Consider the following 144,179-nt stretch of genomic DNA (forward strand, 5'->3'; position numbering starts at 1 on the left):
TATGCTACGGTTCATGGATTATATGACTCAGGCTAGTTTATTTCCAATAGACCCAGCTACCTCACAAGTAGGAGGGGGAGCATAGACCCCTACTGCTCAGGCTCCAGGACATACAGCTGCAGTGTATCAGACTCCGGGTGCACTACCCACGGATAGGGCTCAGCCAGTTGCTGCAGTGGCACCCCAGCCCAGGCCAGCTGCGGATGGCGATCCGCAGAAGTTATTGGATAGATGGACTAGGCTACACCCTCCCATCTTTGGGGGTTAGCGACATGTCGATGCCCAGGACTTCATCGACAGGTGCAGGGACAGACTGCACAACATGAGGATATTGGAATCGCATGGAGTTGACCTTACTACTTTTTAGCTTGAGGGCAGGGCCTGTAGATGGTGACAGTCCTATGCTCTTGGCAGACCATCAGGTTCTCCTCCCCTCACTTGACGTCAGTTCACACAGTTATTCCTGGATCGGTACATTCAACCCTCTGAGAGGGAAGAGCTGCAGTATTAGTTTGAGCATCTTGAACAGGGTCATATGTCAGTACCGATTATGAGGCGAGGTTCTCTGAGTTGTCTCGCCATGCACTCATGATACATCCCACAGATGCAGAGAGAGTGCAGAGATTTGTTGCGGGGTTGCACCCCACTATTCGATCGGGCATGACCCGAGAGGTGGAGATTGGTACTGAGTATCAGCTAGTGATTGATATTGCTTGCAGGATTGAGGGGTATCTCCAGAGGGGTAGAGAGAAGATGCAGCAGGATAAGAGGGCTAGATTTTCGGGAAAGTTCAGAGGTACCCCAGCTAGGGGTAGAGGTCACTTCGGGAGGGGTCAGCCCAGCAGGCTCCTGCATTTATCGCCACCACCCTCTCCCCAAGGTGCTCCAGTGAGGCCTTATTTCAGTGCGATGCTGGAGAGTTCTTACCACCTACCAGCTGTTCAGGGTTCCTCCGGCGGGTATTTTGGATATCAGGGCCCCTCCAGTTCCCCCTTCAGTGTCGTGCCAGAGAATTCATATCGCCCACCAGCCATCCAGGGCTCTTCCAGTGGGTATTCGGGGCAGCAGGCTCAGACTTCATGGCAGCAGTGGTACCGAGAGTATGCTACGAGTGTGGAGATCCGGGTCATATGAAAAGGACCTGCCCCAGACTTCGGGGCAAGGTAGTGCAGCAGGGTCAGCAGCCCATGATATCAGCAGTAGCTGCCCAGCCACCTAGAGGTGGAGGGCAGGCTGGTAGAGGCCGTCCTAGAGGTGGAGGTCAGGTAGGGAGAAGTCAGCCAGCTACTGCTTAGTCAGGTGGAGGTCAGCCAGCCGACGCTCCAGCCAGATTCTATGCCTTTTCGACTAGGCCAGATACATTGGCCTCAGATGCCGTCATCACAGGTATTATTTTCATCGGTGGTAGGGATGCTTCGGTATTATTTGATCCAAGGTCTACTTATTCATATGTATCATCTCTGTTTGCTAGCTTCCTGGTTATTTCTCCTGAGCTTTTGGCCACTCCTGTTTATGTGTCCACTCTTGTGGGCGATTCTGTAGTTGTGGATCGGATCTACCGGTCCTGTGTGGTCACATTTTGTGGTTTTGAGACTAGAATATATCTTTTGTTGCTTGATATGATCGATTTTGAGGTCATCCTGGGCATGGATTGGTTATCTCCATATCACGTCGTCCTCGATTACCATGCCAAGATTGTTTCACTAGTGATGCCAGGGTTACCGAAGTTAGAGTGGAAAGGTTCCACAGTCTATACACCTAGTCGGGTTGTTTCTTTCCTGAAGGCTCGGCATATGGTCGAGAAGGGGTGTTTGGCTTATTTAGCTTATGTACGAGACACCACCGTAGAGTTTCCGACGATTGATTCAGTTCCAGTGGTTCGAGAGTTTGCCAATGTTTTTCTTTTTGACCTTCCTGGTATACCTCCGGATCGTGATATGATTTTCTGTATTGATTTGGCTCCAGGAACCCAGCCTATATCCATTCCAATGTACCGTATGGCTCCTAAGGAGTTGAAAGAGCAGCTTGAGGAGTTTTTAGTGAAGGGGTTTGTTAGGCCCAGTGTATCTCCATGGGGTGCACCAGCGTTATTTGTGAAGAAGAAGGATGGGACCATGCGGATGTGCATTGATTACCGCTAGTTGAACAAAGTCACCATAAAATACAAGTATCCGTTGCCTCGTATCGATGACTTGTTCGACCAGTTACTGGGTGCTAGGATGTTCTCTAAGATAGACCTAAGGTCAGGGTATCATCAACTGAAGATTTGGGACTCGGATGTTCCAAAGACTGCATTCCGGACTAGATATGGCCATTATGAGTTTTTGGTGATGTCCTTTGGCTTGACTAATGCCCCAGCGGCATATATGGATTTGATGAACAGGGTATTCAGGCCTTACATTGATTCATTTGTCATCATTTTCATTGACGATATCTTGATATACTCACGTAGCTTGGGGGAGCACGAGCAACATTTAAGAGTAGTGCTTCAGACTTTGCGAGAGCAAAAGCTATATGCTAAGTTCTCCAAGTGTGAGTTTTGGGTAGAGTCAGTGGCATTCTTGGGGCATGCTGTGTCAGAAGGGGGCATTCAGGTGGATCCCAGGAAGATTGAGGCAGTTCAGAGTTGGCCACGTCCTACTTCAGTGACCGAGATCAGGAGTTTCCTGGGGTTAGTAGGTTATTACAGACGATTCGTGCAGGGCTTTTATCTATAGCATCACCTCTGACTAGATTGACCCAGAAGGGTGCTCCATTCCGTTGGTTTGATGATTGCAAGGAGAGCTTCCAGAAGCTCAAGATAGCTTTAACTACAGTACCAGTCCTTGTATTGCCTTTACGCTCGGGGATGTATACGGTATATTACGATGCTTCATGCGTTGGCTTGGGATGTGTACTAATGTAAGAGGGGCGAGTTATTGCATATGCGTCGCGTCAGCTGAAGGTTCATAAGAAGAATTATCATGTGCACGATCTAGAGTTGGTCGCGATTGTTCATGCTCTTAAAATATGGAGGCATTATCTGTATGGGGCATCATGTGAGGTTTATACTGATCATCGCAGCTTACATCATTTATTCAAGCGGAGGGTGTGACCACGTGATTTTTGCCTTGCATGAATTACTCCTACAGAATTCCAAAAATTGTATTTTTCCTTTTAGTTATTTGTTATTTTAGGAATTATTGTAGAATTTTTCTGTTTGCTTGCATTTTGTGTGCATGTTTAATCTTGTTTAAACCATAAAAAATACAAAAATACATTGTATTTGCATTTAGGATTTAATTTTATATTAGATTAATTAGTAAATGTCACGCCCCAAAATTGAGGGGCCCGACCGGCGCTCGACCGGGCAGCCTCAGCCAAGTGGACCTTGGTGCCTTTCCTATTCAACGTGTTACCCCGCGTTTCCATTTCCCATTAACCAAGTGAAATAGCCATTTATAAATTTAAACACATTCTTACGAGATTTACATAGCATACACAGTTACTTAGCATGGTTTACAAGTTATACTGCCCAAAATACACAAGTACATAACCCACATTTCCTGTCTACGGAGCCTCTAGGGATACAAAAGAGTGATACAATACTTGCCGGTAACAAGGCTCCGGGTATACCTTACACCAAAAACCAAAACAAGACTCCGAAATAAAAAGCGGCATGAGCCACGCAAGGCCTCGGGAGGAAAAGGGCTCACCAATGCTTCTGGCGGAAAGTGAAGGGGAGCTACGGTCGGTGGACTGGAGTACCTACTATGGATCCACCTACAATCATAACACGAATGTAGCACCCCCGGCAAAAGGGACGTCAGCACATTTGAATTGTACTGGTATGTATGAACAAACTTGCCTTAAGTAAACTCAAACCATACACAAGTAACAAGTAGTAATGGAACCAACAATCAAATACACATGAAAGAAAACCATCAAGCCAAACAAGTTACAATCTCTCCATTTCCCCTTCAACATTTTCACATCAATGATTTCACAACTTTCTCATATTTTCATTTCAATAGTGATTTCGATCACTTTTCCACCCTTATTACCTCGGCCACCCTTATTACCTCGGCCACCCTTATCACCACAACCCACACCTTATTACTTTGTGTTGCGGTGCGTTACCCGATCCCACCGAACAATCACAATTCACAAACAACACAACAACAACAACAACAACAACAACAACAATTCACAAAGAACAACAACAACAATTCTCAAAGAATTTCTATAGCCATCAATACTATTTCCATCATATTCAACAACTCATATGCATTTTATATCACCGCGATAATTGCCAATACAAGCCATATATGTTAATACCACAGTTGTTCCAACTGCAGCATTTACGATTTCCTTCCATCATTTGTTTCTCAACTCTTACCACATAACACCTTCACAATCACACATTTGGTTTATTGCCAATTACGTACATCATTATACCGGGAGACTTAACCACGAACAATCAAATCATACCAATCACAAGAATTCCACAAATAATCCACGTAGATATCACTTACCAAATATTCGTACACCAAACAAAATGACTTTACAATGGTCAAAGTTAGTCATACATACCTCGTTTGAGCTTTCCTTAAGTTACTACGACGTTTCGAAAATTCTAGCAATCCCAATCTACTTGAGACATAACAAAATTAACACAAATTAGGAAGGTATTCATGGTTTCAGCTCATTTGAGCATTTTATCAAACACTAGTTGAGCATCTTGATTTTAAATTCCTTTTACAAGATTTTCTTCTTTCCCCAACCCAATCTTTACTTATTTATATTCATCAATCTTCCCACAAACCTAATTTGTACATGCATGTATACATAATACTATTACCCCAAGAATCATACCCCAATAACCCACCTCACAATCTCTACAATACCAACACAACCTAGGTTAGGCACCTATGACTTCCAATCCCCATCCCATGAGTTACAATACTTAATCCATACTCATATTTCCATAATAACTCCATATATGTAAGTCTAAGGTGTAGGATTACCTCTTGTAGACCAAATCTTGAAAGACAAATTTGGGGTGTTCTTGAGATTTTGAAGAAACCCTATGAAACCCAATCAAAATCATGTTGTAACTAGTGATTGAGATGTGAAATCACCATGAAAACACACTTAAAAACTCACCTTAGGTGTGCAATTGGATGCCTTGGTCGAGTTGGGGGTGTAGAGGAAGCCCTAAGCTTGACAAATGACTCAAATTCTCTTATTTCCGGTCTTTAGGATGTTTAAAAACCTTGTAGGCATGCGAGCTCGCGCTATGTACGCGCGCGGGAAGCAGAATACTCAGCATAATGCACGACTTCGCGCTAATGTTCGTGCTAGAGACACCTGTCCAGTAAAATGGTCATACCTTTCCGTATACACCTCCAAATGACAAACGGTTTGTTGAGTTGGAAACTAGACTCAAAGTGCTTTAATTTGATACGTTATGCATCACACAACTCCTTATATAACCGGAGATATGATAGTTCAACGTGAGGTCTTGTGCGCACTCATTTACAGATTTCGTCTAATATGAATCTTTTCTAACTTGGCTTAGACTTAGGCCTCTCCTTAGACCCCAATTCACCTCTAATATGAATTATACACTTCTTATCATATCCAATTGATATCCATAATATCCTTAATCCTCATTTGCACGTAAGATAAAATATTTGGCCTACCTTGGCACCACGAAATCTTAAATTACTAAGCAAATTTTTTTTCCTGGGGCTTTACATTCTCCCCCGCTTAAGATCATTCGTCCTCGAATGAGGATCAAGTTTCATCCATTAGCCATCCTTATGTAACTTCTGCTTTTTCACATTATGAAATATATCATCAGCCCCAAATTTGGCTAACTCCTTAAATTTCCGAGAATTTCGTCAAAGTTTCCTTTGTAACTAGGACTATCCACCTGTCAGAGGGCCCAATATACATATCCTAACAGTATATACATGTTCCATAGACATAACATAACTTGTTCAACACCAACTATGGCCGCATAGGCAACATACATAGTCAAAATGGAATAGTTTAACATAGATCAAATCAAAAGATAAGAGTTTACAGGAACCAAATGCATGAAAGCTATTACATAACTATTCAAACAAATGTGGGTACTTCTTTATCATATTTTCCTCGATTTCCCAAGTGGCTTCCTCAACCTGCTGGTTCCGCCATAACACTTTTACAGAGGCATTTTCCTTAGTTCTCAATTTTCGGACTTGCCTATCAAGAATGGCAACTAGAATTTCTTCATAAGATAGTTCTTCATTAACCTCAATAGCTTCAATTGGCACAATAACGGACGGATCTCCCACTACCTTCTTCAACATAGACACATGGAAGACCGGATGTACCAACGAGTGAAAAGGCCGAAGTCTTGTTATTCAAAACTGCCTCTTTCATCTGCGCCAATGCTGGATCAATGAACTGCTTTCCCTTGACTTCCGCACCAGTGACGATTCTGCTCCATTACGCACCATAACCTTCCCCTCATCTGAGGTCGAAATACAAACCCCCAGACTAGCTAATTGATAAACCTCCCGAGCCAAAGACCTCTGATTCGCTCCCAAATGAGCCAAACTACCCATGGACTTCCGACTGAGAGCGTCGGCCACCACATTCGCCTTCCCTGGATGGTATAAAATATCCATCTCACAATCCTTGATCAACTCTAACCACCGCCGCTGCCTTAAATTCAACTCCTTCTGCTTGAACAAATATTGGAGACTCTTGTGGTCCGAAAACACATCCACATGGACCCCATAAAGATAATGCCGCCATATTTTCAAGGCAAATACAACTGCCGCAAGCTCCAAATCATGCGTCGGATAATTCTTCTCGTGATTCTTGAGTTGCCTTGAAGCATATGCTATAACCTTCCCTTGTTGCATCAACACACAACCCAAACCGACCCTGGAGGCATCGCAATAAACCACAAATCCTTCTATGCCCTCCGGTAAGGTCAACATCGGTGCCGAGGTCAATCTCGACTTCAATTCCTGAAAACTTTTCTCACAAGCGTCGGACCATTGGAACTTAACTGCTTTTTGCGTCAACTTAGTCAAAGGGGCGGAGAGGGTAGAGAATCCCTCCATAAACCTCCGATAATACCCCGCTAAACCCAAAAAGCTATGGATCTTCGTCGGGGTCGTGGGTCTAGGCCAATCTTTCACTGCTGCAATCTTCTAGGGATCCACCTGAATCCCTTCACTGGAAACAACATGACCCAGAAAGGTAACGGACTCCAACCAAAATTCACATTTTGAAAATTTAGCATACAACTGGTGCTGATAAAGAGTCTGCAGAACTACCCCGAGGTGATCGGCATGATCCTCCCGGCTCCGCGAATAAACAAGGATGTCATCAATGAAAACAATCACAAAGGAGTCTAGAAACGGCTTGAAGACTTGATTCATAAGATCCATGAAAGCTGTCAGGGTGTTGGTTAGCCCAAAAGACATGACCAAGAATTCAAAGTGACCATAGCGAGTTCTGAAAGCGGTCTTAGGAATATCCTGCTCTCTAATCTTCAATTGGTGATACCCGGACCGTAGATCAGTTTTGGAGAAGAACCTTGCACCTTGCAATTGGTCGAACATATCATATATTTGAGGCAAAGGATATTTATTCTTGATGGTGACCTTATTAAGCTGCCGATAATCAATACACATCCGGAGTAACCCATCCTTTTTCCTGACAATAAGAACCGGAGCACCCTACGGCGACACATTTGGCCGTATGAACCCCTTTTCTAATAAATCCTTCAGCTTCTCCTTTAACTCCCTTAACTCCGTTGGCGCCATCCTGTATGGTGGAATAGATATTGGTTGCATATCTGGCAATACATCAATCCCGAAATCAATCTGCCTATCTGGTGGGATCCCTGGAAGCTCGTTCAGAAACACTTCAAGAAACTCTTTCATGACTGGCACGAACTCGGGGGCAGACACTTTTGAAGTGGTGTCCGCCAACCGGACCAAATGGTAGATACACCCCTTCCTAATCATCTTTGAAGCCTTAAGGTAGGAAATAAACCTACCTTTCGGCACCACACCATTTCCCTTCCACTCAATAACCGGCTCATTAGGGAACTCAAGACTCATGACTCTCGTTCGGCAGTCAAGTTTAGCAAAGCACGAATAAAGCTAGTCCATTCCCATAATCACATCAAAATCCACCATTCCAAGCTCAATAAGATCGGTCGTGGTAGCACGACCACATACCGTGACAACACAATTCCTATAAACTTGCGCGGCTGTGATAGAATCACCAACCGGAGTTGATACAGAGAACGGCTCATGAAGCTGTTCGGGTTCTACCCCAAAACTTGAAGCAATGAATGGGGTGACATAAGACAAAGAGGACCCCGGATCAATAAGAGCATAACAATCAATGGAGTGAACAGACAAGATACCTGTGACAACATCTGGAGAAGCCTCTGCACTCTGGCGACCACTCAAAGCATAAAATCGACTAGGTCCACTTCTACCACGAGCTCCACCCCTAATTGCACCATGCCCTGCTGGAGCTGGAGGGCGCGCGAATGATGTAGCAGCTGAAGAACCGGATGGCGGAGCAAATCCCCTACCCGTGCCCTGACTGGGCGCATGACAGTCCCGCTGGATATGACCTCTCACCCCGCATCTATAACACACTGGGATATCCAAATAACAAGCCTCCGTATGGAATCTCCCATACTTGGGGCATAGAGCTCCCCCCTGCTGCTGTGATCCCCCTCCTGGACGACCAGACTGATGGGGTCTCCTACTATCTGAACCTGGTCTCAAGTGACTGCTCTGCTGATAACTGTGCACAGATGGCGGTGCACTCGCTGAGGACTGAGCATATGACTGGGATGACCCTGATGGCCCCCTTCTCTGAACAGGTCTCCCTGAGTGACCCACTGATCGGGCCGTGCTGTTACTCTCCCTTTCTGCTCGTATTTTCAACTTCCTAGCCTCTGTGGCCTGAGCGAATCCCAAAATCTTCCCATAATTCATATCTGAGTGTAAGGCCGCTGTAGCAGCCTCGTTCACCACCAAGGGACTAAGACCCTGAACAAATCGCCGAACTCGATCACCCATGGTCGACACTAACTGGGGAGCATACTTGGACAATCTCACAAACTCCATGTGGTACTCCCAAACACTCATACTACCCTGCTTGAGGACCTCATACTCAGTGGCACGGGCCGCCATTGTCTCGGCAGGCAAGAAGTGGTCCATGAATGCATCTACAAACTCATCCCATCTAGCTGGAGGTCTTTCCTCCCCACGGGAATCCTCCCACATCTCGAACCAAGAATACGCTGCTCCCCTCAACCTGTATGAAGCCAACTCAACCCCCTCCGTCTCTATAGCCTTCATAACTATAAGGGTCTTATACATTTCATCAAGGAAATCCTGCGGATCGGCCTCTGGGTCAGTGCCTGTGAACTCGGGAGGGGCCAACCGCAGAAACTGGTTGACTCTGGAGCTGGCGGAATCTCCCTGTCTGCTGGAGGACGTAGGGGCATCATGGGATCTCTGGGCCTGAGCGGCCACTAACTGGGTCAACATATGGATGGCTCCTCTAAGGTCCCCATCAGAAACCCCGGGACCGAAAGCTGGAACTGCATCAGGATCTGGAATATCAGCAGGAGGGATGGTAGCACCCTCTATCGCAGCTGGAACAGGAATACTTGGATCTGGAATAAATGGGCCAGGCAGATTCAAGACCGGGGATTCACTCTCACCCACGGCATCAGGTACATGATTCATAGCCACACTTGGGGTGACATTGGCCCCGAGGCCGAATCTAGCTCTCTTCTTAGGTGCCATTACTGAAAATTTGGAACAGAACACGAGTTAGAGGTAAATACTTCCACTTTTCACTTCACCGCACGATATAGAGTAACAAAGAAGAAGGTAATTTCCTAAATGCCCATGTAGCCTCCAACTTATAGATGTGGTTGACAACACACCGATAAGAAGGACTCTACTAGACACGGCTTCGAGACATCCTAGGACCCTTTTAAAACCTTAGGCTCTGATACCAAGTTTGTCACGCCCCAAAACCGAGGGGCGCGACCGGCGCTTGACCGGGCAGCCCCAGCCAAGCGGACCTGGGTGCCTTTCCTATTCCACGTGTTACCCCGCGTTTCCATTTCTCATTAACCAAGTGAAATAGCCATTTATAAATTTAAACACATTCTTATGAGATTTACATAGCATACATAGTTACTTAGCATGGTTTACAAGTTATACTGCCCAAAATACATAAGTAAATAACCCACATTTCCTGACTACGGAGCTTCTAGGGATACAAAAGAGTGATACAATACTTGCCAGTAACAAGGCTCCGGCTATACCTTACACCAAAATCCAAAACAAGTCTCCGAAATAAAAAGTGGCATGAGCCACGCAAGGCCCCGGGAGGAAAAGGGCTCACCAATGCTTCTGGCGGAAAGTGAAGGGGAGCTACGGTCGGTGGACTGGAGTACCTGCTATGGATCCACCTACAATCATTACACGAATGTAGCGCCCCCGGCAAAAGGGACGTCAGCACATTTGAATTGTACTAGTATGTATGAACAAACTTGACCTAAGTAAACTCAAACCATACACAAGTAACAAGTAGTAATGGAACCAACAATCAAATACACATGAAAGAAAACAATCAAGCCAAACAAGTTACAATCTCTCAATTTCCCCTTCAACATTTTCACATCAATGATTTCACAACTTTCTCATATTTTCATTTCAATAGTGATTTCGATCACTTTTCCACCCTTATTACCTCGACCACCCTTATCACCACAACCCACACCTTATTACTTCGTGTTGCGGCGCGCAACCCGATCCCACCAAACAATCACAATTCACAAATAACACAACAACAACAACAACAACAACAATTCACAAAGAATAACAACAACAATTCTCAAAGAATTTCTATAGCCATCAATACTATTTCCATCATATTCAACAACTCATATGCATTTTATGTCACCGCGATAATTGCCAATACAAGCCATATATGTTATTACCACAGTTGTTCCAACTGCATCATTTACGATTTCCTTCCATCATTTGTTTCTCAACTCTTACCACATAACACATTCACAATCACACATTTGGTTTATTGCCAATTACGTACACCATTATATCGGGAGACTTAACCACGAACAATCAAATCATACCAATCACAAGAATTCCACAAATAATCCACGTAGATATCACATACCAAATATTCGTACACCAAACAAAATGACTTTACAAAAGTCAAAGTTAGCCATACATACCTCGTTTGAGCTTTCCTTAAGTTACTACAACGTTTCGAAAATTCTAGCAATCCCAATCTACTTGAGACATAACAAAATTAACACAAATTAGAAAGATATTCATGGTTTCAGCTCATTTGAGCATTTTATCAAACACTAGTTGAGCATCTTGATTTTAAATTCCTTTTACAAGATTTTCTTCTTTCCCCAACCCAATCTTTACTTATTTATATTCATCAATCTTCCCACAAACCTAATTTGTACATGCATGTATACATAATACTATTACCCCAAGAATCATACCCCAATAACCCACCTCACAATCTCTACAATACCAACACAACCTAGGTTAGGCACCTATGACTTCCAATCCCCATCCCATGAGTTACAATACTTAATCCATACTCATATTTCCATAATAACTCCATATATGTAAGTCTAAGGTGTAGGATTACCTCTTGTAGACCAAATCTTGAAAGACAAATTTGGGGTGTTCTTGAGATTTTGAAGAAACCCTATGAAACCCAATCAAAATCATGTTGTAACTAGTGATTGATAAGTGAGATCACCATGAAAACACACTTAAAAACTCACCTTAGGTGTGCAATTGGATGCCTTGGTCGAGTTGGGGGTGTAGAGGAAGCCCCAAGCTTGAGAAATGACTCAAATTCTCTTATTTCCGGTCTTTGTGCGATCTCGTGCTATGTTCGCGCGCGGGAGGCAGAATACTCAGCATAATGCGTGACTTCGCGCTAATGTTCGCGCTAGAGACACCTGCCCAGTAAAATGGTCATAACATTCCGTATAAACCTCCAAATGACAAACGGTTTGTTGCGTTGGAAACTAGACGCAAAGTTCTTTAATTTGATAGGTTATTGATAACACAACTCCTTATATAACTTGAGATATGATCGTTGAAAGTCAGGTCTTGTGCGCACTCATTTACAGATTTCGTCTAATATGAAAGTTTTCTAACTTGGCTTAGACTTAGGCCTCTCCTTAGACCCCAATTCACCTCTAATATGACTTATACACTTCTTAAAATATCCAATTGATATCCATAATATCCTTAATCCTCATTTGCACGCAAGATAAAATATTTGGCCTACCTTGGCACCACGAAATCTTAAATTACTAAGCAAAAATTTTTTTCTGGGTCTTTACAGTAAATTAATATTTTACAAAAATAGAAAAATCACAAAAAAAATAACTCATTTTTGCATTTTTAATTTTCGAGCTTCAAATTTTGGTAGTTTTTCTTTTAATTTGGTATTTAATTAGTTCTGGTAATTATTATTTAGAGTTAATTAATTTAATTTGGTAGGATAATTTAGTTTAGAGATTAATTTAGGTTTTATTTTCAATTTTTGAAAAGAAAAAGATTTTTGAAATAAAAAGAAAGGGAAAACAATGAAAAGAATCGGAATTTTGGGCCAAATCCATCAAATTCCCCAAGCCCAAATCAAATCCACCCGAAACCCAACCAAAACCAGCCCAAAACCTGTTCCCCTACCCGGTCCAAACCCCTCAGCGACCCAAACGATGTCGTTTCAATTACCCTTGATCAGGACCGTCGATCTTAATTTATCGGACGGTCCGGAACTGAATACCCTCCAATATATATATGTCCAAATGTTCACCCCTACCCCCTTGTCTCTCATCTCTCTGACCCCAGCCTCCCCTAACCCTAAAAGCGCCGCCTCAAAATTCCATCATCTCCGGCCAGCGGTGCCACCACCAATCCTCACCAAAATCACACCCTTGACTCCTCTCCACGTCCTCGTCCCAAATCTCCAAACAACTCCTCTCAAATCCGTCCAGAATTGCTCGGATTTTAGATCTAAGTTTGAAACCCTAGCGCCGCCATAACTTTCCATCGGCTCCCGCCGGCGGCGCCACCCCCAATCGATCCCAAAATAACACCCTAGAACCCTCTCACTCCCCTCATTCCAAAATCCCACTCTGTCGTCTTCGAATCTCCCCAGAAATTCTCAAGTATTGAATCGAAAGATGAACCCTAAAAATTCCAAATCGAGATTCTGTTGAAATTTTAGGTCTAATTTGATTTTTGTTCGTGTGTTCTTTATAAGAACACACGATTAATATCAGATTTGGTCGGAAATTTGGGAGATTTGAAGACTCGTCGCCATTCTTTACTAGTCCGAGTTTATTTTAGGTATTTCTCTTTCTATTATTTACCTTTTGCTATTTAGTTTCTATTTCTTTGTTCTCTTCTCATCTTCTTCTACTTTTCTGTTAGTTTTGTGAGTTTACTTCCCATCTTTCTTTCATTTTCTTCACACCGTACATTTGCATGTTAGTTTTAGGATGTGTTTAGTTATTATTTGTATTCTGGTGCTAAGTTTAGAGGTGTTAGATTTTTGTTTCTGTTTGGGCCCAAACTTTTCAAGTCTTTGGACTCTGTAATTGATTATTCAAAAGTTTTCTGAGTTTTCAGTCTTGATTTGAATTGGGAAATAAAAGAGCCCAAAAGAGAATCAAATTGGTTTTTTTAATAAACCCATTAACACTCTGAATTAGGTCAACTTGACCCATATTCTGCCTGCCCCAGGGGTAATAACAGGGGTCCTAAAAGGTAATTTAGGAATCCTGGTTGAGAGAATCTGATGTAACTATCTTGGGAAGCTTCCTAGAAGCTGGCCTTTGGGACTATTCTGAAAATTTGAGTTTTAACCTAGGGATTTCTAAGCGAAAACCAAAATTCCAAGTGGGTCAAAAGGCAAATTTGATTTCTTTTAGGCTGCCCTAATAACTTGCCTATAAAGGCATCATTACTTGAGGTTGAATTCAGATTTTGGAGATTAAAAAGATTCTGGAAAAAAAGGCTAACGGCTAAAGAACATCACTGAATTTTCTGCATTTCCTTATTCAATTTGGTTCTGGGTTGGGTTTTTTGACTTCTAGACTTAGAACTTTCAAAAGGTCTCATACTCATTTGAGAATCAAGAAATGGTTTGAAAGTTGTTTGGTCTTGGCTGAAATTACTGTTGTTTGGTTCCACTTTTGCTGGTTTACTGCTGCTGCTCTTTCTTAACCTCAGAATTTTCCTTGTTTATTTGCTGTAACTAGGTATTTGCTAAACCTCTTTTGGCATGGTGAAATGAAAGACTTGCTATTGTTGTTTGAGTTGGAAGCTTTGGGCTTATACGTTTGATCAATTTATTTTCTGTAGTTTGAATTCAATCAAATCTGTATTAAGTTAGTTCTTTCTCATGTATGATTTAATCCTTTTGTGTTATTAGATACAATGCTACTAGATTAAATTTGATATGTAAACTTTAACATTTGTTCCAATCCAGTAGTTTGGGGTGTGAGATTACTGAAGCATGGTTTGAATGTGTATGGATTTTTGGGAATTATGGTATTAGAAGGTTTAATTGATTCTCATTTGTTTAGATCTATTCTGGTCAAGCTGAACTTAGCATTTGTTTTGGGATTGACTGTCGATTGAGTTTGCCAAAGTGACCAGCATAGACTTGAAACCAAAAATGTTCAGCTAAGGCCCATGTTAGTCGATGCTTTCCTTGTTTAAGAATTGTGGTGTTGTTTGGCCATATGTCTCGAATTATTCTGGTAATGAAGTTAATAGTACATAAGTTATGATAGCCTCAGTATATGTCTAATTGTAGGATGGAATTTAATAGCATGAAACCTATTTTGCATTCGTCCAAGTTTTCTTTTATTTTTTGCAAAGTTTGACAGTATCTATTTTAATTTTAGTCTCTTATGAAGAACTATATTATTGTTTAGGTGGTTACATTGGATTCAAGCCATTGGGCTTTGAACATTGGCCCGATGTCTATTTGACATCTCAGTGTGTTATGGGCTTCACTTAAGCCTTCTTCGACATGAAGGTTTATAAAAGCCAATTGGGCTTATAGCTAGCTGGGCCTTCCGCTTAATCAAGGCCTGATTGTCCTTTAAAACCAGTCCTCTAATTATTGAACTCAACCCAAGCTTTAGTTTAGAAATAATTTCAAACCTTCCCCAAGAGCTTTCGTTAATTAATTAACTTTTTTTTATAATTAGATTCGAGGCGGGTCATATTATGGAAAATGTAGTTGATGGCTCTCAAAAGCTTAGTTTGAGTTTCCTTTAAATTCGGAACTGAGGTGTGCCGTGACAAATAAAATCTCAAAATGCATGGCCCTCACTTAATTAATTTTAATCCTTAGAACTCGAGGCGCGCCGTTTAGCAAAATTTCATGGCCCTCGCAAAGTTATAATGCGTAGTTGCTTTAGGCGCGTTCTTTTAAAAATTACCTTCCTAAACTCGAGTGTGCATTTCATGTGACCCAAATTCAAATCTCAACAATGTTAAATAAAATATGTCGCGGACTGCGAGTGCATTTCATGTGGCGTGGTTCAAAGACGTGTTTTAAATAATGTTGAATCTTCCTAAAAATAATTTAAAAGCGGCTAACAAGTTAAAAGTATACCATAGGCTAAAACATGTATTAAAATCAAATAATAGGGCAATTGTAATAGTTTAAGCGACCGTGCTAGAACCACGGAATGCGGGGGTGCCTAACACCTTCCCTTGGGTTAACAGAATTCCTTACTTAGAATTTTTGGTTTGCAGACTTCAAAAGGAAAGTCAAAATTCCTCGATTTGGGATTTTAAAATAAACCAGTGACTTGGGACACCAGAAAACAAACCATCCTAAGTGGAGACTCTAAATAAAAATGAATAAATAATCCTATGTCGAATAATGTCACTTTAATTGGAAAAACTCCCTATATATACCTTTGGGTGTGTAAAAAAGGAGGTGTGACAGAGGGATATTAATTTGAGGTAGCGCAGGTGGATTGAGTTACTGAAGGATTATGACATCACCATTCTTTATCATCTGGGCAAGGCGAATGTGGTCGGGGATGCCCTGAGCAGAAAGGCGGAGAGTATAGGTAGCTTGGCATTCATTCCAATAGCGGAGAGGCCACTAGCTTTGGACATTCAGTTCTTGGGTAACGGACTTCTGAGGTTGGACCTTTCAGAGCCTAGCCGAGTTCTAGCATGTGTGGTTTGCTCAGTCTTCATTATTGGGGCATATCAAGGTCCGGGAGTTTGATGATCCACATTTTGTGGTTCTCAGAGAGACGGTACTTCGGTGAGGTGCCAAGAAGGTTTCTATTTGCGAGGATGGTGCTTTGTGGCTTCAGGGCCGTCTATGTGTTCCTAATGTTGATGGTCAAAGGGATAGGATTCTAAAATAGTCTCACAGTTCGCGGTATTCCATTCATCTCGGTGCCACGAAGATGTATCGTGACTTGAGGCAGCATTACTGGTGGCGGAGAATGAATAAATACATAGTGTAGTGTGTAGCTAAATGTTTGAATTGCCAGCAGGTCAAGTATGAACACCAGAGGCCGGGTGGCCTACTTCAGCAGATGCCTATCCCTGAGTGGAAGTGGGAGCGCATCACCATGGATTTCATAGTTCGGTTGCCGTAGACTTTGCGGAAGTTTGATTTAGTATGGGTCATTGTGGATAGGTTGACCAAGTTGGCTCACTTCATTCCAGTGGCGAATACTTATACAGCGGAGAGGTATGCTCAGATTTATGTTCAGGAGATAGTCCGGTTGCACGGTGTGCCTGTTTCCATCATATCAGACAGAGGCCCTCAGTTCATTTCCCATTTCTGGAGAGCCGTTCAGAGTGAGTTGGGGACCCGTGTAGAGCTTAGCACAGCATTCTATCCTCAGACCAATGGGCAGATAGAGCGGACAGTTCAGATTTTAGAGGATATGCTTAGAGCATGTGTGATTGACTTTGGAGGGAAGTTGGATCAGTTCTTGCCTTTAGCGGAGTTTGCGTACAACAACAGCTATCAGTCCAGCATAGAGATGGCTACATACGAGGCTTTATATGGTCGACGTTGTCGTTCTCCTATCGGGTGGTTTGAGCTTGGTGAGGCTAAGTTGTACGGTACCGATTTGGTACAGGATACCTTGGATAAGGTAAAGTTGATTCAGGAAAGGCTTCGCATAGCTCAGTCCAGACAGAAGAGTTACACGGATCAGAAGGTACGTGATGTATCATTTATGGTTGGCGAGAAGGTTCTCTTAAAGGTCTCGCCAATGAAGGGCATTATGAGGTTCGGGAAGAAGGGCAAGTTGATCCCAAGGTTTATTGGTCCCTTTGAGGTGTTGAGGCGAGTTGGGGAGGTTGCCTATGAGCTTGTTTTACCCCCCAGCTTATCGGGAGTTCATCCAGTTTTTCATGTATCGATGCTTCTGAAGTATCATGTTGACCTATCATATGTGTTGGACTTCAGTATTATCCAGCTAGATGAGAGTTTGGGTTATGAGGAGGGGCCAGTTGCCATTATTGATGGACAGGATCTCCAGTTGAGGTCTAAGAGGATTTCTGCGGTAAAGGTCCAGTGGAGGGGCCAACCGGTCGAGGAGGTGACTTGGGAGTCCGAGGAGGACATGCACAGCAGATATCCACACTTATTCAGCAGCTCAGGTACTTTTCTATATCCGTTCGAGGATGAACGTTTGTTTAAGAGGTGGAGAATGTAACGACCCGACTGGTCGTTTTGCCTTTTCGGACCCCGTTACCCTAAATAAAACTTCCCATACTTGCTTCAGCTAATTTACTATTTGCGGAACGGTTAGTTTGGGGTTTGGAGGAAATTTGAGTGAAATAAGCCCATTTGAGTTCTTAGAATTTTCTTAAAAGACTAAGTTTGACTTTGGTCAACATTTAGAGAAAACGGACCCAGATTAGTGATTTGACGATCCCGGAGGGTCTGTGGTAAAATATGGGACCTGGGCGTATGCCTGGAATCGAATTTCGAGGTCCCTAGCCCGAGTAATGAATTTTTATTAGAAATTGTTAATTTGAAGTTTTAAGGATTTAAAGAAACTAAGTAATGATGGATTATGGGTATCGGGCTCGTATATTGGTTCCGAAGTCTAGTACAGGTCCAAAATATCATTTAAGATAGGCCCGTAAAATTTGGTGTCAATCCAAGTAGTTTTAGGGCGTTTTGGCCCGTTAGAGGAAAATTAAGAACTTGAAGTTCAGAAGTTTGATTCATTTGGTTTTAGGGGGTGATTCCTAGATTTAACGTTGTTTCGGGTGTTCTAAAGGTTCAAGTAGGTCCGTCTCGTGATTTCAGAATTGTCGGTATGTTCGGGTGGGGCCCGGGAGCCCCGAGCGTCAATCGGACGAGACTCGAGTAAAGTGGAAAATTTGAGAAAGGGTTGAAGGTTGTTGCTTCTGTCATAACTGCACCTGTGGTTAGTGGACCGCAGGTGCAAGACCGTAGAAGTGGTCCGTGCATCGCAGAAGCGGTCTAGGGCAGGCCAGGCCAGGAACCGCAGATACGGCTCCCTAGCCGCAGAAGCGGCTCCGCAGATGCGGGCTTCAAACAGCAGAAGCGGTCCCAGCCTTCCCTCCCCTTTTTCGCAGATGCGGTCTCATTCTCGAAGATGCGGCCCCCTGACCGTAGATACGGCAATCACTGGGCAGTGAAGTTCATTTAATACGGGTTTTAAGTCATTTTTATCACATTTTTACTCTTCCATTGGCGATTTTGGGAGCTTTGGGGAGAAGACTTTCACTTAGCATTGTGAGGTAAGTTTATTCCACCCATCCTTAGTTTAATACTTGCGTATTAGGTAGATTAAACACTAGAAATTACGTAAAATCAAGGGGTTAGAGCAAGACCTAGGGTTTTAATAAAACTTAGATTTAACCACGAAAATTGTTATGGAATTAATTAGAAATAATATATTATTGATCCTTAGGTTGTAGAGAACAACTTCCTTTGAAAAATCTCGGAATCCGGGCACGTGGGCCCGGGGTCCGAATTTAGGAAACTTGTGTTAATGGTTGGGAAATTGCTTAAATAGCTAGAATTCGATCTTGTGAGTTTATATTGACTAGTTCTTACTTCATTTAACTAGTTTGGGATTGTTCGGCTGCGAATTGAGGGCTTGGACTTGTTCTTGATATTTGAAAGTGCGCTTTGGAGCGAGGTGAGTCTCCTTTCTAACCTTGTAAGAGGGAATTGTCCTCATAGGTGTAATAATTGAATTAATTGCCATTATATGCGGGGGCTACGTGCGCACTAGGTGATGAGAGTCTGTGCGTAGCGACTATTATGTTATGTTCGGGAAGTTTAGGGACCAAAAGCATGCTCTACGTGATATTCTTGTAAATTGATGTTAAATTCAGAGTTGTATAAATTATTTGATTAAGGTAAATGCAACTAGTGAGGGAACCTTATTCTATTTGGTCCTAAAAAGGGAATTTGGGAATTTCCTGTGAATGACTACTCCTCAGATATACATTATTGTCTGTTTGTGATGATTTTATTTAAGTTTGACCGCGTCGCACGTGTGATTCGCGAGCGGAGTAATAGATGCATCTATGGTTCGAGCCGTTCGACCCTCGGCAGTGCACAATTTATTTTTATGTTGGATCGGGCTGTACGTCCCTCGGTGTTATTTGTGCATGATTTTACTAGAACTTTCTCCGTGGACTGGACTTCATATCTGCTTAATATATATATGGACACTCATGATGATATTTGGAAAAGAACTGTCATTCCATACTTGTTAATACTAATACCTCGTGTTATTCCTGCTTATTAAAAAAATTTCTCATATTATTTGACCTTAGTAAGTAACGAGTCGACTTCCCGTCTCTACTTCTTCGAGATTAGACGGGATACTTACCGGGTACATGTTGTTTATGTACTCATACTACACTTTTGTACTTAATTGTACAAGATCTGAGGCAGGTGGATCTGGTTACCAGTCTGGTGCGCATCCTTGAGCAGACCCGAGACTTCTACGGTGAGTTGCTTCCCTTCCATGTCATTCAGCAGCCTGAAGAAGTCTTTCTTATGTATTTACTTTTGCTGTCTATCCTGATTCGGACAGTAGGATAGTGCGATTCTTATTTATATTCTACTGGTTGCCCATAGCTTGTGACACCAGGTCTTGGCACACACTCGAGTAGACATTTATTTTTGGGTTGTATTATCACTTTAATACAGTATTGATCATTTCTGACCTCAACTTTAAATCTGAGAAATCTGTTGCGCTTAGTTTTGGTAAAGGTAAAATGAGAACTTAATTATACTTCCGCGTCGGCTTGCCTGACAATGGTGTCGGGCGCCATCATGACCTACTATAGAAATGGGTCGTGACAGGTCAAATATAAATAAAATTCATATTATCTACTTAAAGATATTAATAGATAACTTATGTGTTTAACTTATTTGTAACGATTCAAATTGGGGGTTTTTCAAATTTGGGAGACTAGAACTTCTCCCAAATAAGATTACATTAAAGAAGTCATGAATAATATGAGTATCCATATTATCCACCGATTATTTCATTTTCTATCAATATTAAATATGAGACAAGTCGAATATTTTGTACGTTTTTGCATTATCCACCGATTAACTCATTTTCTATCAATATCAAATATGAGACAAGTCAAATATTTTGTATGTTTTTGCATTATCCGTTTTCGACCCGCCTGTATCCTACCCGACACACCCATTTTGCCGCCCCTGTTCATGATTCGTGTGAATAGTGGTGGTAAAATAGATAAAATAAATAATTATTATCCATATTATCCACTAGGGTTGGATAATAAAATTTTTAAAAATGGGTCAACTATCGATAAGATTCATATAATCCACTTAAAAATAGATACTAATGGATAACCGATGTGTTTTACTTTTATATTTTGCAAAGACTCAAATCGAGGATTGCTCAAATTTGGGAATACTAGAACATTCCCAAAAAATGATCACATTCTAGAAGCGATAGATAATATGTGTATTTTATATATCCACCAATTAACCCATTTTTTATCTGAAATAAATATGGCCAGTGGAATATTTTATCTATTTTTGTATTATTCATTTTCGACCTCCCATATCCGATCCAACCGGTCCGCTTGCCACCCCTAAATGTGATAGATGAGCTCTGTTGTCAATTAAGTATGAGAAAAATAGGCTTATATTTTTAAATATTTTCGACCTCCCATATCGTGTACTTAATGTTCTTGGTGGATCTAGAGTGGCGGTGAGTGTAAGCTCAATCGTACCTGACAAGGCCTGTAATGGGAGAATCCATCTAGGTTTTATTAATCACAGTTAGATCGCCTCTCTAGTCCTTATATAAATACACAGTCAAAGTTATTTTATTTCATGTGCTATATGTAGCTTGTCCCATTGACGATGCCATGTTGAAGAAAGAGTAATAACAAGGAAGGCTTAGTCCTTCGGTAATCCATGGATAAAACAGATACGAAACTATTCTTGCTAATTTAAATTATATTATGTCATAATATCATGTTTGTTTGACTCAAAAGATATTGGAACCATTTTGAACAAATCAATTAAAGAAAATGAAGGGGTAAATCTTATTCAACCATAATGAATTCCAGATCAATAAATTAGTTGGAAAAATAATACATAAAATGAGATAGAAGTAACCAATCTTATTGAAACTTTCCGTTGTGGATCCCATTAATCAATGGAGGAGAATATTTTACATACTTTCTTGGAGAATGCTTCATTCTTCTTCTCATTATGAAGATTACAAGAGAGGGGACTAGGGAGAGAGGAAGAAGTGAAAAATTGCCCCCCCCCCCCCTTACCGAAGGTTTTTCCCTACTATATATAGTCATGGGACCTTTGTTATGTGCTTGGTCTGATGTTGTTTCACACTATGTCCGTCTTGGTCATCCTCTGAGCATTGTTTCTTCTGGATCGATGGGTATTGTGAGTACGGGATGTGGAATAGACCATGTCGTCTTTTGCTGCCTTACTGCTTGGACGGGACGTTGGTCAGCTTGACCGTAGCGGTCATATTTTGACCAATACAGTTAGAGTCGGGCCAGACAGACGGATCATGATTGCTAAAAATCCGGGAGAAATCTGACTACTTATACCTTTGTTATGCTCCATAGGTTTTAAGTGAGGTGACGGTGCTCTTTCGATATCCTTGGACCATTGCGGCAGTTTTGGAATCGAAACATTGTTTGGATTGAAACGTTGTTCGTGGTTGCCGCCATTATGACACACGTTTCTAGGGAATCAAAACATTTCGTACCCTATCAGATTCGATTGGCGACTCTTGGGTTTCGTGCTTGGGGGGATTTATGTCTCTTATAAATAGAAAGAACACACCATTCGATTGGCACACTTCCTTGCCCTTTAATTGAAAGAATTTTCCAAATACTTTCTCCCTGATACTCCAATATTTTCACTCGCCCCAGTTAATTGAAAACTTTAATCCTTCCTTTCCATTGTTTTTTTACTACACCAAATTGACATAATGGCTGGTGATTCTTCCCGCGCTGACCTCTCTGTCACAATTCTGGCGCCGGAAAATGTTGTTCTAGCCACCGGAGGAGTAGAAGTGGTGGAAGATGAGGATGTCCCGTCGGTAGCCGAGATCTTGCCCCGTCCTGGGAGAGAATGGACCGACTTCTGTTGTCGCGCCGGGGTGGAGCCGGAACATTTCCCCTCTATTATAAAAGATGAAGAAATTGCAGAGTTGAAAGCTAGGTGGGGAATTCCCCGTTACATTGACATGCGGCCGGTGGTAGGGAATGACATAGTCCATTTTGATCGCCCCGGGTATTGTGTGTTCTATGCCTACCCCTTTCTTATTGGATACACACTTCCTCTCCCTCTCCTGGTGGTATATTTCTGTCGTTTTTATGAGGTATGCACTTTCGTCGTACCTGTATAAGTTGTTCCTTATGTTGCTCAAGTTCGCGGAACTCGCCGGTCGTGAGATCACTTTGGATCACATGCGCAATATCTTCGCCCCTTAACTCATTCACGGCATGATGATTCACATGTGTCCTCGGGGGTCGAAGAGTCTGGTGGTGAAATTGGACGACAGGGCTAACCATAGTTTCTGTGAGAATTATTTCTATGTGCGGACCGAGCACCTTGTGGCCGATCCAACGGGGCTCCCTGAGAAGTGGAACTTTGCGTGTAAGTTTCTTATGTTTTTAGTCGGAGAGATGCCTGACCGCTTTCTGTTACAGTACTAAACCATATTATGTCTCTACAGTTGAGAAATTTCCCCCTCCATCTGTAGAAGGTATCCGCGAGTGGGTGAGTGCCATCCTTACCCATACGGCGGGGTTCGCACATGGTCGGCCTTTTATGAAAGATTTGGATGCAGGCCCCTTACAGGTGAGATGTCGTTTTTGTTTGCTATTTTTTCTCTCTTTTTTCTTAGTTTCTTATGTGTTGTTTGTCGATGTTAGGGAGAGTGAGGAGAGCGAGGGATCCTCCATTAGCTTTTCATCAGCCTGCATCGTCTGCTCGCCCTGCTGCAGCGTTTATCGCTTGGTCCTTGTCGAGGGATACTTCAGTTGAGTCTACGGTTGTGGTTACTCCTGCGGAGGCCACTTCTCAGACTGAGGTGACGACTCATGTCGCTCGTCTGACAGGTGAATCTCCCCGTGCTGAAGAAGAAGGACCGTCCAAGAGGCAGCGAGTGGAGTTCGAGGCAACCTCTCCAACTGTAATACACCTGGATGACCCTCCCTTGACAGGATCAGGGGCGGGGTTGATAACATTCCGCCCGTAGAGATGGAACCAGCCGTCGTATCTGCCCCGTCGATAGAGATTCCTGCCACAATCGTTAATCAGCAACCTGCCATGATGGTGTCGCGCCCCCTTTTTCCCTTCCATCGGGAATTGAGTTCATGACATTTGGGAATAGGACAACTCATTCCTTTTGGGAACGGGGTTTGCGTTTTTGAAGAGTCTCCACCTAACGATTTTTAAGGTGCGTTATGGCACCTATAGGGTTTATCTACAACTACGTTTGATAACCAGAGATAGGGTAAAGGCTTGAAATTATCCTAAGGGGAAGGTGTTAGGCACCCCTCAGAATCCACTAGCGTTGTTTCCGGCCAGACAGTTTTTGTGAATTTGTACAATTAGCAAATAGACAAGTAGGGCTCAAATAGTAGGGGATTTAGGTTCACATACACAAGTGTTTGAAAATAATTAGTGAAAAAGAGGAATTTTGAAAAGAATTACAATCTAAGCAAGCTTATGAATGTAAAAGGGGTGTCCTAGGTTTGTTTGTAATATGGATCACATCAATGCAATACCCGGTATGACACTCCTCAAAAAAGGGGATACACGTGGTATTAGCACACCGGTCATCATATCCATATCTACCATCCCACCCCGTTAAGGTATTAAAATGCAAATTGGTCTCAACCACTATTGTATGCTATTACCCGTCCCATTCTTATTAGTCCCGGAGGAATTTAGGACAACTATTTCTAAAGGGGAGGGATATTAGGCTGACTTTAGGTTTCAAAAGGTGAAAAATCTAAGGCGACATACAAAAACACATAGTACTGCACATTAGAGGAAGCATGTAAACAAATAAAAGGCTTATGTATACCTCCTCAAGCAAAACACATAAATAGCATGACTTAAACATACATTTAGGGTCTGGATTTAAAAATAGTAAAGGCGAGGGGAGTTTTAATTGTTGAACCAGGCCAGTTTATTACATAACTCAGATAAGAAGTCTGAATCAGGCCTGCCTGCTGGTTGTAGCAATTATCGATTAACAAAGGCGGATTCAGTTTTATTGTTGTTATCACCTAAGGCTTACCTAAGTGTTTGGGTGAGATCCTATAAACATGATATCTATTACAGGTTCAGAATGTGGCAAAGTAGTAACCATTTTAAAACAAACGATTTGAGATCCTACAGGCATGCTTTCTAAACCGTATTAACAGAAGGTGAGAGAGTTGTTTAAAAACTAGTTGAGAACAATATGAATTAGGCTAATTTTACACTAGACTAGTTTCAGATCGTGTAGGCATGATATCTATTATTGCTGATTTAATTCCTATAAACATGATATCTAGTTGAACCTGTAATGAAGCAGGAAGAATTTACTCGCAATTCCTATAGGCATGATTTCTCTAAAAGGTTACTGATTTTAAAATACTGGACATGATGCCAGATGATAACCAGTTAGATCCTAAGAACATGGTGTCTAAATATGGTAATGCAGAATCTAAGACAAGTCCTCTAGACAGGTTCTCTAAATGCAGAGTTAAGCATGCAGAATTTAAACGAGTCCTATAGATAGGTTCTCTAAATGCAGAGTTAAGCATGCAGAATTTAAACGAGTCATATAGACAGGTTCTCTAAATGCAGAGTTAAACATGCAGACTTTAGGTTGTATAGGAATATTCTCTAGATGCAAAGTTAAACATGCAGACTTTAGGTCCTATAGGCATATTCTCTAGATGTAGAACATGTAAAATTTTAGTGAAAACAGATCTTATAGGCATGATATCTAAATTGCAGAGTTAAATATGCAGAATTTTAGGTCCTATAGGCATGATATCTACCCTTAAGTATGCACAATTACCCAGCCCTTTTCACTAGCCAAACCCCAACATTTATTACAAATTATTACAAACTGAATAACGAATTACATCAGAAAAGTGTAAAAAGAAAAAAATGTTACAACCAAAGGAAGCCTGATTCTTGACTTCCTCTCCGAGTTATGGAATAAACCACCTCAAATTCCATTTGTTTCAAAGCCTTTCTTAGACCTGGGTGTGTCAAAGTTCCCTAAGGGTCTCAAGGGACTCCGAGCAGTGCTTACACCCAAGTTTGCATAACCAGACAGGAATGAGTGCAGTGCGGAAGGGCTAGCCCTTATGTGTCCTAGTTTAGAAGGAGCTCATGGGTCCCAAGGTAAGGCTCACACAAGAGGGGAAGAACCTAAGTCTAAGAGTATAGTGGAAGTGCAGGAGTAGAGAGTTGTTTAAAACTGGGTTGAGAATAGTAAGGGGGTAAGGGTAATTTGAAAATAGTAGTAATAAAGTTAACACTACAGAATCAACATTTTGATACAAAGGGGTCCGGGGTTTGGGAGTTCATTACATGGAGCGTATGACCCTATGAGGGGGTCAGGTTTTGTATATGCACAACAATAGATGATGCTGGCATGCCCATAAACCAACAAGAGAATACAACACATAGAGGGGAGATGAAGGAATGACCCCAGGGAGGGTCAGGTTTGGGTCATGCACAACAATGTCTAATGCTGATATGCCCTCAAACCAACCAAAGAATACAAACACATAGGGGATATGGAGGTTTGGGATTCATAAGTCATAATAAGTGACTGACAAAATTCATACATAAGGAAAAACATTAATTCAGAAGGGAAAGGGGCAGATTACAGCATGCCTAATCATAGAACTTGATTAAACACAAGCACGAAATAGGCAAGAGTGCAAGAAATAGTAAAGAAACATGTTGTTGTTGATGCTGAAGATTAATTAGAACATGCCAGTAAAGAAGAAAATGCAGAAAGAAAGTAAGAAAATTTCCCCACAGCCTAGCCATGGCTTTTAGCCGGCATGGTAAGGCAGCAACACAAGTAGTAACAGAGAAAAGAGAGTTTTGAGTGAAGTGTGTGTTCTGAACTCAAGTGTTCGTGTCTTTGAAAGAAGAGGGGTGCAGGGTATTTATATTCTTGAAAACATGTGAGATATAAGGTAATAAGTAAAGTTTCAATACAAATATGGAAACAACAACAGTCGGAATCAATTAACCAAGTGATTCCCCTTTAATCAAGAGATCACTTGATTAACGGGGGTAATAGATTCAAAAAATAAGGAAAGACGAATCAGTTTGTAGGTAGACTGATTATTACCATAAAAGGGGTAGTAAAAGCATTAAGTAAGCAATCAGATCTAACTACAGAAATATGCTTATTTTGGGAAAGGATTCAGTAAGGCAAAATATCATAATAAAGGAAAAAAATCAATTAACTTTAAATAGGCGAGTGAAATTAGAGTTCATAAATGAAAAGTTATGAAATCAGTCACAAGATCAACATCAATCAAGGAAGTAACATGCTTCTGCACATTAGTATTTAAACAGACTGAGTAGAGACACCAGACATGTGAGGCTAAACCCATTGGCAAAAGAAACAACATACATAAATAGGCATAAGGATCAGTAGTAAAGCAAACATTCGAAGCATAGTAATCAAGTAGGTCAAGTCACATTGAGTCAACAATGGAGAAAACAAAGTATCAGAAACATGCAAGGTCTCACATTAGTAGACGAGAAAACCTTTTGAAAAGTTAGGGCTTCAAGCATAGTCGAGTTTTAAAGATAATAAAACCCATCATAGGAATCACATAAAGAAAAAGAGATTCTGAAACAAGGAACTTTAAATCGAGTCAGGTATTCAAACGAACAGTTTCAGACCCAAGACATAGGTTTTTTTCAACAATAGTCGAGCTTAAAAGATGATAAACAAATAAATCGAACAAAAACTTAACTAAACAAGCACTCATTTAACAGACAGCCAAAAGAAATTAGGGTTTTTTAAACATGCTAACTCAGATAGAAGAACAACATGAGCAAAACATAGCAAGATCAGAAACACGTTAAAATCAGAGAATAGATTTTGAAATAACTTAAAAGAAGAACCCTAATCGGAAAAGATAAAGAGTCGTTTTGAGAGCAAAGTTAAAGAAACTTCGAAAAAATGCTTAAAAGTTCAAGGTAAGCACGGATCTAAGGTAGATTTGAAAGAAATCAAAAAGATCTTAGAGATTAGGGTTTCAGAAAACCCAGAAAAGGTGAGAAAGGTCCTGAAATTTACCGATCTAACCAGGAGAGTCAAGGATCTGACTCGAGCGGCCATGGCTGGCCGAAGAAAGGCCAAAGATGACTGGAGAAGAGCCATGAACTAAAATAGAACAAGGCCTGGACCAGACTCCTTCAAGGCCTGTCCTTGAAACCATAAGAACAAATACATAGAAGCCATGGAAGGCTGGTATATGCCTCAAATGACCACAGAAGACCATGGATTAGGTAGGTATTAGGGTGGGGTAAGAGGGCGGAGGCTAGGGTTCATGAGAGTTTTAGAGAGAGTTGAGAGAGGAGGGGGTTTAAAGGGCGGCGGTAGGTGGGAAGTGAATTAGGTAAAGGGGTTGGTCTGAGTTAAAAATGGTAAGGGCAACCAGTGGTCGTTGATCTAAATGATCAACGGCTAGGATTTAAAGGGTTAGGCGGGGATCCGGGTCTAGGTCGGTTTAATTTGAAATTGGGTCAGGGTAAATTGGGTTCAAATTGGGGTTCAAATTAGGCTGAAATTGAAATGAAATCTGGCTAGATTTTAAATAGTCATTTTCCCCATTTATTTTATAAAAAATAGCAAATTAAATTCTGGAAATAAATTGAAAGTACTAGAATGATTTATAACATATAATTATCAATTTAAAAATACCTGACTTAATTTTTATTACCATAAACGCAATTAAATCTTAAAAGACCAATATTGCAATTATATGCAATTTTGCTTTAAAAAATACTAAATAAATTTGTAAAAATATGTGAAAATTATATTAGCTATATTTTAGCATAATATAAAAGTCCAATAAACTAATTACCAAAAATAATAATTTTGGAAATAATTATTGGGTTTTATGGATAAAAATAGAGAAATAAATTGGTTTAAAACCTTTAAAAATTAAGGAAAAAATAATAAAACACTTTGACATACTTATACATGTATATACATGCTATTTTGAAGGTATTTGCATATTACAAAATATATATGGAAAATTGGGTATCAACAGCTGCCCCTCTTTACTCGGGAAGGATGAAAGAATTGTCGGGTAAAGATATAATGACCAATTTTGACCGAACGAAACAGTTCAAAGAAGTTAGGTCGTGCCCTGGCTTCTGAGCTGCCTACATATCCCTGGTTTTACAGGAATCAGGCCATATATAATTCAGGATCTGTCGGCGAAATATGTTGATGGAGACTCTCCAAGAACGGACGCAATACCCAAGATGGGGTGAGTGGGCGGCTTGCGAGAATGGTTAAGGTTTGATATGGTTGTGGGAGCTGGAGCGGGCTTGCTTCTGTCGGGATGGTCGTTGCTTGCCGGTGTACCTGCAATTAGAAACAATACAGGCGTATACTGTGCATGAATTTAAACATGATGCAAGTTCCTGTCGGACCATGAATGTTGTCTTTGGACGGTTAGGATGATGTCCTTTAGACCATGACGTCCTGGGCCATGAAGCATCTAATAGGGATTCACAGGCCATGAAATGATGCTCTCGGGCTATGAGGATAGTGTCTCCGAACCATGACGCCTTTGAATAATGATATGCAAAAGATTAAAAGGGATCCTCGGGCCACGACGGTGTTCTCGGGCTATGAAAATGGTGCCTCCGAACGATAATGCCTTTGGATAATTTGGCGATCTTTTGGCCCATGAGATGTAGTATGTGGCGATCTTTCAGCCCATGAAATGCAGTATGAGGTGATCTTTCAGCCGTGCGGAGGCGATCTTTCAGCCATGCAGATGCAGTATGCGGCGATCTTTCAGCCATGCGGATGCAGTATGCGGCAATCTTTCAGCCATGCAGATGCAGATGGAGGTAGAGCTTAACCTCGTAAGGCATAATGGTAGCATTATGCAATGCAGAAATGCAGATGGAGACAGCGTTTAGTCTCGGAAGGCAGAATGGTATCCTTATGCAGTGCAGAAATGCAGATGGAGACAGCGTTTAGTCTCGGAAGGCAAAATGGTAGTCTTATGCAATGCAGAAATGCAGATGGAGACAGTGTTTAGTCTCGGAAGGTAGAATGGTAGCCTTATGCAGTGCAAAAATGCAGATGGAGACAGCGTTTAGTATCGGAAGGCAGAATGGTAGCCTTATGCAATGCAAAAATACATATGGAGACAGCGTATAGTCTCGGAAGGCAGAATGGTAGCCTGCAATGCAGAAATAGAGATGGAGACAACGTTTAGTCTCAGAAGGCAAAATGATATCCTTATGCAATAAATAAAATGGCAAGTGGTCATAGAGCTTTCTTAGCTGATAGCAGGTTACAATGTTGTGACTGCTGGGGACATTGTGACACAAAGAATGTCACTAGTGTGTATGGATAGCAAATGTGGATAAGTGCAACGGTTCTGAGAGTTGTATTCCCGAACAATGTTCATCTGGTGAGTGTATAGTATGTTTGATGATTTTGCAATCCAAATGTCTGCATCCAAAGAAAAATCATGAGTTTTGTAAAGGGGGTGGTTAGTTCGTATCCCCGCTGGCTCTGCTTGACCTGCTCGGCTTTTATATGGTGATACTGTTTGTATTATTGGGGTATCGTTGCTAAACAAGGCAATTTCAGTAATAAACATGCATGATTTAGTAAAAAATGTGACATAAGTATATAATTAAGAATAACCTTTTAGATGAACCGACGACTGTGACGCGGTTCAGGACATTGCAGCCTCTCTTGATACGGAATTTTGAAGGTCCTTCTCAAAATTCTGCCCCAGTTTAATGGGTTGATGTTTTTGATCGTTGCTTGCGATGATTGTCTGAAATTACTTCGGAATTTTGAGGGTCCTCCTCAAAATTCTGTCCCAGTTTCCAATTGCGGGAGAAATGAAAATTTTATTGAATTGTGATCGAACCCATAGGGCTGCCTACGTATCCCCTCTTAAATGGGAATCAAGTCAGGCATAGTTCAAATTATGTCATATAAGGGAAGCATAAGGATTACACAGAGTAGCGCTTGACTGCATCTGAGTTGATTGGTTTTGGCCAGACTTCTCCGTCCATTTCTGCAAGTGTGAGGGCTCCTCCTGTCAAAACCCAGTGAACCATGTATGGACCCTGCTAGTTGGGAGAGAATTTCCCTTTGCCTTCATCCTGATGTAGAAAAGTTTCTTCAACACCAGCTGTCCTGGTGTGAATTGTCTCGGCTTGACTCTTTTGTTGAATGCTCTGGACATTCTGTTCTGATAGAGTTGACCATGGCAAACTGCATTCATTCTCTTTCCGTCTTTAAGGGCTAGTTGCTCAAAACGACTTTTCACCCGCTCTGCGTCATCGAGCTCAGCTTCCTCTATGATCCTTAGGGAAGGAATTTCTACCTCAGTGGGAATGACTGCCTCTGTACCATTCTAGCATATAGGGGGTTGCCCCAGTTGATGTACGAACTGTGGTGCGATACCTCAATAGAGCAAATGATAACTTCTCATGCCACTGTTTATGCTTCTCTATCAATTTCCTCAATATCTTCTTGATATTCTTGTTGGCAGCTTCTACAACTCCATTCATTTGAGCCCTATAGGCTGTGGAATTCTTGTGTTTGATCTTGAAGGTTTCACACATAGCTTTCATCAGGTCGCTATTGGGGTTGGAGCCATTATCAGTAATGATTGACTCTAGAATTTCGAATCGACAAAGAATGCGGTCGCGGACAAAGTCTGCCACGACTTTCTTAGTCACTGCTTTGCAAGATGCTACTTCAACCCATTTGGTGAAATAGTCGATTGCTACTAAGATAAACCTGTATCCGTTGGATGCAGCAGGCTCAATTGGTCCACGGACATCCATTCCCCAGGCGGCGAACGGCCACAGTGAGCTTGTTGCATTAAGCTCATTTGGAGGCACCTTTATCATGTATGCATGTATCTGACAGCGGTGGCATTTCCTGGATAGCTTTGACTTTTGATAGATCTAGTTCTATTCCTCGGCGACTCACAATAAACCCAAGCAATTTTCCAGCAGGAACCCCAAATGCGCACTTCGCGGGATTCAGCTTCAGGTTGTACCTTCGCAATCTATTAAAGAACTTCCTCAAATATTCCATGTGATCAGTGGCCTTCTTGGACTTGATGATAACATCATCTACATATACCTCTATCTCCTTGTGTATCATGTCATGGAAAATGGTAGTCATGGCCCTCATGTAGGTGGCCTGTGCATTCTTCAGGCAAAACGGCATTATCTTGTAACAGTACATTCCCCACGGCATAATGAAAACCATTTTCTCAGCATCTTCTTCATCCATCCAGATCTGATGATAACCCACGAAACAATCTACAAATGACTGTAGCTCGTGCTTGGCGCAATTGTCAATCAGGATGTGTATGTTCGGTAAAGGAAAGTCATCTTTCGGACTGGCCCGGTTGAGATCCCGGTAATCGACACAGACTCTGACATTCCCATACTTCTTTGGCACTGGCACGATGTTGGCTAGCCATGTCGGGTATTCTACTACCCTGAGAACCTTAGCTTTGACTTGCTTAGTGACTTCTTCCTTAATTTTCAAACTCATACCAGGCTTGAACTTTCTGCACTTTTGCATCACCGGAGAACATGTCGGATCGGTTGGCAGTTTGTGAGCCACAACAGACGTACTCAGACCAGTCATGTCATCATACGACCAAGCGAATATGTCCTCATATTCCTTTAGAAATTCTGTGTATTCCTTCTTTTCTGACGGTGATAAGTGGACGCTGATTCATATTTCCTTGACGTTTTCTGCATCTCCCAAGTTAAAAATTTTGGTCTCGTCCAGGTTGGACTTAGGTCTGTTCTCAACTTCTTTGATAATCTCCTATGGATGTCATCTTCCTCTGAATCAATGTCCGTTTGTTGCATTGTCTCATTGCACGTCACAGTCATTGGTTCATCAAGATAAGTAATAGTAATGCTGTATAAGTAAAGTAATGAGAGAAAGAAAAAATAATAATAAGTGCTGATACATAAGAAAAAGTCAAAAATCTTTGATAAATTGCATAATCATTTTGAACATTGCAGATCTTATTGCGAGAATTAAAATGTGAAAGGAAAATCATATAGTAAATAAAAACAGTGCATGATGCTTGTTTTAGCCTTGCTACCCCGAGGCTCGTCGGGGTCTGGTTGTCCTGATGGTCCAGTTATTGAGGCATGCCCCTATGCTTACAGCCTGTATTGAAGGACCTTCCTCTCCCTCCTCCTCGAGAACAACACAACAATCCATATCATTGTCTTCTAGAAATAAGTTCTTCACCGCCGCAAGTGCTTCTTCTTCTTCTGACCCATAAATAATATCGGTCGGTTGGAAGGTCTGCTCCAGATGTGGTATTGGCTGCTCCAGTGGATAGTAAGGACCGTGTCATGGTGGTGACCAGTTGTTGAATTCTTCCCAGGTGTACTCATATCCCAGACCGAAAGTAGTGCTATGTTTCGTGAGCTTTATGGGCTTAGTGATTCCTTGGAGGTTCTTGTCAAGCCCCTTTCCATGTTCGTACCCATTCAAATTCAGTATACTCTTGATCTTGTTATCCCACCATTTGTCTTTGTCAACAGCATTTACCCGTTCAATGTGATGGTAAGTCTCTCCACCTAGCTTCCTTCTTCCTTCGATTGCTGGAATGATCTGGCGACTGTATATAGGGTTGCTACCGTCACCGTGAATGATCACTTCCTGGTGATTCCATTCGAACTTTACGGACTAATATAGTGTTGATGCTACGGCCCCATCAACATGAATCCATAGTCGTCCCAACAGCAGATTATAGGATACTGGCACATCTATCACCTGGAAATCAACATCGAACCAGGTTGGCCCCATTTGCAAGCATAGACTAATCTCCCCAATGGTGGACTTTTGGGAACCGTCGAAGGTTTTCACGTTGATGGCTCCGTCCTTTATCTCATGCAGCCATTTACCTAGCTTCTTAAGCGTTACTAGTAGACAAATGTTGAGACTAGAACCCCCGTCGATCAGGATTCTAGTGATGAAATAATTTTCGCATTGCACGATGATGTGTAGCACTTTGTTGTGCCCCAACCCCTCAGGTGGTACCTCATCCTCATGAAAAGTGATCTTATGGCTCTCCAACACCTGTCCTACCATGTTATCTATTTCTCTGCAAGTGATGTTGCTTGGTACTTATGCTTCACTTAGCACCCTTAATAGAGCAATCTTGTGTGCCTCGGAATTTTGTAGCAAAACAAGAATGGAGATTTGCGCCGGTATTTTGTTCAACTAGCCAATGACCGAGTATTCCTTGGCCTGTATCTTTCTCCAAAGATCGTTTGGACCTGTCTCAATGATGGGTGACCGATTGGAGGCCTACTTGCTTGACTCAGCTAGATGTTCCAGGGTATAGACTCTCCCAGTTCATGTCATACTCTATGCTGCAACAGTTTCTTCGAACCTAACCTTGCCTTTCCTTCTTGCCTCGGTTGTATAGTCCCAGGGTACAACCTTTGTATGGAATGGTGCCATGGTCAACATCACCACTAGGATCGGCATGGCTACCTTTACTCAGAACGGAGTATGTTCCTTGGGAGGTAGAACTGCAACTTCAAACGGTGTGGGCGCATTTACCGGAGATATGAATTCAACCTCAATTGGCACTGGTGTCTTTGCAGATGCCGTTTCTTCAAACTCAAGTGGCACAGACATATTTACCTCAGCGTCCCCAAATGGTTGAATCTGGACTACGATTGGATTAAGAGTAACTATTGGCTTCTTTGGTTCATCACCTTCTGCGATCAACCTGATTGATCCCTCGGGATCCCAATCGTCCTCTATTTCAATCATATGGATACCTCCACCCTTATGGTCTGGTAGAGGGTTGTTGCAGACATTTGGGGTGGGTTCCTTTGCCACAATGACCTTGTTATCAATTAAAGACTGGATCTTGTCTTTCAAAGAACGACATTCATCGATTGTGTGCCCTTTCATGCCGGAATGGTATGCACATGATTTTATGGGTTAATCCACTGAGAAGGGTTTTTAGGAGATGCAGCAAGGATGGGGGTGACATAACCAGCAACCTTGAGTCTTTCATACAACTGGTCAATGGGTTCAGCGATGGTTGTGTATTGTTTTGGAGGTATGCGGTCAAAATTTGATCGGGGTCTAGAGAAGTTTTGGCACGTAGGAAGTGATTGATAGTGGGAGGGCTGAGCATTGTAGGTTTGGTAGACGTGAGCGGGCTGGGAGTATCTGGGTGAAGTAGGTTGATATGTGGGAGGTGGAGGTGATTTATAAGTTTGGTATTTGATGGGAAATTTAGTTCTCTGTGCAACCATTACGGCTCCTACGTTCCTTTTCTTGGACACACCACTGGACTGTTAAGCCTTATTTGTAGCTTGCAAGGACTCGAAGTTTGTAACCATACCGATTTTGATACCCTCTTCAATTCTTTCACCCAGTTTGATAATGTTAGAAAATTTGTGGTTTTCAATCATCATTAGTCATTCATAGTATTGTGGGTCCTAGGCCCGGACAAAGAATTTTTTCATCTGTTCCTCCTCTAAGGCAGGTCTGACCTTAGCATCTTCAGACCTCCAATGAGTGGCATACTCGCGAAATGTTTCTATAGGCTTCTTCTCTAGATTCTGAATATTGAACACATCCAGCGCATTCTCTGTGTTAAACCTGAACCTGTCCATAAAGTCGGATGCCATGCTTACCCAGCTTGACCATTTCTTTGGATCTTGGATGATGTACCAGGAAAAAGCATCTCCTTTCAAACTCCTCATAAAAAGCTTCATGCGGATTCTCTCGTCTTTCCCTACTCCAACCAGCTTGTCACAGTATGTTCTCAAATGGACCCTTGGATCCCCTATACCATCAAACATTTTGAATTTCGGAGGTTTGTACCCCTCGGGCAGTTTGACATCGGGCTGTATGTAAAGATCTTCATAGTTCAGCCCTCAATTCCCTTGCTTCCTTCAACGCCTTGAATCCGGCTAGTCAATTTCTTAAGTTCCTCAACCAGGTTCCTGATGATCAAATCCTTATCATCAGACTCGGGTGTGCTTGAGATAGGTTGGGTGGAGTGTGGCATGGTCTCCACGTAGATGGGGGTGCTATGGTCAGTGTAGAAGTGGACATTTGTGGAGTTTTGGGGTTCTGGGATGAGTAGTGGAGTGTTGTTTGGGAGATGGCAGGTGTTGCAGTGATGGTGAGGAGTGGGATGGTTCTGTGGCTTTGGGATAATCTGCGGAGGTGTGGGGTTCTGAGCGTTTGGGAAATTGATATCTGGAGTGGTAAGGGAAAATGACAGATTTTCCAAGCTCCGAACCTGATCAAGCTCTTCTTGGAATTTCAGCAGTTTTTGTTCAAGTTGGGATGCATTTTCCTTAGGAACCTGAGTACCATGACCATGAGTGGCCTATACCCATTTAGTTGAATTCTCCTTTCTGACGTAGTTCAAATCTTCCATCTTCCCTTTGTTCTTGTTTTTGACAAGACTAAGAGGAGGAGTGGGTAGAGGGCCCCTAGATCTCGTGGAATAGGATGATGTTGCCAGAGTGTACGAACTAACCTTTGGGGAGGGGAATAATAAAACAAAAAGGTAACCAAGTTAGTGAGGATTATAGGAAGTATTGCAATATTTAAACACATAGTGCGGGAATGTAAATCGTGTCCTAATTTGGGGACCTCGTTGTGCCCGAGGTAGGCCTAGCGACAAATTGATTTGGAGAACTTAGCTAAATGACTCATTTTATTGATAAAGATAGACTAATCCCAAATTGACAGGAAATAAGAAGTCACTAATGGCCCTTGGCCTTATTACATTTTATAAAGCGAAAAGATAAACTCCTATCTATTTGGTCCCAGAAGGACCTTCCTCAAGTTGAATGCTCTCGTTGATCAAATCCTCCAGCTCACGTAGGTTCACCAGTAAAAATGCCTTTGTCAGGTGTTCTCCTTCGTTCCGTTCAGCATTTTGGCAGTCGGTGACTCTCTTCCCCACTTTTCTTTCCAATTCCAGCAGGCTGTATTCCAGATATTCCAGTTTTTCGCTGGATTTGGAGGCCCTCTCTTTCCATTCATTGATTTGGTCATTTGACGGAAGATTTATCCGCTAGTCTAGTAAGAGTGAGGGTGTGCTAACCATACCAAAGCTGGGGACCTCGTTCTTCATATTTCTTCAAGACAAATAAGGTTAGGCCCTTACCCCCACCAGACTCGACTATTTAATACCAATAATTAGCATGAAGCATTTAGTTCTTCAAATAAATGCACAGAATGTGATGATGTCCGTTTGGGTTTAAGGAAACCCAGTGGACTTTGGACAAGGCTATCTTAAAGGATCATTATGTGGATAACATAACTGACCCGGGTAGGTTTGACCAAGATGCATGCACAATTTGAACAGAGTAAGGTTTCTATGGGGTTTTAGACTGGTACCCTTGAGCAGACAACTCAAGAGGGAAGTCACAGAACTGTCTATTGCACCACTGATCGACTAATTTTACCGCAAATATGTCTTTCCGAATTTAGGGGGTGATAATATAGGAAAAGCGCAACCACTCATTATAAGAGTTGCTATGGTATTTGTTTGGCACGAGTGGAGTATGATGTTGAGCATGACTATGCAATAATTAAAAGCATGTTGGCACATATTTGCACGTTAAGAAAGCAATAAATACAGCAGTTTTATAATTTAAAGCAGTAATAAAGGAAAGAAACGAAAAAGATAAGTCAGTTTTGCTTTGAAAAGAAATTAAACTATTAAAGGAATTTAAACAAGTAATTGCACATAAGGGAGGGTACAAATTCACAAGAAAAATCTGAAGTGGTAAAAGCCTAAATATCCCCAGCAGAGTCACCATGCTGTCGTGCCCCCTTTTTTCCCTTCCATCGGGAATCGGGCTCATGACATTTGGGTATGGGACAACTCATTCCTTTTGGGAACGGGGTTTGCATTTTTAAAGAGTCGCCACCTAACGATTTTTAAGGTGCGTTAGGGCACCTATAGGGTTCATCTACAACTACGTTTGATAACTAGAGATAGGGTAAGGGCTTGAAATTATCCTAAGGGGAAGGTGTTAGGCACTCCTCAGGATCCACTAGTGTGGTACCCGGCAAGACAGTTTTTCTGAATTTGTACAATTAGCAAATAGACAAGTAGGGATCAAATAGTAGGGGATTTAGGTTCACATACACAAGTGTTTGAAAACAATTAGTGAAAAAGAGGAATTTGAAAAGAATTACAATCTAAGCAAGCTTATAAATGTAAAAGGGGTGTCCTAGGTTTGTTTGTAATATGGATCACATCAATGCAATACCCGGTATGACACTCCTCAAAAGAGGGGATACACGTGGTATTAGTGCACCGGACATCATATGCATATCTACCCTCCCCACCCCGTTAAGGTATTAAAACGCGAATTGGTTTCGACCACTATTGCATGCTATTACCCGTCTCATTCTTATCAGTCTCGGAGGAACTTAGGACTACTATTCCTAAAGGGGTGGGATATTAGGCTGACTTTAGGTTTCAAAATGGTGAAAAATCTAAGGCGACATACAAAAACACATAGTACTGCACATTAGGGGAAGCATGTAAACAAATAAAAGGCTCATGTATACCTCCTCAAGCAAAACATATAAATAGCATGACTTAAACATACATTTAGGGTCTAAATTAAAAAATAATAAAGGCGAGGGGAGTTTTAATTATTGAAGCATACTAGTTTATTACATAACTCAGATAAGAAGTCTGAATCAGGCCTGCCTGCTGGTTATAGCAATTACCGATTAACAAAGGCGGATTCAGTTTTATTGTTGTTAACACCTAAGGCTTGCCTAAGTGTTTGGGTGATATCCTATAAACATGACATCTATTACTCATTCAGAATGTGGAAAAGCAGTAACCATTTTAAAACAAACGATTTGAGATCCTACAGGCATGCTTTCTAAACCATATTAACAGAAGGTGAGAGAGTTGTTTAAAAACTAGTTTAGGACAATATGAATTAGGCTGATTTTAAACTAGACTGGTTTCAGATCATGTAGGCATGATATCTATTATTGTTGATTTAATTCCTATAAACATGATATCTAGTTGAACGTGTAATGAAGCAGGCAGAATTTACTCGCAATTCCCTATAGGCATGATTTCTATAAAAGGGTATTGATTTAAACTACTGGATATGATGCTAGATGATAACCAGTTAGATCCTAAGAACATGGTGTCTAAGTGTGGTAATGCAGAATATAGGACAAGTCCTCTAGACAGGTTTTCTAAATGCAGAGTTAAGCATGCAGAATTTAAACGAGTCCTATAGACAGGTTCTCTAAATGCAGAGTTAAACATGCAAACTTTAGGTCCTATAGGCATATTCTCTAAATGCAGAGTTAAACATGCAGACTCTAGGTCCTATAGGCATATTTTCTAGATGTAGAACATGCAGAATTTTAGTGAAAACAGATCTTATAGGCATGATATCTAAATTGCAGAGTTAAATATACATAATTTTAGGTCTTATAGGCATGATATCTACCCTTAAGCATGCACAATTACCCAGCCCTTTTCACTAGCCAAACCCCAACGTTTATTACAAATTATTACAAATTGAATAACGAATTACATCAGAAAAGTGTAAAAAGAAAAAAAAAAGTTACAACCAGAGGAAGCCTAATTCATGACTTCCTCTCTAAGTTATGGAATAAACCACCTCAAAAGCCATTTGTTTCAAAGCCTTTCTCAGACCTGGGTATGTCAAAGTTTCCTAAGGGTCTCAAGGGACCCCGGTCAGTGCTTAAACCCAAGTTTGCATAACCAGACAAGAATGAGTGCAGTGTGGAAGGGCCAGTCCTTATGTGTCCCAGTTCAGAGGGAGCTCATGGGTCCCAAGGCAAGGCTCACACAAGAAGGGTAGAACCCAAGTCTAAGAGTATAGTGGAAGTGCAGGAGCAGAGAGTTGTTTAAAACTGGGTTGAGAATAGTAAGGGGGTAAGGGTAATTTGAAAATAGTAGTGTTAACACTATAGAATCAGCATTTTGATACAAAGGGGTCAGGGGTTTGGGAGTTCATTAGTGGGAGCATATGACCCTAGGAGGGGGTCAGGTTTTGGACATGCACAACAATAGATGATACCAGCATGCCCATAAACCAGCCAGAGAATACAACACATAGAGGGGATATGAAGTATATGACCCTAGAGAGGGGCAGGTTTGGGTTATGCACAGCAATGTCTAATGCTGACATGCCCTCAAACCAATCAAAGAATACAAACACATAGGGGATATGGGGGTTTGGGATTCATAAGTCATAATAAGTGACTGACAGAATTCATACATAAGGAAAAACATTAATTCAGAAGGGAAAGGGGCAGATTACAGCATGTTTAATCATGGAACTTGATTAAACACAAGCAGGAAACAGGCAAGAGTGCAAGAAATAGTAAAGAAACATGTTGTTATTGATGCTGAAGATTAATTAAAACATACCAGTAAAGAAGCAAATGCAGAAAGAAAGTAAGCAAATTTCCCCACAGCCTAGCCTTGGCTTTCAGCTGGCTAGGTAAGGCAGCAACACAAGTAGTAACAGAGAAAAGAGAGTTTTGAGTGAAGTGTGTGTTTTGAACTCAAGTGTTCGTGTCTTTAAAAGAAGAGGGGTGCAGCGTATTTATAGTTTTGAAAACATGTGAGAAATAAGAAAATAATTAAAGTTTCAATACAAATATGGAAACAATAACAGTCAGAATCAGCTAACCAAGTGATTCCCCTTTAATCAAGAGATCACTTGTTTAACGGGGGTAACAGATTCAAAAAATAAGGAAAGACGAATCAATTTGTAGGCAGACTGTTTATTGTCATAAAAGGGGTAGTAAAAACATTAAGTAAGTAATCAGGTCTAAGTACAGAAATATGCTTATTTTGGGAAAGGATTCAGTAAGGCAAAATATCATAATAAAGTAAAAGAATCAATTAACTTTAAATAGGTGAGTGAAATTTGAGTTCATAAAAGAAAAGTTCTAAAGTCAGTCACAAGATCAAGATCAATCAAGGAAGTAACATGCTTCTGCACTTTAGCATTTAAACAGAGTGAGTAGAGACACCAGACATGCGAGGCCAAACACATTGGCAAAAGAAACAGCATACAGAAATAAGCATAAGGTTCAGTAGTAAAGCAAACATTCGAAGCATAGTAATCAAGTAGGTCAAGTCACATTGAGTCAACAATGGAGAAAACAAAGTATCAGAAACATGCAAGGTCTCATAGTAGCAGAAGAGAAAACCTTTTGAAAAGTTAGGGTTTCAAGCATAGTCGAGTTTTAAAGATAATAAAACCCAGAATCAGAGGAATCACATAAAGAAAAAGAGATTCTGAAACAAGGAACTTCAAATCGAGTCAGGTATTCAAACGAACAGTTTCAGACCCAAGACATAGGTTTTTTTTTCAACAATAGTCGAGCTTAAAAGATGATAAACAAATAAATCGAACAAAAACTTAACCAAACAAGCACTCATCTAACAAACAGCTAAAAGAAATTAGGGTTTTTTAAACATGCTAACTCAGATAGAAGAACAACATGAGCAAAACATAGCAATATCAGAAACACTTTAAAATCAGAGAATAGATTTTGAAATAACTTAAAAGAAGAACCCTAATCGGAAAAGATAAAGAGTCGTTTTGAGAGCAAAGTTAAAGAAACTTCAAGAAAATGCTTAAAAGTTCAAGGTAAGCACAGATCTAAGGTAGATATGAAAGAAATCAAAAAGATCTTAGAGATTAGGGTTTCAGAAAACCCAGAAAAGGTGAGAAAGGTCCTAAAATTTACCGATCTAACCAGGAGAGTCAAGGATCTGACTCGAGCGGCCATGGCTGACCGGAGAAAGGTCAAGGATGACCGGAGAAGAGACATGAACTGAAATCGAACAAGGACTGGACCAGACTCCTTGAAGGTCTGGCCTTAAAACTATAAGAACAAATACATAGAAGCCATGGAAGGCTGGTATATGCCTCAATGACCACGGAAGGCCATGGATTAGGTAGGTATTAGGGTGGGGTGAGAGGGTGGAGGCTAGGGTTCATGAGAGTTTCAGAGAGAGTTGAGAGAGGAGGGGGTTTCAAGGGCGACAGTAGGTGGGAAGTGAATTAGGTTAAGGGGTTGGTTTGAGTTAAAAATGGTAAAGGAAGCCGGTGGCCATTGACCTAAATCATCAACGGCTGGGATTTAAAGTGTTAGGTGGGGATCTGGGTCTGGGTCGGTTTAATTTGAAATTGGGTCGGGGAAAATTGGGTTCAAATTGGGGTTCAAATTAGGCTTAAATTGAAATGAAATCTGGCTAGATTTTAAATAGCCATTTTCCCCATTTATTTTATAATAAATAGCAAATTAAATTTTGGAAATAAATTGAAAGTACTAGAATGATTATAACATATAATTATCAATTTAAAAATACTGGACTTAATTTTTATAACCATAAACGCAATTAAATCTTAAAAGAGGCCAATATTGCAATTATATGCAATTTTACTTTAAAAAATACTAAATAAATTTATAAAAATATGCAAAAATTATCTTAGCTATATTTTAGCATAAATGTAAAAGTACAATAAACGAATTACCAAAAATAATAATTTTGGAAATAATTATTGGGTTTTATGGATAAAACATAGAGAAATAAATTGGTTTAAAACCTTTAAAAATTAAGGAAAAATAATAAAACACTTGGACATACTTATATATGCATATACATGCTATTTTGAAGGTATTTGAATATTACAAAATATATAGGGAAAATTGGGTATCAATAGACGGGGGGGGGGGGGGCAGATTTTTGAGGCTGCCGTTATGGTTTCGGATGTACCCTCGTCCTCCATACCTGGTCGTGCTTCCTCCTCAACTGCTGAAAGAGGAAAAGGTGTTGTGGTCAACGACTATGGATCCGATTCGGACCTCGATCCTGATGATATAAGGATGTTTGAGGAGGGTATCACCCACTCGGTGGTTCATGCGTGAGGCCCGACCCGTATTCGTGAGATTTCTTCGGATGTTAATCTCCTGGGGGACACGGAGGATCTGGTGCCGCAGCTCGACATTTTGTGCTCCACTGCCGAGAACGAGGCTCTCCAGAATGTTCCTGATAGTAACTTGATGAATGAAGTGGCCGCTATGGGCCTGAGGGTACGTTTCGCCTTTCTTTCATGTTTCTTTTATTTTCTGGATGATATGATCTTAACTCATCTTTTTGTTTTTCAGGTACATGTTGGAAATTGAGAGTGCTCATAGGGCTGAAATTCGGACTAAGATTTTCTTGAAGGCATTGGAGAAATATCGGCGCTACAATAAGTGTTGTGAGATGAACGAGCGGCTGAGGGAGAATCCCGGTGCTCGAAGAGTTGGAGAAGAGAGACCAGCAGTTGATGGAGGCCGTTCGCAGAAATAGTTTGCTCGAGGAGCAACTTCACGCGAAGCACGAAGAGCTTGAGGTAGGCAAGGTGGTAGCAGCAGAGTGTGACTATCTGCAGGGGAGACTGAGGTCGATGCAGGCCCAAATGGATCAGAATCTTATCAAGGTCGAGGCAATGAGTGCGGAGTGGATGGGAAAATTGGCCGAGTTGGAGAGAAAGGTTGCCGGGTTGGAGAGCATCGAGAGTGCCTGGTCCTCGGCTAAGGCAAGGGCGGCGGCCCTGGAGAATACTAACCGCGTCCTCCAATCCGAGCAGGAATCGGAAAGGGCGACGGCCATGCTAAGGGAGGCGAGGCTTGATGAACGCATTGGTGAGATCGATCGAGAAGCGTCGATCTTGGGGCATCGAGTCGCCGCTCTGGAGGCTGAAAAGGAGCAACTATTGGCTCAAATCGAGTCTTCCTCCACCACCGTCCCCCGCCACTTGCACGAGCTTTGGGTTCATGATGAAGCCTAGCAGGATATATACAAGAGTTTGTGGGAGGCGAGCAATGTTACCGCGGCCGCATAAGAAGGAGCGCGAGTGAATGCGCGAGAGGCTCATGTCAATTGTGGGTATGACTCAACGATGCCAGAAGCTGGTGAGGGCACGGATGCCGAGGGAGAAGTTTTTGGAGATGGCGGTGTAGAGGGTGGTGATGATGACGCCGAGTGAAAAGATAGTTGTCTTTGTCTGTTTTCTCTTCTTTTTTTTGTTTCTCTCTTCTTCTTTTTTTAAACTATTGATTCAAGTTGTATGTAATCTGCGACTGTTTATGCAGTGACTTTGTATAAAGAAGAATTTTTCATTATAATTCGTCTTGTACCTTTTCCTTGTTTTTGCTTTTCGTGACTTTGGTACAAGGTAGATTCCCGTATGTAAAATCCCGGTCTTTCTTTCCCTTTATATTTTCTGACAGCCCTTGGCCTTAAAAATATTTAAAATTTTCTCTTTGCCAATGGCTCATGGCCTCGAGGGTGATTTTGCGCTTTTGTCGAAATATCAACCCATCGTTATCCGATTGAGGTCGGATTCTTCTTTTTGGCGAAGGCCCTTGACCTTAAAGGGTGTTATTTTGAACTCGTAGAAATGCTAACCCGTCGTCGTTTGATCAAGGTCAAACTGTTCCTTTTGGGAAAGGCCATTGGCCTTAAAGGGTGTTATTTCAAACTCGTCCAAATGTTAACCTGTCGTCGTTCGATCAAGTTCGAATTCTTCTGTTTGGAGAAGGCCCTTGGCCTTTAGGGTGTTATTTCAAACTTATCAAAATGTTAACCCCTCATCGTTCGATCGAGGTTGAACTCTTCTCTGTGGCGAAGTCCCTTGGACTTTAGGGTGTTATTTCAAACTTATCGAAATATTAACCCATCGTCGTTTGATCGAGGTTGAACTCTTCTCAGTGGTGAAGGCCCTTGGCCTTTAGGGTGTTATTTCGAACTTATCAAAATTTTAACTAGTCGTCATTCGATCGAGGTCAAACTCTTCTTTGTGGCGAATACCCTTGGCATTTAGGGTGTTATTTTGAACTTATCGAAATGTTAATCCATCGTTGTTCGATCGAGGTCGAACTCTTTTCTGTGGCGAAGGTCCTTAGCCTTTAGGGTGTTATTTTGTACTTATCAAAATGTTAACCCGTAGTCGTTCGATCGAGGTCGAACTCTTTTCTGTGGCGAAGGCCATTAGCCTTTAGGGTGTTATTTCTAACTTATCAAAATGTCAACCCGTCCTCGTTCGATCGAAGTCGAACTTTTCTCTATGGCAAAGGCCCTTGGCCTTTAGGGTGTTATTTCGAACTTATCGAAATGTTAACCCATCGTCGTTTGATCGAAGTCGAACTCTTTTCTGTGGTGAAGGCCCTTAGCCTTTAGGGTGTTCTTTTGAACTTATCGAAATGTTAACCTGTCGTTGTTCGATCGAGGTCAAACTCTTTTCTATGGCAAAGGCCCTTGGCTTTTAGGGCGTTATTTCGAACTTATCGAAATGTTAACCCGTCGTCGTTCGATCGAGGTCGAACTCTTTTCTGTGGTGAAGGCCCTTGGACTTTAGGGTGTTATTTCAAACTTATTGAAATTTTAACCCGTCGTCGTTTGATCGAGGTCAAACTCTCTTCTGTGGAGAAGGCCCTTGGCTTTTTGGGTGTTATATTGCACTTATCGAAATGTTAAGTCGTCGTCGTTCGATAGAGGTCGAACTCTTTTCTGTGGCGAAGGCCCTTGGCCTTTAGGGTGTTATTTCTAACTTTTCGAAATGTTAACCCGTCGTCGTTCGATCGAGGTCGAACTCTTTTCTATGGTGAAGGCCCTTGGCCTTTACGGTGTTATTTCGAACTTATCAAAATGTTAACCCGTCGTCGTTCGAACGAGGTCGAACTCTTCTCTGTGGTGAAGGACCTTAGCCTTTACGGTGTTATTTCGAACTTATCAAAGTGTTAACCCGTCATCGTTCGATCGAGGTCGAACTCTTCTCTGTGGCGAAGGCCCTTGGCCTTTAGGGTGTTATTTCAAACTTATGAAATGTTAACTTGTCATCATTCGATCAAGGTCGAACTCTTTTATGTGGAGAAGTCCCTTGGCCTTTAGGGTATTATTTCGAACTTATCGAAATGTTAACCCGTCGTCGTTTGATCAAGTTCTAACTCTTCTCTGTGGCGAAGGCCCCCGGCCTTTTGGGTGTTATTTCGAACTTATCGAAATGCTAACCCATCATCACTCGGTCGAAGTCGAACTCCTCTCTATAGCGAAGGCCCTTGGCCTTTAGGGTGTTATTTCGAACTTATCAAAATTTTAACCCGTCGTCGTTCGATAGAGGTCGAACTCTTTTTTGTAGCGAAAGCGCTTGGCCTTTAGGGTGTTATTTCGAACTTTTCGAAATGTTAACCCGTCGTCGTTCGATCGCGGTCGAACTCTTTTCTATGCTGAACGCGTTTGGCCTTTAGGGTGTTATTTCGAACTTATTGAAATGTTAACCAGTCGTTGTTCGATGGAGGTCGAACTCTTTTCTGTGGCGAAAGCCCTTGGTCTTTAGGGTGTTATTTCGAACTTATCAAAATGTTAACCCGTCGTCGTTCGATCGAGGTCAAACTCTTTTCTGTGGCGAAGGCCCTTGGCCTTTATGGTGTTATTTCAAATTTATCGAAATGTTAACCCGTCGTCGTTCGATCGTGGTCGAACTCTTCTCTGTGGCAAAGGCCCTTGACCTTTAGGGTGTTATTTCGAACTTATTGAAATGTCAACCCATCGTTAGTCCCAGTTTTTGCAGAATCAGGTATCCTTTGGGGGAGTCCCAGTTCGCTTGATATTGTTTGCATCAGAGAGTGTAATGTTGAGGAGTACGAAATGTTGCCGTTTCGCTTATGTTTTATTTGTGCACACATTGGAGTTTCCTTGTATAATTCCTGCTTTCCGGTCTGGAGATGTCATCAGTGGGTGATATTTTGGTTGTCTTGTAATAGTTTTACATTATATGACTGAGATGTTTCTTTGCTCGCTCGCCCGCGCAGCGCTTGTGTTCCCGCTTGAGCAAAGAACAGAAGGTGAGTCAAAATGTTACTTTCCTTGCCCCGATCCAATGGATCGGTGGATGAGAGTAGGTTTGCAATGTTGCTCGTTTTGTCTGGCACTTCGGCGATTGATGGGGCGATGATTTCTAAATTAGGTGACTTTATTCAGCTCTTTTTCCCCTCCTATGTTGCGCCTTTGCCCTGCGTGGGTTGGGCTTTGCCTTAGCGCTCTGTTTGGTAGGTAATCGTGTTTCTTGTCTTTGATCTGGAAGAGACTAGGAAATTTTACTAAGAAATCCCCACAGACGGCGCCAAATTGTTTGACTCAAAAGATATTGGAACCATTTTGAATAAATCAATTAAAGAAAATGAAGGGGTAAATCTTTGTCTACCATAATGAATTCCAGATCAATAAATTAGTTGGAAAAATAATACATAAAATGAGATAGAGGTAACCAATCTTATTGAAACTTTCCGATGTGAATCCCATTAATTAATGGAGGAGAGCATTTTACATACTTTCTTGGAGAATGCTTCGTTTTTCTTCTCATTATGAAGATTACAGGAGTGGGGACTAGGGAAAGAGGAAGCAGTGAAAAACTACCCCTCCGCCCCTTACCGAAGGTTTTGCCCCCCTTACCGAAAGTTTTGCCCTACTATATATAGTCATGTGACCTTTGTTATGTGCTTGGTCTGACGCTCTTTCACACTATGTCCGTCTTGGTCGTCCTCGGAGCATTGTTTCTTCTGGCTCGACGGGTATCGTAAGTACGGGATATGGAGTAGACCATGTCGTCTTTTGCTGCCTTTTCTGCTTGGACGGGACGTTGGTCAGCTTGACCGTAGCGGTCAAATTTTGACCAATACAATGTTTAATCTAAGATTATATTATATTAATATGCGTACATTAATCATTTCTAAGTTCTGGGGAACACTTATTAGATACTACTAGTGATTAGTCTCCTCGATAATAATTCTAGAGAAGTCTAATTTTTGCTTACTGAAGTGTAAATTTTATACACAATAATCAGTTTATGTATAAACCATTAATACTACATGATATAAAAAAGTTGTACCACAACAAACTTATGTGCTTCTAGAAAAGGTAAAAATGAAACAATATGTGACTTCAGAGGTGGAATCAGAATATGAAGTTTATAGGTTCGAAATTTTAATCATTATAAGCTATTAAATTTTAAATTAATAATTTTATATATTTAATAGATTTCTTAAGATAATATCATAATTTGAAATAAAGCTATTGGCTTGTATAACTTGTATATTTTGGTGATTAATTCATTGTGAAAAGGGCAAAATAACTTAGCCCTTAGTCACGTTGCAAGTACTCTTTACCCACAGGCCACAGCCGTCCCAATGGGTTGGGTGGTCGATCCCAATGCGAAAACTTGAGTTTGGCCCCTACAACAGCATGTCCTCCCCCACAAATCCCGTGCATACCACGTGAACTCTATCCCCTACTATCTTTCCGAAGCACATCATGTAAATGTAATGACTTCACATATTGTAGAACTCTGCAGTCCCCACTCTCAACCCTCCTAATTCGAGGTCCTCACCAAATTACTGCCGCCAAATCAATGACGTTGAACTTTTTCTTCCCAAAATTCAAGGTTTGGGACAGAACGCAAGTTCTTACTAGTAGGGGTGTCAATGATTTGGTTCCGCTAGTTATTTTATAAATTTTGTACTATACTAATTTTTTGATTATTCATTATGTATAATCAAAATTAGACTTTTCGATACCGTCCCAATTATATTAATTTCTTTTTGATATCGGTACGATTTAAATAATTTTTTGTATTTTTTAAAATATCATATAAAAATCACTAGTAGAAGTAGAATACAGTATAACATACATACTTTTATATGACTTAGCAAAACTCTCTAGATATTTTTACATTTTAAAGAGTGATGAATTAAGAAAATATGAAAGATAGCTAGAGTATAGATCCATCAACTACTCTACAATAGCGTAAAAGAAACTAAACAAATTAATACAAAGAAAATATAAATCACATGAGTGGAAAGATATTAACCAAATTGGGACTAAGACTCAAGAATAAAGTCTATCGAAGATTAAATATTCAAAAACATAAATTTAATTCATAGGAAAGGAAATATAATCAATACATTGTAGTAGGAGTGGCAAACGGGCGGGTCGGGTCAGATATGGTTCGGGTCGAAAACGGGTAATGAAAAATTGGATAAATTATCCGACCTGACCCATATTTAATACGGATAAAAAATGGGTTAACCGGCGGATGATATGGTTACCCATATTATCCATGACTTCTTGCATATGGTCACTTTTGGGAGAATTCTTAGTCTCCCTAACTTGAGGAACCCCCAATTTGAGGCTTAACAAATGTAAAAAGTAAACTCACTGGTTACCCATTTGTTAACAATTTTCTAAATGGATAATATGATTTTTATCCATATTTGACCCGTTTTTAAAAAGATCATTATCCAACCCATTTTTTAGTGGATAATATGGGTGGTTAACTGTTTTCTTTTAACCATATTGACACCCCTACATTGTAGTTTGCTACTCATAATCGCTATAATGCCTTGTGTCTTGCTAGTGAATATGCTAGAAATAATTTGTTTTCGATGGGAGTAGCATAATAGGTTTGAGAATTATGATTTTGCGTTTATTACTTGTTGGCTTGTAATTGTTTTTATAATTCCAAAACTCGAGGAAAAATTTAATATTTTATTATTTTAAAACTTAATATATAAATATATTTTTTAAATGTAAATTTATTCGGTACGGTTCGGTATTTTTTTGGTTTATTTTTATAAAATAAAAAACCTACCCTAATTATCGATACGGTTATAGATTTATATAAAAACCTACGGTTTTATTAAAAAAACCTCAAAATTGGTTCGGTACGGTACGGTTCGATTGGTTTAGTCGGTTTTTAAGTATCCGGTGACACCCCTACTTACTAGTGCATATATGTACGTGTTTATTTTTTAACTATTGATAGTGTAAATTTTTATGCACACTATGAAATTATCTAAAGGTAAGGACAAGTAGTAAACGTAATAAGTGATATAAATAATTAAAAATTAAAAAAAATTTAGATCACCACCCGCTAATAATGTAAGGATTTTTTTCTTGACAGGGAATATACCCTAAGGGTCGTTTGGATTGAAGACGATTTATACATGAGTTATAATGCATGGATCAAATTAGTAATGCAGAAGTTAATAATACGAGAACTAATAATATATGAATTATTTCTTGTTGGGTGTTTGATTCATTGTAGTAAAATGGAGTACACAAAGTATCATCGTATTATTTATTTATTTTATTAAACCAAAAAATATGAATTTACAATTATACCCTTGGATATTTGGTTTTCATAGGCTTTTAGGGGAAAAAACAAAAGATAATTTGGTCCTTTTGGTGCTTTATCCATGTATAGCTTATACATGGGTTCAATGTTGATGGTGGGATAAGATAATACACCAATTGGCAGGGCAGTTTATAACCTCAATCATGGGGCGTGTGAACACATGGTCTTACCATCAAACTAGGTATTTTATGTATATATTTTCTAAAATTAACTAATATTATGTGTTGGCACACCCATATTGCTCCAAAAAAATTGAACGGTGACATAATTGAATATTGTTTGACTCAAAAGATGTTAAGACCTTTTTGAACAAATCAATCGAAGATGAAGGGGTAAATCATAGCTGAAGATAATAATCTCTAGAATAATAATAGGTGAAAGGAAGAGAGTTGCAAAGTTTCTTTTCATCCAAGATTGGTAAGTTTTTCAGAGTCCCCCCCCTCCTTACAAGGTCTTTTTTTGTCGCGACCCAAACCCGAACCTGGTCGTGATGGCGCCTCTCGTGAAGACAAGGCCAGCCAATTAAACCCAATTCACTTTTTAAATAGTTAAATAACATAAAAGCAGTCTGAAACATGATATAGCAATACTAAGTAGCGAATAATGCCAATAAAGTGCGGAAGTACAACCCAACACAGCCCTAACCAGGGTGTCACAAGTCACAAGCATCTACTAGGGTATAAATACAACTGAAAGTCTGAGTGTACAAATACAGACTAATGAATGAAGAGAGAGAGAAGCAGTGCTGCGAATGCCGGCAGCTACCTTGCTAAACTCCAATGACTCTGCCTCCGATCAGCCAAAACCCGCTACCGGGTGTATAAATACCTGAATCTGCACACAAGGTGAAGGGAGTAAAGTGAGTACTCCAACTTAGTGAGTAATAATCATAACTAAAGTCTGAATGGTAAGAAATCACGTAAAGCATATCAAGGTGTCGTATAGCAGTAGTTTAAAAACTAGTAAGAAAGCATTGAAACTGTAAAAAAATCTCTTAAAACATCTTAGCTCGGTTTAGACTTCTTTGAAAATGACTTTTTCAACAATTACGCAAATGAATGCAAAACAGTTAGTGCAAATAAGCACAAAAATCCTCCCCTCGGGCACAAATCCCATATTTTAACAGGTAAATGACAAGTAAATATGAAAAATAAACACATAAAGGTTCGCCCCTCGGCACAATGTCAACATATTCGCCCGTCGGGAAATATCTCAGAACAATAATAGCCCCTCGGGCAATCACATAGAACGGTACCAGCCCCTCGGGCAAATCACATAGAACAATATCAGCCCCTTGAGCTATATCTCACATCACAATGGGTACCCGCGCTCACTGGGGGTGTACAGACTCCAGGAGGGGCCACTTACGGCCCAAGCGCAATAACAAGTCATCTCGTGGCATAAAATCTAGGCTCTCGGCCTCATATCAATCAAGCCACCTCGTGGCATATATATGTATCTCAGGCCCTTGACCTCATAGCAGTATCAGCGTATCCTCACAACTAGGCCCTCGGCCTTACTCAATCCGAAAATCATCACAAGCCCCTCGGGCAATAGTAAAACAATCATTCTCAGCCCAAAACATCATTTAAATCTCAAAACTGAGTAAAAATGGCTGAGTAGTAAAAACAGTGGAAAATAACATGACTGAGTTCAAGTAATAAGTCAACACAGTGAGAAAAATAGTAATAAAAATCCCCGAAGGGTTCAAGTAGTTGGCACGAAGTCCAAATATGGAAATCAGCCCAAATCATGATGATAGCAAATAAGTTCAGTCAAATACGCGGTAAAATCATCAATTGGGACGGACCAAGTCCCAATCTCCAATAGTGCACGACCCCACGCCCGTCATCCAGCGTGTGTCTCACCTCAATATAGCACTACGATGTGCAATCCGGGGTTTCAAACCCTCAGAGCATCATTTACAACCATTACTCACCTCGAACCAGCTGAATCTCTAGCTCGCGACGCTCTTGCCCCTCAAATCGGCCTCCACGCGCGTCGAATCTATCCAAAATCAGAACAAGAACATCAAAATATGCTAAGGGAACTACGCCCAAGCGAAAACAATCAATAAAGGGCACAAATCTCGAAATGACCAAAACCCGAGCCCCGGGCCCACGTCTCAGAATCGAGTAAAATTTACATTTTCAGAATTCTCATACCCTCACGAGTCTAACCATATCAAAATTATCCAATTACGGTATCATTTGGTCCTTCAAATCATCATTTTACATTTTTGGAAGATTCCACAAATTTTCTTCCCAAATTTCATCCCAAATCACGAATTAAATGATGAATTCAATGGTAGATTCATGTACTCTAGCCAAATCTGAGTTAGAATCACTTACCCCGATGAATTTCTTGAAAACCCTTCAAAACATTGCCAAATTCCGAGCTCTCTAGGTCAAAATATTAAATATAACTCAAAACCTCGTATTTATAGAGTACCCCACTGATTTCCACCTCTGCGGACCACACAAAAACGACCGCGGTCCGCACAAAAATGACTACGGCCGCACAGGTTTTTATCTGCAGTGATAGGCTTTTAGTATTTTGGCCATAACTTTCGCTACAGATGTCCAAATTGCAATATATTTATCTTTATGAAAACTAGACACGAAGGGCTACAACTTTCGTTTTTGAATCATCTCAAAATTCCTTGTAGATCAAAAGATATGAGCTTCCGAAGTAGGACCAGTGAAATATTCCCCGCCGCGGCCGCACTGCATTTTGTGCGGTCCGCACAGCACCTACCGCGGACGCACTTCTTTTTGTGCGGACCGCGCTGGTGGGTTTTGAGGCCTTCAACCCTTCTGGACCTGCTACAACTATGATTTTCGGCCTAAAACATCCCGGAACCTACCCGGAACTTCAAACCAATTGCACCAACACATCCCATGACATCGTTCAAACTTGTTCAAAACTTCGGAACGCTCACAACAACATCAAATCACCAATTTAACATAGGATTCAAGCCTAAGAACTCCAAGCACTCTTAAATTATGCTTTCTTTCAAAAAGTCTATCAAATCTCGTCTGAATGACCTGAAACTTTGCACACACATCCCAAATAACACAACGAAGCTACTGCAACTCTCGGAATTCCATTCCGACCCCTATATCAAAAATCTCGCCTATCAACCGGAAATTACCAAAATATCAACTTCTCCAATTCAAGCTTAAATCTTCTCTACAAGTCCAAAACCCATTCCAATCGCGCCCCTAAGTCACAAATCACCTAACGGAGCTAACCAAACCATAAAAATTTCAATCCGAGATCAAATACACACAAGTCAAATCTTGGTCAAACCTTTCAAATTTTAAGCTCTCAACTAAGACTGTTCTTCCAAATTCATTCTGATTAACCTGAAACCCAATACCAACGATTTACATAAGTCGTAATACATCACACTGGGCAAGTCATGCCCGAGAACTGGCGAGCCAAGTGCAAAAGCTCAAAACGACCGGTCGGATCGTTACATTTTCCCCCCTTATATACTAGAGAAAAACCCTTCGGAATTATAAGCAACCAAATACAGGGAATATTCGACGGAATATTCTTAATGGCCCCTAATGGGATTACACTACTACAGGGGTCGTGCAGTTTCTTCTTTCGCGCTAAGGTCGTCTCCTTTGGGACGCCGATTCGAAGATACTTGGTCGTTTGTCGTGCTCGTCATAGGTCAAGGTCGGTCAAATTTGGACCAATACAAATATTATGTTAGTTACCTTGTGGAACAGAGATTAATTCTCACTTAATAATTTGTCTACTTTTTTCCGCCTCTGCCAATTGATATATAAAGAAATACATCAATCAATTATCCAAATTCAATATAACAACCAGATAATGTATTATCTCAATATAAATTCTTATACCATGATTAATTGTTTTATACGTCATACCAAACCACACGTAAGTCGTATGGTGGATATATAGAAGTAGGGGTGGGTATCGGTCGGTTCGGTTCGGTTATGAATATTATCGGTTTAGCATATCGGTTATCGGTTTACAAATTTGATAAATCGATAACCGAACCGATAAGATATCGATTATCGGGTATCGGTTAATCGGTTATCGATCATTATCGGTTCGGGTATCGGTTTACCCGATAAGATAACTCAATCTAGAGTTAAGCAAAAAAGAGAAGACAATTCACTGGAGTTAAGCAAAAAAGAGAAGAATTCATATATAATATACTAAAGACTTACGCTAGGAGTAACTAGTAAGGTCTATGAAGAATGAAGATGAAGTAACTAAAGAGTGCGGTTGAGAAAGAATAGGAGAGAATGAACTGAAGCTCTAGCATTTGTATATATTTAAGGGTAAAGTCGTAATTTTATTAATTCTTATTGTATTATCGGTTAACCCATTAATAAAATTGGAAAATCGAGGCCCGAATCGATAACCCAATAGTGAAAAAATTTTAAACCGTTATCGAACCGTTAACCCAATAATCCGATATCAATAACCCAATAAATAATTAATGGTTCGGGTTATCAGTTTTAGCCGACATATGCACAACCCTGTATGGAAGGATGGGATTTAGATTCGCTTTGACAAATGAGGCCTATATAAGTGCGAATTTTTCTTTTTTCTTTTTTTGAAAAGGAATTTTGTAAAGTGAGAAAGAGAGGTCCATGAAATGAAATGGGAATACTGGCAAAACCTACTCAGAGTGTACGGACATGGGACCCATCTTCAGGTGGAGGCTTTCACGTGTCATGTGTAGAGAATTCCCACTAACAAAAGAAAAGGAACTAAACCAGTAGATATTTTAATGGTAAAAGCTACCTAAACCAGTAAACTTACATGCTAATAGATTTAATGAAATGAAACGTATATTATTCATTAACACGTTTTATGTATTTACTCCCTGCATTCACGTTTATCCTGTGTACTATACTAAAAATATATTTTCACTTTTATTTGTCCACTATACTAAATCAAGAGAAACACAAATTTTTATTTTATTTTACCCTTATCATTAACTACTCATTCCCTAAATCATTTCTCAGAGTTTTTTTGAAATGCCATTATTATTATGAGTATCATAGTAAAAAATATATTTCATTTTTTTTTAAAGAGAATACAAAGTCATGGATAACTAAAAATGAAGGGAGGATGTATTAGTTTAATCTAAATAGTATTAACACCTTCCTTTTCTCATATTAGATGTGAAAGGAGGCTTACATAATGCAGCATCTATTGTCGTTCATCCTATGTAACAGTAAACAAAATTACCTGAGGAGTATAAAATCAGTATTATTTTCAATATGATAGTGCTACTGTGGTACAACCCCAAAAAAACAAAGCATTGGCCAATACAGAATTTTGAAAAGAAAAAAGAAAAATTAAAAGAACCTCAGAAATAGACATGAAACTCAACAGAGATAGTGCATCATCTATATATATCCCTTTTCTCACAGTTACTACTATCTTTGTGAGCTTCCTACCTCTATTTTCCCCCTTGATCTACTGGTAATGAATGGATTTCTTTTTTTAGTTTATGTATCCTATTCATCTAAAAATTTAAGGAATGTGGTCAGCAGATGTCGTCATCTGTGAACAAGATCTAAGACCAAATACCAGGAAAAAAGTATTGGATGTCTTCATCTGATTATTTTATGTATATTTTAAGCTGTCAATTTTCCCGATTCATTGCTTTTAGATGCATACACAATTTCTCTTTCTAAGCAAATAGAGTTAGTATTTGTCTGCTTCCCCTATTCTTAATTTGATACCCGCACGGCATAGATACAAGTGTAGTCCATTGATTCCAAGATGTACCTTGAATTCATCTATCTGCATACAATCACATAATTCTTAGATACAATAAATATTTTTCTTGCTTCTGCTAAATTGATATATATAGTAACTCTGTACCCTCTTTTACTTTTTTGGTATCGGAGTATCGATCGATTGATACAGTCGTTGTTTGCAGATGTAGCATCATCAAGATTCACATAAAAAACGCATGGTGATGAGCTGATGAAATGACATTAATGGCCAAGGCAGCTTTCTGAAGGTGAGAATCTTGATGATGCTGCATCAGCAATAAACGACTACCTGATTTATCATTATGCCATTGGAACGATACACAGATAATTAGCATAATTCATGTGCAAGAATGCCACGGGTACATGGTATGGTTCAATTGATACAGTCGTTGTTTGCGGGTGTAGCATCATCAAGATTCACATGAAAAGGCAAGGTGAAATGAAATTAATTAAGAGCCATGGCTTTTTGAAGGTGAGAATCTTGATGATGCTGCATCAGCAATAAACGACTAACTAAATAATCGCTTCAATCCATTGGAACGATACCGAGAAGATTAATATGAACTCTGCGACTTGTAAGTACAGTTGTCAGTTCTTTATTCGGAAAACAAGATGAGGAGTTCCCCTATTTTCCTATGAATTATTCTTTTGATTTTACTTTTCCAGTTTTTCTTGTGATTAGGTGGGGATATTTTAGTTATTTGGTTGGTATTTAATCTATCTGTTTTATCTTACAGGTGAATTACAATTCTGTTAAATTTATTCCAGTCTTTTTGTATATATTGAGAAATAACTGTTTGAAGAGGGATTGAAATGAGCTTGCTGATGCATGATGAGTGCATAGATTTGCAGGTGACGGAAGTTGTGATGGTAATTAATGGTGTCTCTATCAAATAGATGAGAACTTCTCTGCAACTCTCTCTTTCTATGATACATTTAAACTGAATGGAGCACACGAGTTTTCCGTTTCCAACTTTCTTTGTCTTTAATTTAGGGGAAGAAAAGAAACAAATATAATTGATGCATATATGTAGGACTAATCGATCTCCTACATGGGACTCTTTGGGTTTTTTTTGTTTGTTTTTTTGTTTTTAAAGACTTTGAGGAGTCAATGAAAGATTATACGTCTTAGATCCCGCGCATTGATGAAAGAAACATAAATCATATTCTAAATTTCTGGTCCGCTTTGGAAATAGATTGCAAGTTCTGGAGATATTCATGTTAATTTGAATAGCTTGAAAGTTTATCCTTGACCTAAAAAGCGGTTAGGCAACCTTCCATTGCTGCGGCTGGCCATTCCCTGTTAGCTGTTTCAACAACCATCTTTTGATTCCAAAATCAAAAACTGACTATCTCCTCCCGGAAGGAGATAGAAAGGACCCCCTCAATCCATACTTTCTTTATTTGAGAATGATGTTGGAAGAAAAAAAGGCAACTCTTGTGATCCTTCGATGTTATTGAAGGGAGGGGGCTCAACCTGAAGTCTTTAAATAGAATCCCATCCGCCTCCGGTTCCACCCGCCTTTACTAATAACTCCTATTTCACTCTCACCATAGTAGTGTCGCATAAAAAGCGGCTCCTTTCCTTTGTTATAAGCTGAGTTCTCAAGTTGGGGAGTACAGGTCCAAGGTCTTTTCTTTTCTCTATGGCAGAAAGTCCCTCCAACTTGTCTGGTTAACCGAACTACCTATTCAAAGATGATGAATTTTTTCGCTTTGTTGAACTAGCTATTACCGTGCTAGTAGCAGAGCCACCTGTATCCAAGAGTTATTAAGTGATATTCCTACAGCCAAAAATTACATGTATAGCTAGGTAAAAAAAAGGTTATGTAAAAATACATTATTTTGAATCTGCTGGCTTCTTCATGTTTACTTCTTTATATTATGACTTCTCTCGATCGGTGAAAATCCTGATTTTGATGTGCCCTCCAGATGCATGTCATACCCTCATTGCTTTGTTGGGATAATTTGGCATAGAGGTTTAATTTTCCATTACCATCATATTAAGTAGGTGGGTCAAGGAGAGTGTCTGCTTGTATCATTGGCCATCTTCATCAGTGCTACTATCTTCTCTTCTCTGGGAGTTATTCAGCACCAATTAATTGTTGACCTCTCCAATACAAGGACCTGAAAAGCACATAATATAGTATCTCCATTTTTTTGCTAAAATCACTCATTGTTGTGACAACTCAGAGTATTCTCTATTCTATGTTTGTGCCTTCATTACTGTGCATAAACACTGGTTCTGACTAATTAGAACCACTACAAGTCAAAAGAGGTAACTGTCCATGGCCTAAGTATGGCCGGATGCATCATATGACTAAATGCAGCATAATCTGTGTAATATACTCCACTGTATTATTCATACTTTTAGATAATTAATTTTCTCATTCTTGAGAAAAGCGTATAATAGTTCGTGACAATTGAAATTTATTTTTGATATTTTAAATTGTTTTAAAGATTATTAGACCTTTGAAATATGTAAGAATGACATGAAAATAAAATTAATGCTCACTATTAGTTGGAAGTAAAATTTAAGTCCTAATATACAGTAGACTGAATACATATGGAGACACTTAAAGATGACACGATTTTTCATTTAGACACCTAAACTCAAGAGAGTTCCTATTGAGCACTTATACTGCCCGAAACTTATTCCAATTAAGCACTTCTTGCTGAGTTGACACATAAAGTGAGTTTCACCCCATATAGGTGCGTGAAGACCCCAAAAAACAATTTTTTTTTCCTTCTTCTTCTTCCTCCCGTAACAAAGCTTATCGCCTTTCAATGAGTCTCAACATGATTTCCAATCAATTTATTGTTCTAAATCAAACACCAAACTCCTTGAAGACAAGGAAATTGAAGAAAATAAGCTTAATTTGAAGTGGGTTGTGTTGATTTTTAAAACTTAATTGGATCAGTTGGCATCTTTTAGATCCGTTGTACTTAGTTTTGTATAGTTTTGGATTTAATTAGAAATAGTCTACATTTTCGCTTTTGAGTTCTTGCCAGATGGAGCAGACATTGATGAAATTTTTGGTGAGAGTGGAGTAAGGACGAAGCAAGGGTGGTTGGTGTGGTGGGCAGTCCCCATCTCTTCACTGTCGGAATCCGGCGATAGACCGGCGGCCTCATCCTCTCCAAAAAAACCAACGATCCCCCTCTTCTTCTTCAACCCTAAGAAACCAGCTGCACCCCATCTCCTCATCTCCAGCCGCCGCCGCAACAAACCAGGCTGCTCTAAGAGATTTCCGGCCACCACGCTGCCGCTGGACTTCTACTATTTTTTTTAAAGAGGAGGACCTAAAGCACTCTAGATTGGATTTGATTGTTATAGATTGGGTTATATTGTAAAGAAATTGCAAAATTCAAGTATAAAAAACACCACTATCATACATCCTTCCTGCAATTTGTTTGTAATTTCAAGTAGCCCAACTTCAAAAAGTTGAATTTCAGCGTTTGTCCTCCACTAAAGTTAAAACGAAGAATCATTAATTCCTCTCTTTGTTGATGGGTATCCTCTTTAAGTTAGGTGTGAAAATTTGCCTGTTCGTTTCTATTTGAGGATATGTTGGATTTTTGGTGATTCAAAAGATTGCAGGATGAAGAACACACATGAACATATAGTGAAGATGCTGAGTTAAGTAGTATTTTTAGGTTTTTTCCTTTTTTTACTCAAAATAATATATGTCCTTTTTGTATTCGTCATTTTCCACGTCAGCAGCGAGTGCATTGCATAAACTTTGTAAGTTTGGCTGATTGTCAAAGAAGTGCTTAATTGGAATAAGTTTCGGGTAGTGTAAATGCTCAATAGGAACACCCTTAAGTTTAGGTATCTAAATGAAAAACGTGCCAACTTTAAGTGTTTCCGTATGTATTCAGCCTATAAAGTCCGGTACACCGGCAATGTAATGTTGTTCAATCAATACATAGATTAGGCTATGCCTAATCACCACCAATGGTGGTTTTATTAAAAACAAAGTAGTACTAATGTAAAAATTCTTTTACAGGTACTCTTTTCAACCAATATATATATATATATATATATATATATATATATATATAATTTGCACATGGCATTAACAAATTATGGGAAAGCGCGATAGTACAACAACATACTTATTATGAGACCGACCTTCTCCATCTTGATGATGCAAAATGAGGATCGATCTTCTAGCCATGGCTCTACGACCCAATGGTCGTTGATATGCTTCGGTCTTCTAGCCATGATTCATTCACCACATTTTAGTCCACCACCTAATAGGAATCTTTTACAAAGTAAACTTTTGAAAGAAATACTAAAATTTTGAAAATAAGTTCAAAAAAGTGGTTAGCACGCAACATCACTTTCAATGAAAAGATGATGAAGGGTCTCTATCTTATGAATTTTACTACAATGGCAATATGGCACATATACAGAGATCAGATGTAAAAACCAAATTTCCTGATGTGGTATCCGTGTGAATTCTCTGTTGAAAATGCTTCCACTTCAAGAAGGAGATCTCGGAAGGAGGTTTCTTTGTGCGAATTGTTTTTACTCGTATAAGTGGTATTTCTATGTCTTATGATAATCTCAGAAACTAATGTAGTGCTAGAAGAGCACGATCGATGAGCTACATTTTCAAATAGCCTTATATTATTCTCATTGAGCCATTGTGATTTATTGAGTATAATAATCAATAGATCATGCGTCAACTTGTGCCGACCCTGTGTCGAGGTTAAGTTTCTCACCGGTCGATTGGTATGATGAATAAGCAAAAATAATCTTGGGAGAAAAAGTTAGTACCACATTATCCCCTGTTTGGTTTATTCTAGGATTAAAAATAGTACGGGTAATGTATACTTGTCTGAGGGTGGAATAGTTATCTCACGACAAGTTATCACAGAATAAACTAATAAAATTGACAATCCCAGAATTAATACAACATACCAAACAAATAACAAAAAATAATACAAGAATAACTAATCTCAACATAACTAATTCCAACATAACTTATGTTCAAACAAGCGACCCCTGAAGGTATTTTTAGTTTGACCTAAACATAACTTCTTTGGAAAATCATTTTCCAGAAATGTGACATCTCGTGATTCAATCTCAGTAACACTTCCATCCTCTAATTCACCAATGAACACATACCCTTTGGAGTGTTCTGAATATCTTATCAAGATACATTTCTTGCTTTTCGGACCTAATTTACCAAACTTACTAAATGAATCTTTTACATATGCAACACAACCCCAAGCTCGTAAATCCTTTAAGTTTGGTTTATGAACAGTCCATAGCTCATAAGGACTGGAAGAAACTGATTTAGAAGGCACTTTGTTCAATATGTAGGTTGTAGTCAATAACGCATCTCCCCAAAAAGAGATAGGTAAATTTGCCTATGCCATCATGGACCTTATCATGTCCAGTAGTGTTTCGTTCCTCCTTTCTGCTACACCATTTTATTGAGGTGTGTACGGAATAGTTAACTGTCTGCTGATGCCCTTTTTAATACACAATTCTTCAAATTCTTTTGATAGATATTCATGCCCTCTATCGGTTCTTAAGGTCTTAATCCTTTTGTCTAATTAATTCTCAACTTCATTCAAATATTTCGTAAAGCATTCAAGTGCTTCAGATTTATGAGAAACTAAATAGAAATAACCAACGCGTGTGAAATCATCATTGAACGTAATGAAATATAAAGCACCAGACCTAGCCCTCACGTTCATTGGACCACATATATCAGAATGAATTAATTGCAATAGAAAATCAGCTCTCTTAGCCTTTCCAAATGGTTTACGTGTAATCTTTCTGACAAGATAATTTTCACAAGTTGGCATTTCAATTTTAGAGAAATAACATATATGTCCTTCCTTATCTAATCTATTCGTTCGATCCTGCCCCATGTGACCTAATCTTGCTTGCCATGTAATAACATCAACATCATTGTTACTAGAATAACATACCATAATACAACGATCAACATAATAGTTATATGTAGAAGGATTACAATCTAACATAACAAAATCATTGTCATACCTCCTTTTTTACTACCCCCGAAAGGGATATAAGGGAGTTTTTTCCAATTTAAGTGACAATAGAAACGGGATTTATTTATATTAAAATCAGAGTCGCCACTTAGGATAATTTATGGTGTCCCAAGTCACCGGCTTAAAATCCCGAATCGAGGAAGATGACTCTTATTTATGGTCTGCGAACACAGAAATCCGGGTAAGGAATTCTGCTAACCCGAGAGAAGGATTTAGGCATTCCCGAGTTTCTTGATTTTAGCACGGTAGCTTTTATCATACTTGGCTCATTAAAATTGTCTAATTACTCATTTTAGAACATGTGTGCATTTGCCTCTTTTAATTAAGAAATTATCTTAAAACAGGTCACACATACGTGTACCATTTGTTTTGGCGCGTCAAAAATCATGTCATGCAAACGTGTCCACAATTAATAACGCTCTATTATTATTAAGAAAGTTTAGTCAAAGTTGCGCGAACGCATACTCCGATTTTGTTTTTAGGATCGTAATTATGTCACGTGAACGTGTCCACAATCACGACAATAGATTATAAAATACGCCTAAAGAATTCTAACCATATTCAATTTTTGAAATCATAATCGTGTCACGCGAACGTGTACATAATTACGATAAACTAATTAATGCGCGTCTAAAAGCATTTCTACGATGTTTATGAATATTAACGACCGAAGCATCCTCCTAACGATCGAAAGAGTATAGCGAAATAAAAAAAACTAAAAGAAATGATCCAAAGCTCCACTTGTTATAGCACTTTCGGTTGTCTGCCGTGACAAACAACTTGCGTCAAGAAGCCAAAATCTATTTTTTTAATCTTAAATCCAATCACTATTATTGCTGGTTTTATATTCTAAACAAGTATCCAAAAGAATAATTAACTAAATGGATCATATGCATTCACACTTCAAATAAAAATAAAAGAATTAACTAATTCATGTTCGTTCCCAAAGTCTGCATCAAATGAAAACTTCAACATAAATGAACCAAATTATGAGAGTCTCAAACAAATAACGAAAAAAACATAACAATCACGTGGAATTCATAATCGTCAAAGCTTAAAAACTAGGAAACAAAGAGGAAACTTAAGATTAAAGTAAGAAATTGACCTCAAAGATTGACATCTTTTCCAATTACAATAGCGATATACGAATGGTGAACCGGGACCGAACTCAACCGGAAAAGTGAACCAGGATCGAAACCTCTAATTGAAATTATCACCGGTGACCTCGAAGCTCGCCGGAAAAACTCAAACTAGATCAGAAAGACGAAACCAATGCAATTCTTGCACAAAAACGGACCGGCCAAGCTCCTACCATGGGTTTTCAAATGCCATTTCTAGATTCTGCTCCTTCCTTTCGCTAATAGTCCTCAAGTAAGTTAACTCCCCCATTTTCAATCCCCCTTTTGTCCTCCCCACTATATGTGTGTGCGTATCTTTTGGTCTTTCGGGGGGGCTGACTTCTCTTTTTTTGGGTGAAAGAGGTGATCTAACTTAGAGGTTCTGCGGTTGAAGCTTAAGTGGGAACGACTGCCATTCTCACTGGTTTTGTTTTGTCCAGCTGATGAAGAATGGTTGTGTCCTTGTGCGTGCTCCTAGCATTTTTTAAGTTTCTAGGTTGAAGAAGCTAGGTCTAGATTTTTCCATCAGAAGAGAACCGATGGTGGGGGAGGGGGAGGGGGGGGGGGAATTTGAAGGGTCAAGGGTCTGCTGCGGATTTGATAAAGTGTATATATCTCCTAAGTTCTGTTGTTGTTGGAATGAAGAAGATGATCCAAAGGGGTGGAGGTCTGTCCTTTTGTTGAAAAATGGCGCTGTCTCTTCGGGTCTAAGGTCCCTAGGTCTTAGAGTCTAGTGTCTATTTATGGACTAGTTTTTGGTTATATAGAAAGATTTTTAGGTTAAGGGGGTATGAGTTTGGTATTATTGGGCCTTAAAATTAGACCAAAGACTAAAAAAAATAGACTACAAGATTAAAATGGGACAAACTAACCCAAGACTAACTCTTCCTTCTAAATGTACAATTTATAATATAAAAATATAAAACTAGTCTTAATTAATTGAACTAAACTATATTAAAACATGAAACTATTTTTGTGTTTTCAAGATTATATGAAAATAAAGATAAGGTACTATTTTTGTATATTTTTTTATTTAAATTTATGAAAAATACTTAAACTAAAATATTTTTGCAATTTTCATTTTTTGTGACGAAATAAAGTAAAAGAGTCAAAATTAGTTGAAATAACGATATTAGGCCTAAACTAAATATTTACATACTAAAATATAAAAAATCTTAGGGAGGGTCAAAAATCACATGTCTACAACTGCCCCTCTTTGACTGGGAACGCGAAGAGTTTTCAGACAAAGAACGACTAGACATGTTTTTGACCTGACCCTTATTTGGAAAAACTAAAACTAAGAGAAAAGGGGAATGTGACCGAGCCATGGTATCTGAGCTGCCTACATATCCTTGGCTATAAAGAAATTAGGCCACGTGTAGTTCAGAAATGAGTGAGATGATGGAGTATACCGAGGTGGAGAGCCGATCGAGGTGCCGTTCTGTCGAGGTTCCGGTCTGCGGTCCTGTTATTACATCAAAAATCAAAAAATTAAAAAGACTAGCTAAGCCTGTCAACTATGAGTTACAAGATTCCTATTTATAAGTCTTCTGAAGCTTGATCTTGAGTCTTGAATGACTTTTCATGCAGACTCTAGATTTGATCCTTGACGCTTGTTAGCTGCAGGTGCTAGCTCGGTCTTCTTCAGCTTTTTGGATCAAGATCGGACATGTGGTGCTTGTGACTTCAACCACGTCTTGAGCAGTTCACATCTTTCTCTGCTTCTGTATTTTGGATTCACTTCTTTTTTTTTCTTTTTCCCCTCTTTTTTTTTTATTCTGGATTGAGACTACTTATGTTGATCATCTCAGACTGTTGACCCGCATTCTTGCCGCGAGCTTCTTTTGTTGCTGACTTGAATTGCATTCTGAAGTGAATTCCCTTGTTTTCCAGGTGGGTGCCTGATTGTCAAAATTTGAATTGTCTTCATTCGAAACTTGAACTGCCTTCCCTTGTTTTCTAGGTGGGCGCCCGATTGCTAAAACTCGAACTGCTTTCCTTGAAACTTGAGTTGTTTTCCCTTGTTCTCCAGGTGGGCACCTGACTGCTGAAACTCGAACTGCTTTTTCCTGAAACTTGAGCTGCTTTCCCTTGTTCTCCAGGTGGGCGTCTGATTGCTGAACTTGAACTGTCTTCCTTTGAAACTTGAGTTGTTTTCCCTTGTTCTCCAGGTGGGCGCCTGATTGTTGAACTTGAACCGCTTTTCCCTGAAACTTGAGCTGCTTTCTCTTATTCTCCAGGTGGGCGCCTGATTGCTGAACTTGGACTGTCTTCCTTTGAAACTGCTTTCCCTTGAAACTTGAATTGTCTCCCCTTGTTCTCCAAGTGGGCGCCTGATTGCTGAACTTGACTTGTCTTTCCCTGAATATTGAACTGTTTTCCCTTGTTCTCCAGGTGGGCGCCTGATTGCTGAACTTGACCTGTCTTTCCCTGAAACTTGAACTGCTTTTCCTTGTTCTCCAGGTGGGCGCCTGATTGCTGAACTTGACCTGTCTTTCCCTGAAACTTGAACTGCTTTCCCTTGTTCTCCAAGTGGGCGCCTGATTGCTGAACTTGACCTGCTTTTCCTTGAAACTCGAATCATTTTCCCTTGTTTTCTATGTGGGCGCTGACTGCTGGACTTGACCTATCTCCTCTTGTTACTTGAAACTGTTTTCCCTTGAAGCTTGAACTATTTTCCCTTTTTCTCCAGGTGGGCGTCTGATTGCTAATCTTGACCCTCTTTCCTTTGAACTTGTGCCGTCTTCCCTTGTTCTCCAAGTTGGCACCTAATTGCAACAAAACAGACAAAATAAAAGAAATTTTTCTGTCCCAGTTTGATATTAGAAACATCTGTGAGTGTTAACCAATTCTTGTTATCAAAATAATTTCTAAGCTAAATTCCCTTATCCTGAAAAATTTCAAACCAAGTCTCATCTCAAAAGTGAAAAACTTAAATGCTAAATTATACTTCCCAAAAGTAAAACTCTCATCAGACCTTGTCACTTGCGAGGGTCTCAGAACTTACTAAATCCCGTTATCCAGGAGGGTACTAGAAATTTACTACCGAGCCTGTCTGGCACCTGCTTTCCTCACGGAGGGTTTCTCCGGAACAAACAAAATTTCCTGCCCCTGTTTCAATCAAAGAAAACTTGTAAGTTTAAATATGGTGGTTGGTTTACGGCCTTGACTTTGAGGGCGATTGCTCCTTCACTTCCCATGATAACTTCGATTTCAACTCGAAAGACCTTGCTTGTTTATTGACTAACCACTTTCTCTGTTACCCTTATCACGGAAAATACCTCTGATCCGCTCAAACCCAATACCATTCATTTGTTGCATTGTGCTCGTGCATTGACATATACTGAACCTTTGTGTTTCACTTGAATCCCAAAGCACGTCAATTGCCACCCACTTAGTGCACATGCTGCTCTTTCCTGACTTAACCCACTGGCCTTGGCCTTGAGGTCTATTGCCCCTTCACTTGACATGATAACTTTGATTTTCGCTTGGAAGACTTTGCTTGTCATTGGTTAACCACTTTATCTGTCAACCTTATCACAGAAAATACCTTTGATCCGTTCACCCAACATCCTCTATCTATTGCATTATTCATGAATTGACATATACCGAACCTTTGTATTTCACATGAATCCCAAAGCGCAGTGATTGTTACCAACTCAGTGCGCATGCTGTTCTTTCCTGACTTATGCCACTTTGATATGTTAGCCAGATCCCGTTTTGTGTAATTGGAAAGTTGGTGGCAAATATTGAAATCATTTCTCACTTGTTCTGACCAAACAGACTCAGGAAGAGGAAGTAAACAAGACAAAGGAACAGAGTAAAGGACAATGGAAAGAGATGATTCCTAACAACAAAACTACAAAGTAGAAACTTATCAGATGTGGATACCAACTCTAATGATCATGACATGCACCTTTGGATTAAGTGGCCAGATCTGTCAAGCAAGTCTGATGTTCAACTCTTGTTATACCCCTAAACCATGAAATTGGGCTTTAATGCTCTGATTATCCAATCTGATTCACGATCCTTATTCGACTTGTAGTGCCCGAAGGGTTTTCACCATCAAGCCTCTCTCATTTTGTTCTTTCTCTCAACTTACCGTCGTCTTATGGTGCCTGTGAAAGTTTTCACCGATAAGACTCTCTCATTTTGTTCTTTTTCTTTTTACTTTCTCTGATTCTACAGATGACAAGGCATTAACCATAGTAAAAACATCATATACTCTTAGCATGTGTAAACTCAACACTCTCAAAGATTATCTGGGAGGCCTTTTTTGGACTGTGATGTGGCCTTTGGACAGAGTTAGAAAGAAAGGATATCATAAAGGCTCAAAATAACTAAGACAATGAGGTTAATTTATTTACAACTTTTGGAATCCATTCTAAAACTTTTCCCCAATTTCTAAAACAAGGGAATTTGATTCTCTCTTCCCTTTTTCTTTTTACTAAGAAAGTCTGCCCCACTCTCGACTTGGTGGGATTATAAAATATTTATTTGATATGACCGAACCGTAAGACTGTCTACGTATCTTGTGGTGACAAGAATTAGGTCAAACGTAGTTCACAAGACTACTTTTGTTACTATTTTCCCTTTTTCTTTTTCTCTTTTTTTTCTTTTTTTTAAATCTCTATTTTTTTTTTTGACTTTTCCTTTTGGAATGAACTTTCTAAGATAAACCTATGGGGACGTGAACTCTTTTTTTTCTTTTTCGTATGACTCTAACTTGATTCCAGAAGAGGGGAGGTCAAAGAAATTAGTACAGGCTCAAAAGGGGTACCAAAGGGTATAAAGTGTTTGGATAGCTGAAAAAGGGCCTCCCAATCCCTGAAAATGCCAATTACGACACATGCAACTTGAAATGAAAACGGAAGAGCATACAACATTTCTTTTACAGCTTCGACATTGATATCACTGATATGATTCCCACCCTTTTTTTTACTGCCGTGTCAAGTACAGAACTCTCATTGTGTGATTTCTTCTTCACGATGGATACCCTCTGTCTGTTTGGAGCAAACTCCCTTGAATTTATCTTGTGACTTGAGATGCACTTGAACTCAAAGTTGCTTGCTTCAAATTGTTCGGGATGCACTCTCCTTTAATGAATTCTTGTAATCATATTAATTTCTAAAATTATCTTCCCCGATTTCACACAATTCGGGCTTTAAATGATCTCAAAATGTCCAAATCTGTTCTTATTTTCCTCAAATGTCCCTATCATCTTCAAAATTATTTCATTGTTTCATGACTAAACTAACTTTAAGACCAGACCTAGAATTGTGCGTGCATGTCATGTCACTAGAGTCATCATGAAAAGAACTATAAAAGGAGAAGAGAACTAAACAAAAAAAAAGACTAGAAATAACAAAAAACAAAAATTGCATTAGACAGACGGTGAAAGGGTTTGAACAACAAAACAAACAAAAACACGTTGGGGTTATGACCCTGGGAAAACCTAAATAACACTAACAGGGGTACTACGACTAAATGAACTAGGCAAATAAAATGATAGAAGGGTTTGAGTCACAAGATAATATCCGGATTACAACCCTAAAATAACCTGGACAACAGAAATGACAACAAAATGAACCACCAAGACTCCTCCCTGGCTAGCCAAGAAAAAAACAACTTTCCAATTACCAAGCTCGGCATCTTAGCCACTGAGTTCCACATCAATATTACTAAGACCACTACCAATTTCAATATCATTAACTTCACCAAGTGGCTTATTGACTCCTTTGACCAAACCTTCGTCATTGCAAACCATCCCAACAATCTGTGCGTTATCATGTACCTGTAGAGGATTATGTGTGACGCTTGGGGTATTACTGCCTTGGACCACAATTATTCCTTCTTGAATCATTCTTTCTATTTCCTTTTTCAAATCATGACAATCTTCAACATTGTGCCCCTGGCATTGGAATGGTATTCACACCTTTTAGCAGGGTCAAAGCTTCTCGCACATGGGTCTATATAATTTAGAGGAATAGGTGTAATCATTTAGCAATGCTTTAATCTCTCAAACAAGCTTGCATAGGACCCTCCTACTGGTGTAAAATTATCTTTCAGCCTTTGTTCCCTTCTACACCTTTGGCTTGAATGTTGGTTATAGGACACTTAAAAATTTGTGGAGGCTGGTGAAGCTTTTGCGGTGCTCGTGCTCGCCTTTTGGAGTGAGTCAGTGGTTAGACAGATGGCCGGACATTGTTTAAAGGATAATACTGGGGTGGATTATATGGAGTTTGGGGATGTTCATGGGGTCGGTATTGAGGCTGAAAGCGTTTAGCAGGAATGCCCACTAGATCCTGTCGTTGGCGGGACTCAGCAACATCCTTTCTATCAATGGGAGGACTGTCCCGAGCAACTTGTTAGTTCCATCTGAACCAAAATTCCCTAAAAAATTCCTTGGGTTTCTTTTCCATCTGAGATAGGGAGGAGCGGTCTAGGACAATGTCTATATTATACTGAAAGTGTCGCACAAAATCTTGAGCCATGTCATCCCATGCATGCCACTTATTGACATCTTGATGAGTATACCATTTCAAAGATGCCCTAGTCAAGCTCTCACTGAAATACGCCATCAACAAATCATCTTTCACGCCAACACTTCTCATTTCACTGCAGTAACCTCTCAGATGGGCCACGGGATCTCCATGTCCGTCATCCAACTCAAACTTTGGCATCTTAAACCCAGTAGGCAGTTGGATGTCAGGAAACAAGCACAAATCTTTGTAAGACACACTCATCTGGATCCCTATCCCTTGCATGTTTCTTAAAGACTACTCTAAGATTTTCACGTTCCTGGATATCTCTTCTTGCTCCACTGTCTTAGCAGGCTTTTCAGCTTCATCGAGAGGATCAAAATGAGGAGCGTGAGAGTATGGAACCGAGACCTTGAAAGTTGGTTCTGGAGCACAATGTTGGGCATCGGGGACTTTGAACACAACCTTGCTACAGGATCGAGGATAAATAGTTGGTGGAGGAGGTACCAAAACATGAGTGGTCAAAGAAACGAGATATGAGTTGGTTTTGGCAGGTCGATTGTGAAAAGGTTGTGGGGAGATATCAGCAGTACTGGGAATCTGGATTTTTGACAGTGGCGGAATGGTGACAAGGCTTTCAGTGTAGTTAGTGGGAAACAATGGTGGAGGATGCCCACTAATCCAGGCTTGGTATTTTTCGGCCATCTGTCTTTTCAACCTTAAGACCTCTTCTTTCAACTCAGATTCTGATTCAACAATTCCCTTAAACGGATCAACAACCCCTGTGTCCAAGTCTTTGCTAGCCATGGCTACCTTGCTCTTTGACCTTGTGTTGTATGGAATGAGTTACTTAAAAACCACAAACCAACCACCCTTCTGCTTAATAAGATAACAAAAGGAACAGAATGGGGTCATCCTGTTAGCATTAGGACATTTAACAGCTAAAAATATCATATTATGTGCAATGCACCTAGCAACAATTAACGGTTCTAGAATGACTTCGAGGGTCACAAGGTCACTTGACATCATCCCAATTTTGTTCATTCCAATCTTATCTTTTCTTTCTTTTCTAGCACTTCTTGGCTTACTCATTTTTTTTTGATTATTGCTCTTTTCTTTCCTCTCATTTCTAACGTCCCACGACTTCATCCTCTTTTTTTTCTTTTCTCTTTTTCTTTCTTTTTCTTTTTCTTTTAATAATAAAAACATAATTTGATCGAACCTTGTGTAGGTTGCCTACGTATCATGATGCCGCATGAATCAGATCTTTACGTAGTTCGGGAAGATCGGGAATAAAGTAAACAAACTAACGTTTTTTTTTTCTTTTTTACCTTAATGACTACTCTGATGAGAAAAGAGAAATAAAAGAAGCAAACTTTTTTTAAAATTTTCTAGACTTAATGTTCTATAACCTATTCTAAACTCAAGCTTAACGAGCATATATCTTTTTCTTTTTGAAACAAATACTCTATGGGAAATTATTATGGGAAAAACCCTGGAAGAGAAAAATATTTTTTGATTCTTTTTTTTAGGAAGGAAATCTAAAGGATGAACCAAAGAAAAATATTTTGAATTTTCATTTGATATCCTGAAGAAAGATTTCGAAATAAGAAATGGAAACTATAAAAAAATGTTTTTGGATTTTAGTTTTTTATTACCTAAGGAAGAAACTCTAAAGATAAACAACATATAAAGTATGTTTTTTTCTATGTACAATGTCCTAAAGTTCCAGTAAAAATAAAAAGAATACACATTTTATTGTTTTTTAAATATATTTCCCAAAGAAAAACCTCAAAACATAAAAAGAAAAATCTTCTTAAGCAACTCCTGAATGAGCGATCCTGACTGGATGGTCCTAGGGCGTCTGTCATGCTCAAACTCCGGTAAGTAAATACACACCTGTATGAGAAAATTAAGACCAAGTAAAGTTAAATACCTAGAACGTTATGTGAGACAATAACCTTTCCTGTTGGACATATTCAAGACATGATTGTGACTAATTTTCTAAAATTAACATATATGGCTAAAAGTAGCTAAAAATGCAAGATTTGGCTAAGACCCCGCGAAGCCAAGAACCTAAACTTACTAGGAAGACCGGACCCTATGTGGGTTGCCTACGTATCCCGCCCCGAGAGACAAGAATCAGGTTCGCGTAGTTTGGGCAGATTGGATATAGGCGAGAATTAAAAAAAATTAATTTAGAGAAAACATATTTTTTGTCTTTTGTTTTGGAAAATGGTGAAACATATAAACTCTTTTTGGATTTTCTTTTTCCTTTTTTTCTGATTTATTTTTGAAAAAATAATGGGAAAGTGCAAAATCTTTTTGGATTTTTCATAATTTCTTTTGGTCTTTTTCTTAAAAAAATGTGAAAGAAAAATATAATTGAGCCCTACTTGCTTTATTTTCACACTTCACCCTCTTTTCTTTCTCATCTACCCTCAGTCATCATTGGTCCGCCAAATGACCTTTTTACCCTTAAAGAAATACAACATGTAGCACATAGGATGCATTAGGATGGTCTGTTATTTTGGGTAGACATGTCCTAGATAGACCCAACCCTCTGTTGAGTCTCAAAAGTCAAATACACGTGATGCAAACAAACGTTCCTACTAGGGATCTGGAATGAGGCTGTGTTTTTCTAGGTTTTAAAACATGGGGTTGTGTTCTTGACCTGGCTTACCCGAACGGACAACTCGAGTCGAAGAGGGGGCAACGTACCTGGAGCACTGAAGTCTATCCGATCTTGTTGCTGGCCCAGCCTCATTCTATTTGGTATAACTTCTACAGAAAAAGCGGGCTACGCGAACGTGTGCACCATTTTTAGAAGACTCGGAGGGGTGGCGTAAGAAGACAGTTATATACAATTCAAATAATATCAAAGCGGTAAACTAACAGCATTTAGCACATAAGGTTCATAGAATACAGTAATATTAACAATAAATGAAGCCAAGCAAAAATCATATTAACAAGCTCGAATTCTGAACCCTGAACCAGAAGTTCTGGGTTCTTATCCCCAGCAGAGTCGTCAGAGCTGTCACACCTCCTTTTTACTACCCCCGGAAGAGATATAAAGGAGTTTTTTCCAATTTAAGTGACAATCGAAACGAGATTTATTTATATTAAAATCAGAGTCGCCAGTTGGGATAATTTATGGTGTCCCAAGTCACCAGATTAAAATCCCAAATCGAGGAAGATGACTTTTATTTATGGTCTGCGAACATAGAAATTCGGGTAAGGAATTCTGTTAACCCGGGAGAAGGTGTTAGGCATTCCCGAGTTCCATGGTCTTAGCACGTGCGCTTTGATCATACTTGGCTCATTAAAATTGTCTAATTACTTATTTTAGAACCTGTGTGAATTTGCCTCTTTTAATTAAGAAATTATCTTAAAACAGGTCATGAGTACGTGTACCCATTTGTTTGGCGCATCAAAAATCATGTCACGCGAATGTGTCCACAATTAGTAACGCTCTATTATTATTAAGAAAGATTAGTCAAAGTTGCGTGAGCGCTACTCCAATTTTATTTTTAGGATCGTAATTATGTCATGTGAACGTGTCCACAATCACGACAATAGATTATAAAATACGCCTAAAGCATTCTAACCATATTCAATTTCTGAAAATGTAATCGTGTCACGCGAACGTGTACATAATCACTATAAACTAATTAATGCGCGTCTAAAAGCATTTTTACGATATTTATGAATATAAACGGCCGAAGCATGCTCCTAACGATCGAAAGGGTATAGCGAAATAAAAAACTAAAAGAAATGATCCAAAGCTCGACTTGTTATAGCACTTTCGGTTGTCTTCCGTGACAAACAACTTGTGTCAAGAAGCCAAAATCTATTTTTTATTTTTTCTTAAATCCAATCACTGTTATGGCTGATTTTATATTCTTAACAAGTATCCAAAAAAACAATTAACTAAATGGATCACATGCATTCACACTTTTAATAAAAATAAAAATTAACTGATTCATGTTCGTTCCCAAAGACTGCATCAAATGAAAACTTCAACATAAATGAACCAAATTATGAGAGTCTCAAACAAACAACGAAACAAACATAACAATCACGTGGCATTCATAATCGTCAAAGCTTAAAAACTAGGAAACAAAGAGGAAACTTAAGATTAAAGTAAGAAATTGACCTCAAATATTGACAGCTTTTCCAATTACAATAGCGATATACGAATGGTGAACCGAGACCGAACTCAACCGGAAAAGTGAACCAGGATCGAAACCTCTAATTAAAATTATCAGTGGTGACCTCGAAGCTCGCCGGAAAAACTCGAATTAGATCAGAAAGACGAAACCAATACAATTCTTGCACAAAAATGGACCGGCCAAGCTCCTACCATGGTTTTTCAAATGCTATTTCTAGATTCTGCTCCTTCCTTCTGCTAATAGTTCCTCCACTAAGTTAACTCCCCCATTTTCAATCCCCCCCCATTTGTCCTCCCCACTATATGTGTGCGTATCTTTTGGTCTTGGGGGGGTGGGGGGGGGGGCTGACTTCTCTTTTTTGGGTGAAAGAGGTGATCTAACTTAGAGGTTCTGCGGCTGAAGCTTAAGAGGGAACGACTGCCATTCTCGCAGGTTTTGTTTTGTCTAGATGATGAAGGACGGTTGTGTCCTTGTGCGTGCTCCTAGCGTTTTATAAGTTTCTAGGTTGAAGAAGCGGGTCTAAATTTTTCCATCAGAAGAGAGCCGATGGTGGGGGGTCTTGAAGGGTTAAGGGTCTACTGTGGATTTGATAGAGTGTATATATCTCCTAAGGTATGTTGTTGTTGGAATGAAGAAGACGATCCAAAGGGGTGGAGGTCTGTCCTTTTGTTGAAACACGACGCTGTCTCTTAATGTCTAAGGTCCCTAGGTCTTAGAGTCTAGTGTCTATTTATGGACTAGTTTTTGGTTATATAAAGAGGTTTTTAGGTTAAAGAGGGTATGAGTTTGGTATTATTGGACCTTAAAATTGGGTTAAAGAATAAAAAAATGAACTACAAGATTAAAATGGGACAAACTAACTCAAGACTAACTCTTCCTTCTAAATATACAATTTATAATATAATGATATAAAACTAGTCTTAATTAATTGAACAAAACTATATTAAAACATGAAGCTATTTTTGTGTTTTCAAGATTATATGAAAATAAAGATAAGGTACTATTTTTGTATATTTTTTTATTTAAATTTATGAAAGATACGTAAACTAAAATATTTTTCTAGTTTTTATTTTTTGTGAAGAAATAAAGTAAAAGAGTCAAAATTAGTTGAAATAGCGATATTAGGCCTAAACTAAATATTACATGCTAAAATATAAAATTTTTGGGGAGGGTCGAAAATCACATGTCTACAACCATCATAACGATGTTCAAAACCATAAAAAATATTGTCTTGAGTAATTCTAAGACCATTACGACTAAAGTTCCAACTGAAATCTAAATCTTGAAGAACAGACATAGAGACTAAGTTTCGTTGAATCTCTGGAACATATAGGACGTCATGCAACATCAAAGATCGGCCACCACGCATGTCCATTCTGCAAGTTCCTATCTCTTTGACTTCAAGCTTTGCATTATTTCCCACATATACATGCTTTGATCCAGGTGGAACTCGACGAAACTCTATAAACGCTTCTCTATTGCGGCTCACATGGTTCGTGGCCCCTGAGTCTACGATCCACACAGGATAAGATTCAGTTAGTAAAACAGTGCTAGAAACATATATAGCACTAAGAGATGCATTTTGAAATGCTACCTTTTTCGGATCAGTGCACTCACGAGCAAAATGCCCTGGAACTTGGCAATTGTAGCACTTCATCTTACTCTTGTCTTTCTTCTTGTTGAACCGTTTTTCTTTCTTGGAATTTGGCTTGTTTCTTTTCTTGGAGGAACCTTCTCCCGTCTTCTTATCCTTTCCATTATTTTTTCAGTTTCTCTTGCGCTTGAAGCTTGATCTCTTTGTACTACTTGATTCTGCCACAAAGGCATTAGGTACAGCTTTAGCAGCACCAAGCTGCTCGTCTTCAAGCTGCACATGACAGACAACATCAGCAAAAGTTTTGATACTATAATTGTGGATCAAGTTAACCTTCAGATGTTCCCAATTTTTGGGAAGAGACCGAATCACAGCCTGAACCTGCTGCTCATCAGAGAGAACATGGCCAGCACTTTTGAGTTGAGCAATCATATTTTAGATGTTTCTTGACACCGTGATCATGATATTTTTTGTATGTGTCAAACTTGATTATCAATTGTCGAAGGCGAGTCACAGTTGTACCCCCATATGCCTCTATTGAATGTGCCTCATGGCTTGAGCAGTAGGATATTGCTCACATTCGTGGATGAGATCATCAACAACTGAACTTACAATAATTCCACGTGCAGTGGAATCTTTCTTTTTTCAAATATTGTAAGTTTCCAATTCCTTCTTGTGTTGGGCTGTGTTACCCTCCTCTGAGTGACTCATAACATGGTTAATACTTTCAAGAACATCTTGCTCTTTGAGTAAATACCACATCTTATGTCTCCAAATGTCGTAATTTTCACCATTCAGTTTGTCACACTTGTTCAAGTCAACAATGATACTTTTTGATGCCATATCTGTTATTAGAGATAAATTTACAAGTTTAACTCATTAATATGTACTTTAGTCAATTTATGCATGTGATTACACACTCAAGTAAATTAATTCTACATTTAGTATAGTATCGAACGGTCACTACGTTTCCATTCATCATCTATATCTAAATATTTTAATTAATATTAAAATCACTTCTTAGTGTGTACTTTATTTCATGTCTCAATCCATTACAAAAAAAATAAATATAATAAGCAATGTATGTAACTTGTGAGACAAATAACATAATTTAAATTTCATTAAGATAAACACATAATAACAATTTACATGTTTTCTAGGACATACATGTACCAATAGAACACTAACTCTTGCTCATATACGCTAAAAGGTGCACTAGGCCAAACATCATGATAAATCTCAGTTAAAATTTCACTTCAAGGCTCTCGAAGAAAGTCTGCTAAAATAGCTAATGCTTCCCAATCAGTAATTTCTATGTAATTAGCCAATTCAGCTCTTTTTAACCTAAAAAAGAGTACATGTTCAGGAATGAAAGCATCAGGGCCCATTTTAAATTCCTTAAACTCCCTAAATTTCTTTTCTCCTTCGTTCAACCATTCGATCCCTTAACTCATTTTGCCTCTCCCTCGGGACATTCCTGATGACTTCGGGCTTCGAGTTTGAATCATTATAGAAATAAGCCATGCGACGACGTATCCTTCTACGTTGTCCCCTTCCTTGACTTCGAGAACTCCCACTTGGAGTAATTCGAGATTGTCCTTGTTCAGTCATGTCTGAAATAAGACCAAGAAAACAATAAGAATGGCTAAAACGATTCAATATGGTAACATATGTCATAACTCGTACAAGTATATCAATGTAAGGGATAAGAGCTAAACTAGTTTTCTACTTTAAGTAGACAGTGAGTTCAATTAAGTTCAAATCTCTAGCAATCACATGATCAAAGTCATGAAAAAATAAGACTTGACTTAGTGAAAAAAATATGTTGATTAAATCTCTTGATTTATAAATCCATGATATTAGCCATTCTGTAGGAGTGTTTCTGTCAACAACATGCAATTCTTCATCTCAAAATAATAAGTAACACAAAGAGGCACATGACAAAAAAAAAATATTGATTAGTCAAATCCCAAAGTGCATAGAAGTGAATTAAGTTCTCTACAATTTGAAATACCCTTTCACGTGGGAAAAAAGAATTAACAAAAACATGCTCTACTTCAAACAACATCAGACAAATACTCCCAAAGTTGTATGAAACTAGGATAACCAAGATAAGAAAAATATCTGTCTCTTATTTGAATAAAGTTATCCTAGTCAATTTATTTAAATGACAATTAAATAGTAACATGGTATATGTAACCAACAATTGGTAATTTTAAAGGTTCTTTAATTCCTCTTATTAAATTCAAGAGCAAAAGTTTCATAATCTGCTCTTATTTTAGCAATAGGAAGACGTAAATCTTCCAACCAATTCGTAAGTGCTTGTTTTAACACAAGTCATGATTTAATACTTGGAAAACAACTATTTTTACAACTATTTTTATTTTATTTTGAATTGAGATTTAGAAACCAATTCCAATTGTACAATTAAAAAGAAGTTCTTCCAATTTTATGTTCTCTCAATTTCTAGAATTAAAGTCTTATTAAAGTAAGACACACCACTGATTTTCTTCACAGATTTGTGTAAAGTAATGCCGGCTTACGCCCAAATTGCAACCACATATACAAAAATTCACTCCTTCAAAATCTTGAACTCTCTTTCAACAAGAAAAGTGATACCGACTACTATTTCAAAGTTTTTATTCTTTTCACAATCTATCAATGTGCAACACAAAGAGAAATTGCAACAAACAGTATATTAAAGATACTTCACACACAGTATTTTACATTGAGACAATCAACAACTACAAGCGTACCATGCAGGCTCTGATATCAATGTTAGTATAATAATCACGGGACGAGAACAACATTAGTGTACCTGTCAACGCAGCGGAAGAATTGTTGAACTCACCACCATAATAATAGCCCCAAGTCGTATTCTGTATCTCTAGGAAACAGATTTTTTGTTCACAAACTAGATGCCTAAAGTTTACTATGCTCTTTCTTTTATTGGAGGGAGAATCTCTATACTAAAGAGAAATATATATAGAAGAGGGGATGAAGAGAACTGTCGATAAGTTTTCTGTTTTCACGTTGTCACTTTTTTTTAACGTGTAACACTACTCCTATCTTTATGGGAGTTAATAAACTTCAATCAGCCTTATCTTGTATAAGTGGGCCGGGTCAGTCCACATTTGCGACCCGTAACTTAAAAATCTAATATTCTACCCAAGTCAAAGTTGACGATGTAATTAAAAAAAAGTTAGCCGGCCCTATCAGACTAGATAAGCTAAATTCTACAACTTCTGAGAATTACTTTTGTTTAATTAGTGAAGTTCAGCTTGTATCTTTTCTACGTAGTAAATAATCTTAGCGACCTACTATCACGACCCGAAATTCTAATTGCGGGCCAGGCCGTGATAGTGCCTAGGATCCACTTGCTAGACATCTAACATTAGTACGCAACTAGCCATTTTAGACAAATTTGAAAGCAAAATAATAAGAACTAAAGCGGTAGAATTTCAAAGTTGATATAATAACTCCAACATTGACTAGTCAAAAATTCAAAATTTGGTGTCACAAGTACATGAGCATGCTAGACGTGCTACAACCAATGTTTGAATGAAAGTACAATTGTTCGAAATAAAATAAACAGTAAAGGGGACTTCTGGGACTGCAATCGTCGTACATGTCTACTTGAAATCTCCAGATATAGATTTGATCCGAGCAGAAACTCCGCTAGACACTGCTGGGACCAACACAATAATCTGCACAAGAAGTGCAGAAGTGTAGTATGAATACAATCGACCCAATATACTCCGTAAGTGTCGAGAGTAACCCCTAAGAGATAGTGACGAGGCTATGGCAAGACACTTATTAAAATCCTGTGTAGATATATACATAAAGCAATAGAAATAAAAAGTTGAGCATTTAAAATAATAACGGGAAGGGAACATGTAAAAAGAGAGTAAGATAAGAACGAAAAGTACAAAATTCACCAAATAGCCTTTTTCGAAATACACAATAATACCGTCAAATAATTCACAAATCCGAAAATCAAGTAAAGCAATGAAATCATCAAATGGTACGGCATAACCCTTCGTGCTTTTACTCTCATCCTCAACATATGAAAATGATATGATAAATGAAATGGCACGGCGTCATCCTTCGTGCTTTTACTCTCATCCTCACATGATATAATAAATGATAATAAAGCAATCAAGTCCACGACATCACCCCGTGCTTTTATTCTCACATTCGCTATGCAAACATGGCACGACAATACCCTTTGTGCTTTTCACTCTTCCTCACCAAGTAACAACAAAAATTCAAAGTATCAAGCAAGGTGGAAAACCAACTTCAACTTCAATCGTGGTGTTGTGATATGCAAATTCAACTTCTGATATCCCAACAACTTGAATTTAATCAATAAACACGAAGCGAACCATCAAAGAATAACAATCTAACTAAAGCACAGAAGGCATTGTAAAAGAAGCAACATGGAATTCTATATCAACTTCCACTCACAGGCTTTAACCCAGTGATAACGCATATATACCCGTCACCAGAGACGGACCTATGAGGTGAGGTGATGGGTCACGTGACCCCGTTAGTCTCGGCAAAAACTCTGTATATATATATATGGGACCCCTTAAGTATTTTAAGTGTGCCCCCAGAAACAAAGAGGCAGATGGGTGAAGTGGTTGATTTGTGGCCTTAAATTCCCAACTTTGCTGGGGACGTATGTTCGAAACCCCCTTTGGCCCTTTAGCCTTTTTTCCCTCCTTTCTATTTTTATTCTTTAAGTACAATATAATTTATATTTAATAGCAAATTGCTTTATCTTTTACTTTTATCTCTTTTTTTCTAATTCAATTATAATTTAGTACTAATATATAATAGTTAGCTTTATTAATATTTTAGTTCTTTGATTACAATATAATTTATATTTAATAGCAAATTATTTTTTTTACTTTTATCTTTTTTTTTATTTCATTTATAGTTTAGTACTAATACACAATAGTCAACTTAATTAATTTTATTCGTTCTCTTCCCATAGCATCTATTTTGCGAAGAAATCTCCGTTTCTCTTATATATATATACATATATATATATATATATATATATATATATATATATATATATATATATATATATATATATGTATATATATATATATATATTCAGTGTTTTTTTTCTTCTTTAGAATTTTATCGCTGGTGATTAGCATATAGTGGTGCGCCCGTCGCGCTCAAATCCTGGGTCCGCCTCTGCCCGTCACCTTACATATACATCGTTCCCACATATAATTCACATAGAAAATAGACCAACAAGTTCTAATTCCCTCAAGTCAAAGTTAACCACGACACTTACCTCACTCTGCAATCAACCAACCGCGGCCTTGTCTTTCGAACAAACCTCCAAACGAACCGGATCTAGCCAATTATCAATGAAACAATTCAAAATAAGCTTTAGAAACTACCCACGAATGAAAAAGGTTCAATTTTGATCATTTTTTAAAAAGTCAACAATATTCAACCCCGAGCCTGGTTGGTCGAAATTCGAGATTAGGACCCAGATTTGATTACTCATTCACCCTCGTGATTTATTTTGAAATCAGACCTTAATTTGAGGTCTAAATCTTAATTTTTATAAAATCCCTAAATTTGACCCAAAATTCCTAATTTCTACCATGAAATTCAAAGATTTGATGTTAAAAACTCATGAAATGTAATGGGTAATTGATAAATAATGAAATAGAGTTGCTTACCAATAAATTTGGGAAGAAAACATTCTTCAAAAATAGACTCTAGAGTGTTTGGGTTGAGAAATAGTATAAAATGAGCTAAGTCATGTTTTCCCCTCTTTTACCCAACCGCAGGTGTCGCATTTGTGACCAAGCACTGGTCGCAAATGCAAACAGTGCATCAGTTGCACCTATGTCGCAAATGCAAACAATGCATCAGGTGCACCTATGTCGCAAATGCGACTAAAGTCGCGGAAATGAGATTAGACCTCTATCGGAAATTTGGATAAAAGCTTCGCATTAATGAAGCTGTCAATAGCTACCAGAGTTCGCAAAAAAAGGGAGAAATGTTTGCAAGTGCGAATTACACCCAGTCCGCAAATGCGAGGTTCCTTTCGCAAATGCAATGTCCAACCCCCAGCCCTATTTCGCAAATGCGATCTAGTGATCGCAAAAGGGGGCTCGCAAAAGCGAGCCAAACCTCACAAATGCGAGATCTGCAGGTTGTCACCAAAACTAACATTGCACCAATAAATCCTAAAACCAACCAAACTCATCCGAGCCCTTCGGGCTCCAAACTGAAACACAATTGTAATAACATTATGCAAACTTGCTCGCTACCTCAAACTATCAAAATAACATCAAATAATATGAATCGATCATCAAAACTCAAGAATTTTCAACTTAAACTCAATTTTCACAATTTCACAAATAATGCACCGAAACGTGTTGGGGTCACCCCGGACCCCAACCAAATGTGCGCACAAATCCAAAAATATCATACGAACCTACCAGAATCGTCAAAATACCGATCTGTGATCGTTTACCCAAAATATTGACCGTGGTCAACTATGACCTCATTTTTGGTCAAAAATTTTATTTTTTTCAAAATTTCACATAAAAGCTTTCCTAAAAGTGACACGGACCATGCACACAAATCAAGAAACATCAAATGAAGGTATGGGAGATCTCGAAATACAAAAATTAAGGATAGTAATCAAAACAGCCTATCGAGTCGTGACATGTACGTTGTCAAAGACTTTTCATGTAGATTCTTAATCAACCCTTTTCATTTTGCCTGAAATGTAATTTTCCACCGTTCACTACTGTCACTTCACCTTTCAATTAACTTACTCTTGACTCGACTATCTGAAACTTATTATGCAATTTCCTCGCTTTCCATTTTCCCACTTGTTTAACCAAAAATCTGAGTCTTTGGTCAAAGCTAAAAAGAAATTCGGGTTATTGATAATCAGGAGATGAAAATAAAATACTTTGGAGAATGATGGTAAAGCAGCAAATAGTTTTGTATTTCAATAAGTTCCCAATAGTACTCCGTGTCCTTACAAATGATGATACTTCTTCCTTTTATAGGTACTTCTAGGTAAAGGAATGAAGCCTCAGCTTTAATGATATAATTATGAGTAATAAATTATATTAAATAAGCCGTTATATAATCATTCCTATTAAATACCAATTTTCTAACGTATCAGGTATTTAATAATGAATTTGGACTCCTTTCTGTCATCAGATCTTTGTCTTTAATGCCTTCTAATCCGTTGGCTTTAAATGACTTGAATTGGTACGAGACTCGTATCTGCACTTCGTCTCGTGCCTATTTAAATTCCTCTTCCCGTGGCTGTCTCCATCCGTGCCTCTTAGTCAATTGTTGCACTTTGACCATTTAACCAAACCACGTGTCATGCCACGTCATCTTTAATATAAACTCAGTTTTTTCCCAATACAGATAGTCCCCCCACTTTCCATTTATTTATCAATTAAATAATTGGGAAGTGGATCTTCATAAAAAAGGAATTTTCGCCACAATTAATGCTTATGACAGTATTAACGCCTCAGTCGTCTTTTCCATTTAATGTTCTGCCCATGTGTCATTTTCTGATTGATTATGCTATTTACACCCTTTTTTCAAGATTTCTTCATTCTCACTATTCACGAAGTGATAGTTGCCTTTATTATATGCTTTCCATCATTACACTTCTAAGTTTGACGGTGCCCATTATATACATAACTTTTTCTTCCTTTGTCTTCTTCGCAAATCTTCAGCAAACATTTTCTTCTTTATTTCTACTTTCTTTCGACTTATCCTTCCTAACAATGTCATCTTCAAACCCTAACCGTAAAAAAGTTCCGATTCTAGACCAATTCCCCAACGCCCCTGTTAGACACAGAAGAGGCGGAGGAGGCAGGCTTCGAACAGGGTTAAAATCTACTCGACGCGGCTCCTCTGGTTCTTCTTCAAGGAGTTCTATCCCAAAGGCCCCCTCTTCTAGAAGTAGAGAAATTCTTGATTCTTCTCAAGAACCCTTAGTTGATGAGATAGTTCCCAGCGATTTGTCTTTTGAAAGTGACAAAACGTCTCTTCAAAAGCAAATTGCAAATTTGGAAAAAGCCGATACTTATCCTACAATAGTAACCGAGCTTACAATCCCCACCATAAGAAGAGATTGTAACTGGAAGGATAGTCTTCAAATGTCAATTCCTTCCCCAAATCAGAGAATTTCCTCCTTTAGAAGTGGGTATTCTTTTGTTTATACTTACCCCTTCACTCTAAGTTTTAATCCTCCGATTGACCCAGTTATTCTAGATTTTTGCCGTTTCTTTACAATTTGTTTGGCCCAAATCGGTCCCCAAGTGTGGAGAATAGTGGCTTGTTTGAGATACTTATCTTCCAAAGCCAATGTCAATTTCACCTTCTCTCACCTCATTCATTTATACCACCCTAACTTAATACGCCATGGGTTTTTTTACCTTAACTGCAAGGAGCAAAAAAGTTCTGGTAAATCCTGAAGATGACAAAGTTCGTGGATGGTATATCCGTTACGTTGCTGTTCGTACGGTGGACTTGATTGGCGAAACAAATACTCCCTTCCCTGAGAAGTGGAATTTCGCACGTAGGTTTCCTTTTACTTACTGTACCTACTTTTGAGAATTTCAAAAGAAATTTGTTTTTAACCTCGTCTCTTCTTGGTTTTTTATAGCAACCATGGGAGATGTGGAACCTATTCCCAACTTCCGTGGTTGGGTAGACTCAATTTTGAAGATTGCTTCTAGGGAGAAAAGAACTTGGAAATCGATTTCTTCCTTACATGGCTGGAAGGTGAAAACACATGGTATGCCCCTTTTTATATGTTTTTTTTTCTTTCACATGTTAAGAATTTTTTCCTCAATTTTGATCATGTATATCCTTCCTTTAATCAGGATTTGGCGTTAGAGGAATGACGGCTGAAGTAGCTATGGCCATTCGCATGTATGCTAATGCTGCTCTTGATTTGGATAAGGTTCGAGCCTTGCTGCCAAAAAGGAAAACTATAAAAGAATGTTCTGAGGAAGAGGAGGGTACCTCCCTAATTACCAGGCCAAGGGTCAGGAGGCGAATAATCATTGATGATGAAAGTGAAGACACTCCTGCTCGAACCTCAACCACCGAACCTGTTTTGATTCATTCTGACGAGGACACCGAACCAAGAGATAATAATGAGTCAATTCAGCATCTTTTTGATAGTGGTTTCGAGAGTGGCGAGCTCGGCCCTATTTTTGATGAAGATCCTGTTTCCTCATTCGTTCCTATTTCCTCCATTCCACTGCCAACCGTAAGTATTTCTTTACTAGTTTTGACGACTTCCATTCTTTTGCCAATTTCTACCGCTACTATGTCTATTCCCGCGTTGGTTTCTACATCTTCTCCTTCCATTCCTATTTCTACATCTCTCCTTCTATTCCTTCCATTGCTCCTCTTCCCTCTGTTCATCATACAGAGACGGGTTCTAGCAGTGGAAGTATGACTATGAGAAGTGTTACTCTTGAAGTTCCTGCCAACCATAGCCTCTTGAGAAAGACTGGTAGAGCCAATGTTTGGCTCGAGCCCCTAATTGGAGATATTGAGAAGAAGAAGATGGAGAGCCATAGCTGCTTGACTCTGATGAATGACATAGTTCATTCTACTTTGAAGGTATTTTTCCTATTCTTACCAACAAGTTTTTTTTATTATCTTCAATCCCTCATTTCTATGAGTTGTCTCTGTAGGCTAACCTCATTGGTATGGAATTAATGGGAAGAATTTCCCTTCTGGAAAGAAAAGCCCATGAGTCTGAAAAAACTGTTCACGAGGCCGAAGAAATAGCCAGGGGAGCCCAGCTTGAAGCAGCCAATTGGAAAGAACAGTTTAAGAATGCTCAAGGGACCATAGAGGAGTTGCAAGAAAATAAAAACCTCGTGGAGCAGCAAAACCGTGGTTTGACTTCTGAACTGGCAACTGCCAAGGCTTCTTCAAGCCAATTTAAAAGAGACAAAGAGCTTTTGGAATGCTCTTTGTCAGAACAATTATCAAAGGCTAGTGAAGAAGTTAGGGAGCTTAAGGCACTTTTGGCTAAGAAAGAAGAGTATGCAGGAGAGTTAGTGCAAAGCTTGACTCAAGCTCAAGCTGACTTACAGACCTCCTCTAACGAGATTCATGCTTTGAAGAGTTCTCATGCCTCTCTTGAAGCTTCCCTTGATTCCCATTTAGCTGAACACCAAATCTTGAAAAACGATCTTGCTATGTGGGAAAAGGAATATGGACTTCTGGAGGAGAACTTCAACATAGAGGTGAGTTGGGCTTTCCTAAAATCTCGCCGTGATGCTTTGATGGAAGCTGCTCAGGAAGGCTTTGACTTGCAGTCTGAACTGGCCAAAGTCGTAGATACCATCGAGAAAAGTCAACAATCTACTGATACTCCTTCTCCTGTACTTGAAGCTCCTGGAACGGAAGAGCTTTTGAATGAAGAAGTGGCTACTGCAACAATTGGGGTTGCAATTCCTGCTCCCGAGGGTGAAACTTCTGATGTTCCAAACCCTTCAGTGACTAGCTGAAAATGAAATTGCTGTTTTTGTTTTTATTACTTGGTGGTGTTATCCCTTGGCAACTTTAAGGGATCTTTTGATGAAGTCCCCAACTATCATAATGGGGCATTTGTAAAAAACAAATATTTTGCTGACTAAGTTCGTACTTGGTCTTTTATATTAAGAAGTTTTTGTTGGTACTTCTGTATATTTTATTCTTGCCCATTTATCTAGGACTTATAGAATAGCTTAGCATTTTTATCCTTTTAAAATGCTTTATGATTCTTCTCATGGATTATCAACATGAGGCTTATAAAAGAGGGCCCTTTTATTTTATCGACACTTAATGAAGAAGACGTCTCAACTTCATAATGGTGTTATAATACGATGAAAGAAATAGGAATACACATGTTTTGTATGAAACAACTTTGGCAAGTTTTTATTTATAAACTTTAACAAGTGTTTGACTATTACATGTATTACAATACATCTACAACTTTCTCGTAACTGTTTTTCTTGTAACAGATTTGTACATAACATAGAATAAACAAGGTTTTTCTTCATAACCTGTTTCAGTACATAGTCATGACCCTATCTTTATATATTAAGAAGGGTTTGAGAGGTGACTTTGTTTATGAGTTTTGAGAGATGACTCTGTTATTCTCATGAATGCTGAAGACTTCGTAACTTTTACTCAACACTTGTCTCTTTGTAGCCGACTTTTGTTCGATATTCGTATCTGCACTTCTACACGTATCTGTGTACAATATGTAGTCCCCCAAGTGTTTGAACGGTGAAGTATGAAGCCTCGAGCACTTGTTTATTTCTTTTACTTTGGCCCTTTTCCTGAAACAGAAAGATATACGAGACTCGAAGGTGCGATTATAGATGAAGACTGCCTAACTCATGTGTATTTCCATCAGATTAATTGTAACCCTGGGCTGGGAATTTAAGAATACTCCATTTTGCCTTACAGGTTGTGACTCATCATTTGGCACGAGTTAGGGTGTTTTGCCTAACATCTAAAATCGTTAGTAAAATATTAATAATCCAAGAGAGAAATTTTAACATGGTGATACCTGACCATAGGTACTTTCTCAAAAGTAATATCTTTTTATGTGGACGACATTCCAATGTGAGGGTAAAACTTTGCCGTCCATTGTCTCCAACTAGTATGCTCCTTTTCCCGCAATGTCACGGACTTTGTACGGTCCTTCCCATGTTGGACTTAGCTTTTCTGAGTTAGCAGCCTTTGCAGATTGGAACACCTTTTTAAGCACGAAGTCCCCAATTTTGAAAAATCTGAGGCGTGCTTTCCTATTGTAATATCATTCAATTACTTTCTTTTGTGCTGCCATCCTTATCAATGCAGTTTCTCTTCTTCCTTCAAGTAAATCAAGGTTGACCCGCATCTCTTCATCATTAGATTCCTCCGTTGCCTGATCGTACCGTGTGCTTGGCTCACCTATTTCAGCTGGAATTAAGGCTTCCGCACCATAAACCATTGAAAATGGTGTTTCTCCAGTGCCTGTTTTAGTCGTTATACGATAAGCCCATAATACTCCAGGTAACACCTCAGGCCAATTACCTTTTGAATCCTGTAACCTCTTCTTCAAGTTGTTGATAATGACTTTGTTAGTAGACTCCGCTTGTCCATTACCTACTGGATGGTATGGGGTAGATGTTATCCTTTTGATCTGCCAACTTTGAAGAAATTCTGTGATTTGACCTCCAATGAATTGTGGTCCATTGTCACACACGATCTCCTTTGGTGCTCCAAAGCGGCATATTATATTTCACCATATGAAGTCTTTAACTTCCTTCTCTCGTACCTGTTTAAATTCCCCTGCTTCTACCCATTTAGTGAAATAATCTGTAAGTACAAGTAGAAACTTTACCTGACCTTTTGCTTGTGGAAGTGGACCTACGATATCCATCCCCCATTTCATAAAGGGCCACGGGGCTATAACAGGATGTAGTAACTCAGCTGGTCTGTGCATATTGTTGCCGTACCTTTGACATTTATCACATTTGGACACGAAACTGGTTGCTTCTTCTTCCATCTTAGGCCAATAATATCCTGTACGAATTAATGTTCTTACCAGTGACCGTCCCCCTGCGTGATTCCCACAATGTCCTTCGTGCACTTCTCTCATCACATATTCTGTTTGAGAGGGTCCGAGACACCTTGCTAGTGGTCCACCGAACATCTTTCGATAAAGATTTCCTTGATATAAACAATATCGAGCAGCTTTTTTGCGAAGCGCGTGAGCCTTTCCTTTGTCATTAGGCACGGTACCGTGCTGTAAAAAGGCAACAATTTCGTTTCTCCAATCCCATGTTAAATGATTAAAATTTACCTCGTTTTTATCAGATTCGAGAACGGAATGAAATAAATGTATGACTGAAGCATTTGTATCATTTGCTACATCCGCTGCCGATGCGAGATTTGTTCAAGCATCTGCCTCTACATTCTCATCTCTTGGGATCTGCACTACTTTCCAAGTTTGGAATTGTTTTATTAACTCCCGTACCTTTGCGAGGTACTCTTGCATTCGCGTCTCTCTGGCTGTATAAGTCCCCAGCATTTGATTGACCACAAGTTGAGAATCACTCTTGATTATAATCTGTGTTATGATGAGTTCTTGCGCCAATTCTAAACCTGCAATTACAGCCTCATACTCTGCTTCATTGTTAGTTATAGAATGACATTTTATAGCATGCCTTATAGTCTCACCCGCAGGTGGTACAAGGACTATTCCTAGGCCAGCCCCTTTTACATTAGATGAACCGCCAGTGAATAAAACCCAAGTCCCCGGGTTTGCACCATTAAAAACTAGTAATTCTTTTTCTGCTTCTAAATGCATCCCCTGGCTAAAATCAGCCACGAAATCAGCTAGTACTTGAGATTTTATAGCGGTCCTGGGTTGATAAACAACTTCATATTCACTTAGTTCTATAGCCCATTTTGCTAATCTTCCTGAAAGTTCGTGTTTATGCAAAATATTTCGAAGCAGAAAAGCAGTAACTACATTAATGGGATGACATTGAAAATAAGGTCTTAATTTTCTAGATGCCATGATCAAAGCTAATGCTAATTTTTCTAGCTGTGGGTATCGTGTCTCAGCTTCCAATAAGGACTTACTTACATAATAAATAGGAGATTGTTTACCTTGGTCCTTGCGGACTAAAACAACACTCACCGCGACTTCAGATACGGCCAGATAGATGAGAAGTTTTTCCCCCGCCTTTGGTTTTGCCAACAACGGTGGTTTTGACAAATAAGCTTTCAAATTTCTAAGGGCTTGTTGACAATCTTCATTCCATTCAAAATGATATTGCTTTTTGAGTGCAGAGAAAAACTTAAAACACCTTTCTGAGGATTTGGAAATAAATCTCCCCAAAGCTGCAATTCTTCCCGTTAATCTTTGTACTTCCTTTTTATTAGTAAGGATATCAGGGATTTCTTCTATTGCTTTGATCTGAGAAGGATTCACTTCAATACCACGGTTAGAAACAAGAAAACCCAAAAACTTACCTGATGCAACTCCAAATGCACATTTTTCTGGGTTGAGTTTCATATTAAATTTTCGCAAAATTTCAAATGTAACAGAATAGATGAGAAATATGATCATGAGATCGCTGGGTTTTGACGAGCATATCGTCTATATATACCTCCATTGTTTTCCCTAAATGTTCTTGGAACATTTTGGTGACCAACCTTTGATAGGTTGCCCCAGCATTTTTGAGACCAAAGGGCATTACTTTATAACAGTAAGTCCCCCTGTCTGTGATGAAAGAAGTTTTTTCTTCATCACCAGGATCCATTTTAATTTGATTATATCCTGAGTATGCATCTAAAAAACTTAAAAGTTCATGACCTGCGGTTGCATCAATTAGTTGGTCTATATGCGGTAAGGGAAAGGAATCTTTTGGACAGACTTTATTTAAATCGGTATAATCCACACAAACACGCCACTTACCATTTTTCTTGGGTACGACCACCGTGTTAGCTAACCAATTAGGATACTTTACCTCACAGATCGATCCGATTTTTAATAATTTTTGGACCTCATCCTGAATCACCTGGTTCTTGAAAGCACCTTGCTTTCTTTTCTTTTGCTTTATTGGTGTGAAAGAAGGGTCCTCATTGAGTTTGTGAGTCATCACATCCGGTGGTATCCCTGTCATATCAGCGTGGGACCAAGCAAAGCAGTCTAAGTTAGCTTTTAAAAATTCGATTATCATACCTCGCATGTTTAAGCTTAAATTGGCCCCGACATAAACCTTCCGTTCAGGCCATTGCTCAATTAATATCACTGCCTCGAGCTCTTCAATTGTCGTTTTGATGCTTTCATTTTCTTCAGGTTCCTGAATTGTGTCAGGCCTTGAGTCCAAATCTGTCTTTTCTTGTTCAGCTGAAGTTTGATCTTTTTTACCTTCAACTGTTTCCTGTAATTGCTATTTTTCTTTATTTACGGTGCTCGTACTTGTTACAGCGTTGACACTTCTAGCCATCTGCTGATCCCCACGAATTTGGCAAATTCCCCATGATGATGGGAATTTAATAACCTGATGTAGAGTTGATGGGACAACATCCATATCGTGTATCCATGGTCTCCCCATGATCATATTGTAGGCCATTTCCATATCAACTACCTAAAATTTAGTTTCTTTAACAACACCCGTAACAAAAGTTGTTAGAATTACCTCTCCTTTTGTTACTACACTTGAATTGTCGAAGCCTGACAAGGTGTGCGCCTTGGTTATCATTTTTTCTTCAGCTTGCATTTCCCGTAGTACCCTTAGTAATATAATATTTACAGAACTTCCTGGATCAACCAAAACTCGTTTTACATTAGTATCATATACAAGTAAAGATATTACCAGTGCGTCATTATGTGGAGTTGTCACTCCTTCGGTATCTGCGTCAGCGAACGAAATACTTTCATTTTCTAGGACCTGCCGCACCCGTTTCCCGTGTGTAATTGTTACCTTAGAAACCTTGTTGGAGGCTGTGTAGGTTATGCCGTGAATATCTTCTCCCCCACTTATCACATTCACTGTCCTCTTGGGTGAAGGAGGTTGTGGTGGCTCTTGCCTGTTTTTCATATAAGCTTGTTTCCCTTTCTCGCTAAATAACTCAGTGAGGTACCCTTGCTTCAATAGATGATCCACTTCACTCTGCAAGAATCTACATTCTGAAGTTTTGTGCCCGTGATCATTGTGGAATTAACACCAATGATCTGGATTGCGTCTATTTGGATTTGACCGCATCTCTTTTGGCCACCGTACCTTATCTCCCATGCTTCTTAAAACAGCTACGAGCTCGGAGGTAGAGACATTAAAAATTATATCCGCCGAATCGTGCCTTTAAACTTCTGTCATCATCTCGTGATTCTTGTCTGTTCCGATCATTCCTGAGCTTTGAAGAAGAACCAGAGTCCCTGTTTCTTGATTTTTGATCATATTGCTGGCTATCTTGTTTCGACCGTGGGTCTTTTCCTGCAGGTCCCATATATGGATCGTACCTGTTTTTACCTGATCTTTTTTCTGTTTCTGATCTTCGGGGACCACCCCTTTCTTCATGATGAAACTTAGGTACGGTATCTTCTTCAATTCGCAGCTTCGTACTATACATGTTGTAAACATCATTCCAAGTGGTTGCAGGAAATTCTCGAAGACTTTCTTTGAGTCATCTCGTGGCTTCAGAACTTTTGTTATTTAAATTACTTGCAAAGGCTATTGCAGCCCAATTGTCAGGCACACGAGGTAGAGTCATTCTTTCATGCTGGAATCTATCAACAAAATTTCTAAGCAACTCTGAATCCCCTTGTTTGATTTTGAAAATATCTTCCATTCTTTTCTCAACCTTTTGTGCTCCCTAATGTGCTTTAATAAAAGAATCTGCAAGCTCAGCAAAAGAATTAATAGAATTTTCAAATAAAAGAGAATACCAGGTTAATGCACCCTTGGTGAGTGTTTCTCCAAATTTCTTGACTAGTACTGATTCAATTTCTTGTTTGGTCAAGTCGTTGCCTTTCATGCCTGTTGTAAATGCAGTCACGTGGTCACGTGGGTCTGTAGTACTATCATATTTTGGGATGTCAGGCATTTTGAACTTTTTCGGAATCAGAAGGGGAGCAGCACTTGGCTTCCATGGTTGTTGTGAGTATTTGTCCCTGTCTACTCCTTTTATTACAGGCGGAACTCCAGAGATTTGCTCAATACGCTCATTTTGTTCCTTAATCTGTTTCTGAAAGGTTAGTACTAAATTTTGCAAATATGAATTATTTGAATTACCTGGTCCCCCTTCCTGTGGTTCACTAGGGGTTGCTCCGTTTCCAGAATTATCAAGACCAGAACGGGGATTCTCCAATGTATTATTATTAGGAGTTGGTGTGGGTGGTGCAGCAGGCAATCGACTAACAAGTGCCTGAAGAGCTTTACCGACCTGTGCATCAATTAGCTTTTGTAAAGCTTTAGTTGTAACTCCTTCAAAGTCTTCAGATTGTTCTTGTTGATCAGCACGGGATTCAGTAACAGGAGTGCCTTCACGAGATTGACGTGGTGAATCTGGAGGGGAGGGAACCACGTCATCTTGATTTTGATGGATTTGATTTTCATGGTTTCCCAATGTGTTATTACTGTTATTGTCGTTGTTATTGTTTGACATGGTGACGACAATGGACAAGATATAGCTTAAAAGAAAAGATTATCAGATTCCCGGTAACAGAACCAATTTGTTTAACCAAAAATCTGAGTCTTTGGTCAAAGCTAAAAGAAATTCGGGTTACTGATAATCAGGAGACGAAAATAAAATACTTTGGAGAATGATGGTAAAGCAGCAAATAGTTTTGTATTTCAATAAGTTCCCAATAGTACTCCGTGTCCTTACAAATGATGATACTTCTTCCTTTTATAGGTAATTCTAGGTAAAGGAATGAAGCCTCAGCTTTAATGATATAATTATGAGTAATAAATGATATTAAATAAGCCGTTATATAATCATTCCTATTAAATACCAATTTTCTAACGTATCAGGTATTTAATAATGAATTTGGACTCCTTTCTGTCATCAGATCTTTGTCTTTAATGCCTTCTAATCCGTTGGCTTTAAATGACTTGAATTGGTACGAGACTCGTATCTGCACTTCGTCTCGTGCCTATTTAAATTCCTCTTCCCGTGGCTGTCTCCATCCGTGCCTCTTAGTCAATTGTTGCGCTTTGACCATTTAACCAAACCACGTGTCATGCTACGTCATCTTTAATATAAACTCAGTTTTTTCCCAATACACCACTGTCTTCATCTCTTAAAATAGCATTAAATTAAATACCATTATATTAATGATTTTTTTAACAACTAAAGAAAAGAACTACGTATATAATAACACAACAATAATATTCCCACTAGACAAATATATTTAAAGAGGAAGATGGTGATATATCCTTTTCTTCCTCCCAACACTAGATTCCCTAACGGAATTTCAGAAAATGCACAAGCACAAGCCTGAAATTAAGGACAAGCTAAGTGCTCCACTACGTTCTCAATCAATTCCATGTACCACACTACAAGAAACGTGACTTTCTTTCTTTTTTCTCATTTCCTCTGTATTCGGCCTTTTTTCTGTGTGTGTGGGGATGGGGGGCCGGTCAGTCTAATTAAGATCGATGATAAGCCACGTAACAATTTGTTCCACATTGGACATGTAATGCATGGAAGATGCGAAGTCTCAAAGATATGATATCTTTTCTTGGCTTTCCTTTTGTCCTTTTGACATTTTACGTCCACATATTGGTAGGAAATGGCAAACAACTTTGGGGAGCAGCAGTAGTAGGAGTTGCATTAGTAGTACTGGTCCTTTTAAAAGGCGCTAGCTGGTGGTCCATGTTTGAGGTCCTTCTCAATAAATCTCACGGTACAAACAGAATCAAACTTAATCTATTATATGATGAGGCATGATTTATTTCCTATCTGTAGTACCTATGCATGTTGCTCGGATCTTTTAAAAGAAATCGTCCATCTTCCAGATCCTCCAAAAGTTATTAATTTCTTGGAGGATCCGACACAAATGTGGCGGCATTTTGAGAATATATATAGAGCAGTACTAGTAATAATTTAGCTAAACATGCACGCCAAATGCATATGATGTCGTGTCTTGACGCCAGAAGCAATTCCAAGGTGTTATTTACGCTCTACTGAAGGTTTTGCAGTAGTACAACAAATATTAAAATAGGAAAAACGATAACTGAGTAATAATTATCATGTCTTTTGATTAAGATGTTTCGTTCACAAATGTTTGAATCCTAGGGGTGCGAAGGGCCCCTTTCAACTGGACAAAAGTCAAATACCGAGTATTAGAATCATATATGACAAGGCTAATTTTTTTGTAAGCTAGGATTGTTGGTTTTGGTGGCAGGTGAACTTGTTTATTATTGTCCTCGCCAGATCTTTTGAAGGGTAATCTTTACGATTGTGTTGTACCCTTGAGAACCAGCTTTTGATTAATACAAAAACCCCAAGATAATGGGAAAATATAAATAATAAAAAAAAGATCATCCATTTGTTTCATTCATATATCTGACATATGACATTTTCCTAGAAGAAACATAGCCTAATATTGCGATAGAGAACAAGAAAACCTTACGTAAGTAAAACGTACAGCTTAGTGGAGTGAGCTATCAGTGTCCCATATGTGAGCCGTTGCCATAAGATTCAGATGCATGAATGAATTCAATAATAAGGCTTTAAGTTGATTTGGTAAAGTTTAGATGTTTAGAGGGGTTTGAATTAACATGGAGGAGAAGTGTAAAATTAGTTGGTCTCTCTTCATCTTAAGTTTGGCCATTTTAGCTTGCCGTAGCTGCAACGGTTACTAGTGGCTTCGAAAGAAGTGGAAGATACATTGAACAATTAGAAGATTAATAAAGCTGGCGTCTTGGGTTACTTATCAGAGTTTCATCACCATGACCAAGATGAATTGTATCTTATTACCTAGCTAGTAGGAGTAGTTTAATTTCTCTACGTCCTTCTCATTGATTTTATTTTTATGTCAGGTGCAGTGATTGCATAACAATGTGATACAATGACATTTCTCAAAAGATTTTAAGTTATGTTTGGACAGTGACATGTTATGGAATAAGCACTGGTCCACTGGAATTCTTTTTATGGGAAGCACTAGAGTTAATCAGCTGGTTTTGATGTTTCGCTATTTTCTTTGGAAGTTGTGGCTGATGGGTTGGGTAAGTAAGACTAGAGAGTGGGAGGATACGCGTGTAATAAATTATACTAGCCATAGATTAGTACGTACTTGTAACACTCTGATCTGTGGAGGTTTGTACTGCTCAGCAATGTTTTAAAAGGCCAAATGAAAGACTCATATGGATTAGCGCATCAAGGCAATTAAGGTAACCTCTAATAAATGTCACGAGACAACCATGGAGCTAAACTCATATGGACTAGCACATCAATGGGTTGGCGGGAAGCTCCATGCAGGCTAAAAATAAATCCTTTCTGATAACCTTTTTTAAGTATTAAACTATATAGTTGTACAATATGATTTGATATATACATAAGAGTTTGGTAACATACTGATATTGAGACGATATTCATGACAGATTGATTGATTTGTGAACTTTTCCCATTTATTCTGAAATAAACTCGTGTAGAAAGAGGGACAGGAAAAACAATCATTGATACTGGGCTTTTGTTGTCTGAGGCCCAACCAAAATGTCGCCATTAAACTAGTACTTTCTTTATTGGGATTTTTTCATATAGATACAAAATTATGAATAATATTTACTCGATTTAGCTGGGTTTTTCAATTTACAAAAAGTAACTAAATTTTTCACAAAACGTATACAAATTCGCACAAAAGCTATAATTTATATACAATTTGTACACAGTTCTTTGTTATACAGAATTCGATCAAAAACTATAATTTATGTACAACTTGTATATAATTTTTTGTTGTACAGAATTCGTCAAATAACTATAACTTACATAAAACTTGTATACACTTAAATTATCTAAATTTTATATAGTGTTCGTACACCCAACATACAAATATAAATACAACTTATTTATGTCTTCTTTTTCAAGTTCCAATCTGAAATTTCAACCAAATTCAAAACCAATTGAGATATAAATTGCAAAGAATATTCTGTCATGACCCAAAATCCAACTAGTCGTGATGACACCTAACCCAACCCACAAGATAAGCCAATTAACAATAAACCAATTTCAAAGAAATTCATTAAGAGAAGTAATGATAAGAAAACTGAACTTTTATACAAAGAATTCCCAAGGACTAGTAGTACAAATCATAAGCATCTAAGATTTAGAGTTTACAAAGCTGGTATGAAATAAATATATCATCTGGTTAAAATATACATGAACAGATTAATAATTCTAAAGCTACCAAGAACAAGAGGCAGCTATGATCGGAATGCAGGTACGTCCTCAATGCCAGCTACCACCATACACAACAACATCAACATAAAAAATCTGCACGCAAGACACAGAAGTGTAGTATGAGTACAACCGACCACATGTACTGAACAAGTAACAAACCTAACCTTAAGTTGAAAGCAATACGAGCTTGGACAACGGTCAGGGTCCGACACCAATATCCAACAACAACTCATAACAATATAATAAAAGTAGTACAAGAAACAACTCAAAGCTATGATGCTCAGCTCATTCACAGTTACTGAAAAATAGGCATGCCTTTTAAGTATAATAGTAAATCCCAAATCTTTCACCGATATCACCAAAATATAAGTAAGTTAGAAATCTGTGATTTTTTCCAAAAACTTTCAACAACAGATAAGATGTTTCAATCTCAAGTAGTATGAGGAAAGTACATCTCTATGTCTAAATGTCAATGCGAATGTGAATTCATGCATGTCACAATACCGTGTAGCATGAGGAAATGCATCTCTATGCCTGTACGTCAAGTATATGTGTCAATGAAATGCATCACAGTGATGAACTCATGTACTCACCCTCTCAGAGTACTCAATCTCAGTGTCTTGCACTCCCAATCATCATGCTCAATGCCTCAGCATACCCAGTCACTCAGCACTATACGGTGCATGTTGTGGCACGCAGCCTGATCCGATCAATAGTAATAAAGCCTATAAGGCATGCTGCGGCATGCAACCCGATCCACATATAGCATAAGGTCTGTTGCAACGTGTAACCCGATCCACATATATCCATAAGGCCTGTTGCGATGTGAAACCCGATCCACATATAGCCTATGGCCTGTTGCGGCGTGCAACCCGATCCACGTAAAGCCATAAGGCCTATTTCGGCATACAACCCGATCCACATATGAATCAATAACACTTGATGCGGCCTGCAGTCCGATCCCATCAATATCACTCACAATTCGTCCCTTAGCCTTAGCTCAGTCATCAATATCTCCAGTCTCTCGGGCTCACAAATCTTATGCTAATCAACCCAAACAATGATAACATGCTGTGACAACGATGATAACAGAGACTGAGATATGATATGCAAATGAATGAATATAATTGAGTATGTAATTACAATTTAAGCAAATAGCTCAAAAATAAAAAAGACCTCGATGGGTCCCAACAGAATAAGTACATAGCCTAAACATGATTTCTAACATGGATCACAGCTTAATTATTCTAGCACATAGGAATTTCATGGGTAAAAACAAGATAGAATACTACATGGTACCACAAAATCATCCGGGCCATAATTAACACGGTGCACGCCCACACACCCATCACCTAGCATGTGCGTCACCTCAACACCAAACACATAACACTTATGTTCAGGGATTCATATCCTTAGTACTAAGTTTAGAAGTGTTACTTACCTCGAACAAGCCAAATTCCAATTCCGAGCAGGCCAAACGATACTCCAAAAATGCCATCCCGCGCGTACTGATCTCAGAACGACTCGAAACTAGCCAAAAGCAACTCCAATACATCAAATAATGCCTAAGGAAACAAACCCAATCGGTAAAGGTCGAATGTTTAATAAAAAAACCCAAAGTCAATCCAAAAGTCAAACCTGGGCCTACATCTTAGAACCCGACAAAACTCACAAAAACTGACAATCCATTCAATTACGAGTTCAGCCATACTAGTTTCACTCAATCCGACTCCAAATCAATGGTCAAAACCTGAGAACTCACTTTATGAAATTTTAGACAAAAACCCTCAATTTCTGTTTTGAAATCATCAATCAATTGCCAAAAATAAAGATAGATTCATGAAATATAATCAAAATCGAGTAGAGAACACTTATCCCAATCCATATGGTGAAAATCGCTTCAAAAATCATCTCAATCCGAGCTCCATAGCTCCAAATATGCAAAAATAGTCGAGACCACTGAAATAGAGTACTTTATATTCACTGGACGAATCAATAAATAGCGATCGCAGAAATTCCATTGCGATCGCAAAGAAGAAAAAGCACTACCCTAGAAATTCTATATGCGATCGTGGAACAAACATCGCAATTGCGAAGCACAAAAGCCACTGCCACCAAAAAAAGCTCTACACGTTCACGACACTAGCAATGCAAATGCGAAGCACACAGGCGCCCAACCTTCGCGAACGCGTCCCCTCTTGCGTGAACACGTTGAAAAAACTTCTAGCTCCCAACTCTCAGCTCAGCTCTATGTGAACGTGATATCTCCTACGCGAATGCAAATGGCCAATCTCCAGCAACCTACGTGAATGCGGCACAAACACGAACAAGAAATACTCAACTTCAGATATTTTCCTCTACACGATCGCATCTCTAACTTCGCGATCACGAAGAACACTTGGTGCACCAGACATCAGCGGGAACCAACAATGCAATTATGAAGAGAAATAGTATCGATCCGAATCACGCCTGAGCCCCTCGGGACCCCATCCGAACACAAGTCCCATAACATAACACGAACCTACTCGAGGCCTCAAATCACACATAACAACATCAAAACCACGAATCGTACCTCAACTCAAACTTAATGAACTTTGAATCTTTCAACTTCCAAAACTCGTGTCGAACCTTATCAAATCAACCCATAATGAACCCAAATTTTGCATAAAAGCCCCAAATTGAATAATGAAGGTATTCAAATTCCCAGAATCACAATCTGAACTCGATATCATTAAAGTCAACTCCGGTCAAACCTATGAACATTTCAAACCTTTAAATTTCTAACTTTTGCCAATTATTGCCTAAACCTTCTAGAAATATCCAATTGAAAATTCGGGCATACACCCGAGTCCAAAATCACCATCCTAACCTAATGAAACCATCAAAACTCTGATCCGAGGTCAAACACTAAAAAGTCAAACTTGTTCAACTCTTCCAACTTAAAGCTTCTTAGTTGAGACTCATTCTTCCAAATCAATTCTGAATAACCTGAAAACCAAAACCGACGATACACACGTCATAATAGCTACTCAAGACTTCAAATAGCTGAATGAACTGCAAATTCTCAAAACGACCGGCTGAGTCGTTACATTCTCCCCCACTTAAATATACGTTCGTCCTCGCACGTGCCAAGAGTCATTCCAAAGCTATCAAATCGCCATGTAACTTACCATGCACATACTGGGGGGTGATCCCACATCACCCTATTCCATATAGGCCCGACAAAACAACATAACTGATGATCATTTCTTCAACCTTAGTCCATAAACCTCAGAATCCAATTTTGAACATCAGGAATTTCCTACAAGACTCGAATCTCACATTTACACATTGTATAAGTGTGAACAAGCAATATCGAGCCATAACTATAACCCAAGATGTAATCACATGATATACAACATAACTCAAATGCTCACAGCAATAAATTCTGACCATAATAGCTTCTAAAAACAAACCCGATACCGGTAGTAAACCTCGTATAAAATAAAACCTCGTTCAAACCCTCCGTACACTGCCGATGGTGAACGAAACACGCAGAAACTCATAACCACTCATCAGATCAACAAGTCATGGAGCTCTCCCTCCTTCTACAAGAACTATAACTCAAATTCGAAGACGACTTTTGATATTACTCTCCCTAACATACCATAATCAAATTCGATAGCAATCACATCAGGCCTAAAGACTTCACCTCATCAAATAAAAGCTACTCTAATGACATGCCACACCAATACTTCGTAGAGTCACAAATCGTGTAATCCGTGCACTAATAAGCAACAAGTTAAATGTACTCAACATGGAAAACTAACTCAAACGAGAGAACTATCTCGCAAGCTCAACAAGTACCACCACACTGCAATGCTAAGAACTTATCACGCATAGTAGGACCAAGACACACGAATCTAACACAAAAGGTAATATCCCAACACAACTTCGCTGCAATTATGACCACATCCAAACACTGATACCATAAAATACCTCAAGCCAATGCTCAAAATCAACAACCACGTGGTATTCGACATCAAGTAAATAAAGTGCATGACCATAACCATATAGAAGAAATAACACAATATACCACAGTCCAGAAGGAACATAACCAATGCGCAATCAACAATTCAACACCCTAATAACCATCTCGTTCAAATTCTGGTACCAGGCCGAAACAGAACCGCACCATGTGTACATATAACCAAAAAATCATAACCCCTCGTAGCATAAAAGAGTAACACATAGACATATCCGAACACGAATAAGCTCTATTATAACCGAAAATACCCTTCAACAATAACAGTGCCGAGTCAACACATCCGACTCGGTGTAGAAGACACATCCTCCTCGGGCCTACCAATAGTCCCCCAAATAAACTCTGGTCATCCCCAAATGGATAAATGACATTCAAAAAGTCCACAATGACCGAACCATAACACGTACTACCATCTAGATAACGTTGGCCACATTTTCACAGTCCACAACCTCGAAACAATCTTCTTCTGAGAACTCCTAGTCTCCAAATCCATAGAACACATGAATCACCATAGCCGATCCCAAGTCCACCACTCGAATGGCTAACACATCTCTCATACATAATCACCCTCACGAGAAATACTTCTATCATTCTTCTATGCCATATAGCAAAATATGAACATCAGTAGTCTATCAACCAGGTGAGTACCGCAATACCAATGAAGCATCTGTAAGTCAAAACACAATGTGCCTTCTGAAATGCGCACCCTTCTCAAGAAATACCAGGTAGTTATAGCCTCCAGCGAAACATTGGAAACCAACCATGTTGTCTAAAAATTCCCGACCCTCTCTGGCAAAACTGAACTGTGACCATGCACATATAAATCTCAATCCCATAGGACGTACCGCACCTATCACGCCATCATATAAAAAGCACAAAAATCTAATCATGAACTCTGAGTCACCAGCAGAATACATACCCGATTAGTCAAAAATCTTTTGTTTGATCCTATCCAGGGGAAAATCATAACACGCAACATACTCCTCACGCCGGTAGGAAATATCCATCTCAAACCGTGGTAGAAACCCTCGAGAACTCTTCGAAACCCAGTAGCACATAACCAAGCCATCCGAATTGAACCTCTCTAACTCAACCTACCCACACATGTCGCCAAACCCAAGAGTATTGCCACCAAAACACTTGTAGAGCCTCACTACATCATAAGTACCTAAAGAACCGATCATATCTATTACCGTATTGATCCAACCTGCTACTAAGTTGTCCTATTTCTCCGAGCTCCTTCCAAATTACCCTTAGGTTGAAACTTCTCCTTGCCAGATCACTATGATACTTACCCAAAGCTCACCACAAGAGATCCTAGAATAAAACCACACCGCCCTGAGGCCCATAAGCCGCTATATTCCCTCTTAGGCACCCCAAAAGTACCACAATCGAGACAAAGCTCACCACAAGAGATCCTAGAATAAAACCACACCGCCCTGAGGCCCATAAGCCGCTATATTCCCTCTTAAGCACCCCAAAAGTACCACAATCGAGACACCCACTCTGAAGAGACCCTATACATATTTGAAGTTGTTCCTTTTACCCTTATGATACTAAAATGTAGGATCCATCGTGATAGAAAAATATAGCAAGTCCTGACACCATCCAATGTAAGTCTCAGATTCTAGCCATATACAAATTCTGAAAATTCCCAATTGCTACATATAACTCCTGAATCCATTAGAACCTTATCGAGATTCATCTACTCTGTTCAAATCTCAATTGCAGGGCCAAACGACCTGTGTCTCAATAGCACCACGAAACCCAAAGAAGTAATCCATACCTCTAAGCAACCGAGCAAATTCTTACCTCATGCGCACTACATCTTTCATGAAAAACAACTTAATCACTCCATGATTCCCATATACTCATAAAGTGCAATACATCATGCATCCAGAAATTTCCTTGCTTAAGTCATCCCTAAAACCAACATCTGCAAGTCATAACCGATGCATAAGTATGCCTCAGACCAAAACCAATACAACACATAACCGTGCAATCAACTCGTCATAGCAGACTCCTCACGTGTCTCAAAGCCATGGAATAAAACATCGGATAACTTACAATAACCATAGCCCATTACTGCCATAATACCACAGTGAGATTCAACTACATCCTTCATAAGCTCATGTAACACAAACCAGATAATACCTCAAATTATCTACTAAGCTCGCATTCATCCTCGTGGCGGACAGGTCAACTTTCTAAACCAATCCAAACTCAAATCGCAACACCTATACCCACTGGTAGAAAAGAAAGTCTTCACATAATATCATAAGAATCACACATCCGTAAATTACCCCGCAGGAGGTAACCTGCATGTTTTGCCTCAAACTGACATCTCTCTATACCCTTTTATAGCCACAACTACTACGCAATCACTTAATCTTCCTAATTCTAAACTCATCAACAAGACATGAGATTCTAATTCGTTCCACAATTAAACAACATGAAAGATCCTTCAACATACTCATAATTCGAGAATGTACATCACATTAAGTCAGAAATCAAGCACCCAATATTCCTTTTACATCTCAATCAAACTCTCCTCATCACATTCAAACCATCTGAACACATCCTACAGTCACATCATACTTGTCATACAACCATCTAACCTCTCATCGAGCCACCAATTTCACTCATAGGGATACTACCGGACATATAAGTCCAAAAGCACATGCTCACATAACCAAAATCACCATGCTCAACCTATAGTCAAAACCTGACCTCAAGTCTCCCAGACTGGCCCATTATCAACACACAAAAAATACATCTCGCACCTCATCCATGGAATCACAAGCTGTTGATGCATAGCTGATACTAAGTGCTTACATGTGCATACAAGTGAGTGGAAGGAATTCAAAGAGATATGCTTCAAGCTGAATCGATGCCGCATGGTAAGGAAAGAAAGATGGAAAGTTTATCCTAAATGCCCTGTAGACTCTCGAAGATAGGTATGAACGTCATCATACCGATCCACAAGACTCTAATGGACACTTGCTCCTAACTCATAGAACCTATGAACCTACAACTCTGATACCAACTTGTCACGACCAAAAATCCAATTAGTCGTGATGGTACCTAACCCAACCCGTTAGGTAAGCTAATAAATAATAAACCAATTCCAAAGAGATTCATTAAGAGAAGTAATGATAAGAAAACAGAACTTTTATAGAAAGAATTCCCAAGGGCTGGTAGTACAAAGCATGAGCTTCTAACATTTAGAATTTACAAAGCTGGTATGAAATGAATACATCGTCTATTTAAAATATACGTGAATAGATTAATAATTCTAAAGCTACCAAGAACAAAAGAAAGCTATGACCAGAACACAGGTACGTCCTCAAAGATCAGAGAGTATGCAAAAAGACCAAGTCTAGGAGCCTTTGTGAATTACGGACTACACAAGAATTGTGCGGCCACAATCTAGAAATGTGCGGTTGCAGAAGATTGCCTCATGGCTACAGTTAACAAATGTGCGGCCGTAGAACTCAACTTCCTACCAAATGAAGAAATCTGCAGAGCCCACATGGAATTGTGCGGCCGCAAAACCTCCCAAGGGGCATTTTTTCCCGAGATTTTCAGCCTTGTATATATAGACGAGTTTCACAAAATTAGGTCAAGTTTGAACATCTGAAGTTGTTGTAGCCGTTTTTCTTTACTACTTTAGAAGGTTTTACATTACTTTGGTGTATTTACATTAGATTTAATCATTTTAAGCTTCCAATATGAGTTTAATTAGCTTTTCTTCCTCATTTTCTTCAAATCCCATTATAAGTAACTAGACTTTTACTAGTGTTGTGACCCTACCCTAGTATGTAAACCTTATGGGTATCTAATTTTGTGCTTGTTTATGATTGGGAGTTAATTATTTAGCTTAGTTCATGCTTTAATTGTAGAATAAATGGCCGCAAACATTAATTCATGCTTATTTGACTTAGGCTCTACTTGAAAGAGAGGAACCTAGTCTAGGATAACTTAGCTAACAAGGAATTGGGTCAATTAAGAAATTGATTAACCCAATTAAAGGGTTCAACCTAGAGATATTAATAACCCGACTTGAGCTCCTATCAACTATTTTGGGTGATATCCATTTGGTTTTGAGAAAGCCAAATTGGGCAAAACCACTGTCTGACCGAGACGTATTGAGTGAGTAACATAGAGTTGAGAGCTATAATACACCCCAATCAACAAAATAAGCATTAACATCTTTATCCCATTAGGCAAACACCTAGGTTATGGTCATAGCCCTAGTCCTTTTACCCATTTAGAAAAACCTTAAAAACAATTATCTCTAGTCTACTATGTTTATCTTGCAATCATTAAATTAAAAATAGAAAATAAATCCTTGTTGTGGAAGTGCAATCTAGATAATCCAATTTCTCATTTGAAATATATACCTCTAACTCCCATCCTAGCTCCCAGAGGATTCGACCCTGACTTCTAGTTAGGTATTTATTATTGCATACGACCATTTCATATCTCTATTGAGGTGTGCTTTGGACGTGTTCAATTTTTAGCGTCGTTGTCGAGGAGTTAAAAACAGTGTTAGCTATATATTTGGGTGTGTTTTTGGAATATCTTCTTTTCCTTTCGTGTTACTAACTTTTTTGAGAAATCGTATGTACAACCATGATGAACAATGAGCTCGGCAATTTGTCTTTGGGGGATGTGGACATTTAGTATGAGCAAGTTGATGAGGTTCCTCTTGAACCTCAAGCCAATAGAAGAGGCCGAGTGCCTCATGACAATGTTTCCGCTCCACCCCACCTCCACCATGAGCGGCTCCATATCGGGTGTTACCCAATGAAGAATATACTACTGCAATAGTCCCTCCTCATATTAGGGCAGACAACTTTCAAATCACTAATGTGATGCTCACTTTGCTAGAGCAACGAGATTTTTTCACCGGTGCTCCAAGTCAAAATGTGTACAAACATTTGAAGGGGTTTGTGGACACTTGTTGGGGGAGCAAACAAACAAATGTCTCCGAGGATGCATCGAGGCTAAGGTTTTTTCCCTTTTCTATACGGGGGAAAGCTTTAGATTGGTTGGAATGTTTGCCGAACTATTCCATTCACACTTGGAATGAGTTGGCGGAATTTTTTTTTCTAAGTTCTTCTCTCCAAGGCACATGGCTACACTTCGGGATGAGATTTTGGAATTCAAGCAAGAGCCAAATGAACTGCTACAAGATATATGGGAACGGTATAGAACAATGGTTAAGGAATGTCCCAACAACGATATGACAGAGAAGATGATTCAACAAACTTTTTATCGCGGGATTAACACAACCATCCAATGTGTAGTGAATCAACTTATCGGTGGGAACTTCATGACTACGCCTTATGCGGAGGCGTGTGATATTTTAGATGAAATGGTGGAAACATCATTGGCATGGCAATCCCGGGCTAACATTCCATAAGGTGATCCCAACGTGATCCACCTTCACAAAGAGTTGCATGACCATGGGCAAGCCACTGCCGAATTGACTACCACCATGAATCAACTAGAAATGGCTCAACTTCAACAAGTGCAAAATCCTAAGAAAGTCAATGCTATGGAGGGAGTGAACATGATGGTGAACAAAAGAAGGACTAAGGGTCCACAAGTGCAACATCTAGTGGAAATTATGTGCAAAAAGATAGTGGTTTTGATCAAGATGATTTTTAACATGAACAAGAAGAAGAGGCGCAATATGTGAACAACTTCCAAGGACAAAGAAACAACTTCCAATGCCCAAACCAACAACAATGGCGACCTCAAAACAATCAAGGCAATTAGAATTCTAAAAATCAAGGAAATTGGAGTGTTGGCAACAATCAAGAGAATTGGTATAACAACAACAATCAAGGAACTTGGAGTGGCAATAATCAAGGACATTGGGGGGGGGGGTAACAATCAAGGCAGATAGAACAATAATCAAGGTAATCGGGGGTCGGGTTTTTAAAGGCCCCCGATATATCAACAACCGAGAAACCTGCCTCTTTATCCTTCTCATGGTCCAAGTTCTTCAAACAATGATATGTGCGTATTGAGAACATGTTCAAGCAAATGATGGAAAAGAATGCTGATTTGGATACCCAACGTGCCTCACACAACATATCTATTTGCAACTTAGAAGTTCAAATGGGCCAAATCTCTCAAGCTCTAAATTCTCGTCCTAATAGGGCACTACCAAGTGACACAGTACTAAACCCAAAAGGTGGAAACAACACAGGGCATGCCATGACCGTTACTACAAGAACTAAAAGAGGTGAGAATGCACCCACCTCAAGTCAAAAGCAACTCGTGGATGATGAGAAAGCGGTACAAGAAGAAGAGGTCGAACAATGTAGTGCAATCAAATGATGAAGTTCAGATTGATATTGATGATAATGTTGAAGAGACTAAAGAGGAGGTGAACCCATCTAGGGATCACATTATTTACATACCGAAGCTGGTAGTGCAAAAGGCTAAGGCACCATCGCCTAAGCCTCCAGCTCCATGCCCTCAAAGACTTGCCAAACAAAATGGCGAGAACCAATTCAAGAAGTTCAATCAAAATAATAAAGAGTCTCTCAATCAATGTGCCATTAGTTGAATATTTAGAACAAATGTCTGGTTATGCAAAGTTTATGAAGGATCTCATGACAAAGAAGCGGTCAATGAATTTTGAAACTATCAAATTCACTCATCAAGTGAGTGCAATTGTGCATTCAATGGCTCCTAAGTTAGAGGATCCCAGTGCTTTCATGATTCCTTGTACAATTGGAAGTGTCGAGTTTGCTAAAGCTCTTTGTGATCTTGGTGAAAGTATCAATTTGATGCCCCATTCGATTTTCAAAACCTTGAGAATTGGGAAACCAAGACCCACCTCTATGAGATTGCAAATGGCCTATCATACCATGAAGAGACCTTTGGGAGTGATTGAAGATGTCTTGGTTCGTGTTGATAAATTCATTCTTCTAGCAGATTTTGTCATTCTAGATTGTGAAGTTGATTATGAGGTGTCGATTATTGTTGGAGTACCTTTCCTTACTACGGGGAAGGCTCTTTGTGATGTTGAAGCCTGATAACTTACCTCCGGGTTGGTGATGAACAAGTGGGTTTTCATGTGTGTAAGTCCATGCGGCAACCATAATAACAATGCGGTGTGCTCTTTTGTGGACTTGGTGACCGATGTTATTGTTGATGACACAAGTTCTATGATCAATGTTGGTGATATGTTAGAGGCCTTCTTTCTCAACTTTGATGATGAAGAGATGGATGGCTTCATGGAATGTGTGAACTCTTTGTAAGGAATGGGGTCGTACAACTATGCACCCCAAAAATTATCTTTGGATCTTGAAAAGAGGACAACTCCTAATACAAAGCCTTCCATTGAAGAGCCTCCTACCTTGGAGTTGAAGTCATTGCCTCCTCATCTTCGGTATGAATTTCTTGGCCCTTGTTATACTTTACCGGTTATTCTTTCCTCTTGTTTGACTAATGTGCAGGTAGATTCTACATTGGCGGTGCTAAAAAAGAGGAAGAAGGCTATTGGGTGGACATTGGCGGATATTCGGGGAATAAGCCCCGCATTGTGCATGCATAAGATCAACTTGGAGGAGGGAACCAAACTATATATTGAACATCAAAGGAGACTCAGTGAGGCTATTCAAGAAGTTGTCAAAAAGGAGATTATCAAGTGGTTGGATGCCGGGGTAGTCAACTCATATCCGATAGTTCGTGGACTTCTCCGGTTCAATGTGTCCCGAAGAAGGGGGCATGAAGGTGGTTACCAATGACAAGAATGAGTTGATTTCTATAAGAATGGTGACCGGTAGCAGAGTGTGTATGGACTATCGCAAGCTCAAAAAAGTCACAAGGAAGGATCATTTTCCACTTACTTTCTTAGATCAAATGCTTGATTGATTGGCCAGTCGTGCTTTCTATTGCTTTATTGATGGGTATTTGGGCTACAAACAAATTCTTATTTCTCCATAGGATCAAGATAAAACAACATTTACATATCCCTATGGTACTTTCGCCTTCAAGTGGATGCCATTTGATTTGTGCAATGCACCGACAACTTTTCAAAGGTGTATGATGGATATCTTCATAGACATTGTAGAGGACTACCTTGAAGTTTTCATGGATGACTTCTTGGTGGTTGGAGATTCTTTTGATGATTGTCTTGCAAATTTGGATAAAGTGTTGGAAAGATGTGAAGAAACAAATTTGGTGCTCAATTGGGAGAAATGTCATTTCATGGTTGAGGAAGGCATTGTCGTTGGCCACAAAATCTCAAAGAATGGAATTGAAGTTGACAAGGCAAAGATTGAGGTGATTTCTAAACTTCCACCTCCAACTTTGGTGAAGAGTGTGCGGAGTTTCTTAGGCCATGTAGGCTTTACCGGCATTTCATCAAAGATTTCTCTAAGGTGGTAAACCCGTTGTGCAAGCTTCTTGAGAAGGATGCTAAGTTCAACTTCGATGATGATTGCATGAGAGCTTTTGAATTATTAAAGTTCAAGTTGAAAACTACTCCTATCATCATCGCTTCAAATTGGAGTGTCCCTTTTGAACTCATATGTGATGCAAATGATGTAGCGGTTGGGGCTGTTTTGGGGCAACGCATCAACAAGATTTTTCATCCAGTATACTATGCTTGTAAGACCATGAATAGTTCCCAAGTCAACTACACCGTTATGGAGAAAGATCTCCTTGTCATTGTGTTTGCAATTGAGAAGTTCCGCCCGTACTTGATATGTGCAAAGGTCATTGTCCACACGGATCATGCAGCGCTTCGTTATCTCATGAGCAAGAAAGATTCCAAAGCTCGATTGATGGGATGGGTGCTTTTATTTTAAGTGTTTGATATTGACATTCAAGATAGAAAGGGAGTGAAAACCAAGTGGCGGACCACTTATCTCGCTTGGAGGAGGAGGGGAGACCACATGATGGCCTTTAAATCAATGACTCCTTCCTCAATGAGAAAATCTTGGCTATTTCAATGAAAGAGGTGCCATGTTTCGCGGATCTAGCAAAATATTTTGTGTGTGGAATCATCCCGGATGAGTTCTCTTCAAACCAAAGGAAGAAGCTTAAACGGGATTGTCAAGATTATTATTGGGATGAACCATACATTTTCTGGATTTGTACGGATAGGGTGATTAGAAGATCTATACCGGAAGAACGACAAGGTGAAATTCTTGGGGCTTGTCATTCTTCGCCATATGGTGGTCATCATTGTGGAGCAAGAACGGCAGCCAAAGTGCTAAGTTGCTGTTTCTATTGGCCCATTCTTTACAAGGATGCTAGTGAGCTAGTGAAAAAATGTGATGAATGTCAACGGGCCGGTGGAATCTCAAAGAAAAATGAAATGCCTCTCACTACTATTTTGGAAATTGATATTTTTGATGTGTGGGGTATTGACTTCATGGGTCCTTTTGTCCGTTCTTGTAGAAACACCTACATCTTGGTCGCGGTTGATTATGTGTCCAAATGGGTTGAGGTCATTGCTCTACACAATAATGAGGCGAGAAGTGTGGTGATGTTCTTGAAGAAGAATATTTTCACAAGGTTTGGTACTCCATGGGCTATTATAAGTGATGGGGGGTCATATTTTTACAACAAGGATTTCGACACTTTACTTGGAAAGTATGGTGTTACTCATAAAGTCACAACGCCCTATCATCCACAAGCTAGCGGTCAAGTGGAAGTCTCCAACCGGGAGATAAAGAGTATTTTATCCAAAACGGTGAATGCTAATCGGACGGATTGGTCCAAGGATCTTGATGATTCACTATGGCATAATTGGACGGCTTACAAAACACCTATTGGAATGTCGCCATACCGGTTGGTGTTCGGAAAAGCTTGTCATCTTCCAGTGGAATTAGAGCACAAGGCCATGTGGGCTCTAAAGAAGTTGAATCTGGATTGGGATGTAGCCGCTTACTTGAGGGTTGCACATTTGAATGAATTGGATGAGTTCATGTACCATTCTTACGCAAGTTCATCCATGTAAAAAGAAAAAAAGAAATATCTTCATGAAAAATACATTTGGAACAAAGAGTTTAAGCTAAATTCTAGATGGAGCGGTCTTTTTGAAATTGTGTGTATGACTCCTTTTGGTGCATTTGACTTGAAGAACAAAAACAATGAAGTATTCCAAGTCAATGGTCACCGGGTGAAACACTATTTGGGAAATGTTGGAAATAGCCACGTCCTCACGGTCATTCATTTCAATTGATGGTACTCTACGTCACACCGTGACGTTAAATCAAGCGCTTCTTGGGAGGCAACCCATGTTTCTTCTCCTTTTTTTCTTTTATAGTTAGGTGTTATTTCTATTCAAACTTGATTTGAAGTGTGCTACAGGGCTGAGTGTGACTTACAGGAATTGTGGACAAAAATCTGGCTAAGTGTTGCTAGAATTGTTGACCGTAGTTGAATTGTGCAGACTGCACATTTGTAGTTGATGCAACAAAAAATCATTGCGATCGTAGAATTATCCTGTGGACCACACAAGTGAAGGGGTGAGGATTCAAACTCTCTGAAGTTTAGTCTGTCAGAGAAAAGGCCGATGTGCAACCACAAGAGGAATATGCGGCCGCAACAAGAAATATGCGGCCTCACACAAAATTTTGCAGACCACAGATGAAGAACCAAAAATGAAGCTACAGGTAATAGTGTGCAGACCACACTTAAAATTGTGCAGCCACACTCGACCTTCTTCCCCCTTAGCCGGCCAAGTGGTATAAATAGATGAACTAGGGCATTTCTTGAGATTTTCACGCTCTAAGCATAAAAAATAGTCCTCTATTAAAAATCTTGGTGATTTCATCTTTCCACATGCCCAACAATTTTGATCACTCATTATTTACACTCATTCACATCTGGTATGCTTAAATTCCTTCTTAGAATTTTTTCATTTTTGGTTTAATTTGTAGCATTAATTATTTTTAAGCCATTTGTCAGTAGAACTCAATTGTGTATTCATGTGGGGGTAAATTTGTAATAGGTTAACTAATACACACTCATTAGGGACTGGGTCAAGACATTTTCATGCCTCTATGATGTTACCATGTTGAATTGTGCACAAAAATTGTAAAACATAGAATGACCCAACTGAACTGTTCGAAGTTTTTGAATTCTGCGGCTGCAGGTCTAATTGTGCAGTCCACAAAAATGGATTCTAGGGCATCATTAGTAAGGAAGGCGTCTGCGGCCGCAAGGTAAAATGTGTGGCACATAACAGCCTTTTTACGGTCATCAGAGAGTCTACACTTTGTGACTCAAATGTGCGGCCGCACGTCTAATGTGTGGACCGCAAAAATCATGTTGCGGTCGCACATCAACTAATTCTATGTCATCATAGAGTTGGCATATTTTGGGTTTCTGAGTTTCGGACGCAAGTGAAATTGTGTGAACCGCACTTCACTTTTTGCTGTTGCAAAACAAAATTGTGTAGTCTGCAAGGCCTCATCTGCGGCCACAAGAAAATCGTATAGGCCGCAGATCCTTATCCTGCAAGCATACTTTGACTGTGAACCTCACTGTGTTTTTTATTATATACTTGCATCTCTGCTTGTATGTCTGAACATTGAATTGAAACTAAAAATTGCCTTTTCTTGATACAGATAATGGTTTGATCTAGAGGCAGAGGCGATACTTCTAAAGGGAGGGGTGAACCCTCTAGGGGTCGAGGCAAGAGTGCCTTACCCCTGGGCCAACAAAGGAAAATAACAAAGAAAGCTACAACCGGCAGAGGGAGAGGTGTAGATCTCTCCGAGACGAGCTCTAATGACCCGTCTAGGGAAGCATCAAAGGGCAACTCAGCCTCTGTTCAAGAGCAGTCGACTGTACAGTCAAGGCCTCAAGGGAGATACCAACTTAGGGACGAGTCGTCCTCATCTCTTAGCACTTCTGAGGGATCAAAAAGTGCTAGTTAGGCTTTTGAGCCATAAACTACACATATCCCTGAGGCACAAGATACACTAGTTTAGGATATCCCCGATGATGGTAGAGGGGGAGATGGTACAGTTGCTGTCCTTGAAAGGTTGAAGAAGAAAGAAGTCTGGGAGGAGCGTTTTGTCAGTTTGGGCTCGTTCACCAGCTTTCAAACATGGTGGCCAGTGAGGTTTCTTACTCTTGAGTGACAGTTTCAGTTGAAAGATTTGGAGGGGTACAACCCAGCATTGTTGAGACAGTTCAAGGAACACAAGGGGTGGATGTGGTTCACCTAGAGTGTCGTGGATGCCAAAGAGTACCTTGTCCATGAATTCTACGTCAATATGGCGCATATCAAAAAGGAGAAAAAGGTAACCAAAGTGTGTAACCTCAAAGTGAGACTTGATCAACATACACTCAACGCATACTTGGGTTTTGAAGATGTTGAGCCAAAGGAATATTTAGAGAAGTTTTAAATGGGAGATGCAACCCGACCTTGGTTAGCGTAGATTCTAGTAGCACCAGGGCCACCACTACTATGGATCGCTGCTGGGGTTCCTATCCACAGGAGCACGCTGAGTTTTGAGACAAAGAGGTGGCAAACCTTTATCTGTAGCAGACTGGACCGTGCCAGAATGAGACTTACCTTCCGATTCCTCGGGCGGTCTTGGTTGCTTCTATTATTGCCGGGTGCCCGATCAATATGGGGGCCGTGATGTCGGCCAACATATCAGTGATTGCTCGGCAAGATGACTCGTCCTATCTATATCCCAACACTACCACAAAATACCTCACAGATGCAAAGGTAGAGCCAAGGGATTATGATATAAAGGTGAAGCCGAAGAAGCCTTTTACTTGTTATTCACTGATGGATGCAAACAATCCGAAGAAGAAAGTTTAACCTCCTACGACTGTAGGCCAGTCTGATGAGCCAACTATGGTAGCTGCTGAGGCAGTTGATGTTCCATCCATTTCGGCCGAGCCTTGCTCTAGGGTCGTAATTATGCCTCCGCCATCATCCACAGCCCCTACTGCAGCTCCTGCCAATGCTTCCACTTCGGCTTTGAAGTCGGTGCCCATGCCTACTTTCCCACTTTCTGCGCTGTGAGTCTCCTAGACATTGGTGAGCCTAACAGCTGGATGCAAACAACAACTACAAGGCTGTCTGACTTATTCGGTACTATTGCAGCATAGTCTACTGCTCAGGCACCTCAGTTTCCCCCGACAATTGAGGAAACATTGAAGAAGATCCTAGAGAACTAGAAGTAAAGAAGTAAAGAAGATGAGAATGTCCCAGGCTAGCAAGAAATTCGTGGAAAAGCTCTGGAGACAGGTGACCAAGCTTGCTGCAGCCGGAGATCTCCCCTATGACATGCTGATTGACCCACACCACTCAGGCCCAGATCCTACAGCACCATCAACACCAATGGCACCAGCTGGCTAGTCTAAAGAGCCAGACTTTGTTACCGATACTGCCGAGGTAGTGCGTTAGATGTTCACCAACCCAGTCATACCCAGAGTTGAGGATAATGAGATTTAGTTGGACGAGACTGAGGGCAGTGACATTGTTGGAAACACAGAGATGTCCAAGGAGCCATAGGGAGTTTTCTTCACTTTTTCCCCTCTTTTATTCTTATTTTTGTTAAATATTAGGGACAATGCTTATATTTATTCGAGGGGGTGTGGAGTTTATTGATCATATTTGGTACATTTGGCATGTAATAAATTGATATTATTTTCTCTTTTCTTATTGTGTATATATTATCTCTCTTTCTCTCATTATGGGTATTTAATAGTTTTTGTTTATTAGCTACTTTATTTTTGATTCTTTATTAGTTCTTAGTTTGATATAGTAGCTTCTTTGTTTGATTTAGTAGCTTATTTGTTTTAGTAGATAATAAGCCTTTGGTTTTCTTAATGATACGGTTCTTTCCAAAGGTAGTTATGTGTGAACCAGGTGACTCGTCCTAACAATGGATGGCGTGACAACCTTCTTAAGAGAATGAGTCTGTTTTTATGTTTAGGTAATGATAGTAGTAGTAATGAATAAAAAGACCTAATTGAGTCATGCTCGAAGATTCAACCATGCTTCAATCGGTACCAACACACTTAACTACGTGTTTATGGTTAGAAACAAGGTTTTTGAAAGAAATAGCTCTAGTTAGTGACTTTGTGACTCTTGTGTTGACTTTGGAAATCATCGAGTGGTTTAATTGGACCATAGTGATCTTTAAACTTGAATGTGCTCGTTGTGGGCTCTCGACTCTGTCCTCTTTAACAATTCAGTTGCGTGAGGGGTGACATGAATTGTTGCTAGTCCAAGTATCCGTGGGAAGGGTCTAGAACTTGCCTCGAATGTGTTTCAAGGTAAAATCCTAAGTTTTGCTTGGTTTGAAAAGTGATTGTAGGCTCTCCTTGGCCCGTTTGAGTTTTCTATTGCCAACCAATGTCATTATCCCTAGTCAACCCATTTGAGCCTCTAGCCTTTCTCATTTGATAACCATGTTACAAACCTTTATCCGTTTTGTCATGGCCCTCTCTTGTCACCCGAGCTTTCCTTAACACACTTGTGAAATACATGACTCAAAATGTAAGTTTGGGGGAGAGACGGGTAACTTGAAAAAGGTATCAAGGCACAAAAGAGAAAATAAATGATGAGAAGGAAAGGCGAGAAAAGGAAAGAACAAGAATAAAATGCAAAAATAGTAAATAAGTGGAAGAGTTGAAGGGATTCAAAGAGGGTAATGATACCAAAAATGGAGAAATCAAAAGGGAAGAAAAAGAATGTAATGATCAAGAAAGAGTGACGTTAAGTCTCTCTAGTCCTCCAATGAAAAGAAAGTGCCTCTAAGAATTGGCAAAGTGTGAGCCGAGAAATGAAAAATGGAGTGCTTAGGGAAAGGTGTAATCACTCGCCCATACTGTATCCGACTATAATCCAAAAGCCTTCATTACATTCCGAAAGAAGTCCTACTTGATTTCAAGACGAGTGAGCTTACATTAGTGGCGATCTACATGAGAGGCAAGCCTATGGTACTTGAAGTCGTACTTGAGATATTCTCTTGAGAGAGATAAGTGAACCTTTCAAAAATCTTTGGATTGAGTGCTAAATTTCTTAAGTGAGATAGGCAAATGGAAAGTAAAGGAGGAAGAGTTTGGAGTCCCCATGACCTACACGATAGAGCAAGAGTCCTTGATGAGTAAAGTCAATTCTTGAAACTCAAATGTCACATTAGAACTACATGTTCATGAATGTTTAACTAGTCGCCTTGTTGATAATACATGAGTAATGTGGGTAATTGTTTGTCCCAACTGATATGTGGATGGCTCACCTTTGACTCGCAGAAATGACCCTTAACTTTTGGAGGTGGGAACCAATTTATTTGCTTGAGGACAAGCAAAGACTTAAGTTTGGGGAGTTGATAAGTGGGGATTTTGACTGCTTATTAACATCTTTTAGCTTTTGTTTTAGTCAGAAAGTGTTGAATTGTGTTCCCAAAACTAATGAAATTGTGCCAAATTGCAGGAATGCTGGAAGTTTGGTCTCCTGAGATGAAATCCAACTTAAAAGGAGTGTTCCAAAGCACAAGGAAATAAAGGGACCAGAAGCACAATTGTATGATCCGTAGAAGAAATTGTGGACCGCAGAATTCCATCGCGGCTGCAAACCAAGAAGAAACGTTTAACAGAACTTTGCGCATTGTGCAGCCGCAAAAACTGGGCTAAGAGTCAAAGATCAGAGAGTATGCAAAAATATCAAGTCTAGGAGCCTATGTAAATTGCGAATCACATAAGAAATGTGCAGCCACAGAAGAGTTTCCTTGTAGCCGCAGTCCAGAAATATGTAGCCGCAGAAGATTGCCTCGCGGCCGCAGTTTAGAAATGTGTGGCCGTAGAACTGCACTTCCTGCCAAATGAAGAAATCTGTGACCGCACATAGAATTATGCAGCTGCAGAACCTCCCGAGGGGCATTTTTGTCCGAACTTTTTAGCCTTGTATAAATAAATGAGTTTCACAAAATTAAGTCTTGCTTGAAAATCTGAAGTTGCTGTAGCCATTTTTCTTTACTACTTTACGAAGTTTTACATTACTTTGGTGTATTTACATTAGATTTAACCATTTTAAGCTTCCATTATGAGTTTAATTAGTTTTTCTTCCTTATTTTCTTCAAATCCCAATATGAATAGCTAGACTTTTACTAGGGTTGTGGCCCAATACTAGTGTATAAATCTTATGGGTATCTAATTTAGTGCTTGTTTATGATTGGGTATTGATTATTTAGCTTAGTTCATTCTTTAATTGTAGAATTAATGGTTGCAAACATAAATTAATACGTATTTGACTTAGTCTCTACTTGAGAAAAAGGGACCTTGCCTAGGATAACTTAGCTAACAAGGAATTGGGTCAATTGAGAGATTGATTAACCCAATTAAAGGGTTCAACCTAGAGATAGTAATAACCCGACTTGAGATCTTATCAATTGTTTTGGGCGATACTCATTTGGTCTTTCTGCCAAATTGGGCAAAATCACTCTCTGACCGTGAGGTATTGAGTGGGTAATGTAGAGTTGAGAGCTATTATACACCCCAATCAACAAAACCAATATTAACGTCTTTACCCCATTAGGCGAACACCTAGGTTATAGTCACAATCCTAGGCCTTTTATCAATTTGGAAAAACCTTAAAAACAATTATCTCTGGTCTACTTTCTTTATCTTGCAATCATTAAATTAATAGTAGAAATAGAAAACAAATTCTTTTTGTGGAAGTGCAATCTAGATAATGCAGTTGCTTATTTAAAATATATACCCCTAACTCCCATCCTAGCTCCTAGTGGATTCGACCTCGACTCCTAGTTGGATATTTATTATTGTACATGGCTGTTTCACATCTCTATTGAGGTGTGCTTTGGACGTGATCAAGCAACAATAGCAATCTGCACGCAAGGTGCAGAAGTGTAGTATGAGTATAACTGATCCCATGTACTTAATAAGTGACAAACCTAATATTAGTTTGAAAGCAGTGATTAGCTTGGACAACGGTCACGGACCGACACCAATATCCAACAACAACTCATAACAATATAATAAAAGTAGTACAAGAAACAACTCAAAGCTACGATGCTCGGCTTGTTCAAAGTTATGAAAAAATAGGCATGCTTTTCAAGTATAACAGTAAATCCCAAATCTTTCACCGAAATCACCAAAATATGAGTAAGTTAGAAATTTGTGATTTTTCCCAAAAACTTTCAACAACAGATAAAATGTTTCAGTCTTAGATAGCATGAGGAAAGTACATATTTATGCCTATATGTCAATGCACATGTGAAGTCATGAATGTCATAATATCGTGTAACATGAGGAAATGCACATCTATGCCTGTATGTCAAGTGTACATGTCAATGCAATGCATCACAGTGATGAACTCATTTACTCACCCTCTCAGAGTACTCAATCTCACTGTCTTGCACTCCCACTCATCATGCTCAATCCGTCAACACACTCAGTCACTCAGTACTGTACGGTGCCTACTGCAATGCACAACCTGATCCCATCAATAGCAATAAAGCCTATAAGGCCTGCTACGGCGTGCAACCCGATCCACATATAGCCATAAGGCATACTGCGGCGTGCAACCCGATCCACATATAGCCATAAGGCCTGTTGGTACGTGCAATCTGATCCACATATAACCTTAAGACCTGTTGCGGCATGCAATATTATCCATATATAGCCATAATGCCTGTTGCGGCGTGCAACCCGATCCACATATAGCCATAAGGCCTGCTGCGGCATGCAACCTAATTCACATAATCATAAGTCCTGTTGCGGCATGCAACCCAATCCACATATAGCCATAAAGCCTGTTGCAGCGTGCAACCCGATCCACATATAGCCATAAGGCCTGTTGCAGCATGCAGTCCGATCCACATATGAATTAATAACACATGTTGTGGCGTTCAGTCGATCCCATCAATATCATTCATAATCCAGCCCTCAGCCTCAACTCAGTCATCAATCTTTCCAGTCTCTCGGGCTCACAAATCTCATGCCAATCAGCCCAAACAATGATAACATGATGTGACAAAGATGATAACAAAGACTGAGATAACATATGCATATGAATGAATATGACTGAGTATGTAATTACAATTCAAGCAAATAGCTCAATAGTAAAAATGACCTTGGTGGGTCCCAACAGAATAAGTACATAACCTAAACATGATTTCTAACATGGATCACAGCTCAATTATTCTTTCACGTAGGAATGTCATGGGTAAAAACAAGATAGAATACTACACGGTACCACAAAATCATCCGAGTCATAATTCACATGGTGCACACCCATACGCCTATCACCTAGCATGTGCATCACCTCAACACCAAGCATATAACACGTATGATCAGGGATTCATACCCTAAGCACCAAGTTTAGAAGTGTTACTTATCTCGAACAAGCCGAATTCCAATTCCGATGAAGCTAAACGTTACTCCAAAAATACCATCCCATATGTACTGACTTCTGAAAGGCTCGAAACTAGACAAAATCAACTCAAATACATCAAATAACACCTAAGAAAACAAACTCAATCGATAAAGTAAAATCTTTAATCAAAAGCCCAAAATCAATCCAAAAGTCAAACCCGGGCCAACACCTAGGAACTCAACAAAACTCATAAAATCCGACAACCCATTCACTACGAGTTCAGCTATACTAGTTTCACTCAAATCCGACTCCAAATCAATGCTCAAAACTCGAGAATTCACTATATGAAATTTTAGACAAACCCCCCAATTCTCTTTTGAAATCATCAACCAATTGCAAAAAAATGAGGATAAATTCATGAAATACAATCAAAACTGAATAGGGAACACTTACCCCGAACCATATAGTGAAAATCGCTTCAAAAATCATTTCAATCCGAGCTCCATAGCTCCAAACATGCAAAAATGGCCGAGCCCTCACAAATAGAATACTTTATATCCACTGGACGAATCAATGAATCGCGATCCCAGAAATACCATCATGATCGCGAAGAAGAAAAAGCACTGCCCTAGAAATACTATATGTGGTCGCGGAACAAACATCGTAATCGCTAAGCACAAAAGCCACTGCCACCAAAAAAAGCTCTACGCGTTCGCGACACTAGCAATGCGAACGCGAAGCACACATGCACCCAACCTTCGCAAACGCGTTCCTTTTTACGCGAACACGTTGAAGAAACTTCCAACTCCCAGCTCTCAGCTAGCTCTATGCAAACGCGATATGGTCCGAGATTGATCCGAATCACGCTCGAGCCCCTCGGGCTCCGTCCGAACATTCAAACAAGTCCCATAACATAAAAAGAACCTACTCAAATCCTCAAATCACGCATAACAACATCAAAACCACTAATCGTACCTCAAATCGAATTTAGTGAACTTTGAATCTTTCAACATCCAAAACTCGTGCCGAACCTTATCAAATCAACCCGTAATAAACTCAAATTTTGCACATAAGTCCCAGATGACATAAAAAAGCTATTCAAATTCCCGGAACTACAATCCAAATCTGATATCATCTAAGTCAATTCCCAGTCAAACCTATGAACATTCCAAATCTTCAAATTTCCAACTTTCACCAATTAGTGCCGAAACCTTCTAGAAATATCTAATTGAAAATATGGGCATACGACCGAGTCCAGAATTGCTATCCCGACCTAAAGGAACCATCAAAACTTTGATCCGAGGTCAAATACTAAAAGTCAAACTTGGTCAACTCTTCTAACTTAAAGCTTCTTGTTGAGAATCATTCTTCCACATTAATTCCGAATAACCCGAAAATCAATACCGACGATACACACAAGTTATAATGCATCATACGATGCTGCTCAAGAGTTCAAATAGCTGAAGGGAATGCAAATGCTCTAAAGACCGGCCGGGTCGTTATATATTCTCAGTCATTTATAACGACGCTCTGCCAAACAAATAATAAATTTACAAAACCCGATTTTTGAATTTTAAGTTTTGAAGCTATTTAATGGTTACCAATAGATCTTTTACTGTACTTTATACGTAGTTGAGATATACAAATCTCTATTCCAAGTTAATCTTTTAATAGCAATTGTATGTTGTTATTAATTAGTACATTAACCGTTTAATAGCAATTATAAATTGTGAATTAATTAGAAATTTGGATAACCTATCGATTTCGTCCCCTAGAAATTTTGCCACTAGAATCCAACTTAATGATATTAAGGAGAGGTAGGGGTTAAACCAGAAGAAATTCAACAAAATCAAATTTGGCAGCAAACAACGGCAATAGTGAAGCTCTTGATGATCGGGAAATTGAAATTCTTGTACAAAAATATCGATCATAAGCTGAGTGAGGGAGAGGAAGAAGAGGGCGAGAAAATGTGAAAGGTGTAGTTGTAACTGTGTTAAAACAAAAATCAGAAAACTGTTAGAAGAATAAAGAAATGTATAAAATAGTAAAGAATCAGAAATATTCCGAGTCCACAATTTTTCTTGTGCGTCCTTAAGGAATTTTAACCCCCTCACACGTTGCCAAGGTAATGGATTAAATCCTCCCAGGATAAAACGGAATAAACCTTCCTGCAACAGTGGCAATACAAACTGCAGGATACCAACGAACTCAAAGAACGGAGCAAAATCACACTTACGAATTTGAGAGAGAGAGACTGCGAATTAGGATGCAGTATATTCAGAAAGAAAGAAGTTCTGGAGTATTTTTCTTGTCTTAAGGATGCAGCCTTGCCTCAGAATTTATAGGCAAATATCAGAAGAGGCGTCTGGAAATGTGCCTTTTCAGACGTGGTTCTACCGCGATCGCGGCCGAACCGCGGCCAGAGAGCCTCTCTGAATCTGACTGCCGCGATTCTACCACGGTCGTGGCAGAACCGCGGCTAGCGAGGTCCTCTGAACTTTCATCAGTGTTCTGGCGTATTTTCAGCAGTGATTTGGCATTTAATAAATTATTAAATAATTAAATAAATTTTGTCCAAAAATAATCTTATCGATCATTTGACAAATCCGAAGCCGAAGCCGAAGCCGAGCGAGCGACGATGACGGCGCGAGGGTTCATTCTCTTCAACTCCTTTTAAGAGCTTTAAGAAGTGAATCTATATATAAGCACACAAATATGATTGTCCCTCACCAATGAGGGACAAAGTGCAAGACAAAAGTTCACTTCTTCAAATTTTCATTTTCCCTCCATTTTATTTCCCTCCATTTCCAATTCACACTTCTTCTACTTTAAAGCCCAATGGCTTAAAGTCCAACAATCCCCCACATGAATGGGAATGGCTGTATCAAGAAAGATCATAGATGAAAGCTATGTGATTTTGCAAGTAAGGATTAATTGCATCTGGATAAGTAGGTTTCCCTTTGAACTTTCCGTAGTGAACATATGTCGGATATACTCGGTCAATCGGTAGATTTGATATCTTTGAACCGTCGAACTTTAGTGTATACCTAGACAGCCATATGTCACACAACCAACCCTTAACCGTCTTTTGGTTCTCATTGTTGTGTTCATTTTAGTCATGAACACCGCCTGGTTTCATAAGTGCGTAAAGAATTGGACTTACAGAATTCTCCTTGAAGCGACTTACACTTCACACTTACGTAGGTGATTCCTAAACGTGCAATCCTTTAGATTGACACTATTTGATAGATACCTCATCAAACTTTGGTAATCATTAAAGAACGTGTAAAGTTCTATCCTTGTTACTGAACATTGTCTTCATCACGAGAATGGACCAAAGATTTTATTTTGACAATGTTGAACCGGTCAATCACAACTTTGTTTGAGCTCCTTGAACCTAGATCTCGGAACATCCAAAATTCTAGGTAGAGTTACCGCCATGTTGACTTGTCCTCGACCATAGTCCCATTCCCTTAGATGATTTCTCAACTCCCTCTCTAGTTAAGCCTTTTGTAAGTGGATCCGCAACATTATCCTTTGATCTTACATAATCAATAGTGATAATTCCACTAGAAAGTAGTTGTCCAACGGTATTATGTCTTTGTCGTATATGACGAGACTTTCCGTTATACATAACGCTCCCTGCCCGTCCTATTGCAGCCTCACTATCGCAATGTATGCAAATAGGAGCCAAAGGTTTTGGCCAAAACGGAATGTCTTCTAAAAAATTCCGAAGCCATTCAACTTCTTCACCGGCTTTATCCAATACTATAAATTCTGATTCCATTGTAGAGCGAGCGATACATGTCTGTTTGGAAGACTTCCAAGATACTGCTCCTCCACCAACAGTAAACACATATCCACTTGTGGACTTTGTTTCTGATGAGTCGGTTATCCAATTAGCATCACTATATCCTTCAATAACCGTAGGATATTTATTGTAGTGCAAAGCGTAGTCTTGGATATACTCCAAATATCCCAAAACTCGTTTTATAGCCACCTAGTGATGCTTGTTGGGATTACTTGTGAATCGACTAAGTTTACTTATTGCACAAGCTATATTGGGTCGTGTACAGTTCATGATGTACATTAGACTTCCCAACACACGAGCATACTCCAATTGAGACGTACTTTTGCCATTATTCTTCATAAGATGATGGTTTAAGTCAATTGGAGTCCTTGCACTTCTAAATTCCAAGTGTTTGAATTTTCAAGTACCATTTTCACGTAATGTGATTGAGACAAAGCTAGACCTTGAGTAGTCCTCTGGATTTTAATTCCTAGAATTACATCGGCAACTCCTAAGTCTTTCATATCAAACTTACTAGCAAGCATACGCTTAGTAGCTTGAATGTCGGCAATGTCTTTGCTTATTATTAGCATATCATCAACATATAAGCAAACAATGACTACATGATTTTGAACGTTCTTAATGTATACACATTTATCACATTCATTAATCTTAAAACCATTTGACAACATTGTTTGGTCAAATTTCGCATGCCATTGCTTGGGTGCTTGTTTTAGTCCATAAAAAGACTTAACAAGTCTACACACCTTCTTTTCTTTTCCCAGAACCACAAACCCTTCAGGTTGGTTCATGTAAATTTCTTCCTCAAGATCACTATTTAAGAAGGTTGTTTTACATCCATTTGATGGATTTGAAGACCATACAAGGCGGCTAACGCTATTAGCATCCGAATAGATGTAATTCTTGTTACCGACGAGTATGTGTCAAAATAGTCAAGACCTTCTCGTTGTCTAAATCCTTTGACAACAAGTCTTGCCTTGTATTTGTCAATAGTACCATCGTCCTTCATTTTCTTCTTGAAAATCCATTTAGAACCCAACGTTTTGTTACCTGGAGGAAGATCAACCAATTCCCAGGTATGGTTGCTCAATATGGATTCTATTTCACTATTGACAGCTTCTTTCCAATATTGTGCTTCTGAGGAAGACATTGCTTCCTTGAAGGTACGAGGCTCATTTTCTAACAGAAAAGTCAGAAAATCTGGACCGAATGAAGTAGATATCCTTTGACGTTTACTTCTTCTTGGATTTTCTTCATTAGGCATACCATCTGTTATTTCCTCCCGAGGTCGTTTTGACTTTTGGCAGGTCACTTCACTTTCCTTTTTATACGGATAAATAGTTTCAAAGAATTCAGCATTATCTGATTCTATTATCGTATTAATGTGAATCTCAGGATTTTCTGATTTATGAACCAGAAAACGATATGCCTTGCTATTGGTTACATATCCAATAAACACACAATCAACCGTTTTTGGACCTATCTTAACCCTTTTAGGTTTAGGAACTTGTACCTTAGCTAAACACCCCCACACTTTGAAGTATTTCAAGCTAGGCTTCCTTCCTTTCCACTTTTCATAAGGAATGGACTGTGTTTTACTATGAGGTACACGATTGATTATCCGGTTAGCTGTAAGTATAGCTTCCCCCCACAAGTTCGGTGGTAAGCCAGAACTTATTAGCAATGCATTCATCATCTCCTTCAATTTTCGATTCTTCCTCTCCGCAATTCCATTAGATTGTGGAGAGTAAAGGGCAGTTGTTTGGTGAATAATGCCATTTTCCAAACAAATTTCTTCAAAAGGAGATTCATATTCGCCACCCCTATCACTTCTTATCATTTTAATCTTTTTGTTTAGTTGCGTTTCAACTTCACTCTTGTATTGCTTGAAAGCATCAATTACCTCATCTTTACTATTAAGTAAATAAACATAGCAGTATCTCGTGCTATCGTCAATAAAAGTAATAAAATACTTTTTCCCACCGCGAGATGGTGTTTACTTCATGTCGCAAATATCTGTGTGAATTAAGTCTAAAGGACTTGAATTCCTTTCAACGGACTAATAAGGATACTTAGCATACTTTGATTCCACACATATTTGACATTTGGAAATAATGCAATCAAATTTTGGCAATACTTCTAGATTTATCATCTTCCGCAATGTTTTGAAGTTTACGTGACCTAAACGCGAATGCCATAAAGTGTTTGACTCAAGTAAGTAAGAAGAAACATTCACTTTATTGATAGGAACTGCTATTACATTTAGCTTAAAAAGGCCCTCATTTAGGTAACCTTTTCCTACATATACATCGTTCTTACTAAGTACAACACTATTAGAAACAAAAATACATTTGAATCCATTCTTGACAAGAAGTGAGGTAGACACAAGATTCTTGCGAATTTCTGGAACATGGAGGACTTGATTTAGAGTCACTATTTTTCCCGACGTCATCTTCAACGCAATCTTGCCAACTCCTTCAATTTTGGCCGTAGATGAATTTCCCATGAAGATTGTCTCGTTGGGTCCTGTGGGGGCATAAGAAGAAAATAACTCCTTGTTAGCACAAACATGGCGGGTGGCTCCAGAATCTATCCACCATTCTTTTAGATTTCCTACCAAATTGCATTCAGACAACATGGAACATAAGTCCTCCATTTCATCTTTAACCATGTTAGCTTGATTCTTTTTCTTCTTATCATTCTTGGGCGCACGACAATCCACGGCCTTATGCCCAGATCTTCCACAGTTGTGGCAATTACCCTTGAACTTTTTCTTGCTTGGGTAATTCTTTGGTACGGAAGCCTTCTTCCTCTTCTTATTTTGTGGCGCCTCCTCAACAACGTTTTCCCCCATCATTGTCGAGTTTCCACGTGACTTCTTTTCAGCATTTTTGTTGTCTTCTTCTATCCTCAAACGAACAATCAAGTCTTCTAGTGTCATCTCCTTCCGCTTGTGTTTAATATAGTTCTTAAAATCCTTCCACAACGGAGGTAACTTTTCAATGAAAGAAGCGACTTGAAAGGCCTCATTTATGACCATACCTTCAATAACAAATTCATAATTCATAATAAGATAAATCTTATTAATAAAATTATTGATTCGGGTCATACCTTCAGCAAGGTGCCATAGCATGAGCAGGAGTAGAACGGCTTGTAACAGCAGCAACCGTTCCCGCAACACTTCCATTAGTTTGGTTTTCATTCGTCATATTTCTGTAAAGTTGAAAACAATACAGAACTTGTTAATCAGTGAAGTTTTTGATATCTTCAAACTGAATACCAAACCAACCATACAACACGTAACAATGGTGAAGTTTTTATATACTTCAAACCCGTACGTTTATTATTCCGGCAAAGTTTTTATGTACTTTAAACTGGACAGAAACAATTATAGGAGTAAAAAGCAACAAGGCTTTAGTCTCCAACAAAGTATAAAGAAAACAGTTTAATAATCAACACAGAAACTCTAGTAATGAAAATTCCTTAAGCTTGTAGTTGTAACTGTGTTAAAACAAAAATCAGAAAACTGTTAGAAGAATAAAGAAATGTATAAAATAGTAAAGAATCAGAAATATTCCGAGTCCACAATTTTTCTTGTGCGTCCTTAAGGAATTTTAACCCCCTCACACGTTGCCAAGGTAATGGATTAAATCCTCCCAGGATAAAACGGAATAAACCTTCCTGCAACAGTGGCAATATAAACTGCAGGATACCAACGAACTCAAAGAACGGAGCAAAATCACACTTACGAATTTGAGAGAGAGAGAGAGAGATTGCGAATTAGGATGCAGTATATTCAGAAAGAAAGAAGTTCTGGAGTATTTTTCTTGTCTTAAGGATGCAGCCTTGCCTCAGAATTTATAGGCAAATATCAGAAGAGGTGTCTGGAAAGGTGCCTTTTCAGACGCGGTTCTACCGCGATCGCGGCCGAACCACGGCCAGAGAGCCTCTCTGAATCTGACTGCCGCGATTCTACCGCGGTCGCGGCAGAACCGCGGCCAGTGAGGTCCTCTGAACTTTCAGCAGTGTTCTGGCGTATTTTCAGCAGTGATTTGGCATTTAATTAATTATTAAATAATTAAATAAATTTTATCCAAAAATAATCTTATCGATCATTTGACAAATCCGAAGCCGAAGCCGAAGCCGAAGCCGAAGCCGAAGCCAAGCGAGCGACGACGACGGCGCGAGGGTTCATTCTCTTCAACTCCTTTTAAGAGCTTTAAGAAGTGAATCTATATATAAGCACACAAATGTGATTGTCCCTCACCAATGAGGGACAAAGTGCAAGACAAAAGTTCACTTCTTCATATTTTCATTTTCCCTCCATTTTATTTCCCTCCATTTCCAATTCACACTTCTTCTACTTTAAAGCCCAACGACTTAAAGTCCAACAAAAGGTTAGAGTCTAATATATTAGTTTGTATATAAATGACAATTTTTACATAAAATTTTAATTAAGTGACAACTTCTCTAAGAGGGATAAATAAATTTATAATATTTTATGGATAGGTAAATGTTCTTTATATCAAAATGTGAAATTGAGTATGCAATATTATAAATACAATGAACTAACGTGGTTGTCCATTTAATTCTTACATCAGATACACGAATAATTTGTATTCATATTTATCTATTTAATATGTAACATCATTCTTTGTTTATGAGGATGAACCTTTGTAACTATAGTCTATAAATAGAGAACTTTTGGCTCATGGATGAGATACTTGAAATAAGAAGAAAGTTTTCTCTCCCTCTCTACATTTATTGTCTATTTTATGTTTAATATTATCACTTTGAGCTTAATTTCTTAACACGTTATCAGCAAGAGTCTCTAACCAATTGAGTTATGTAAGTTATGTTAGAAATGTTGTGGCTTACGTGTTGTGTTCTACAATAGGAAGTGTGTACTTCCTGGGGGCATTATTGAGCCTCTTCTGGAAAAGCACATGCATGGATAAAATAAAGATAACTCAGTATCTTCTACTATATAAGAGAAGCATATGAAGTATGCATACTTTTGATAGATAACTTGTATAAGGTATGCGCACCTAACTTTCGATTCATACTGTTACTTGTTAGTATGTGTTACACATTTTTTCCCTTTTGTTTAGCAGTATCTCCAGCCAAATATTATCAAAAATATTTTTTCACTTCTTTGTAAGGTGAAGGGTAAGTACAAAGAAAAATGAATACGTGGAAAATTATATAAAAAAACATAGGCATGGTGCCTTCATTTCCTCAGTTTTTGGTCATGGTAAAGTTGCATGGCCTTTGAAGTATAAGACTTGTCATTATGGTCTATATACAATCCCTCTAATTAAACCACTGAAATATTTTGAAAGTTTCATCTTTGGATATGTTCAAAATAAAGTTTTTCTATTATTGAATGATTCTTTCAAGAGTGAAATGGTTTTGCAAAATAGATTTGTATTGCTATTACTACAATTACTGATATTGTGAAGAAGTTACAGTTAGATAATAAATATGGGAATAATAAGCTTTAGAAAGCGTCGATCGACCACGTAAAGTGCAAATCTCAATTTACCACGATTTTAATATGTTCGAATATTGATTTAAATAGATCTACAATCAATTATAAGGATGTATAGAGAAAGCATTCTCTATTTTCATGCCTCGAATTTGCTTTTGAAGTAGTAATATTTCGAAAGAGGTCTTCAGACATCGGATTCAAGTCCCGGTGCATCTTGATAATAAGATATTGGGTTTGAGTTCCAGCGCATTATAGCTTAACACGCCTTTATGAGAGTAAGACATTGGGTTTGAGTCTCAATACACCACATTAATAATATAATGATGACTGAGGTAAAATAATATGCTTTTAATAAAAAAATCATGAAGCCCGTCCCATTGAATCTGCTCCATTTCTTGAAGCGAATATGATAGCGATAGATCAGAAGTCTAAAAGAAGACTCAATAATTATTGGGGCCATATGAATATTTATGGGCGTGAAAAGGGACGAAATAATAATCGTTATGGTGGTGGACATTATATAAATCAGAAAAAAATATGGGCTCTCAAAATAGTCTTTCAAAAGGTGAAGGTATTTTTGCCATTAATGTGGAATGAAAGGGCATTGTGCATGAAAATATCATACGCATGAATTTTTTGTCAAGCTTCATCAATCCTCCACAGAAAAAGGGAAACAAAGCAAAGGCATAAGTTACCTTCCAAAATAATGTTAGAGACATTCCTTATAAACAAATATGATAAATGCTGAGGCAACACAATAAGCTTATACTAAGAAGTCATGAGGCATGTCCAAATAATTATGATTGATGTTTAGCCAAAAGTATATATATTTATATGTATATCGCCTCATGTTTTACTTTTGTTCCGTGGATTTAGGATGTAAAACATGTTGATTTATATTAATTTGAGGTATTTTTATGTGTAGGAATGATCTGGGAGCAATTGGGGGTGAAATGTGCGAAATTTAGAGCCAAAACGGACGAAAACAGGAAAATTAGGATGTACAGACCTGTTATCTATTAGGATAATTCCCAAAATTACGAAGAATCAAGCAACTAAAAGTGGTTAAGGGAGGGAAAATGCACATAGGTTCTAAAATAAGTAATTAGACAATTTAATTAAGCCAAGTATAATTAAAGCGAGCATGCTAAAACCACGAAACCCGGGAATGCCTAACACCTTCTCCCGGGTTAACAGAATTCCTTACCTAGAATTTTTGGTTCGCAGACTTTTAAATAAACTCGAAAATTTCCTCGATTTGAGATTTAAAAATAAACTGGTGACTTGGGACACCAAAAAATAAATTATTCCAAGTGGCGACTCAGAAAAATAACTAAAATAATCTCATTTCGAATAATATCACTTTAATTGAAAAAACATCCTTATACCCCCCCCCCCACGGGTGGTAAAAAGGAGCTGTGACAGCTCTGGCGACTATGCTGGGGAACTAAGAACCCAGAACTTCTGGTTTAGGGTTCAAGAATTCGAGCTTGTTAATGTGATTTTTTACTTGGCTTTATTTATTGTTGATATTACTGTATTTTGTGGACCTAATGTGCTAATTACTGTTTATTTACCGCTTTGATATTACTTGAAATGTATTAAACTGTCTCCCTACGCCTCCCTTCTGAGTCTTCTAAAAAATGGTGCACACGTTCGTGTGACCCACTTTTTCTGTTGGAAGTTATAACAAATAGAACGAGGCTGGGCCAGCAACAAGGCCGGGTAGGCTTTCGTGCTCCTGGCACGTTGCCCCCTCTTCGGCTCGAGTTGTTCGCTTGGGTAAGCCAGGTCTAGAACACAACCCCAGGTTTAAACTTAGAATAACGTAACCTCATGCCAGATCCCTAGTAGGAGCGTTTATTTGCATCACGTGCATTTGACCTTGGGGACTCAACACAGGGGTTGGGTCCGTCTAGGACAGGTGTACCCAAAATAACAGACCATCTTGATGCATCCTACGTGCTATGTGAATATTTATTTGTTTCGGCTTACATGTCTAGGAAAAGAAAATCAAGAGAAAAACCAAGAGTGATGTAGGAAGGAAATAAAGCCCGGTTCTGAAGACCCTGGTATTCGAAAATGTCCCAAAACTCTGCCGAAATTTTGAAAAAAAAAAGAGAAAAAGAAAAGTCAATTCAAAATGAGCCAAAATTTTCAAGTGTCATATTTCCCCTGTTCCGTCAAAACTGACCGAACTACGCAAGTCTGATTCTCACCGGATGTGAGATACGTAGGCAAACCTCATCGGTTCCGGGCCCAATTTTTTTTAAAAAAAATCCAAAAATAAAATAAAATTTCCTTTAATTCCTTCTTTAGAAGCATTTCCTTAGAAAATTCAAAAAAAAAGAGAAGTTTTTAAAACTAAAAAAAAGTAGTTTCCTTCTTTCTGAAGTCTTTCATACGGAAAAAAAGAAATAAAAAATCAAAATCCAAAATACGGATTTCCTTTATTTTGAAATATTTTTCCAAAAAACAAAAGTAAAAAAAAAAAGGAATCCAAAAAAAATAAAATCTTTTCCTCCTTTAAAATTCTTTCTTTCGTAAATGTCATAAAAAAATTGAAGTCCAAAAATATTTTCGTTTTCTTTAGAAGTACTTTTGTAATAAAAAAACGTAGAAATTCAAAATATTTTCTTAAAAGCCCCTCTTTCGAACATTAAGAGGCAACATCCAAAATTCAAAAACATTTTCTTTCTTCTTTAGAAAAAGAGAAAACAAAAAAAAAAAAATTCTTCTGAAATTCCCAAAGTGCAAATCAAAAGAAAAAAAAAATTTAGAAGTCTTTTTTTTGGAAGAAAAAATCAAAATCAAAATCAAAATTCAGAAAACTATTTCCTTTCTTTCGAAAATTCCAACAAAAAAATTCAAAGAGAATATGTTTTTCTTTTTCTTAAAGCTTTCATGGACTGAGTTTTATAAAAAGTAAACAAAAAAAAGAATTAGATTATTTACTCTATTCTCGATCTTCCCGAACTATGCAAGATCTGATTCATGCGACGTCATGATACGTAGGCAATCCCCATCGAATTCGATCATAGCTATAAAATAAAACTGAGCGAAAAATAAATTAGAAAAAAAGAGAGAAAGAAAAATTAAGTGATAAAAAAGAAGAAAAAAAAGACTGACAAACAAAAAGAGAAAAAGAGAGTGCCCAAAAATAAAAGAGCGGCAAAAACGAGATAAAAAAATCAAGAGTGATTAAAGAGAGGCAAGAATGAAGAAAAGAGGTACAAAGTGAAAACGGTTAGTTAAGGCCGGGATGAAACATGCAACTGTTCAAATACATGGTAGAAATGTTTAACTGTTTAGGTGCATTGCATCCAAACATGCGATTTCCTATCTGTTAAGCGTCTCAAAACTAACAAGGTTGTTGGGTGTGCAACTTATCCAGGTTTTGGTGGTTGGTTTTGTTGGTAGTCTAGCCTCCCCTCCTTCACAAGATCCAAAGGAAAGGTTCCTATGGCCTCTGAAAGCCATCTACAAATCATCGATCCTGAGGATAGCCTAGCACTGGCTATTCCACAACCAGAATCAACAGTTGCTGAAGAGAATAGGATGTTGCGTCTCCGCATGTGGGAAATGTGGGATGCCTGGTCTAATGGTAGGGAACCGCCAAGTGCAATCCCTGGGTTCTCTGAGTTGATCCCCAGGTCAGGTGAGGTTATCAACGCCCCTGTGCCAAACCCACTCATCCCATGCGGGCACCCTTCAATGTTATCCAATGTTCCTGGCATGCCTTATGTGGTTCTCCCCCATGCGCCAATTTCCTGTGCACCACCAATATTGTTCTCTACAGCACTAGTTTACGCCAGAGCACAACCAACTTTGCCACGATCGTATGTTGAACCTCCAATGTTCACCTTTCAGGGTCCACAGTTTCAGTCAGAAATAGCATATGTGACCCCATACTCTTTCACTCTACCTCCACAATATGATCTCTTGGTGGAGCAAGTAAAGGTCGTTAAAAATCCCGAGCAGGAGGAAATGGCTCGGAAGATAAAGAGCCTGGAAAAAAACCTGAAAAACATGCAAGGTCTGAGTGCCCAAAAGAGTGTCTCATGCTCTAACCTCTATATGTTTCCACATGTCCACTTGCCAGTTAGCTTCAAGATGCAAAAAATTGAAAAGTACAATGGGCACGGAGACCCGGTCACTCATCTAAAACGATATTGTAACCAGTTAAGAGGTGTTGGTGGAAAAGAGGAGCTGCTAATGGCCTATTTTGGGGAAAGCCTCACCGGAATCACTTCTGAGTGGTATACGGATCAAGAAATTACCCATTGTCATGTGTGGGATGATATGGCCCGAAATTTTGTCCGCCAGTTCTAGTATAATATGGACATCGCTCCCGACAAAAACTCTTTGTCCAACTTGAAAAAGAAAACCGCGGAAAGCTTTTGTGAATATGCTATCAAATGGCATGAGCAAGCTGCCAGGGTAAAGCCTCCAATGGATGAAATTGAAATGGTCATGGTCTTTCTACAGGCCCAAGAGGCGGACTACTTCTAGAATATGATGTCCGCTATGGGAAAGCCGTATGCTGAGGCTATCAAAATTGGGGAAATGGTTGAAAACGGTTTAAAAATAGGGCGAATCTTGAGTCATGCTGCCTTTAAGGCCACATCACAGGCCTCTCAGAATGGTTCGGATGGTTTGATGAATAGAAATGGGAGTGAAGAGGGAGCCATGATGGTTTCAAGCTCGAGGGGGCCCTTAGGTCATTCAGCCAATCGTATATGCCTCCTATGGTCCCACCACATTATTATCCCCTTCAAGATGCTGCTTATGCCGTGGCACTACCTCCTTATGCGGTGATGAACACGCGACCTTACACGCGGCCACAATATCCTACACAAAACCGAGCTCCACCTCCCATAAATGCCCATCATTACCAAGCTCCATATAATCCCCAACCAAATGTTCCTCAGTACAATCCTCGCCCAAGAGAGCCTTTCAGAAAGAATCAGTTCACCCCTATTGGTGAATCGTATTTAAGCTTGTTCCAAAAACTAATCAGGCTAAATCTATTGCAGCCAGTTGCCCTGAACCGGTCAAACCCCGAGTCCCCCTCGTACCGAGCTGATGCTAGATGTAAATACCACTCTGGAGCAGTGGGACACAATACAGAGGACTGTTGGACCCTCAAAAGGGCAGTTGAAGATTTGATTGAAGCACAAAGAATTGTTTTTCGGGATGAAGAAGCTCTTAATGTGATGAACAATCTGTTGCCTACCCACAACATCGGGCCAATAGTCAGAATAATTTGTGAAGATGAGGAATTTGATCCGGCACTGAAGGCTATTGCAGCCGTTGCCGAGACAGAAGAAAAGCCGAAAGACGGTCGCCATGCCTAAAAGTTCCCCATCAGACGGGAGTCTCGGTAGCCAGTCTTGCTATCCTTTCTGTGCCCAGATTATCTTAGGGTGTGATCTGAATGTTTTAATTTGTTGTCTTACTTTCCGATGTAAACCCTTCTATCTTCAAAAATTGAAAAAAATTAGTAAATCAAAAATCAAAAAATCAAATGAAATTAATATTTCATTGTCCAGGAATATCTCTTTTCTTAATCTTATCACTTTTCTTATTCTCTTTTTAGTTCCGTTGAAATGCAGATTTATATAACATTACATGCTTGCGGACTTCATGCCCAGATCATGAAACGCTGTTAGACCTCGGAATAATGAATCAAGAATTAGATTGCACTGAAAATAGATCTAAGGAAATAAAACAAAGAATCGGAATAGCTAAAGGAAAATTGGCTTCAGTTTGGAAAGGTCCATACATTGCAACCAGAGTATTGCCAAAAGCGTGCATTGTACTTGTGACACATCGAAGGAAATGTCCTTGAAACAACTGTCAATCCAAATGCAGTCAAAAGGTACTTTGTTGGATCATCTATATAGCATTAATGTTCTCCGATTGGGATGAAAAAGGCTTTCTTTCTCACTATCAAAATATTCAACCCTTTGCAAACCTTTTTAAGCTGGCTCCCATTCTTTGATTACCCTATTTGGAACCTGGAAGTTATTATTGAAAAAATGATGAATGAAAAATGGAAAAAATTTAAAAGAGAAGAAAAGACAAAGAAAATGAAATGAAAAAAAAATGATGAAAAAAGATAGAAAAAAGGAAAGGAAAAATAAAGAGAACAAAACAAAACAGAAAAAAGAAAATAAAAAAAAAGTTCCCTGAACTACGTTCGACTTGATTCTGAAAGGATACGTAAGCAACCTCTCTTTGGGGTTCAGTCACACCAAAATAAAAATCCAAAGTCCCCCAATAAGTGAAACCGGGGCAGATGTTATAATAGTTCGGCGATGATCCCGCCCAAAAGGTTCCAAAGTTGTAACTCAATCAAAATCCTTTTTACCCAAACCTTGTTCAAGTCCTTCCAATCAATCGGTGAGAATGTTCAAGGACCAAGAATATAGTTACTTGGATCCGATACAGTAAAAATGAGAGAAATAAAATGTGAGAGTCTTATTGGTGAAAACCCACACGGGCACCTTGAGGCGGCAGTAAGCAAATAAATCAAAATGAGAGAGTCTTGTTAGTGAAAACTCACAAAGAGCACTATGAGGCGATGGCGAGAAGAGAAATGAGAGAGTTCAGTTCGTGAAAACCCGCAAAGGGCGTCCTTGATCGAAAAGAGGATCCTCACAGCCATCGGCATCGACAGAGTCCTGACAAGGTTTTCGATTTTGAGGCAAAAGTTGTGATGAATTTCTGAGAGCCGGACAGTTTACACAAATCAGGCATCCAGTCCAAAAGGCATGTCATGTTCATTGAAGTCCGCATGTACTCCAGATAAGTCCTTCTTTCCTTTCCCCAAAAAGGGATACCTCTTGTCTAAATTCATTTATCAATTCCTTTGTTTGTTTTTCCTTTAAATCCCTTTCAGTATAACTCTATTCCCAAACTGAGACAAAGAAGGGATGACAAGGCTGATTTACAGGGCTTTCGTTTGACATAAGCTAATGTGCAAAAAGGCACCCAGCCTCGTTAGGGGCATCAAGTCGACCTCGACTCGCCATGGCTACCGATAGTTCAAAATCAAAACTCTTGGAAGGAGAAAATCAAATTGAAGTTCCTATAAAGGCAAATGAAGTTGAAAAGATTGAGTGCCAAATGGCTAACTGTCTCGACAAAGGTTTGAAAAGCCAAGGTACCCAAATGATCTGAAATTAAAGTTTGAAGAAAGAAGCCAGAAATGAAAGGCCTACGAAGGCAAAATAAAGTTGGAAAAGGTTAAGTCTCACGCGACTAGCCATTGCAGCAAAGTTTGAAGAGCCAAAAAGTTCCCCAATACGCCAAGCCCAATGCTCCGAAGAAAAGGAAAAAAAGGAAAAAAAAATCAGAAGGAAAAGGCTACGAAGGCAAGATAGTGTCGAAAAGGTTGAGTTCCACCAACCAATCATCATGGCAAAGTCTGGAAAAGCCAGGGTTTATCCAGGTTCAGAAATGCAATCAATATTCAGGAAGCAACCAGTTGCGGTTGAAAGGGCCAAGAACAATTGATTGAAATAATCAAGGCCACAAAACCAACCACCGCTTCAAACTAACAAATTTTTCTTTGTTAAAAAAAAAACAGAAAACAGGTGCAATCCAAAATCAACCTTGCATGAAGTAGGTGCAACCAAAAGAAAGGGCGCAAAGGCTAAAAAACAGCTCTGCAGCAACACCTCCAAAAAAAAGAGAAGTCTCCTCCAAAATTCTTTCCCGCATTTACTCATTCTCTGAAAAAAATGATGATGATGTTGAATTGAAATGAAGAGAAAGAAAAGAGGAAAAATTCAAAATCATGGTAGCATAGGTTCCCACTCTCTAGCCGATGCCAACATAACCTATTAACCTTTTCCCAACATAGGGTCTCATTCCCTAGTCGCTGCCAGCATAACCTTGTAGTCTTTTTCCAATATAGGGTCTCACTCCCTAGTTGATCCCCAACATAATCCGTGGACCTCCCCAGCATAACCGAAGGACTATTTTCGGCATAACCCGATGACTTTCCCGACATAACCCGTGGACCTCCCCAGCATAACCCGAGGACCTTTTCTGGAATAACCCGATGATTTTCCCGGCATAACTCGTGGACCTCCCCGGCATAACTCGTGGAATTCTCCGGCATAACCTGAGGACCTTTTCTAGAATAACCCGATGATTTTCCCGGCATAACCCGTGGACCTCCCCGGCATAACTCGTGGACTTCCCAGGCATAACTCGAGGACCTTTTCTGGCATAACCCGAAGACTTTCATGGCATGACCCGTGGACCTCCCCGGCATAACCCGAGGATATTACCGGCATAACCCGATGACTTCCCTAACATAACTCGAGAACCTTTTCTGGCATAACCCGATGACCTTCCCCGACATAACCCGAGGACCCTTTCCCGCATAACCTAAAGACCTTCCCCAGCATAACCCAAGGACCTTCCCCGGCATAACCCGAGGAACTTTCCGGCATAACCCGAGGACCTTCCCCAGCATAACCCGATGACCTTCCCCGGCATAAACCGGGGACCTTTCCGGCATAACCCGATGACCTTTTCGGCATAACCCGATGATTTTTTCCAGCATAACCTGGTAATCTTTTCCAACATAGGGTACATGTCACGACCCCGGTTCGCCCTCCGTGAACCATCGTGATGGCACCTAGTCTTTACGGCTAGGTAAGCCTAACAATGCGGAATATAAACAACAATCGTGGAAGAAATAATTTAAAAACCGAAAAAGTGAAATAAAAATAGTGTTTATAATGCCTCTCGGCATACACAATAACAACTCTCGAAAATAATAATATTTCCCAAAACCCGGAATCTCATGATCATAAGCCTTTGAATGTCTACAAGCATCTAACTCTAGAATGTCTAACAAAGAAATGAAAGTACAGAAGGGCTAATACAAAAGGGAGAGTAGAAAGGGACTCTTTGGTCTACGGATGCGGCAGATATACCTCGGAGTCTCTACAAGCGCCTCGTCTCAAGCGTGATAAGTCTGAGTGGAAGTACCTGGATCTGCACATGAAACACATGCGCAGAAAGGGCATGAGTACACCACAGCGGTACTTAGTAAGTGCCAAGCCTAACCTCGGTCGGGTAGTGACGAGGAAGGTCAGGGCCCTACTAAGGTTAAATAAAATATAAGGCTCAACAGTGTAGAACTAGACAGTATAAGTAAGTACAATAGTAAAAGTAACACATGATATAAAGGACAACAACAACTACTATAGAGGCAAAGTAAACACAAAAAGAAATACAGCTCAGCACAAAGATAACAAACGGGGATCTCCCAGGATACCGTCCTGTAGTCCCAAATGTAAATATCCAGTGGATCTCCCAGGATACCATCCCGTAGTCCAACTCATAATGTGAGGAGATCTCCTGGAATACCGATCCGTAGTCCCAAATGTAAATACTCAGTACAGGAGGAATCTACCAAGTGCAGTCCTGTAGTTCCAATGTAAATGTGCAGGGGGATCTCCCGTAATACCGTTTCACAGTCCCAAAGTAAACATACAGGGGGATCTCCCGGGATATCGTCTCGTAGTCCCAAAGTAAACACACAACAACAACAAGAAGGGTACACAGTTCAATTCAAGTTCCATACCAAGGTAGAACATGTATTTTCTAACCTAGTGTGCTACACGTGATCCAAATAAGGTAGTTTGAGCAAGTAAGACAATTAAGTCAATTAGACATGCTTTCCTAAACTAACAACAAGCTTAAATTGCAAGTAGTATAAATAGGAAAAGAAACATACTATTAATTACTTAATGAAAATCGGATTTTCAACAATTAGCACAAGTACGCACTCGTCACCTCATGTACAAGCATTTCAATTATCAATAATACCAAATCCTAAAGGGAATGTCCCCCACACAAGGTTAGGCAAGCCACTTACCTCGAACCAGCTCAAAGTCAACCCGAAACCACATCTTTGCCATGAGTACTCGACTCCAAATGGTCCAAATCTATTCAATTCAATTGCATAATTTAAATAACACTTCAAGTGACTGATTCTACAAGTAAATTTTAAGCTAATAAGCAAAATTAGGTAAAATGACCAAAACGCCCTCGGGCCCACATCTCGGAATCGGGTAACATTTACATTTTTCATAACCCTCACACTCTCACGTGTTTAAAAGTACCAAAATTGGACCTCAAATGGTCCCTCAAATCATCACTAAAAGGTCTTTAATTAATAAAGCCCTAACCCTCAATTTACCACTGATTTTCCTTAAATTTTCGTGCTTAAAATGATAAAATCACCATAATAACGAGTTTAGGTTCCAAGAATCTTACCTCCTCGAAGCTCCCTTGAATTCCCTCTCAAAAATCTCCCCAAAAGCTCAATTCCCAGATAAAAATGGTGAAAGAATAACCCAAATTTGCGAAGGCAACTATTTATATGTTCTGCCCAGCGAATCCGCTTCTACGGCCATGGGACCGCACCTGCCGTCCCGCTAATACGGAAAAACGACCGCACCTGCGAAACTCATTAAAGTCCCAAAAACCGCACCTGCGACCTACTTACCGCATTTGCGGTCACGCAGGTGCGTGAACCCTTCCGCACCTACGGCTCCTTGCTTTTCCTCAGCTGGCCGCTTCTGCGGCTAAATTCCGCATATGCGGCCTCTCAACCACAGATGCGGTTATGACAGTATCCCAAAGAACTTCAGCTGCAAACTCCAAGTTCCAACTTCCCGTTAACCATCAGATATCATCTCGAGGCCTCCAAGACCTAACCAAAAACTCAAACAAGTCATATACTAATATCCAAACTTATACAAATCTTCCAAACACCTCAAACAACATTAAATAAACCAATTAGCATCGTATTCAAGCCTAAGAACTTAAAAAACTCTCAAAATACGCTTTCAATCAAAACGTCTATCAAACCTCTTCCGAATGACCTAAAATTTTGCACACACGTCACATTCAACACTACAGAGATACTCCAACTTCCGGAATTCCATTCTGACTCACGGATTAAAATCTCACTCTCGAACCAAAAACTTCAAAAATTTAACTTTCGGCATTTCAAGCCTAAATTAGCTACGGACCTCCAAAACACAATCCGAACACGCTACTAAACTCGAAATCACCCAACGGAGCTAACGGAACCATCAGAATTCCATTCCGAGGCCGTCTTTATACTATTTCGACTACAGTCAGATTTCTAAAACTTAAGCTCTCATTAAGGGACTAAGTGTCCCAAAACTCTCCGAAACTCCAAATAAACCCTCCCAACTCACAATAGCAGAAACAAACACGGGGAATGCAGTTAATAGGGGATCAGGGCATTAATTCTTAAAATGACCGGTCGGGTCATTACATCCTCCCACACTTAAACATTCGTTCGTCCTCGAACGAGCATAGAGACATACCTGAAGTGGTGAAAAGATGAGGGTAACGGCTGCGCATATCCTGCTCGGTCTTCCAGGTCGCCTCCTCGACCGGCTGACCCCGCCACTAAACCTTTACTGATGCAATGTTCTTTGACCTCAGCTTTCTAACCTACCTGTCCAATATTGTCACTAGCTCCTCGACATAAGATAGATCCTTGTCCAACTGGACTGAATTGAAATCGAACACGTGCGATGGATCACTGTGATACCTCTGGAGCATTGAAACATGAAATACCGGATGAACTCCTCCCAAGCTGGGAGGTAAGGCAAGCTCAAAAGCAACCTCCCCAACACCCCTCAATATCTCAAAAGGGCCAATAAACCTCGAAATCAACTTCCCCTTCTTCCCAAATCTCATAACACCTTTCATAGGCGAAACCCGAAGCAGAACCCACTCTCCAACCATATAGGAAACATCACGAACCTTCCAGTCCGCGTAACTCTTCTGTCTGGACTGGGCTGTATGGAGTCTATCCGGAATCACCTTGACCTTCTCCAAAGCATCCTGAACCAAGTTTGTGCCCAATAATCTAGCCTCACCCGGCTCAAATCAACCCACCGGGGATCTACACCGCCTACCATATAAAGCCTCATACGGTGCCATCTGAATGTTGGACTGATAGATGTTGTTGTAGGCAAACTCCGTCAATGGCAAGAACTGATCCCAAGACCCTCCAAACTCAATCACACACACGTGGAGCATATCTTCAAGTATCTGAATAGTGCGCTCGGACTGCCCATTCGTCTGAGGGTGAAATATTGTACTCAACTCCACCCAAGTAGCTAACTCATGCTGAATGACCCTCCATAACTGTGATATGAACTAAGTACCCCTATCTGAAATGATGGAAACTGGGATACCATACAGACGAACAATCTCCCGGATATAAATCTCCGCCAATCGCTCCGAAGAATAAGTAGTACACACAAGAATGAAGTGTGCGGACTTGGTCTACCGATCCACAATCACCTAAATAGCATCGAACTTTCTCAAAGTCCATGGGAGCCCAACTACAAAGTCCATTGTGATCCGCTACCACTTCCACTCCGGAATCTCTATCTGCTGAAGCAACCCACCCGTTCTCTGGTGCTCATACTTCACCTACTGACAGTTGAGGCACCGAGCTACAAATCCAACTATATCTTTCTTCATCCGCCTCTACTAATAGTGTTGTCTCAAATCTTGATACATCTTCGTGGCACCCAGGTGAATGAAATACCGCGAACTATAGGCCTCCTCTAGAATCAACTCCCGAAGGCCATCAACATTGGGTACACAAATCCGACCCTACATCCTCAATACCCCGTCATCACCAATAGTTATATCTCTGGCATCACCATGCTGAACCTTGTCCTTGAGGACAAGAAAATGATGGTCATCATACTAACACTCCCTGATACGATCAAATAAGGAAGACCGAGAAACCATACAAGCTAGAACCCGACTGGGCTCCGAAAGATCCAATCTCATAAACTGGCTGGCTAAGGCCTGAACATCCATCGCCATGGGCCTCTCTACTGCTGGTAAATAAGCCAAACTCCCCAAACATGCTGCCCAACGACTTAAAGCATCGGCCAACATAATGGCCTTGCCCGGATAATACAAAATAGTGATAGCATAGTCCTTCAGAAACTCTAACTACCTCCTCTGGCGCAAATTAAGATCCTTTTGCTTGAACAGGTGCTGCAAGCTCCGATGATCAGTATAAATCTCATAAGGAACACCGTACAAATAATGATGCCATATCTTTACGGCGTGAACAATTGCAGCTAGCTCGAGATCATGAACAAGGTAATTCTTCTCGTGTACTTTCAACTGTATGGATGCGTAGGCAATCACCCTACCGTCTTGCATCAATATCGCTCCAAGGACAATCCTTGAGGCATCACAATAGATGGTATAATACCCCGAACCTATAGGCAATATCAAAACTGGGGCTATAGTCAAAGCTGTCTTGAGCTTTTAAAAGCTCGCCTCACACTCTTTTGTTCACTGGAACTGAGCACCCTTTTGGGTCAGCCTGGTCATAGTAGGCAAACTCCACCAATGGCAAGAACTGATCCCAAGACTCTCCAAACTCAATCACACACACGCGGATCATATCCTCAAGTATCTGAATAGTGCGCTCGGACTGCCCGTCCGTCTGAGGGTGAAATGTTGTACTCAACTCCACCCGAGTACCTAACTCATGTTGAACGACCCTCCATAATCGTGATATGAACTGAGTACCCCTATCTGAAATGATGGAAACTGGGATACCATGCAGACGAACAATCTCCCGGATATAAATCTCCGCCAATCGCTCTGAAGAATAAGTAGTACACACAAGAATGAAGTGTGCGGACTTGGTCAACCGATCCATAATCACCTAAATAGCATCAAACTTTCTCAAAGTCCATGGGAGCCCAACTACAAAGTCCATGGTGATCCGCTCCCACTTCTACTCCGGAATCTCTATCTGCTGAAGCAACCTACCCGGTCTCTGGTTCTCATACTTCACCTGCTGACAGTTGAGGCACCGAGCTACGAATCCAACTATATCTTTCTTCATCCTCCTCCACCAATAGTGTTGTCTCAAATCCTGATACATCTTCGTGGCACCCGGGTGAATGAAATATCGCGAACTATAGGCCTCCTCTAGAATCAACTCCCGAAGTCCATCAACATTGGGTACATAAATCCGACCCTGCATCCTCAATACCCCGTCATCACTAATAGTTACATCTCTGGCATCACCATGCTGAACCTTGTCATTGAGGACAAGCAAATGAGGGTCATCATACTGACGCTCCCTGATACAATCAAATAAGGAAAACCGAGAAACCATACAAGCTAGAACCCGACTGGGCTCCGAAAAATCCAATCTCATAAACTGGCTGGCTAAGGCCTGAACATCCATCCCCATGGGCCTCTCTACTGCTGGTAAATAAGCCAAACTCCCCAAACATACTGCCCAGCCACTCAAAGCATCGGCTAACATATTGGCCTTGCCCGGATGACACAAAATAGTGATATCATAGTCCTTCAACAACTCTAACTACCTCCTCTGGTGCAAATTAAGATCTTTTTTCTTGAACAGGTGTTGCAAGCTCCGATGATCAGTATAAATCTCATAAGGAACACCGTACAAATAATGACTCCATATCTTTACGGCGTGAACAATGGCATCTAGCTCGAGATCATGAACAGGGTAATTCTTCTCGTGTACTTTCAACTGTATGGATGCATAGGCAATCACTCTACCATCTTGCATCAATACCGCTCCAAGGCTAATCCTCAAGGCATCACAATAAATGGTATAAGACCCTGAACCTATAGGCAATATCAAAACTGGGGCTATAGTCAAAGCTATCTTGAGCTTCTGAAAGCTCGCCTCACACTCTTCCATTCACTGGAACAGACCACCCTTTTGGGTTAGCCTGGTCATAGGGGCTACAATCGATGAAAATCCCTCCACAAAACGACGATAGTAACCCGCCAAACCAAGAAAACTGCGGATCTCTGTAGTTGAGGATGGTCTGGGCCAACTCAGCACTGCCTCTACTTTCTTTGGATCCACCTGAATATCCTCACTCGATACCACGTGGCCTAAGAATGCCACGAAATCCAACCAAAACTCACATTTCGAGAACTTAGCATATAACTTCTTTTCCATCAGAGTCTGGAGCATTGTCCTTAGGTGCTTCTCATAGTCTCCTCGACTCCGGGAATACACCAGAATATTATCAATAAAGACAATGATGAACGAGTTAAGATATGGCCGAAACGCATTGTGCATCAAATGCATAAAGGCTGTTGGGCATTGGTCAGCCCAAATAACATAACAAGGAACTCGTAATGCCCATACTGAGTCCTGAAAGCAGTCTTCGGGATATCTAGCTCTCGAATCTTCAACTGATGGTAACATGAGCACAAGTCAATCTTAGAAAATACTCATGCGCACTGGAGCTGGTCAAACAGATCATCAATACGAGGAAAAGAATAACGGTTCTTTACTGTAACTTTGTTCAACTGGCAATAATCAATACACATACGCATATATCCATCCTTTTTCTTCATAAACAAAATAGGAGCACCCCAAGGTGACACACTGGGCCGAATAAAACCTTTATCAAGCAATTCCTGTAACTGATCCTTCAATTCCTTCAACTCAGGAGGAGCCATACGATACAGAGGAATAGAAATAAGCTGAGTTACCGGCAACAGATCAATGCCAAAATCAATATATCTATCGAGCAGTGTGCCCGGAAGGTCAGCTGGTAACACATCAGGAAAATCCTGTACTACTGGGACTGAATCAACTGAAGGGGTATCAATACTGACATCTCTTACATAAGCTAGATACGCTTCACACCCCTTATGAACCATTAGCTGAGCCTTAAGGAATGAAACAACTCTACTGGGAGTCTGATCTAAAGCACCCCTCCACTCAACACGCGGTACACCTAGCATAGCCAGCATCACGGTTTTGGCATGACAATCAAGAATAGCATAATGGGGCGATAACCAGTCCATGCCCAAGATAATATCAAAATCTACCATGATGAGTAACAATAAATCGGCTCTGGTCTCAAAACCACTAAGAGCAACCAAACATGACCGATAAACGCGGTCCACAACAAGAGAATCTCCCATAAGAGTAGAAACATAAATAGGGGAACTCAAAGAATCCCGAGGTACACCCAAGTGCTGAGCAAAATAAGAAGACACATAAGAGTAAATGGAGCCCGGATTGAATAGAACTGATGCATCTCAAGGACAAACCAGTATAATACCTGTG

General features: G+C 39.5%; 3 protein-coding genes and 2 long non-coding RNA genes across 5 annotated transcripts; 2 read left to right on the forward strand and 3 right to left on the reverse strand.

Annotated features, from left to right (window-relative positions):
- Positions 1-8,153: 8,153 nt before the first annotated feature.
- Positions 8,154-9,827, reverse strand: LOC138871088 (uncharacterized). The gene has a single exon (XM_070148942.1). The coding sequence runs from the start codon at positions 9,825-9,827 to the stop codon at positions 8,154-8,156; it is 1,674 nt and encodes a 557-aa protein (XP_070005043.1).
- Positions 9,828-30,971: 21,144 nt separating this feature from the next.
- On the reverse strand, positions 30,972-33,139 carry LOC138871089 (uncharacterized). Its single transcript, XM_070148943.1, has 4 exons — positions 33,083-33,139; positions 32,030-32,188; positions 31,499-31,782; positions 30,972-31,239 (listed from the first exon to the last, which is right to left on the reverse strand). Exons 1-4 carry the CDS (start codon positions 33,137-33,139, stop codon positions 30,972-30,974), a joined length of 768 nt encoding a protein of 255 aa, XP_070005044.1.
- A 22,381-nt stretch (positions 33,140-55,520) lies between these two features.
- LOC104219171 (uncharacterized) lies at positions 55,521-57,853 on the forward strand. Its single transcript, XR_709195.2, has 2 exons — positions 55,521-55,674; positions 56,138-57,853. It is a non-coding gene; the product is annotated as an uncharacterized lncRNA (long non-coding RNA).
- A 13,429-nt stretch (positions 57,854-71,282) lies between these two features.
- LOC138870183 (uncharacterized) lies at positions 71,283-74,491 on the reverse strand. The gene is made up of 2 exons (XR_011400424.1): positions 73,766-74,491; positions 71,283-71,508 (listed from the first exon to the last, which is right to left on the reverse strand). It is a non-coding gene; the product is annotated as an uncharacterized lncRNA (long non-coding RNA).
- A 32,447-nt stretch (positions 74,492-106,938) lies between these two features.
- On the forward strand, positions 106,939-107,397 carry LOC138871090 (uncharacterized). The gene has a single exon (XM_070148944.1). It carries the CDS (start codon positions 106,939-106,941, stop codon positions 107,395-107,397), a length of 459 nt encoding a protein of 152 aa, XP_070005045.1.
- Positions 107,398-144,179: the final 36,782 nt, after the last annotated feature.

This window comes from Nicotiana sylvestris, chromosome 6 (genome assembly GCF_000393655.2).
Source record: "Nicotiana sylvestris chromosome 6, ASM39365v2, whole genome shotgun sequence".
In the NCBI taxonomy this organism is placed as follows: domain Eukaryota; kingdom Viridiplantae; phylum Streptophyta; class Magnoliopsida; order Solanales; family Solanaceae; genus Nicotiana; species Nicotiana sylvestris.

Excerpts from the sequence above, each read along its gene's own strand:
- LOC138871088 (XM_070148942.1), bottom strand. The coding sequence starts at position 9,827 with ATGGCACCTAAGAAGAGAGCTAGATTCGGCCTCGGGGCCAATGTCACC.
- LOC138871089 (XM_070148943.1), bottom strand. The coding sequence starts at position 33,139 with ATGGATTGTTGTGTTGTTCTCGAGGAGGAGGGAGAGGAAGGTCCTTCA. Across the intron at positions 32,189-33,082 it reads AAGGTCCTTCAATACAGGCT|ATCTGGATGGATGAAGAAGA; the intron begins GTAAGCATAGGG and ends GGTTATCATCAG. Across the intron at positions 31,783-32,029 it reads TGATACACAAGGAGATAGAG|GTGCCTCCAAATGAGCTTAA; the intron begins GTATATGTAGAT and ends TACATGATAAAG.
- LOC138871090 (XM_070148944.1), top strand. The coding sequence starts at position 106,939 with ATGTCTGGTTATGCAAAGTTTATGAAGGATCTCATGACAAAGAAGCGG.